General features: G+C 40.7%; 3 protein-coding genes and 1 long non-coding RNA gene across 5 annotated transcripts in view; 2 read left to right on the top strand and 2 right to left on the bottom strand.

Annotated features, from left to right (window-relative positions):
• The window catches only part of RAD21 (RAD21 cohesin complex component), a 24415-nt gene extending 15550 nt beyond the window's left edge, over positions 1 to 8865 (top strand). For both annotated transcript variants that reach the window (XM_048047082.2, XM_048047083.2), the window contains exons 9-14: positions 425 to 648; positions 962 to 1127; positions 1484 to 1635; positions 3092 to 3241; positions 4541 to 4624; positions 7046 to 8865. In XM_048047082.2, the coding sequence (XP_047903039.1) occupies positions 425 to 648; positions 962 to 1127; positions 1484 to 1635; positions 3092 to 3241; positions 4541 to 4624; positions 7046 to 7237 (968 nt within the window). In that variant the 3' untranslated portion in view covers positions 7238 to 8865. The remainder of the gene's footprint in view (positions 1 to 424; positions 649 to 961; positions 1128 to 1483; positions 1636 to 3091; positions 3242 to 4540; positions 4625 to 7045) is intronic.
• Positions 8866 to 29343: 20478 nt separating this feature from the next.
• On the bottom strand, positions 29344 to 32684 carry LOC106042693 (uncharacterized). Its single transcript, XR_001211289.3, has 3 exons — positions 32283 to 32684; positions 31453 to 31784; positions 29344 to 30661 (listed from the first exon to the last, which is right to left on the bottom strand). It is a non-coding gene; the product is annotated as an uncharacterized lncRNA (long non-coding RNA).
• Positions 32685 to 35993: 3309 nt separating this feature from the next.
• Positions 35994 to 39566, bottom strand: UTP23 (UTP23 small subunit processome component). Its single transcript, XM_013191758.3, has 3 exons — positions 39329 to 39566; positions 37376 to 37550; positions 35994 to 36488 (listed from the first exon to the last, which is right to left on the bottom strand). Exons 1-3 carry the CDS (start codon positions 39514 to 39516, stop codon positions 36108 to 36110), a joined length of 744 nt encoding a protein of 247 aa, XP_013047212.2. The 5' UTR covers positions 39517 to 39566; the 3' UTR covers positions 35994 to 36107.
• Positions 39567 to 50500: 10934 nt separating this feature from the next.
• EIF3H (eukaryotic translation initiation factor 3 subunit H) lies at positions 50501 to 135993 on the top strand. The gene is made up of 8 exons (XM_013191759.3): positions 50501 to 50670; positions 72675 to 72831; positions 119065 to 119232; positions 120718 to 120817; positions 122206 to 122355; positions 130274 to 130394; positions 133085 to 133217; positions 135731 to 135993. The coding sequence occupies exons 1-8, from the start codon at positions 50551 to 50553 to the stop codon at positions 135826 to 135828; spliced, it is 1047 nt and encodes a 348-aa protein (XP_013047213.2). The 5' UTR covers positions 50501 to 50550; the 3' UTR covers positions 135829 to 135993.
• Positions 135994 to 144179: the final 8186 nt, after the last annotated feature.

The raw sequence follows: 144179 nt of genomic DNA, 5'->3' as shown, positions 1-144179 counted from the left end.
GATAACCACCCATGTTAACATTACTGAAATTCAGATAGGGCTTAAGGGAAAAAACTTGATGTAGTACTTTGGCTTTTTGGCCAGAGGGCCCTTACGTCTTGGGTTTGCTCATGAAGAACATCAGTCTAACAAGGAAGCCATGAGGGAGGGAGGCATATGCAGCTGAGGATATTGATGATGTTTAGAGAGATTCAGTTGGGCTGTGAGCGTACACAAAAGAATTTGTAAGCTGTGGGACAGCATTCACAGTGTTTAGCCTTTGATAGCGCTTAGAGGCTTTCATTCCTTCCAGTGTTAACATGGCCTCTTTCTTGAGGCTGCTTTATGCATGGCCAAGGAAGACCCGTAGAGACCCCATAAGATTCCTACTACAACGTGGTATCTGGCTGAGCTAACCTTCATTAATTACTAAAAATCTCAACAGTCAAGGAAACCAAAGCAAAGAGGAAGAGAAAGCTGATTGTGGACAGTGTGAAAGAACTGGACAGCAAGACCATTCGAGCTCAATTAAGTGACTACTCTGATATTGTTACTACTTTGGACTTGGCACCTCCTACAAAGAAACTGATGATGTGGAAAGAAACTGGGGGAGTTGAAAAGCTTTTCTCTCTGCCTGCACAGCCTTTGTGGAATAACAGGCTACTGAAGGTAATGTTTTTGTACAGGTTTATTTCTAAATGGACTGCATTCAGATTTGTGCCTCAGATAGTAAACATCAGTATATGAATAGCAATGTAGTGTTAGGAGTATTCATAATCAAAATAATAATTAAATACAACACTAAACACCAGTACTTAAATATTGATCAGTTACAGAAACAAATGAAAACTTGATCTTTTTTTTTAATGTTGCTCTTGGAGAGGAGCTTAAAAATGGGAAGGGAAGATGACCTATGATTACTTGATCTGAATTAAGAGGACAGTGAGCTACAATAGTGAATAATGTAACCTTTCCCCTATAGCTCTTTACTCGTTGTCTGACACCCCTGGTACCAGAAGACCTAAGAAAGAGGAGGAAAGGTGGCGAAGCTGACAACCTTGATGAGTTCCTTAAAGACTTTGAAAACCCAGAGGTTCCCAGAGAGGAGCAGCAACAGCAGCAGCAGCAACAGCAGCGAGAAGTCATTGGTTTGTTTCTTGTCCAGGATGCTATGCTTTCCCTCAGAGCTTTTGTTTTCCTCTGTGCTTTATATTAAGTCACCAAAGATAATGAAGCAAAGGACTTAGTTTGCTTAGCTTTCTATACAGTCTCTGACTTAAAATAGCTTTTTGTCTAGAAACAGAAGACCAGAGATTTGTTTTGATCCAGTGGATTAAGTGGGTATTGTATTGGTATGTATGCACATCTGTACCGATTCCATTTAAGTCACTGCAGAAACTATGCAAACTGTTAGGGTGCTTCATTCTAAATAACAGATTGGACTTTGAAATGTAATTACAAACTGTACTGATGTATCTAAAACTGGTTTTGTTATGGAATATAGATGAACCTATTCTGGAAGAACCAAGTCGCTTGCAAGAATCAATGATGGAAGGCAGCAGAACCAACCTAGATGAATCTGTTATGCCACCGCCACCACCTCAGACTGGTGTTAAACGCAAACTGCAGCAAGTGGAACCAGAACCAGTGTTACCTGTGAGTAAGATTTTTCTTCTGTACTTTAGAAGTGGGAGGTATCTTTGAGCAGGAAGTGATGTGGATTTGAGGTAGTCTTTTTGTAGTGCTGGAATAGTAGAATCTCTTTACATGGGTAGTCTCTACGGTGTTTTTCTTAAATGATTAAGCTTTTCCCTGAAGTCAAGTAGAATAGGGATGTGTCATTGTTTCATCCAAAAGAAGTCGTCAAGGAGTAAATTATATGAAGATCTTTTGTTGTGTCAAGTGTATGTGAACAGCTTTCACCATCAGAAAGGATAGTGCAAACTGCACAAACTCTTCCTTTTTGAAAGACAGTACCAGTGGTCCATGGTTAAGGGTTCAAACAAAACTCCGATCTTCAGGAAGGGCTTTTTTGCTGGGTAGACATGGAAACTGTTTCATATCTTCCCCTTCTGTAAAAACTGTGATACAACCTGAAATGAAACCGTATTTGTCAAGGGGGAGAGAAACAATGTTAAATGAAGATGTGTTCTTTCTGATTGCTAATCTGGTGAGAAAGAACAGTCCTGGATTGTGTGGTCTTTCTCATATTTGTACAATTTTTTTATCCAGCGCCTTGTGTTTCATGGGTAATGGGTTCCTGTTGAATGAAACTACTAAATGTTACATTGCCTTACAAAAAGGGAGAGGCACTGGATGAAATTTGCATCAATTGCTTGTACTTTGTGCTGAAGTGAACAATGTATTGGGAAATCATGGATCATGCCAGCCAGAAGCATACGTCTAGAAATACCTGCAGTATGATGCTCAAATACAAGTTATTTTGACCTAGTTTGGGGTATTCATATACCCCAGTTTCTGGTGCAGAAGTAACTTTACTGGCAAACATTTAACTGTGTATAGCTTGGGGGTGGGGGGAATACTGTATATTTTTCATTAGAATGGACTACATAAACCTTTTTAAACAGTTTTTCTGGATTTTCCTGTTGATAAAAATATCTTCTAAGAATGATAATCTAGCACCAGAATCACTCATAATATATTCAGAAACTTTTCAAAGTGCCTACTTAAAAAAAATATATCCTTCCTGCTTATATTGCAAAGGAAGATATTTTGATACTCTGAATATGTCTTGTTCTAGTAAGTGTGCTCATGTAGCACTGCATCTGGTTACATGGGGTTTTAAAGTTGCACGTGCTGATCCAAGAAATAAGATTGGTAGCTTGGGTGATTAACTAAAAAAAGTTGCTGGAAAGCCTTTTTCCTAGTAAAGTTGTAATACCACGATTTTGGTTTGAGTAGAACCTAGAGGACTAAAACAACAGGTATGGAGAGCAAAACAAAAAAGCTTCTGTTTTTTTCAAAGCTTCAGATAAACAGCTAAGATTCAGAGACTTGGATTTTGTGAAACTGTTTTGTAGCATCAGTATTCTATGGTAAAAGGATCTATAAGCTAATGGTCTCTGCTTACCTGTACTGTGTACTCTTAAAGCATCCACCATCACAACAGTTGGAAATACCACCTGTAGAAATGCCTCCAGAGGAGCCCCAAAACATCTGCCAGCTAATACCAGAGCTGGAACTTCTGCCAGAAAAAGAGAAGGAGAAGGAAAAGGAGAAGGAGGAAGAGGAAGAAGAGGAGGTAAGATCTGAGCTCTTTAAAAGCAAGCTATACAGAAAGGGTTTGTGTGTTTCCTGGCACTGTTTTGACTTGAATTTAGTAGATTCATAAGAACCAAATCTTTACTCCTTACTTGGGAAGTGATACACTTTGGAAATAGAGATTTTAAAGTTGCTGCATGACCGTTTTACAAATTACATATGCATTCACCTTAGAACTAGGGGGTGCTTCATTTCTCAGGTATGGTCTGATTAAACCACCCATTATAGTTTTGATGCCTTACACAAGAAGTTTTGAACTCTTATGATTTCATCTTACTTAACTAGTTGATCCCACCTTAACTAGATATTGAAAAAAAAAAAAAGTGAAGTTGTTCTTAGCCCCAATATTTAATATTTTGCGGATATTAAAACAAACTTTATTTATGTTTTTATTTACATCCAAAATAGTAAACTAGATTTTTAAAAAGTGATTTTACTGTTGGAAAAAGAATGTATCTGGACTTACGCAGTTTTCTTCTCTAATAGATCACTTATACAAAGAATTGTGAATGACTTTAGTCAAGATGGTTTTCTTAGCAATGCAAAAAAAAATGCTGTTGTTTGCAGAGAAATGTTAATTTCAGTAACACAATGAAGAAATAAATGCTGACTTAATTTTGAAGAACATAAAATTTGTCCAAACAGTGTTTTCTGTTCAGTTTGAAGTTCTTAAGACTGGAAACAAAACAGATATTGCTTGCATATGGTGATTTTTAAATTGCTGTTTTGAAACACAACTTTCATTTTTAAAGCCATATGCAACATATCTTCTATAAATAAGCACTCTTCTGTGTTAAGTGCTTCACTGGACATGGTCAGCAATAACAACTCAGCTCTCTTTTGCAGCTTTTAGCAACCTATTTTCCTTTTCACTGGTTCTATTTCCACAGTGAAATGAGAGCAGGTCTGTGTTTATTAACGTTTACAAAATAAAAGCATTGCTGATACTATGCTCAATACTAATGGTCCTAGAGTAGACTGTTTTCAGCCATCATGACTGAACAACTTTGTTTTACTACTTGTCAGCATAACATTTTGAGGTATAATCCTAGTGGCATGCAACCTTTACTAAGGTACATCAGCTTATGCGTGTCTTCCTCTGTACCCCATTTCCTGCCTCTCCTAGCTGTATCCTGTGAATCAAGTTGTCTAAACCTGGCTAAATCACGTCTATCTAGATGAAAGAACTGCAGTGATATTTAGAAATGCCTCTCTTATAACTCAGTAGATGAGATCTTCTGGTGTTTTAGTAAGTGTGTTGAGTTTTGGCTGCTTGCAGGAAGAAGATGGCACAGGCGGTGATCAGGATCAAGAGGAACGGAGATGGAATAAGAGGACTCAACAAATGCTTCATGGGCTTCAGGTACGCATCATAATTTACTTTCTGTTAAGGTAGCTTTTGAGTGTGCCCACTGATGCTTTCAACTGGAGTTAAAAGTTTAAGTAAGAACTTTATTGTCAGAAGATGTTATAGATTTAAAATATCTGTTTTGTCTTAGGGAAGGAAAAAATGGCTTGTAATTGAATAAATTGTAATATAATTGCCACTCTTTCAAAGAATATTTGAAGCAAAACTTTTCGCTTAATTATTTTACAGACATGCTTTGTGTGCAAGTAAGATTCCCAGAAATACAAACTCTAAAATAATGGGGTTTGATTGTGTTTTTGTAATGAAACCTTCGGACCACTGACTTTGTGTTCTATAAGACTAAGGAAACATCACTGAGGTCTGGGGATAAAACTATTTTACAGGATGTTTGCTCCTGGATAGGCTGGTTTGAAAACTTCTGTGCTATGATAAGCTGAATCTGCAACAACTGTGGGAACATGTCCTTGGCTGAAGTGCTGCATTACTTTTCAGCATGTGGCCTCAGACTGCCAGTGTTCGTCTGCACAGATAATGTTCTGTAGAATGGATTCTTGCTTGCTAAAACTAAAGGGTTTTTTTCTGATAATAAATTTGAAAACCTGTAGTATATCCTTAAACTAAGTGCAAACTTGTCTCTACTTGCATGTAGAGGTCTCTCTCTGCTCTTCAGTCTGGTTTGCGGTTTTATCCCCATTTCCCCCCTTAATTGTCTTGGCAAATCTTGAGAAGGGTCAATCCAATCTCTCTAAGCTGGTTTTGTTTTCCAGATTTTCCAAAGTTGTCTTTTTTTGTCTGAAATTAGGCTCTTTCTCCTGGTAGAAACTTCTTGTCACTATTGTATCTCTGAAGTTCCATTAGTTTGTTTTTTTCTGGAGCTGCTGAGTTTTCAATAAAACGAGATTTAGGAATAATCTGTATTTTCTCAGAAATACATAATCAAGCAAAAGCTTTAAATTTTTGGAACACAGATGTGTTACATAGAAGACTAATGTGAATTAAGTCAGTTCTCTTGCATGTCTTCAAGAATTCTGCCAGTTTAAGGTTGTTTTAAACTGTTCAAGTGGGTTAACCCCAGTAGGCACCACATAGTCACTCCCTCCTTCCTCTCAGCAGGATGGGGGACAATATTGAAAAGTTAAAAGCAAGAAAACTCATGGGTTGATGTAAAAGCAGTGTAATAAATGGAGCATAGCTGTGCATGCTGGCAAAGCAGAATAAGGAACTCATTCACTACTTCCCATCAGCAAGCAGATGTTTAGCCATTTTCCAGGAAAGTAACACTAACTCTGAAGACATGTCCTACGCCCCCTCCCATTCCTATTATCCCCCAGCTTTTAGTGCTGAGCACATCATCATATGGCATGGAATATCCCTTGGATCAGTTGGGGTCAGCTGTTTTGTCTGGGTTCACTCCCAGCTTGTTCATTTCTCAGCCTACTCACTGGTGCGATAGCACGAGAAACAGAGATGGCCTTGGTGCTGTGCGAGCACTGCAACAGCTAAACTCAGCAACAGCTAAAACATTGGTGTGTTATCAACAGGGTTTGGATCACAAATTCAAAACATGACACCAGATGAGCTGCTAAGAAGAAAATTAATTCTGCCCCAGCTAAAACCAGTGCAACTGTCACTTAAAAAGTATTTTTAAATTGTACAGATGTTTAGTTGGTAATATTGCCTGATGTGTTCTTTTTCTGTTTCATCATGGATTTCTGAAAAGAGCTTCAGAATTCTAATTCTCTTCGGGCCATGTCTAGTTTTTCGTTTGATTCTTTCTTCCATGTGCCCAAAAAGGATCAGACTGGATAACAGAAACATTAAATCTGTAATGAGATTCAAAGTTAAGATCTGTTTAATATAAAGTAATTTGGTTTGGCCAGCCTAATATCTTTTCATCTCGTAGATATTCCAGAGCAGACGGTTCTGTTTTAAATTGAAGACGTCAGTAGTTGTTCTAGCCAGCAAACAGATGTATTTTCCTGATTTTTTTTTTCAATATTCTGGCCAAGACTTTGAAAAAAACATAAGCAACTTTTGGGTACTTAGTTTCAGACAAACAAGATTTTTAGAAATAAACAGGCTTTCACCTTTGGAAAACTATGCCTCATTAAAGAACCTTAGCTCCTGATTTTTTTTAAATAAATAATGATTATTTTTGGAGTTTCTGGAACATGTAACTAAGTTGGACAGACCTCAGGATTGATTTTTTTCATACATCCCTGGGAAACCTACTTGGTTTCATTTAGATAAGACCCATGCAGAATTTTTATGTACGTGTTATAATGTCCCCATCCAGCATTGAGTCCTTCCCAGTCTTTCACAGTGTCTTGGTTGTGACAAACAGAACCTTCCAGTTGATGTTCACGTGTGTATGTAATTTTTTTAGTTTGTGGTATTGATGTTTGTGTTTTTCAGAGAGCTCTTGCGAAGACTGGAGCAGAATCTATCAGTTTGCTTGAGCTGTGCAGGAATACAAATAGAAAACAAGCAGCTGCAAAATTCTACAGTTTCCTGGTACTTAAAAAACAGCAAGCTATAGAGCTGACACAGGAGGAGCCTTACAGTGACATCATCGCGACACCTGGTCCCAGATTTCACATTATTTGAATGGTTAGATACAGCAGACCTAGTGTTCGTTTCACTAGCGCGTACGTGTATTGCCCCATCTGTAGGGCCCACAAGACCAGTGCAGAAAATTTTAGATTTTATTGTCTGTATAAAGTCCTTGGTTTTCTTTTTGGGTTACTTTGGTTTTTGTATTTTAAATCTACCACTTAAAATTTTAGTGAAACTGCTGGGGTGGGTGTCTTGAGTTCCAGCTGCAGGAACCAGACAGCTCAAGGACCCAGGTGAAGATTGTTCTACCAGCGCAGAGCAGATGTGTGCAATATTGGTGCATGTAATGTTGAGTATCAATGAAAATGTCTTACTATAATTTGACTAGTTGATTCAATAGTGATATTTTAACCTATACAAGTAAACCTGAATGGCCAACCTATTGTCTGATTAAAAACTTTGCCAAACTTGTCCAAAATGTTCAGTCTGCTTCTCATAGTAGTGTTTTTTCCCCTTCCCTAGATCTTCGTGCATACCGTGGGTCTCTTACAGCTGCCAATATGAAAGGTAGTGCCTGATATGTCAGCTTGCTTTGTCACTGCATTTTTGCAGTCAGATTTTTGTAGCCCTTGATGCTAAGGGGAAACGGGTGTCTGTGGAAAGCACTTCCTGTGAGTGATAATATTACATACATGAAAGGACAGAACATGTGTTAAGCATTTTAGATGAAACATTCCTCTTCACTTATCACCTCATTACGGTCCACTACTGATAATGGCTAATTACTGTTAATAAGTATCGAATGAAAACTCTACTCATTTCATTTAAACCTTTTAAGATATCAAAATGCTTTAGGTTTGTTAGACCTGTATATAAACTCCAGACTTTTTAAAACAGACTTCTAGATTGTAAATTATCTGATTTTTATTAAGCAGGCATATGAAGATAAGAATAAAAGAAGTTGAGCAGATTGCCTTTGTAAAGATGCTAAATTCAGATACCACCTGTACTGAAAGGGCAACAAACTTGAATATACAGTACGAACGGGCACAGTTCCACTTAATTGTGTAGCGTATTAATGACTCTTTGGATATATTTATGGTTTTAGTATAAATTTTTCCAATAATGCACACTCCTGTGTTCGAAACATTTTATCAGTTTTGCAAGAAGTCCCATTTGATTTTATCTATCAAGAATGAAGCTTTACTGTTAGACCAGGTAGTACCAGAAATTATGTGAATATGTTGATTATGGAAACCTGTCTTAACTTTTTTTAGGGCAAAATTATTCACACTGAAGGTTCTGGTTTTAATGTTGGCACTTTTGTGATATAATTTTGGGACTGAAATTTCAGTGTATACTCAAGTGTAAAATTATGTGAATGTTTAAAAAAATCTGAGACAACATGATGACCATGTTTTAATAATCCTTGAAAAAGTTAATTGTATAAAGTTACTGCAGCTTTATTTTCAACATGATGTGCCTGTAAAACCATGATTTTTCCCCTTTGTAAAAAGAGACATTGTAGATAACTTGAATGTTTAATTATAGAAAAGGTCATTAGTTTCTTGTTACACATTTTTAGTCTGTTTTTGTTGCTTTTCAAGGTTAATATTCTTGAAAATAGTTGATGCTGTTATGTATAACTTTTCTAATAAAAGTTGTGTTATAAGCTGTTATGTATTAGCTCTGTTTCTTCTTTGAACACCTTTCATTTATGTAATAGGGACCTCGTATTTACAGGTTGCTTATTTGAGTATTAGAAGTGAAAGTGTAATGATTTAGCTGTTTGAGAGATTTAAAGCTTGACTATGTAAATAGATTTCTTGCCATTAGGAAGGAAGATTTACTTTAGTGGCCGTACTGTGGTTTTGTTGAAGCGTTCTATGCTAGGAATGTCTGTGGGGAAAATTAGAGGAGACTGTCTATAAACCAATTCATCTCCATGCCAGTCCCTTCTGAATGCCAGAACATATCCAGCTTTAATTCTTTTAGCTCTGCTGTTTTCTTGCTTCTAGAATTGCCTCTTTGGATATGTCAGTGTTTTCTGCTCCTCGTAGATCCAAACACTTGGATCCAAGCGTGTAGAAGCAGTGGGTATCCTATGGAGTCACTTAGGTTACCTGCAGGGCTTATACAGAGCCCAGTGTAATGAATTCTGTTTGACACATGCTGTCTCTGGAAATTGAAGAACCAGCCTGGATCCAATAAGAGAACTTAATCTGGGCTCCACGCAGAAGTGACAGTGCTGCTTTGGAGTTTGAGCTACCTGTGGAAGCAGCTCGTTTGTTTTTGTGCTGCAAGACTTGGAGGCTGGCCTGTGCTGAGCTAGGTTGTGTGTGTGCGTATGTGCGCAGCTCATCTGCGCTGGACAACGAGGAGTTGGTTTTTCATTTCTTTGGTTAAAGCTCTCTGGAAGGAAAAAAGTACGGAATAGATTATAAACAGATCAGAGAATTGTAGAATGGCTCAGGTTGGAAGGGACCTTAAAGACCACTTAGTTCCAACCCCCCTGCCATAGGCAGGGATGCCACCCACTAGATCAGGTTGCTCAGGGACATTCAGACTAATGAAAGATAACTTCTCTGGGTCTTCTCATATAGATAAATCTAGAACACTTATCACCAATGTTGCTCTGTTACACTGCTGTGATCAGCACTCATTTGGTTTTACACAAATATGTACTCCTGATGACACTAAACATAATCTGGAGCAACCTATGCAAGCTCTGCTTTGTACATACAGGATCTGTTGTTAGTTTTGAACACGGCCTGTATGTAGTACTGAGAAATCTTTCTTAGAAAGCAGGCTTCGTGGTATTACACTATTAGCTATTGAATAAGGTCTAAGGAATGATGATAGACAACTTGCTCTCTGTATCTTTCATATATCTACAAGAAGTGTATTTCCCTGCCTCTGACAGATGATGAGGTGCAGAAGGGCTATCTGTTGCACAGCATTTATTTTGTTATCCTATGATTGCTGCACTTTACACAGATACTGGAGCATTTTTTTAAAATTGCATTTTATTATAGTTACTCCTCAAATAAATGTCTAAGTGACTTTAAAAGAATTAGCCATAAGCATTCCGTTTTTGCTAGTGAAGAAGCTGCCTTCCTAGCAATTTAGTGAGTAATGCAGCTACTTCTCAGAACCAATCTTGTGAGAGATTTAGACTTGACTGATACCTTTTCTTTAAGATGTTCCTTGCAGCTTTAATACTGAGGCTGGAATGTCTCCAGCTTGTTTGGCTATAGCATTATACTACACCAGTGAGGGGAAGAAACTGCTGTGAATCTGTTACTGCTCAATCATCATCAGCAGCAGGTTTGTTCTGTCTTCAAATCTGAAGTATTTACATCACTGATTACCATCCATGCACTGCTTTCCAAATTGTTCGTCCTTGGTGGGTGAAAGGGAAAGCAGTTAGTAAATCTGAGGAAAGCATTCCTGTAAGCGGATTCAGCTGTGAAATTAATTCTCTCCCTGTGTGTCTGACTACCTTGAAGACATCCTGCTCCAACTGCACCTTGGGGGAGCTCTGCTATCACTCTAGCTGGGGTGGAGGGAAGGAAGCCAGGCAGGGAATGTTATCTGTAGGGTTAAATAGCCCTTTCTTTCTGGGAAGGATATGTATAGAGGACTTCATAATTGGCAGGACATGAGGCAAGTTTTAACATCTTTTTTAAGTGCTCACTAGGTTGTCTTTTGAGTTAACATACTCCACCTGCAAATAAAGTCAAAATTCAGAAGGTTATTGTCCACTCCCTGTTGTCATCCCATTGCCACAGATGTGTCTGTGTGGCGGATGTGTCTGAAATGACCTGGGGGGGGGGGGAGAGGGAGCAGGGGTTTTGGTAAGTCTATTTATACTATATATGGCAAGTTTTAACATCTTTTTTAAGTGCTCACTAGGTTGTCTTTTGAGTTAACATACTCCACCTGCAAATAAAGTCAAAATTCAGAAGGTTATTGTCCACTCCCTGTTGTCATCCCATTGCCACAGATGTGTCTGTGTGGCAGATGTGTCTGAAATGACCTGGGGGGGGGGGGGGGGAGAGGGAGCAGGGGTTTTGGTAAGTCTATTTGGAAACCTCTCAAGCGTTCACTCCTTGTGGTGCCTAATTCCTCAGGTTCATCTGATGTTCTTGCCTGTGCTTTTCAACAGTTCTTTTATTCAACATGGGAAAAAAATGGGTAGGTTATACGCTGTGAATTTCTGTAGTGTATGTTGGAAAACTGAAGGACCAGGAAATTGATTGTCCCATCTCAAGGGGAAAAGGATCACAGAATCGTCTAGGTTGGAAGAGACCTCCAAGATCACCCAGTCCAACCTCTGACCTAACACTAACAAGTCCTACACTAAACCATATCACTAAGGGCTACATCTAAACATCTTTTAAAGACCTCCAGGGATGGTGACTCAACCACTTCCCTGGGCAGTCCATTCCAATGCCTAACAACCCTTTCAGTAAAGAAGTTCTTCCTAACATCCAACCTAAACCTCCCCTGGCACAACTTTAGCCCATTCCCCCTTATCCTGTCACCAGGCACGTGGGAGAATAGACCAACCCCCACCTCGCTACAGCCTAAGGTACCTATAGAGAGCAAAAGATGGTTCTCTCTGTTTCTTACTAAACTCCAAAAGTCTAATGAAGCCACCAGAAAGGCAAGAACAGGAACTAGAGAAAAGGAAAGTTTTCCCTTGCTATTCTCACAGGAGCTGTTTTTACTTTTGTTTTAGTTCAAAACAGTTTATGCACAGAGTCCAAAAAAGTCCAAAAACGCAACTAGGAGAAAATATTTGTATTAGCCAAATGCTAAAGTTAATGTGTTATAAGTGAAGTGCCAGAAACTTTCTGGGAGAACACACCCTCCAATTTCATTTGGCCCCAGCTATTTCCCAGCAGCCAGGAAGGATACAAGAAGTAGTTTGGCTGTCATGAGCTAGGTCTCTACATGTTCTTCCCCCCGCCCCATCCCCCCTTTTCTTGCTTGCCCAACTTTTGTTTTCAATAAAAATATTGAACATCATAATGTATCCTGAAACTTAGGCTGAATAATTGAGGACTATGTGGTTGACCTTTAATCATGGATGTTTATAAATGTTGTTTGACATTGATCAAGAATGCATGCAATGAGAAACACTGAATTTGCTCCTGACACTTAACATTCATCTTGAGCAGATGGGGGTTTGAAGCCAGTAGCGTTCTTTATGTAATGGACTCCTCTCTGAATTAAACTATTCTGCTTCCTTCTTGGAATGCTTTCCCCTTCCCTGTCTTGCAATGCCTAGGTACTGCTGGCAATTATTTGTACTAGTTATCTAAGTTTGGGGATGGTGGGAAACGATTCAGGGTAAAACCCACCAAATTTATTTATTTTTTCCAGCTGGATCAATTCCTACATCCTGTTCACTGGGCAGCCTTACAAAAACTTGTGCCAGCATAACACAAGAAGCACCAGGCAGGAGAATAGAGAAGGGAAGGGATGAGGACTGCTTTTTTAGATGAGTGTGCCAACTTTACATGTGTGTTGTATTAGTTTAAGAAAATTATTCATAATAATGCTGTTTGAATTCAGGAGTCCTAGCACTGGCCAAAACTGGTGTATTGGCATGTTTTTCATCAACTTGCGGACGACTATTAATATTCCGCATTTTCGAGGCAAAAGTTGAATGTTCTCCTTCAAATCAGATATTTCTATGACAGAGTTCAAGTCTGACCTGTGCCAGAGAATATGTCTGCACTAGCTTCCTATTCATTTCATAAAAGTTAATATATCCAGTCCTCATTAATTCAGAGTAAGCCAGAATTAGAGTCAACGTGCACTTTACAGGCAGTGTGGATTACACATCACAGTGGATTGCTGACTCTGAAACGAAGGGATAGGGATAGCACAAACCATTCCCTTGCTGAGCATTTTTACAGAAAAGTTCAGCTAAATCTGTTATTGTACAAATTAAACTGCTTCTCATGTTCCTTGACTAGAGGACTAATCTCCAAAACAAAAGAAATGCTGATGTTTAAGGAATGAGAAACCACAGTCAATGTTGTGAGAGAAAAAAAAAAAATAGAAGTAGCTTAGCATTTGGATACAAAAGCCAAATTCAATGCTTAGCATAGGAATGTTTCTTTGACTGGTCAAATAACCGATGAGAGATCCGGAAAATAAAATAAATACCTGATTTTGAGTTCTGTAATCGTGTGAATGCAAACTTGTAGATAGCCTTGATGAAGCTGAGGGAGGCAGCAATGAGCCAGAAAAGGCACGAGAAGATTTGTTATGGTGGCAGCTACTTAGCAACACAAGCTGCAGGTTTTCTTGATCATTTCTCAAGACTGAAATAAGTGCGGAAGACACCGGGTGCTTCCAGTGCTAAGTTTCATCTTCACATCTGTCAGAAGTGGTTCCAGTTGGTTAATTGTGGCAGTCAGCTCCCTGCGGTGTGAATTGGGGCTGGGATCTCTGTCGCCTTCGCCACCGACTCTGGAATTACACGGTGGCTATGGACAGAGCTGAAGAGGGAGCCCTGTTATTTAAAAAAAAGTTTAAAATCAGACCCAAGAACAGCAGCATACCTGCTGCATGTGAGAGGAATGTCTCGGGAATGCTTAACCCATTCCTGGTTACTCCGTGCTGGAGCGACTGCCATCCCCCTGTCTCGTTTGTGTTGTCTCTTTGGCAGCAGAGATACGATCATCAGAGCTCTGCAGACGTTAGACAGTTCTTAATGATTACCGAAGAGCTTCCCTTGATGAGACGCAGCTGAGCAAGCAGCTCAACCTCTGGTGCACGACTGCGGAGGAAGTTTTGGTGCGGCTTGTCCCGGGAGCCAGCAGGCCCCGTCCTGGCTGCCAAGAGCTGTTCCCTCGCCGGGAGATGCAGATTGCTCCCAACACGCAGAGCCCGGGGGAAGGCGGCTGAGCCTGCCTCAGATGGGAGCTTTAGATCTGGCTAGATAGGTACACACGTATCCCTACCCAAAGTTGTTTTGCCGTTACGGCAGGCTTTGTTGTTATGACTCAGTCAGCATGGGTTCTGTCATGGAAAGGCCCTTCTGGGTCGGTGTGAGGTGCGGATCATTAACTCCTCAGGAAATACAGCAGGTACCACATCTAGCGTACATATAGATGAGCTGTAGGACTCTGAAGCCCTGGGGCTAGTCTGAAAGTGAGAGCACTGCGGGTTTTCATCACGAATTCAGCAGGAGGAAGGCCAGGGCCTGCAGTGTGGCTGCTTCTGTAGCCACAACACCTACCTGAACGTTATTCCCAGGGCCTGGGACAAGGATGTGACAAAGCTCCCCCTCTGTTCAAAAGACTCACAGGTGCAAACATGAATGTGTATTGTCTCTGTGTTCTTTCCTCAAAGCCTCCCTCTGTTGCTGTGGTCCCTGAGGCCCAGTTTTTCAGCTGTAACAGCGAGTTTCCTGCTTAATGTTAGGTCCAAGACTTTTTCTCTCAAAGGACCAGGTTTCTGGAACCAAGGCTCCATGTGCTCCCCCCCAGGAAAATCATTCTGCACTGGAAAGCAAACCACACCTTTACCTCACGAGCAAATAAGGCTTCATCAGTGGAAAACCCCAATCAAAACATATTTACCATACTAGAAAGAAAAAGGAGGCAACTCTTTAGATCCTGGTGATTACATGCTCCTACCTACTACACATGGCGCTTCCATTTTTGTATTAATGTCTGGTTTTAGTTAACAACTAAACAACATTTTTTTAGTTTTTATTTTTAACCTAACACTTTTTCCTTATGGCAAGAAGAGTTTGGTTACGATATGCTTGGACACATGGCAGTGCGGTATGTGTCATTGCCATCTGTGAAGGAAATGGGCACATGGTATCGATGTCTGGCTGGATGAAGGAGACAATACTGTTACAGAAGTATATCACAGCTGTTAGATTCCTGTAGTGCAATGACCGGCTCACACACCATTTCTGAGTACACAGGGAAAAAGCTTGGCCTGGGTCTTCTTCTGCCAAAATGGAAGATGGCCTCAAGTTTGGTACTTACCAGTGAGCTGCTAAGAGCTCCCTTACAGCCGTGGACCAGTAGTTTGCCTGCTCCATAAGAACTGACATTTTTCTTGGTAAGCACTGTGCAAGGACATGTGGAAATACTCCTCTGTGAACTGCACTTGGCAACTCACCAGGAACACAAAATGCCCCCTGGTATTCCTCTCCCACAGAAGCATTTCCCAGCCTGTCCTGCTGGAAAGCCAGGTCATGGCTAACCAGGGGGAAGCTCATGTGAAGAACGCCATGAAGGTGATGAAGGTGTGTACCCTGCCATTTCACTGCTATGTCTCGTCAGCTCAAGCACCTCGCAGCTGCAGAGGGAAGCCAATACTCTCTTCCCCTTCACCTGCCAGAGGCAGAAGTGAGGAATGAGGTGCAAAGAGTGCTGTCTCACCGGGAGCCTCACAGGGAGGCTGGGGTCCTTGCACCCAGGTCAGTGGTGCTCAGTCAGGTCTTTGTCACTTGGCTAAGAGTTAGAATGAAGCACCAGGACAAGGCCTGTGGAGAAGGGGAAAAAAAAAATAAAAAAAAAAATCTTTATGCTTTGTAGTAGGAACGTGAAAACAACACAACTTTCAAGCAGGATGCCAGTCAATTTAATCTGCACATCACACAGATGTCCTCCAGCTATTACAGTGAACAGGTATTAAGTCAGCACCAGGTTTTATATGCAAAGAGGTAGCTTAAAATGTCACAGTGAATTAGGTACTGATATTTAAAACAAAAAATAGGGTTTTAAGGTCATTGGACCATCCTGTCACAAAAAAAAATGACTATTGTTTGAAAACTTCAGCTTCCAATTAATGCTGTCCAAAATCATTCTGCTCTAAACAGGGTAGAGAAATCCAATTTAACCAAAAAGTACAGGTAGCAATGAGGCGTTACGTTTATGAAGTTTGCTTGCATAAATAATCTGCTCATAATTTGACAAGTCACCAGTACAATACATAGTCGGCATGTTGAAAATGTCCTCCTATAAGGAGCTTCTAGGTCTCAGTTAAATGTAGCAGAAGTAGCTAGTATTTAAACGAACCCCTTGCAAACTACAATTCCTATGGTGTTGTTTTTTTTTGTTGTTTGTTTTTTTTGTTTTGCTTTGTTTTTTCCCAATCAGCTAAATTAGATGTTTTTTTTTTTTCAGGCTTATGGTTTCGAAGCACAATATAGTCTGGCAGGTATGAGCGCTTGATGAAAGCCAAGCAATGATGGGCAAAAGGCCAAGAAATGAAGATTTAAAGGAGTTAATTTCCTGCTGACTGAAGGTTGTGGATGAGGTCACGTATTTATCTTCCATCACAACTCTGTATTTCCTCCTGGAAGGAGAAGGGAACTTGTCTTCATGGCATTTCTGTGCTGCTGTTTTAATTTCAGAGGACCCCAGTGTAAAGGAAGAACCAAGAGTCTAAGTGATCCATGGAAGGATCTTAACTTCTTGAAATATTTAAGGTAGTGTGAAACAGAGACTGTCCATAGAAAAAAGTGATCAGCTACCTGCTGTCAGCCCAAATATCAGCCCCCATTGCCACTGAGACACCTAACCTATTCCTTCTGTGCCTGGATTGGTCTCGCAGATCAGAAACCTTCCTCAGAAATTTTCTTTCTCAGAAATCACATTCCTAAATATTCTTTTCATGAGTCTGCAACTGTAGTCATTTGGCGCTCAGTTATTTTTCTCCAGCACTGGCAATTTGTTGTTTCTCTCAAATGTTCATCTGGCTCTGTTTTGTTTAATCGTGGTGTCTCCCAAAGGTCTGCGCTAATGAGTTTCTGCATTCATACCATATGCTTTCTTTGCCATGGAGAAGTTTAGCTGTATGGAAAACAGATTTTGAGACTCTTTCTATTCCCTTCGCCCTCTCCCCTCAAATCTGAGCGGTCTTCTAGGCAGAAAAGGCTTTGTGGGCCCATTCATCCTGCTGGTTAGAACCAGACCACATCTTAAGAGTGCTCCCACATAGCTTAGATACATGGCGGGGTTTTGAAAGGAATTGCCCGCTTCCTTCTTGACTCGGATTTAGGTTAACCAGCTTGTTTTGGAGCCTTCGTTTGAAATCCCAAAGGCCAAGGTCATCCGCATACTCCAAAAGTGTTTGAGCAGCCACTGGTGATGAAAGCAACCAGCTTGTTCCTGAAGGAGCTGTGGTTCTCAGGGTGGCATTTACAGCCAGGCGGGCCAGAGAAGGACTGCTCCTGAGCAAGGGGAGGTGTCAGGGGGGGTCAGGAGGTGGCTGAAGGTCGGCGCTGGGGCAGAACCTCCCAGGAAAGGCCAAAAAGCTGCCCTGGAGATAATCACAGCTAGCAAAGGGAGTCACCCAGACTCTTCAACTGCTAAAACAACCAATAAAAGCTAAATAACCTAGACAGAGAATTTAAAATCTCATTTAAAATTCTCCAGTTAGGAAACCGCCCAGCAGGGAATGTTCTTTACAAGAAAATCCTTGGAGGACTGTTTTTCCCACCCTTTCTGGCAGTCGCTCTCTCTCCACTACCATAAATTCCCGTCCCAGGGCACTTCTGGCACAGATCTGCTATCAACAGCAATGCTCAGCTTAGCAAAGCATCACAAATTCAGTTCCAATAGCACAGAAGAGTTCCCTCCTGCATTTTCCCCATATAAATCACTTTATTTCTAGTTTTCTCCTGTAGATGCAGTGGAAGCAGCATACAAATGACGTCCCACTTTTTCAGAATCTGCTCAGATTGTCCATCAAGTTGAAAGCATACACGAGTGGTGCTTGCTCATCTGGGTGCATGCAGGGCCTGTTCCCTGATACAAGAAACCCCCCAGTGGCTGGAGCTCCAGGACGTATGGGAGAAGCTGGTGGGTGCCAAGGTCCTAAGAGAAGCATCAGGAAGGAAGAGGGCTCACTGCAAGGCAGCTGCTGTGGGAGAGCTCCCATGCAGGGAGCAGTTCATGCTCTCGGTGCATCAAGTGTGGGATGCACCTGAAGGGTGGAGACAAGGGCGGTGTTGCTGACACACACCGGGGTTTGGCAGAATTGCACAGAGGAGTTCATATTGGTAGGCATTGGGAGCAAGTGGCAAAAAAGGGTTGTTCAGGAGAATTTTGGGGAGGAACAACAAGTTACCTATAGCCAAGGAGCTTCATAGGTTCTTCCTTTCCCTTTCCCTTTCCCTTTCCCTTTCCCTTTCCCTTTCCCTTTCCCTTTCCCTTTCCCTTTCCCTTTCCCTTTCCCTTTCCCTTTCCCTTTCCCTTTCCCTTTCCCTTTCCCTCTCCCTCTCCCTCTCCCTCTCCCTCTCCCTCTCCCTCTCCCTCTCCCTCTCCCTCTCCCTCTCCCTCTCCCTCTCCCTCTCCCTCTCCCTCTCCCTTTCCCTTTCCCTTTCCCTTTCCCTTTCCCTTTCCCTTTCCCTTTCCCTTTCCCTTTCCCTTTCCCTTTTTCCTGCTTTTTTTTCTTTTCATTTTTTTTTTAAATTCTCTTTTCTTCTTTTTGTTTCCTTTATGGCACCAGGCTAACAACTTCCCCTATATCCTTCAGAAAGAAATGATTTTCTTTTCCTGGAAGCTGTCATTTCCCGACCTGTTACTGGAGGCTGGGGCAGGTCTGACAGGCTTTGTCACTATCCCAGGGCGGCCAGCCTGCCTACCAGTGGTGCCAGTTACAGTCCACCACAGGGTTCTGCTGCATATCCACCTTTGTATCCCTTTGTGATGCTGAGACGGGAATCTCAGACTACTCTTGGTGGCAAGAGTCCCATCTAAGCATGTTCTGCCCTCTGCTCTACAAGCCTACTGCCAAGTAAGAAGAACGTTAACACCAGTGGCTGACATTTTGGTCTGAGACATTAACCAACTTTCAGGCAGCGGTATCAAGTCCTAAATAACTATCGAGGTGTTGCCAGAAGAGCAGAAGACAAGACTGTGATTATGTATCCAAGACGCCAGCTCCACTCTGTCTGCTGACGTTACCGCTGCTACATTATTTTCCAGCGTTTGAGTGTTTGCCCAGATGTCTGTCATATGCATTTCTTTTTTTTTTCAGTTACAAGGGATTTTCTAATTGTTTAGTTTTATTTTCTTTTGTCTGGTGTTACAGACACTTCCCAGGGTTCAGGATGCTTTAATGTAAATATTGAGCTTACCTGTAGGATGTCTCCTGATAAACCTGACTGTCAGTTATACAAGCTCAGATTTTTCACCAGCTGGCCAGACTTCTTCAAGCAGCCCAAAGAATGTTGCATTAGTGTATGGGAAGAGGCTTAATCTACTTTTATATCCATTTTCAATAAAACACAATTTTCTCCAAAAGATCTGCCTAAAACCTTTGTCTCCCAGCTTGAAATATATTTCTGAAAGTAATAAAATTTTCCATTACACCAGCAAAGTAGATATTAAATTTTATTTCTGTGAGTATCAGAACTTCCTATCCCTCCAGGGATATCTTCTGTGTATCATTGCAAACCTGATAAATGAAGTACAATGAATCCAACTGATGTCCCACCTTCACAGCAGGGTTATTATAAAGTGGGGAAAAATGTTCCTACAGCACAATGCTCCTGCAGAAAAAAAAAAAAAAAAAAAAAAGTCTCATTGCATTCTTAGGAAATTCAGAAAGTTCTTGCGAAAATTAGGACAAGGTATTTTACTCCTCTCCGTGCCTGTAACTGTAAGATGAGCTTGCCATATACTTCACTCATTTAGAGGAAACACCCTTGTGATGGATGACACAACTCTGTAAAAAAATAACAGCCTGGTGATAAATTCATCATGCAGCTCTTACCTATTGTCTTCCTAATACCCCATCTCCATGGGAGTTTCTCATTTCAGATCTCCTAGCCTCCTCGGCTGTTGCTCTGTCTTCCTCTATTTATTTTTATTTTTTATTTTGTATTTTATTTTTTATTTTTTATTTTCCTTTATTAAACTCAGACCATGGAACAAATGGAGAAGTGCGATGTCTTGTCACATGAAACAGAAATGCGTTGAAATGCCAGCCGCACTGAAGGGAGAGGAAATTTCCCTTTGGATCTCAGTGAAGCCAGTGCTTCACCCTGGGCTTTGACACCGCGGAGCTGGGCTCCCCAGGGGACACCCTGGGGGCCGTGTCCCCTGGGAGCTGGCTGCGTGCCACTGCTCTCTCTCACTCACCTCTGGTGCTGGAAGGAGCAGAAATGGTGGTGTGGCTGCCCACTCGCTCGGGGTTTCACGCGCTCCTTATTCCTCCCTGTGCCAGAGAAGGCTTGGTAATTTAACCCTGATATCCATCCAAGACAGCATCCAATGTTCCTCTTGAAAGGAAGTTTATAGACACAGTAGTTCGCAACAAGACCAGCAAGTGACACTGTGAGAAAATAAAAAGCTGTTTTGTCCGGATTAAGGGAACTGATGGACGCTTCTTATGCTGAGAAAATGCAGCTACCATTCAGACATTATCACTACACAGCCACGTGCCAAATTGGTCAGCTAACTCACGTGCTGCCCTTTTGTCTTAGCTGGCAAGGGCTGGGGGAGTCCAAACCAGGGCCTCCTCCTGACCCATGACCCATGCCATGACTGCTCCTGGAAGCAGGAGCACGTAGAGGTTCCTCCTTCCCCCGAAACGGAACAAGAAACACAAATGATTGGAGCAACTGCAACAGCAGTCCAGAGAGGGAAGACAGATTCTTTATTTTTGGTAGATTGAACAAGATAGGTGGGAGACATGGGCAAAGATCTTGCTGAAAGGAAGATGTGGGGAGCTGGGGGTTGGCCTCTTCTCACGGGTAACCGGTGATAGGACCAGAGGGAATGGCCTCAAGTTGCGCCAGGGGAGGTTCAGGTTGGACATGAGGAGACATTTCTTCTCAGAAAGAGCAGTCGGGCATTGGGACGGGTTGCCCAGGGAGGTGGTGGAGTCACCGTCCCTGGGGGTGTTCAAGGAAAGGTTGGACGTGGTGCTTAGGGACATGGTTTGGTGGGTGACATTGGTGGTAGGGGGATGGTTGGACCAGATGATCTTGGAGGGCTTCTCCAACCCTAATGACTCTGTAATTCTATGGTTGAGGGGCGAGATCAGCTGCCAGGCGAGCATGGCAGCTCAGTACTGACCACCAGTGTGTTACCTTGTTTCCTTAAGGGCTCTCTGCTATGTTGCTGTCCTCTTCTAGCTGTCTGCCAGCTGTTTCCATGCCCAGTTACAAGGTTCTCAGTCATTCTCCTCTCAAGATATTTGATGTGGTGAAGGAGGCAAGGAGGGCACCTACCAGAAGCCTGTCCTCGAATCCCACACTCCAGATGTCTTCTGATCAGCCCTGGCTGTGCTTGGAAGCAGGGCATGGGGCCGAATGGGCTGGGGTTGGGTCTCCTGCTCTTAAATACCCTGCTTCCTTCTTGAAAGCCATCCCGCTCCCATCCTCCTGCTCAAGCTCCAGCCCACCCATCAGACCCTGCCTCCCAGCACCAAGCCGGGGCTGGCTCCGCACTCCCATCTGATGGAAACGTTTCGTTATTCCTGAAATGATTTGCTGAGCTTGGAAGTGGGGTGCTTAGCGCAGAAAGATGCACGGCAGATAGCACAGACCAAGCCAAGGAGTTTGGGGATGCCTCACACCTACTGAGAGGGAGCCAGGAAAAAGCTACCCCTTTCCCTCTAAAATGTCCGCAGGTAACAGGGACAGGCAGCCTGAATTGCGATAGTAGCTGGGAACGTTTTAAAATCCATTTGCGGGTCACATCTCGCAGGCAGGCAGCCTGCCGTCAGCTCTGGTCTTGCCATTTCATTTCCACTCGCTCTCATTCATGTGGAAAGATCCCGGAGCGCCTTGGGCTGTGATCTGCTCGGTTCTATTTTTGGCCGTCTCCTTGCTGAAAGAAGGTGATTTCGCACATGTGGTTGTTTTCCAATTATCACTTGTTGAGACATACCCCCTGGCCGTATCACAAAGAGAATCAGGCGGCGAGTACGTATTTACAAGCCTTTATTCGGAGGCACAGGGATGCCTTATTGATCTGAGCTCTGAATCGAAGCCGCGGGGACTCTCTGGAATCACATTTTTCGTGGCTGAGTCTATCCAGCCTCCTCCTCTCTTATGGGAGACACGGGAGGTTAAGGATCGCCCAGTTTACTGGGTGTGTGACCAGAGGAAGGAAGGTCCATTGTATAAGACTTAAAATAAGCATCTCCTACCAGACGCTGCAAAGATCCCATTGTATTTGACATTAAACAGGCTTTTTTCCAGTTGCCACTCACGCGCTGCACACCGAGCTGCGGCCCAGCTGCTTCCTTCTTTGCAAAAGCTTAATCTTTTGGGTGTATAATATTAGTTTGTAAAGCACTTTATCAGGAAAGCACAGATTTACAACGGGATGAGTGGGTGAGCTAGCAGAGCTGTGGCCTTTCTGTTTGCTCTGTCCCACTCACAAGATGCACGGGATTACCTCTGAGCTCTTTCAGCAGCGTAAGTTTGAAAACTGGGGAAAAGCGTGACGATAAATGAAATACTCCCGTTAGCAGAGAGCAGATGGACTTGTTCTGCATCAAAAGTTAGCTCAAATATTGACAGTATAACACGCCGAACACAGGAAAACAAAAGCCTGCCGCGCCAGCTTCTGGCAAACCAAGCCACGGGGGGAGCAAAGCCAGCTCCCTTCCCGCCACCCCTTGTCCCAGCACGGTCCCAGTGCGGATCCCACCAGTTCCCAGCGTGTCCCAGCACCACCAGCATGGCCCTGCAGCGAGCAGCCCTGCTGCTGGTGGAGGATCCCTTCTGCGTGGCCGTGCAGGATCAGCATGGGTAAATGCTCAGACACCAGCGTTTTTCGAGCTCCCAGCAGTGGCAAAATTCCCAGTGCGAGCTGCTGAGAGGAGAGGATCTGTTTTGCTGACGCCGTAGACGTTTCATGGCTCATAACCTTTGCCTTTTCTTGGCAGCCACCCTGTCCTTTGCACCAGTGTGGTCAGCAGCTGTCTTTTCTCCTTGAAACCTGAGCAAATTTGACATTTTTTTTTCTGCAGTTTCTATTACTTTGGTGAGCAATTTATCCCAGGCTCTGGGATCTCTAGTATTTCTACCAGCTGTTTTCCTCTCCCAGCTGTTTACACCCATTTGAGGGAACGATTCCATTAGAGCAGCTTCAGGCTCCTTGCAGTCAATGACCCAGTTTCTTTTACAAGTTGTTGAGTTGCAGTTCGTTTTCTTGCTTGTAGTTTTGGAGACTGAAAGTGAGCTGCAGCAACATTCTGGTAATTTCTGGTGCTTTCTTACCCATCTTTTCCTTTACAGACAGCCTACTTTTTCTAGGCAGCCAAGACACTCGTTATCCCCCTTCTTTGTATGCATTGTTTAAATAAGAAAATAAAATTTGTGAACAATCTCACCGTGCTTTTAATCTGCAGATTCACATATTCAGACTATGGTGACTTGTTTTGTCTCCGGTTCATCCAAGCAAGAAGACCAGACGTAAATATAATACCAGTAGGGCAAGGGAAATGGAAAAAGGACAGCATCTTTCTGGCAGTGCCAGGAGGCACACGGCAAGTGTAGGAGCTCTCTGTTTAAGATGTGGGGACAATAAGAACAGAGGTCCTGGACTGTGCAGCCTTGCTTTGCGCCACTGTGTTCGGTACTGGAGATTTCTGTGAACAACAGCTAATGTAAAGCTTGCTGGGAAAGATATAAAAGGGATGATCACACTGCAAAAAGCATGGGCAACTTGTTGAAAAGTTCAGTAATAGCACCAGATAGCCAGAATGGAAAATGCCCTAAAAATGTATGATTACTCTCCACACCAGAGGCTTGCAGCTGAAATTTCGGTACACTAAATGGGCTATTTCCTTATCAAAAATGACAGAAGGCAAAGCAGACTGTAAGGTACTGTAGAAGTATGAACTATGACCACTATTTTAAGCCACCCTACTGAATAGTCTGATACCTGGAAATCCATCTACCAGTAAGAACAGTTATTTTGTCCATGCCTAAATCATATTTCTGAACATTTTCAATCTGTAAGTAGTTAAGTTAGAAATAATTACATGATTCAACAGTGTGTTTCTGGAAAAAATAAGCAGTATGAGAAAACAGGTCTTTTTTTTTTTTTTTTTTTTCCCCTTCAGCTTTGTTTTCCATGCTCCCTTCTGTGCTGCTTTCACTCTCCAAGTATTATGTGAGGGATTCACACTAATCTGAGGGAAGAACCAAGAGGCCTGCAAATACCTTATTTTAAATTACATGTGCACTTGGGTTTCTGACCCGTGGTGCAGTCTGACAGAATAAACTGCTGTGGTGGATTTCACTTAAATGGATTTTATTGAAAACAATAAGCAAGGGAGTATACACTCTTCAGGCAGCAAGGGTTAACCTGCTACAATTCGGCTAATTTAATTAAAAATGGAACAACGCAGTGATTACATCAGGCTTCCAATTAGGGCTAAATCAATAAACCAATGGATTCAAACCATGGCATTGCTACATTAATGCAGCAGGTAATCAGACTGGAGCAGGAGGCTGGCAATGCGAGAAATCGCGTGGTGCTAGCCCTGTTTCAAGCTCTCTGGAGACAAGAGACAAAACTCAAGGAAACGCCAGCTTCCTTTCCATCTAGGGCTGCAGGCTGCAGTCTAACCAGCGCACGAAATCATTTAGCCAGTGAAGAATCATTTTGGTTTGAGGCCCATGCCAAGGAGACGTGGTAATCCCATCCTGTTTCATTTTAAGGAAATGCAATTTAGGAGGTTCTCAGCGGTTCCTCTTCATGCTTGGCTGCTGCTAGCAGTTACGGGTTAACTGCTCTCTCCGAGCAGCACAACGGCTAGAAACTTCTCGGAAAAGAATCAAGACTCCTTCCATGAGCTGGAGAAGAAGGGATACGAAGAGGAGTCTGCCTCCCCCGGACCAACAGCTCTTTCCACTCCCCGGGCACTTGTTCCCACCAGCAGAAGGCCAAGCGGTGCTCGTCCAACCCGCCTGCCCTGCGGGGAGGCTGCCCCAGCGCAGAGGTAAACAGATCCTGCACTAATTGCTCCACTTGGGTAGCTCTGCAATGGAAAAGTTACTTTGAGATTAAAGACGCTTTGCTTTTGAGTACATCCACAACTCAACATAAATTACTCGGAATTTGTTATGCCAGAATAAAACGTCCACCAGAGCGCTCCTGGCAGACAGAGAGCCCCTTGTGCGGATGGCGCGGCGCATCCTCCCTCCAGACCTTTTGGACCAAGTGCCACTGCTCCCTACCCACTAATCAGCCAACTAAGCGAAAAGAATTCGGGAGAGATTGGAATAATTATTCTGTGTTGTTGCTTGTTTTACTTAAAGTCCCTTTAACTCCAAGCTGTCTTGTTTCTCAGAAGAGAGACCACAGCCTCCTCGGTGTGGCTGCGGCTTTCTTGCTGCACTGCCTTTATCCAGGCAATTTCGGGGGAGCATACCCTGCAAAACTAAATGCTGTGCTATTTTCCAAACACTCCTTTCAAGACAAAGTAGTACAAGGAAAACTGAGCTTTTATCTGTGGAAATTCAGATCAGGCTTCATCAGTGAAGTTTTGAGAACCAGATTTTTAAAGATGCTTTGATGCTTGAAGATACTGGCAGATGAATTGCAAGACATTTCCTACCCATTTATGGGTGATGTGTGAATTTTTTGAGTTTCTAACTCTCACTTAGATCAGTGCCTTAGGAAATCAGGTTTAATGCTTAATGAGTGGGTGCTATGAACAAGTGAAAAATTGTTCTATGGATTTCCCAATGCTTAAAAAATCTTTCTGTTACTACACAGCTAGCGGCAAAGTGGCCAGGTGGGTATCTTTTCCTATGTTTATCCATTCTGATGTATTGTTTCAGTCTAGAGGGTGACCATCAGACAAATGTGGTCCTTAGGAATTCATTAGGACACTACGATAAGCACAGCATGCATTTTTTTTTTTCCCTCACACGGAAAAGATATTTCTGCCTTTATTTCCTTGTGCGTAATGCAGGGTAGGGAATCGGGGCCCTCCTTTGCTGCGGCCCATCATCCCCATCACACGGCGTGACGGGGAGAGGGACAGACCTCTCCTGGTCGAGGTGGCCCCACACCTGATGCAGCACCACAGGTAATCAGTACAATCCCTGTCTCACTGCAGGGAAGCTCCGTGTGGTCACCAGGCCATGCAGAACAGTCGGAACGGCCAAATGATTTATTCCAGCTGAAATATTTTTTACTGTGTAATGACTGGGAGCTAAGACTGCAGTGCATAAACGCATCCTATCTGGCAGAGCAGGAGGGGTTGTGCCACCACCCGGTAACTCCTGAGGGCTGGGCAGGCAGCGATCTCCCTGCCATGGACTTCTACGGGACAAGAGAAAAATACGCAGGCAGACTGGTGTGCTTTACTGGATTCAACATATTTTTAATGAATTAAAAAAAAAAAAATCCATGGTAAATTCATTAAGACTTTTCCATGGGGCCTCTAACCAATGTCCCATAGCCGGGATTTAAAGGTCCTGAGACAAGACGTAGAAATTTTCCCCTTGGATGAGGCCCAGAGAACGTACTGGTAAGATAAATGCATACTTCTCTCCGCATCTCCTTTCCCTCTCTGTAAAACATTTAGGCTTAGATCTTCCCTGGAGATAAATTGGCATAGTTTCACTCGTTGCAGTAGAGCTGCAATGATTTACAGAGGGCGTATGCATTTTAAATCATGTCAGTTATGGCAGAGACAGAGGGAATACTGCAAACCACGCTCCCTTCTGGACCATCCCTTTCCCTCCAGCTCCCGGTCCCCACCTGAACGTCCTCCCCGTCCTCATGTGAAAACCAGGCTCCTCTTACATTTTCCCATCCATCCACCGGCCCATCAGTCCTGGCTTGGGGACATGAAGTCCCCCGGGGAGCCGAGCTGCAACCCCACATTTGGGAAGCAGCTCGGTGCTTCAGACCGAGGCTCCCTGCAGGGCTTTGGGGTTTGCATGTAGCAGGCCTCTGAAGTAATTAATACAGAGGGCTGTATGCTGATTCTGCAGAGCCCATTAATCACTTTTGCGGAGACAGAGGGACTATTTGCACAGAGTTCTTGGAGATTATCGCCCTGGCTCCGGGATTTGTCATGCTGCATTACAAATGGCGTTTTAGTGAGCTCCTCAGGTCCCAGGGGGCCATAACCTGTCTGAGGCAAAGTCAAATGCTGTTGAGCAGCAGAGGTTTCTCAAGAAGGAGCTTATCTGTTCCAGATTGCTTGATTATATAAATAGAACCTAGATATGAGATATAAATGCAATTAATTCCTCAAGGGTTATGTTTGATAATGGCACTGAAATTAATCTTCCGTGGCCGAAGTAACGCTGGGCGTTTCATGGAGTTTAAGTAAAAGCCTGTAGAGATAGCCACTCTCCCACCAAAAACACTGAACTATTTTCCCTTTTAAAAGCATATGTTTTTATTGTATTATTAGCCTTTTAACCTATTGATAGTTCTTAATTTAAGATGTTTTAACGGGGATTAATTTATTAGTGATTGTCCTGTACAAGCAGCAGGCTGAGCCAGGGTTCCCAGCTTCCAGATCCACTCTCCCAGTCCTAATTTGGCAGAAGGATGAACCAAGTTTGTGTTTTACAGGGTCCTTTACCATGCCTGAGTCCTGCAACGTGAGTTAGGTGCCCAGCACCCCTGGGAGCTCGTCCAAGGTAACATAACAGGTCATCTCCCGGGGTCACTGGGAAACTCCCAGGTGATCCTAAGAAATCTAAGATTCTAAGATTTCTAATAAAAAAGTGCTGATCACAAAGCTGATTCTGCAAAAGTTTACAGCTAGACAGATAAGGATAGTCATAAAGCCAAGGGCATAAGTGAACAGTAAATGTTTTCAGGCTACACATTTTTCAGCTGCTTGCTTTGCTCCCAGCTCCCCCCCAGAAATTCCACCGTCTCAAGCTTTAACTTAAACTTAGCAACTAGATAAACTTAATTAAACTTAGGAACTGTTACAGTTATCAATTAATTTTTAGGTTAGATCTTATTTGCAGGGCCCAGTCTACCTGTACATGTAAATGCACCCAGTGCTCCCCCCCCGACTTTCATCTCCACCTGGTAAGTGCCAGCTCTGCCCGGCCCACAGCCCGTTACACCCCGTATGTCCATGCAGAAGACCTACGCACATAAATGCCACGGATTTCTCTCTGGCTTCCAGGCAGGAGAGAACCTGGTAGGGGAAGGAGGAGGGAGAGGGGAAGAGGGGAAAAGAGATGCAAAGGCCGGGGGGATCCAGCTTTGATATAGCGATGCTGGTGCAGGGGTCCAGGCAAAGAGGAGCAGTGTTCGTGTCTCTCAAAAATACCAAACAAGTGGTGGTCACCACTATGGAATTGAGTAGGATATTAAGAGAAATGTGACCAGGCGCTGGGACACATAATCTTGGCCCAAGCACAGCAAAAATGCTGAGAAATCCTTCCTGGAGGGAAATGTGGTGGTGTGTGTAACAGAAAAAAGAGAGAAAAGAAAAGAAAAGAAAAGAAAAGAAAAGAAAAGAAAAGAAAAGAAAAGAAAAGAAAAGAAAAGAAAAGAAAAGAAAAGAAAAGAAAAGAAAAGAAAAGAAAAGAAAAGAAAAGAAAAGAAAAGAAAAGAAAAGAAAAGAAAAGAAAAGAAAAGAAAAGAAAAGAAAAGAAAAGAAAAGAAAAGAAAAGAAAAGAAAAGAAAAGAAAAGAAAAGAAAAGAAAAGAAAAGAAAAGAAAAGAAAAGAAAAGAAAAGAAAAGAAAAGAAAAGAAAAGAAAAGAAAAGAAAAGAAAAGAAAAGAAAAGAAAAGAAAAGAAAAGAAAAGAAAAGAAAAGAAAAGAAAAGAAAAGAAAAGAAAAGAAAAGAAAAGAAAAGAAAAGAAAAGAAAAGAAAAGAAAAGAAAAGAAAAGAAAAGAAAAGAAAAGAAAAGAAAAGAAAAGAAAAGAAAAGAAAAGAAAAGAAAAGAAAAGAAAAGAAAAGAAAAGAAAAGAAAAGAAAAGAAAAGAAAAGAAAAGAAAAGAAAAAAGAAAAAAGGTGAAAGTAGGGCACTAGTCTTCTTTAGTACAGAAGTACCAGGTGTGTTTGTGGTGGAGGCAGGTTTGCATACAGCAGAAGGGTGGCTGAGAAAGCCTTAATCAAGTCGTGAATGTAGTTTTAAAAAGCAGACATGAAAGAAAAGTTTTGTTATTAAAAAGTTTGGAGATTATGTACTTTGAGCAATCCTACCACCTGCAGCTTGAGTCAGCTAGCTACTTCAGAGACTTTGGAAGGCACAAGTGAACAGATGGTATGTTTTTGACACCATCAGGTAGTGGGCAGTGAATATTAGTAAACTGGCAAGTATCCACTAAAAATTATTCTAAAGCAGATAATTAAATAAGTTATAAATAACAAAAAGAAATCTCAACAGTTGAAAAGGAAGGAATGAGGGGAGGAAAAAGGATTTTTTTCAGATGAATTATACAGCCTCATTTCTTACCTTTTTTTCTAGCCCATTACACACAGAGACCAATTAAAAATCTAATAAATTAAACATCCCTCAGATATTCTACGTAACTGAAACTAATTATCTACCATTTTGATATGGTCAAGCATATGTAATAACAATGTTCTAGCTCACATTAGCATTAAGAGCATAAATACAGACATGAAATCAAGTTCTCCAAGTATCACAAAGAGGTGATTTTTATGAACATTGTATCCCCATCTTAGTTTTACTGTCTTCAGTGCAGAAGCTTGGCTGGCCTGCCTGGGTTCTCGTAGCACCCTGGTCACCGATTTTGGATTACTTGTGCAAGTTTCTCCCTGGCTCAAGCTCGAAACTGATGGTATTGTTCTTGTTTAGGACAGCACAGCTACAGATCCGACTTCTTTTCTGCATGATGCAAAAGGAAATAAATACAATTCTGCAAGCATTCTACTGATGATGCAGAAACTTTACGTCATTAAGTAATCAACGGTTAATTTATAAAAAGTATCCCAAGTAAACAAAAAGCTCTAATTCTGAAAACTGCATTGTGGATAAGTGGGATAGGAATACAGTCACAAGACTTGGGGGAAGAATTCTGTTCAAACTATCATTTAAATAATAATTTTAGGATAGAGGGGTACAGGTGGTAAGTGTGCAGCTGAGTTTTATCAAAGATTTATCAATTGTTGGATGAAGACTGGTCTCTTACAATAGTGTTAGTCAGTTGGCTTGTGTATGCTAGTGTTCACAACCTCTGCAGAGCCTGGGAGCTCAGGGAAATGTTTACACCATCATTGCACAGGTGAGGAGCCAAGACACGTCCAGAGGCAATGCACATCCAGGGGCATACAGCTCAGGCACCCGCGTGGCTTGTGGCAAGCGAAGGAATGAATGCAGAGCTCCTGTCCTGAGCCTCTTCTCACCAGACTCTTCTTGTCTATGCTCTCACGCAGAGGATATCCAGCAGAAAGCAGACGTGCTGGTCTTTGGGTGGGCTTGAAAAAGATTAAACTTGTCATGTTAGGTGCTGCTGTTTGGTGGCAAGAAGAGGAAGATGCTCTGCCTTCAACCTGGAAAAGAGATGAAAGAGGGGAAAAATCACAGAGCTCTGTGCAGTCATGAGTAGCATGGGAAGGATGACTAAGGAATGCCTGTGTAATGTTTCATCCATTACAGAGGCTAACTAGTAAGTAGCACACTCAAAGCAGACAAAAGAAGGTATTTTTAACAAAATATGCTCAAGTTGTGCAGCTCCTTACCACGGAAAATAATAGAGGTTAAACCCTGACATGGTCTCAAGGAAAGACTGGACAAATCAGTGAAACAGAAAGTTTTTGTGTGCTGTTAAAAACAACATTTTTTTTTCTGGGTCAGGAATTCCCTAAAAAATTGTCAGAAATTTGGAAACTAATCTGGGGAAGTACCAAGAAACATTTTATCTGTTTTCATCCCATTCCCGGGGAACAGCTTTTGGCCACTATTGGAGGCGTGATGCTGGGCTCAACAGATTTTTGGACTGTCCCCGAGCAGGCATGCCTGTATTCCTAGGAGCTGCCGGAGAGGTCAGAGGTGGAACGAGGGAGCCAGGAAATCTAGAAAACTGCTCTATTCTTTACTTTTTCTGCAAAACCTGCCTGTCAAAACAGGTGCCAATTCACACAGTGAAATATATCCCCAGCATTTCTCCACGACATCCCAAAAGAGAAACCAGCCCAAAGAGTCAGACCAGTAGCATCTTTGGTCCCCACGGGTCGAACATGGCCAAAAGATCATTCTGCACCAGCGAGAAGTCAGGACTGCAACGAAAATCTTCAAAGTCCCCCGTGGAGTTTCCGGAAGATCAGACTTTAAGAATACATACCATGCTCTGGGCCATGATTTCCACGGCCAGAGAAGCCTGTATCTCGCTGCGAGTACCCTCGGGAGCAGTTAACTGCATCGATTCACCCCATCAGTGGTGGCACGGACAAGGTTGCTCCTGGACGTCATATCTGCCTGCCGGGCGGCCAGCCACACGCAGCGTCAGGCTAGCTCTACAGAAGAAGGATTTGGCTGCAAACCTGCCGGTGCTGCAAAGTGTAACACTGAAAAACCATAAAGCCGAGGCGCCTTTGGCACGGGGAGAGGCTTGTTCTGCTGGAAATCCAAGGCCACGAATGCAGGATCGGCGGCAGGGCCGGTCACTCCAGCTCCCTGTTTTAAGGATGCAGGAACTGGGTCAGAAAAGGCAATGCCTTTCTGCTGAGGGAATCAGGAAGATTTTTTTATTTTCATTTACTTATGGTTTATCATTTTGTTCCCTACTCTCAACTACAGCTAAGCCATTTCTGGTTCACTTTTCCCTCCTGACCAATCCTCTCCTCAGCTTAACGCCCAGAAAGCTTCATATATACATTTTCCTCTCTTCCTCGGTTTCTTTGAAATCCCAGTGCCTAATTCACCGTCTCTTCTCCTCCTCCCACAGCCTGGCTCTGGGTTGTTTGTGCCTGGGCCCTCGTTAGCTGCCTGGTTGTTCCCCCGCTCGTGCACACAGCTGCAGACGGAGCAAGCAGGCAGCGCAGTCCCCTGAGAGCCCAGCCTCTCTCCTTAACAAGCTGAAGCAACTTTTTGAGAAATGTCAGCCTCCCCGGGCAGGCGGCTGAGTTCTCCGAGATAAATCTGGGACTCGGAGTGCACAGACACAGTAATTACCCGAAATGCATCCGTTAGTCCCCCCTCAGCCATCAGGTGCCGTCTCTCTGCTGCTGCCGCCGACGCTCTGGGTGCAAAAACCTTGCTTTCTGTCATCCTCCCTCCCTCCGCTGCAATCTTTCTCCCCGAAATTGTAAATGACAACACCTGTGGGGCTCTTATTTGTTCGTTCCCTGTATCTCTGGCTGCTCCCTGGGTGAGATATTACGCCCACGCGGAGGCATGAAATACGCTGCGGCGCGCCGGGGAACTTCTGCACGAAAGGCGCAGGGAGCGTAAGCGATGGCGGAGCTCTGACATTGCTCATCTCGCCTCCGGCAGGACACGTTCGGGAAGCTACGGGAGCACACTAAAGATGATCAAGAAGTCATTCGCGCTGTATCAGCGTAGCCGAAAACAGATGAGCGGGACTGCTCTGGACATCCTATTTTCCTTTCGGCGCGTGTTTATTCTTCGAGTCATGCTATATTCATATTTACTTTAATGATTCATAAACAGCCCAGGTTCCAGAAGCTTCTAATTAACTCATCTATTTAGTGCTGTTAACAGATGCTCAGGGAGTGATTTATTGTACAATACCAACGTATAAATCCAGCCAATTGAATTGGCAGGCAGGCTGGGTAAATATCTTGGGCTGCTGGTGGATGAGGCTCCGTCCTAAATGCAGTATTAATGCTCTGCGGGCTGCGGCTGAAGCATTATTTTCTTCTTCTATTGCTGTGCACACGGAGCTGCGCTCTGCAACGCTGGTTATTTCTCTCTTTTAGAAGAAAAGATTTAGTGAGGTTCTGCAGAGGATGGGGGGTACGTATTTATCTTGTCTAAGAAGAAATCAATAGCCCCGAAGAAGTTTTCGCTCAAGCTCCTTTTCATTTACCTCTAGCTTTCTGTAGGCTCGAAAACAAAAGCAGTCTGTCCAACATGCTGCGGCAAAACAATCCTAATCTTTATCAGAAAAGTCACGCTGGGGACCCTGTCTGCAGGGGAGATGTGGCCAGACCTCCAGACCATTTAAATAACTAGGGGAATGGGACCGGCCACCGTGGGTGTGGGCAGAGCAGGGAGCTGAGGTGCATACACCGACAGCCAGATGTGAGCAGCCCGACAGATTCTTCCGCAGGGGTGTTGTACGCTGCACCTAGGGCCAGTCCCAGTGCTTTGCATGGCTAAATCAGTAGGGGATCCTGGCACCGTTTCCAGCCTGGACCAGCCCCAGCCCCACCAGACCACGCAGCCGCACCAGTTTGGGCTGCGAACACCCAGTACGGGCCGGTCCCTGCCAGCAGGGCTGCCTTACAGACTGCTTGGAGCACTCCTGATTTAATAATATAAATACATCCCTTCAGTTTTGGCCTGGTACACTTGTTTTACTTGGAAATTATTATTTTTTTTCAATTTTCAAAATGGTAACAACACACGGTCTGATTGCCTCTGCTCGTTGCCTGGGCAGGAGCTCTCCCCCAGAACTGGAAGGCGCGTTATTTACCTTGCTGGTCGGGAGCTGCTGCTATGCTGCAGACGAATTTTTACAGCTTTTCTCCTAAGAGCTCACTCCCTTTTCATCCCATTTCTTCCCAATGGCATCATGACTCAGTCTGTGTTAACAAAATACTAAGGAAACAGAGATAAATATTTGTTTAAACTTCTTAAGGTAGGAGTCATTCGAGGACTGTTAAAATATTCTTTTCACAGTAATTATGTTAATCTTTTTTTTTCTGTCTGCCTCGTCTTCACAAAGGTGAATTTAAGTTTTGTGGCCCAACTGCACTGAAATGGACTGTTGTAAATGATAAGGGTTTATTTTTCTGCCTTTTTTTTTTTTTTTAAATAAAATTTATAGCAAAGCCATTGTTTTTTAATATACTTTTTACTCAGAAGGAGATTTTAAAGATGAGCCACCTCTGATGTCTACTCCAAACTTTACTCAAAGCAGCGCTTTCTGGAGCTGGGTTTGGGGAGGGGGGAAGAAATACAAACAACTCTCAAGGGGGAACAGGAAACAAACTACATTAGCGTGGCACTGTGCCCAAATAAATGAGGAAGGGAATAAGACAGCTTGCAAAAGGTGATACACATTAAATAAATATGCTGCACTAAGGAATTTCTAGGAATTATTAGATTTCTCTTCAGCACTCGCTATTAGCAATCAGTGGAGGAACAATACCATGATGAGTGTGACTGTTTTAATTAAAGCTTTCATCTCAAGTACATTAACCTTCCTTGCTGTTTTGATCTCTGGCAGCCAGTTCCCAAGGTGCACGTACTCTCTCATACGGAAAAATAAAAGGGGCAAAGCAGTCCTAATGGGAACACGCTGTGCTGTAAGCAGAGCACACTGATAAACCTCTCTTGCATGGCCTTGAGGGAAATCTGCAGACTCTAGGGACTGACCTTGCAGTTTCCACTAAGACCAGCCAACTCCCATCACTCGGGCTGGTTTCTTAAACTCCACGAAGTAACTGCCCTTCTATTCTGAAAAGCCAATAGAAGGCATCGTATGCTACAGCTGTGTACAGACCCTATATATGTAGGAATCTGTGCAGATAATGCACAGGTGAGAAATATTTTGCAAGCATATGATGCACACGTTGAGGGATTGTTTACAAACGTGCCTTAAACTCATATAGGGGAAGAAACTTTTCATTGTAAGAATTACATTTCCGTTAAGCAGAAATGCATGGAGAAAAGTTTAACGACTGATAAGGGATGGCTGGCAACAACATAGCATTGTACCCGTGCCACAGTATGTATTATACAGCTGATCCCTGCACTATGTCATCTCAGTTACTCACTTCTGCCTCCTAACGTTACCAGACATGCAAGGTACAGGAAACAGCTACTCAGGTAAGTCAGATACTCAGAACATTCTTGGCAGTTCCCTCCTCCAACGCAGTTCTGTTCTGGTCGTAACCTTCCAGAACAGTGAAAACAAGGGCAACAGCACACGAGTCCCATCAGGGCCAGCTGGCTGTCTTCGGGCTCCTCCACAGCCATGCTATGCTGTGATGGCTCTAGTTATAAGTCAGTGCTTTGTTTCAGCATTTTAAATTTGCATTCTTCCCATTTAAAAAGGTAGGATAAACTAGATGCTATTATAATATGTCAGGTATACCAATGCAATCACATGCACTCCAGGATCCCCTTAATAAAGATGATGAACAGACATACCAGTTCACATGGAGTAATTCACGCCTGAAGTGACTTGTTAAGGTCACCTAGTCATTTTGCAAAAGTGTTAACTTTTGTAAAAGCAGATCCGCATTCAAACAATATTGATAAATAAAGAAAGGTTGGACTTGGTGCTTAGGGACATGGTTTAGTGGGTGACATTGGTGGTAGGGTGATGGTTGGACCAGATGATCTTGAAGGTCGTTTCCAACCCTAATGATTCTATGAAAATACTACGCTCTTCTAGGTCCATTTCACATTCTGTAACTGAACAACTGCCAAAACTAGTTTTAGTAAGAATAGCAACTTAGATTTAGAAAGAAGTCTAGTATCCTACCAAAAACCCAGATGAAGTCAAAGAAATATTTCTAAAAATTGTTAATGATCATGTGAATGCTCCAGCAGGAATCATGAAGCTGGAGAGAACAATGAAACTCAAGGCTTCCTAAATATTTTGCTGCACACCCGATTTCTAAACAACAGAATAAATTATTAGGACAATAACCTCAACATGTTTAAAATGCAATAATAAGCAGTACCATCTCATAAAAATAAAGTTTTAATGTTAACAACTTAATTGCAATTATTACAGATTAATCTCGCTTTTTGCAAAGTTCAAACAATGCTCTAGTCCTGTGCTGTTGCACAAACATGGACCTATTCCTCCTCATTCTTCTGCACTGATTGCACAGCTTTTGTTTTAACCCTATTTCGCTTTCTTCTTCTTTTCTTCTTTTCAGCTGAAGGCTCCTTGCTCTCCTGTGTTTTCTTCTTCTTTTTCAGACAGCTGAGAGGATTGGGGCCACCTGCCCTTTTACGTTTTCTTCTCTTTTCACCTTCTTGCTTTGCTAGTCCTTCTTTTTCTTTAAGTTGCACAATGCTTTGCTTTTGGTGCTCTGGAACAAGCTGACTTGTCTGCAACGTTTGAACAAATGCCAAAGACTTAGGAGAAGGTTTGTCTAGCACCATAGTGTTCTGAATAATAAAGAGGAGAGGAACGCCAGCCTTCTTTTTCACTTTGTTTGCTAAATCCTGGTCCTGTAAAATTAAATACTTTAGTCAATATTTTGGGATTAAACAAAATTTGCAATTCAAATGCACCTACTTTTAATACAAAACTATAAAGATAAATTACATTACAAAAAAGATAAGAAACCTAATCTAGTAGATATAACTGGCAGAGTCTTTCAGAGCAATTTAAATTTATTTTTTTTGCCTTCTGATTAGCTGTACTTCTGACGGAAAATTTATTGTTTCCTTTTTTCTTGGATGTGTAAGCACATATGGATTTTTGAGAAAAAGTCCCTGTTTATTGGTATGTAGTCCATGATTTTACAAAGAACTGACCTAGTTCATTCTATACCAAGTCATTTAAAACTCTCTGTATCTTACATAGGGATAAAGAATTTTACTGTAAACCATTTAATATCTTGCATAAGTGTTACATCTACAGTCCCAATACCAGATCTAAGAAAAAAAAAAAAAACAAAAAAAACTTGCCTTTCTTAAAAAATCCTTAAAATTGCAGTTATACGGTGTTTTAACACAATATCATTTCACTTTTCAGACTACTGTGCACAGCAGTTCAGGGTTGTGGATACACATACAAGCAATAGGCAAACTGACATTCAGCTTTTTTCTTACATATCTGTAGGTAGTCAGTGCATTTTCTCCACTTCCTGCTAAAGTAAGTAATATGCTTCCCTGGGTAAAGCAAACAAGTTGTTCAAGTAATATCAAGTAATACAGAATATTCTCTATTTCATAATTAGCAATTACATTTAAGAGTGAAGAAGGCTTTACAAGATTAATTTCCACAAGCTCTTTAAAAATCTCATAATCGAGGTTTCCGTAGATTTCATTATCCTTAGGTATCAAAGGACGACTTCAATTGAAATGGTGTTACATTTCCCATGAGCATTTACCTGGGTAGCAACAAAGAAGTGATGAGGGTTGCCTTCTTCAACCATGGAAAGTAAACAGGCCGAGCCGCTCACAGGATCCTTACGGTGAGAACAGTTTTGAACTTCACATCTTTGGGCAATTAATTTTGCTCCATACAGCGGTTTCCCCAATGATTCCAATTCTTTCAGAACACATCTAAAAAACAAAAGCAACGATGATTTCTAAACAAGGAAATAACTTTTTTTTTTTTTTACATTAAAAGGTTGACATTACGAATTGTTGCATGTGAGTTAATATGGCATGAGCAATGCCCACTTATTCGGGCTCTGTGATCTGTAAATGGCACCCAGTAATCTGAAAGGATTAACCACCCCACATGCTTCAGTGACACTTCCTTGGTTCCAAACAAAGTTCACCAGTTACAACACTAAGTTACATTAAATGGATTTTAAGATATTTTGTATCAAAGACAATGCTAAATCCTACCATTTATACACCTGAACTACTACTTAACAAATAACATTATTTGAATCAGCACAAATTGATTAAACATTACATGCAAGTTAAACTCTGCATTGGTATCCATCACCTCGCTTCAAACTTGCATCAGAATCCAACTGATTCACGCAAAAGAAGATAAAAGATTCTCCACATAACTAAAAATCTAGAAGCTTATGGCTTCACAGCATTCCAATAAGACAATAAAATGCAAAGCTGAAGTCCTCCTCTTGGCTCTGCTTAGAGCTAACGTGGGCACAGGACAGCGTAGTAGTCTATAAGAATGCTAGCTTGGATCCTAACTGCATGAAATTCAGAAACGAGCAGGGGATGAAACCTAACCTACCTAACTTACTTTGGCTACTGAGTCTTACCATTACATGTGGAAAGAGGTAGGAATGTATGTACGGCCTTGAAATACAGCTTTAAGAATGCGGTACCATGGCAATTCATCACAAGCGGGCATACCAAAATACTCTTCAAATCTTTTACTTATTTCACAGTTATCTGAGAAATAACTCCAAGATATTAAATAAAAGCATTCTTCTCTCCTGAGAAGAAATTTTAGCTATTGGGGAAAAGTATGGAGATTTCAGACTGTTCTTTTTGTAAAGAATCCCCAAGTGAGCAAGAACATTTCCTTAGGGAAGCCCTGGTTATGCAACAGATGTGCTTCCTCACCTACTACAGTGTGCTTACAGAAGAAAATTAGTCTGTTCAGCTGTCCTAAGTAAGAACAGGTCAAAAATACCCATATATATTGCTTAAAGAAGGATGAAGTGATATTTAAACAATTGGAATTTTCAAATTCCAATTTGAAGTTTCAAAGTGATTTGCAAACCTTTAAAAGCTAGAGGTGTGACTTGATACTTTCAACTGCTTAGAAGCATGGGGCAGTTCTAAATGTGCTATAGGGTGAAAGAGTGGTTAATTTTTTATCCAAGGGTATACAACTTACTGATATTTGCAGTACGTGCCTCTGTGATGGGCAGTGGGCTATTCCATCCACAGGTGATGGTGACTTTATAACATACAATACTCAAAGTCAAATAAAAACAATGGCAACTTCAAGGCAACTTGGGTATTTATTTTACAGGCTCTGCTTCCACATCACTGTCAAGCACACCCTTTAGAGCAGCCACTCTGAGGAACGGGCTGCCCAGGGAGGTGGTGGAGTCACCGTCCCTGGGGGTGTTCAAGGAAAGGTTGGACGTGGTGCTTAGGGACATGGGACATAGGGACCCGACAAAACGGGTTACCCCCTGCCCTCCCCTCCCTTTCGCATATTTGTCATCTGGGGAAAAGAAACACCTGCTTCTAAAGGAAGCGCCCTTCCCTCCACACCCTAACTGAGCGCAACCCTCCGCCCCCAGCCCCACCGCCCTCCCAAAATGGCGCCGGTGCCTGAGGAGGAGCCGAGCGCGGGCGGGCACCTCCCACCCCGCGCATGCGCCGCGGTCCCCGGGCGTACGGACCGTGTGGTGCAGAGCTGCGTGGGGCCGCCCAGGTAGCCGGGCAGCTGCTCCCGGATCTGGATCTTGTTCTGGAGCGCGGCGTGGCAGAAGGTGCCGTCCAGCAGCACCTGGAAGGGCTCGCGGAACTGGAAGTTGTGCTTGTAGAAGCCCATGTTCTTCTTGGCGTGCTTCTGCCGCCGCAGCTTCATGGCGCCGCCGGCGGAAGCCGCGCTGAGCCCGCCCCGCTTCCCCCGCCCCGCCGGGTGCCGCCCGCCTCCGTGTCCGTTGTTACCGGTTCTCCTTCTCCCTTGTCACAGTCACAGAATGGCCGAGGTCGGAGGGGACCTGCGGAGATCATTGAGTCCAGCCTGCTTGCCGAGCAGGGTCACCTAGAGCACATCGCTCAGGATGGCGTCCAGGCGGGGTTTGGGTATCTCCAGAGAAGGAGAGCCCACAACCTCTCTGTGCAACCTGTTCCCGTGCTCTGTCACCCTCACAATAAAAAGTGCCACCTTTTATTAAGACAGAATCTCTTGTGCCTCAGTTTGTGCTTATAGCCTGTCACTGGGCACAACTGAAAAGAGACCGGCTCCATCCTCTCGACACCCTCCCCTCAGATATTTATACGCATTGATGAGGTCTCCCCTCAGTCTTCTCTTTTGCAGGATAAACAGGCCCAGCTCTTTCAGCGTCACTTTTTTGCTCCCATGTGTTCCTCCACGTCTGGGAATATCCTGTGCCGGGTGCGTAGCTGAGGAGAGCCAGCTGGGTGTCCTGCCCCTGGCACGGGACGGCTGTATGAGGCGAGCAAGTAGCTTCAGGCACATAGCTACCTCTTCATGCAGATTACCTGTAAATTAGTTTGTTATTCTGTCTTTTGGGATGCTGTTCTAGCATCTACCATTTGTTAAGAGCGGAAATACACATTTTTTTTAATCTAAATCAGTATAATGGTTAAATCATAATTACAGTCCCAGAGAATTCAGCGTCAGTGTAGTTCAGTCATGCATCGGCATACTTTTAGGCAGGATTATTCAATTCCTACTTATAGTGTTTGGCTGTAGTAGATATGTTTATGTATATCAAGTTCTACGTGCACAAAATTCAAGTTGAAAAGCATGTATTCTGCATTTTAATACTTTTTTTTTTTTCACGACACATAAACAATGTCATTTCACTGTAGCATGGGGAAACAGCTGTCATTCAGAAAGCTAGATGGCACAAACCTCTCCCTGTTCATCTGAAAACCTGAGCGCACTAGACATTTGGCAGTTAACAAACTGAACTTAATGCCAGTATTTTAGGCATGCAAAGAGGATGTGATATCTTAACACCATCGAAATGATAATTAGAGACATCTGGCTCTGTGCAGGTACAACAGGAGACATCTTAATGCCAGGGACAACTGTATTACAAACAAGATACTGCAGGTACCTGCCAATTTGCTCATTGTAATCAGTCAGTCTGCTCTAAGGTCATTTAGGCAAATACCGAGCTGTCATACTGTGTTGTTGTTGTTCCTGTGTTAACAAATAGGTATTGGGAACATCTGCTTCCAAAAAAGTTACTTACTGTTAAAAGAAGCTGAAAAGCAATGCAATTAGTTACTGTTCTAGAAATTAAAATGTTTAAATGGGGAAAAAATTTAAAGTGCTTGCAAGATGAAAAGTGCAAAGAACAAGTTATTGAAAGTATTTTCCATGGGATATGAGTGTGCTGTTGGCAGTACTTTGCTGTTAAGTCCTTTCCAGCAGTATTCAGGGAGCAGCTCCATGTGTTCATGAGTGTCATGGGCATACATGGTTACTTGCCCTGTTCTGTGAGCTAAGTGATGTGCTGAATTTGTTGTTCTTTATTACATTTCATTCGTGTTGCTGACCTATTCTCATACTGGTGTGGTATCCCAGTTCCTCTAATTTCTTAGTTTCATTATATAAAAAAAATCAGACAAAACCACTCAGCAAGACTCCAAAGCAAAACCTTAGCAGATGAACTCTATTTTTCTTGAAGTAATCTCCTCCTCCTCCTCCTTCTTCCACAAAATTAACTGCCAAAGACAGGCAGTTATTCCTCATTAAGAACACTTTGCCAGCACATCACACACTAGAGGTGTCGGCTAGAATACAGAACTGCAATGATAACAGCTGCTAATACACAATGAGATAAAAAGGAAAAGCAAGTAAATGAGAGCTTGAACTAGTCATAATTTTGAACTAAATGCAAAGGGAGATAAAATCCGGAGTTGGCTGTTAAATACCATTGCAGTGAGATATTTCCCACAGCTCAATTGGTAAATAGTATCATCACAGACAAGTTGTAATGCAATTGGTATGGTAAAATATGTTCAGAAGGATGGCAGGCAAACCAGCAGCACAGATTTCTCCTTCATTGTGTGGAAGATAGCATTAACTGTGTGATAGACTACTTGCAATACCATTCAGTGAATTGTATTTCATTTCAGTGCAATTATTCTAAAATTTCCTTTTTGATACATTTTAGATGTTAAAAGTAGTGTCTGTAAGAACACTGTACCAGTTGAGTACTACATTTTTTTCTTCAACATCTTGATAGTATTTTATGTATAATAAAATTATATGTATAATAAAACTATATGTATAATAAAATTCACCATTTTCCTTTTACATTCACTTACTTTATTATTCCTGTGAGGCTTCTATAGAGTGGATGTTTTAACAAGAAACTTAAGGATCTCTTGGGAACTGCTGAATCCCGTGGTCACCAGGACCTGGGGATTGTTTCTTCCTGGCTGCTGTAGTGGAGCCATGTACATTTTGTAGGAGACGACCAGGTGCTGGACAAGTATATACACTTGCATACACACCAAGGGGACACTGACACAGCCAGCCATACATACAACACTACCAGAAATCGTATATAACATAAGTACAGACAGCAAAGTCCTGTTCTCCCTGTCTGGCTGCTCAGGACTGGAATTCCCAATTCACACCGCATTGCAGATCCCTCACACAGTGGCACAGTCCCCCAGCCCATCCTATATCCTTACCTAGGAGAGTGAGTTTATACAGAAGAAACAGTTAAGAAAGGGTTTTAATAAGAAGACCCTTCCTCCTCCCCCTTTTCCCACACTTCCTCCTGGATCCACCCCAATCCTTCCTTTCCCTGCCTTTTGGCCATTTCTGTGAACACCCCACTGTAAATTTTACATCATCTCACAAGCCCCTGCTGATACCTCATAAAACGTTTTGCACAGTCCCATATGCCCCCTCAAATACTTTTTAATTCTTGAGATAATGATGTTTTCCCATTTTTATCAATGACAAAGGCTGATGCTCTTCAATGTGGCTTTTTTGGGGTGTTCCTTTACTGGCCATCAGTTTGTCCCTAAAGAGTGCTGTTCTTCACTCTTGTCTTTGTTACCACCTGCTCAGTTGGTAATTTCTGTGCATCTGTGTGTGTAACATGCCACTTAAATTGTTATTTGTTATTTCTTTTGTACTGAATTGTCCTTAACCACATTATTTAGTGAACCAAATGCTCACATTCATATTCCACATACTCTTACAGAGGCTGTCTGTAGCACAACAAAACTTGTCGTAAAGCTTAGAGGAAGATACCTCTTTGAAATTACTTGCTATTGTAGTTGTATAGTTGAGAAGTTTCATCAAATATCTGTCTGCACCACTGTAAGACTAAGAGATTTATTTGTTTATTTATTTATTTACTTACTTACTTACATATTTATTTTAATGTGAGCATTTTATCGAAGAACTGGCATTAACAGTGGACTGCCTTCCAGGAGTATCATTGTGGAAAAGAAGGTGAAGAGAGTGGAAGGTGCTGAGGCACTTTGTAGCCTTTGTAAGCTTTGTTAACTCACAGGAACTGTTTCTGAAAGACAGAAAACAGAATTTGAAGTGTGGAACTTCTTTGTCTGAAACGCAGGTCCCTGACTGCTGCCAGAATACTTGCAATAATATTAATACCCTATGGGTAAGTATTTATGAAAATAAGTATTTATGAATATACAGCATTTATGAAAATGAGCTGTCACACTAGAGAAGGAGACATATATATCGAAAGCGTGAGCAGAGCTTCATACTGAACTTCCCAAACCTGAGCAAGGATAAGCCGTGCTTCAGAGGAAATTGGGCTTCTCTGCTTGCACACAAAAAGACTTGCACCAGAAGAGCATTAGCTCTTTGCAGAGAGGACCGTCTCTTGGCATGGAGTTCAGCTCTTGTTTTGAGATACGAGGTAAGGCAAGAGTAGAATTAAGTAACAGAAAATTGCTGTGACGTGTGGATTACTTGAAGCTATAGCTGTTCTTTAGCTGTTCTTTATCAAAAAAGCTTTGATGTAGGCCTAATAACAAAGATTTGCCTTAATAGCTGGCACTTGGCAAATGCTTGTAGCTTGGCAAGAAAAAAGATCTCAACTCCTGATTCTCCCAAACTTGTCCTGTGTCAGACCTTTTTAATCTGAATGTGTTGCCTTTGGGCACATGTTGTGTTCTGTGGTTATCTGCAATAAGTCCTAGCACCAGACATACTTAAATATGAAAAATGAACTGATTTACAAAAATGAAAGGGGTAGGGTTTTCCTTTACAACATTTGGAATCAAAACTATCATAAATAAACACACGACAGTAAAGCCTGGTTGGAATATGTCTGAAAATACTTTCCTAGGGGTATTTTAGATTTTTTTCTGAGGTATAAATAGGCCACAGAAGAAGATTCAGCAGCATTTAATATACTAAATTATTATTTGTCAGAATGTTTATTATTCATTGCTGGCCGCTCCTTTCATCACCTTGGGGCTGGTTTTGAGCTTTTGAATTTTACCCTTCATCATGTACATTCATCTTTTACACTACCTATTTTTCTATTATCTCTTGGGAATGCAGCATCTGGATTTATAATAAACATGGCTGTGACAATCCCTGCGTTTTCTTTATGGATTGGTATGAACTCAGCAGATGAGAATTTTCCATGTGATAAAGCTTTCAGAACCCTTCTGGTCCTACTGTTACTGTACTCCTCAACTGGAAATTACTTCTGGCTTAAATACCCTAACTACCCATCACAGTACATCCCACATTAACGATCTGGTAAATTGTATGTCATAAAAAGGACACATTTAATGTGGAGGTTAGGATATTCAGTTTCACTACATACTGGTGGCTTCCATGGGTAAGAAAAAGAGTACAGCGGACATCTATGTGGGCTTTTAAGTGGCTGCTTATAGCAAATATGTGGAGAATGCTCTGGAGAACAACGATTTCACAGGAAACTTTAGCTTTCCTACTAGAGCAGAAAGAAATTAGAGGGCTGAAAATAATCAGTGGAATTCTTGACAGTTTCTCAAATGTCATCCCAACCTTTTTATCTCTCTCTCTCTCTTTTTGACCGTGAGCTAAATTTCTATGGGGGCTAAACAAAATGGGTTACATCAGCTAACTAAATCTTTTATCTTTCAGAATAGATACACTAATACACATCACTTAGGTTATGCAGCATTTTTGGTTGACGGAGCTTGTTAAGATGTACATGTACGTACAAACAAAAGTTTTCATGCTCCTGCAAGTACACACAGGGGCATCCACTGAGAGCAGCCTTTCCTCCTGCAGTGTTCATCAAGACGTGCACTCGTTAGTTGCCATTCTGTGCCATGCATGACATTGCAGCACCACTCCCTCTGCACTTGCAGAGCTTGTAGATGAACTTGAGCTAAAGTTTGATATCAAAGTGCCATAATTTAGAAAAACAGGAAGTCTGTGGAGTACACAAGACTGGCATTTAACACTGTGTGGCAGCTGATGTGAAAGGTAGATGGAGGGGAAGAACGTCTTTATGCTGCTTTACGTTTTGTCTCCTGTTGTGCCTATGAAAGTACCCATTGTTTCATTTTGAGCAGAGCATCCCTCTCCCTCTTTCAGTTTTTGTGATAGAAAACAAATATATCTGGTCCACTTTAGTTCTTTTGGACGACTGCACTGTTGCACTTTGGAGACTGGAGGAAGTTGGAAGACATAAAACATTTAATATTTTTTATATGCTTACTTCCATTTGTTTCCTGATTTCCTGTTCTTCTTGAAGTTTGTTATCTTCTGCATGTGATAGCATGCGTGTCATCAACAATCAGAAGGTACATTAGTTGATTACAAAGATAAGGCTAAACAAATTGACATCAAAAGTAAAATTACGTGGTTAATTTCTTTAATTTCTTACTTGAGATGAGAAAATAATTTTATGGCCAACATTCTGATTTGTCTGAGAGAGTTCAATTCTGCTGCATGAGATATTGAACATATCTTTTCACTCTTTCATTGATTTCAGGTAGAAATAGAAACAGAGAAATGGAATCTTTAAATGTGGAGATAAATGATACATATTCTTCATACTTAAATAATCTTCTAACTTGAACCTTCTACTACACTAAGAGTTTGTATCTGCTTAGAAACTTCCAATAATTTTGTGCAAATAACTATTTTCTTTGCTTTGCAGGCCCAAAATTAGCAGTTAAAATGTCTTAGTCTTTTTCATCAGCTAGATTTTCAATTAGGTAATTTTATTGTTAGTTTCTGTGTCATTTTTTGTTTCTGTTAGTTGTATGGTAAAGGTTTTGAGGCGCTATAGTGATGGTCCGTTAGTAATAATACAAAGTAGCTATAAACACCTTGAATGTGAAAAGAGTGGATAAGAATAGAAGGTAACTGAAAAGAGTTATTGGAAAACAGTTATTGAAAAAAAGCAGAGAAAAAGTTGAGCAGTGAAAAAAAGTGTTCCAAAAGAAGAGCTCATATTTTTAAAATGTTTCCTTCATGGGCAGAAATATCTTATTATGCTACTGCCCAGAATAGCTGCTCCATTATTATTTTTATTTAACTGTAATGCTTTTACATTTATTCAAAAAAAGGCTAAAAGGTTATCTGTTTAAGAGCATGGCTGAAACCACGTATGACCTCTGAAACCTCCATTCTTCTTGAAAAGAAATTGAATTTTCAAAGCTCACATTCTGGCCCTGGAGTTCCTTTATTGCATTTGATGTTTGTCTCCAGGGGTTTCCATGTGGCTGTAGCTCCCACCTTCACCATTGTTCTATCACTGCTGAACCTTATTACTTTCCATTTCTTATTTCAAATAAAAAATCCAATAAAACCAATTTCTTCACTTTGATTCTCTCGAAGAAACTTAGAAAAAAAGTATGGAATGGATTTCAGTATTGGCACCAATAATATCTAAAATCACAATCAGCCCCATGACAAGTCCTAGTATTTAGAAATATTATTCTTTGGGACAAAATGCCCATGCAGTTATATACCGTGACGTTAAATTTTCACATTGAGCTCCTCTGTGGGCAGCAGTAAGCGCTGGATGAATACCTGACCCTTCAGAAGATTATTATTTATCAGTGGAACAGGCCGTTGTAGATGCTGCAGACGTAAGTATGCAAAGGGCCTGACTTTGGTGAAGGGATTTATATCTGAACAAAGGGGGTGGAGAGCGCTACCTGATTTATCAGCGAGAGCCTTTGTCACCCTGGAGTTGGTGTGCCAGGGAACATTTCCTTAGAACGGAAATGCTGAGGTCGGCAGAACACAAGTGGCTGAAAACCGTGAATTACGGAGGGTTTATACACGGCTCAGCTTCCAGGAGCTGTGGGTGTTTGAAACTGCCTGCACGTGGCGCTCCGTGCTTCTGAGCACAGCTGCGGTTAATGGATGGGCAGTGCGTGCGCTTGGCAAAGCCGCGACCACTGGAGAGCCCAGGCCACCGCCCTGTCTTCTTCTGACCCCTTTTGTCTGTAAATAAAGGAAGAAAAGAATGAGCATTTAAGAGATCTTGCCTGCCCCGTTTCAGTCACAGCTCCTGAAACTCGATTCAGAAGTCTTCTTGCTGCTGTCCGTCCATTTTCTCCCAACCCGTGGCAGAGGGGAGCGAGAGGCTGGGTGGGTATCCTACGGGATATGAGAGTGGTGTGTGACTGAGAGGGTAGTATCAAAAGGCAGGCTGTGAATACAAAAGGGATTTCAAAAGGAACGAAGAGACCGTGCCGTTTAGCACGGGCAGAGTTACGCAGATTAAGCCGTGCCCTTGTACGCAGCCATTAAGGAAGGGCAGCGTTACGTTCACTGCAGTGCTCCCAGATACAAACCCCGCTCCACAAAGGGAAGATGTTAGGTGCTGACTTCTCTTTCAAGCGATGTACGCGCGACCTAAGGCAGAGTCGGTGTTACATGTAACGGCACATTGGAAAGGGGCAGCAGTCTGCGCGGATGTGCCAGGTGCCTGCATTCCACCGCGCTTAAAAGAAGAGGCCCGAATACCTCATCTCCTCCAGATAACTGAACTGGAAACTTCTGTGGGGGTACAAGACATTACAAGGCAATTTTAACTCGGTGTTAGGAGAATCTGTTGCCACCGAGCTGTGGAGATTACTTTAATGCACACAGTTTCTGTTTGTAGATAATTAATGTTGTTTTAGGCAATTGGAGCTATTAATGCCGCTTTGTATTTGGGGTGCTGTTGTGTCTCAGTGCAAGTACAGACTGCTATCTGCGTATCCTAAGTGATTCTTTTGTATTCCTGTACACTTTGTGATAATGAAATTAAGGCATTCATTATGCTCAGAAATATTTGGAATTGCTGAGGGTAGGGAGGAAAAAAACAACACAGAATTCAGACACAACTCATTAACCAACTGGTAACAAGTCATTGCAGGTTAGCCGATCTCTGGTAACTATTCATGTGGATGGTCTTAGCCTGCAGCATGTACAAAAGTAATTCAAGTTGCTTTAGCCCTTAAGGTAAAGTCAGTCTGACGATTTGGAAGGGATTACATCTTTGAAGCCTTAATCAGATAATTTCCATTTAGCAGCGCTCCTTCTGCTCGTTGCACTGATACAGTGCAGCAAGGCCGTGGAGGGAGATGACACATCTGACTTATATCAAGGGTCTTACTTAGGCAGGAGTGAGGAATAAAAGGGCTTTGTTTGGTTCCATCTGCCTTCTGACTTAAGACTATCATTTAAAAACGACTAATGGAGTTTGGGCACCGCTTGAGTTTTCTAAACTATTTTGTGATGGAAGTCTTATGTTTGTGGTTTTCCTGAGTAGCTTGGGCGATGCTACTCATTTTTTTTTTTCAGTTTGACATCCTTTTTATGTCCTCTTTTTCAAAAAATGAGTATTTTAAATGGTGAAATTTTCTATGACCTCTTGCCTCCAGTGACGTGATGAGTTCTGTATAGTAGGAAGTTGATATTTTTGTTTCATTTTTCATGTTAATCATAATTAACCAAATTGACTGAACTGTTCTGGCAGTGCACTAAATAATGAGAGCCCTGTGCAAGTCCATGGAATACGGCTATTTTATGTGCCCACAGCAACGGCTTTGAACATGCTGATGTTCTGTGCTGTAGATACTATTTTTTTTAATTATGTGGACTTTTTGTTTAAAAACTGATAGGCATGAATAATGAGTCACATTTATGTTATACACGGGGTTTTCATTTCCTTTTCAGATCCCTAGGAATTTGCCGGTGGTAAAGCACTGTGTGTTTACCGATATACCGATAAAAAGCATTTGCGTGTTTTTTCTTTGTAAATACCTTTCACCAACATCTTTGAAGTAGCCCACAGATCTCCAGGAGTCCGAAGGCTGGAGCTGAGAACCACTACATTACCATAATATTGCTTCTTAATCTTAGTTTTCTTTAATTAAAGCTATTTGATCATATTTGTAAATTAAATCTGGATATGCATGCATATATAACAGCACCGTGAAGTATTAATATTGAATCAAGCGACTTTGTTCTCTAGAAAAACTTCAAAAGGCAATGCCAGTGGGTGTGCAACAGTCATGGAAAGCTGCTAAGGGTAGGACTCCAATTTGCAACACCTACACGATGGTTGAGCTCATTGGCCACGGAACACCACTGTGAAACTCCGTGTTGGTATTGCATCAGCCCTTGTGCGAAGGATTTTTTTTTCAGAACAGCACCCTAATCCTGCTGCACATGCACACTTCAGTCTCTTTGGGGCACATTTGACCTCCTTGATGCTGCAAATTCTAAACTTCACGCTCAAACTCCACTTAATGGATATCCCTCAATGGGAAGTCTGAAGTGGGCTTCATCTCACCAATCTTCAGCCATCTATTGTGAGGTGTTCATGGCTAAGCCAGGCATCTACGTCTGTTGTTATAGTCAATACAGATCTTGTCAGTGATATCGGTGGCATTTAAGTTTTGATTTCCCCGATGGGTATGTTTATTAGACAAGATTCTTTGCTTGAATCTGTTCTAGCCCTCATGCGGGCAGCTGGTAGGGAGCATTCTCTGTGATGCTAAGTCCATTTTATTGGAACAGACAAGTGCTGGGCCTGTCTGCCGGAAAATACAGATAATTTTGGTATTGGCGTTGGTATGTTCCCCTTCCCCAGTTAGAAGTTAGTGTCAATCACACTATTGAAATGGTTCATGGTGGGTTTTTATGAGGTTACGTACTTGGCAGAGCATCTGGAGAGTGTTGGGGTGCTTGGTACACCTACCTTTCTCAGACAATTTAATTTTTCAACTGAATGCGGGGCTTGGAGTAGTTAAAAAGGGGGGGGGGAGGGGAAGCAAATCAAAAGCAGCATTTGACTTCTAATATATCACTTAAACCCCCTCTTGAGACTAACGTGAGACATTGATATTCCAGGGCTTTGTATCTAATGTCATGTTTTTGTATCCTGCCTCAGAACATGGGTTGTTATTCAGCCTCAAGATAGCTATTCAAGTACCTTCACAGTACTCTACTGCTTTTAAAGCTAAAATCCTACACTACCAAACCCCTTTTCTCCTGGAGGTGCTTCCCCCCCGTACCAAGCGAGCTCGTTAGCTGCACACTTTCTCCCTCAGCGCAGCCCCTGCCCAGCCAGGACCACAAGGATGCCTCCACGCCGCCCCTAGCCCCCGAGCTGCCCACGGGGGTGCGCTGCGAGCCCCCCGGGTGCCCACAGAGGATCCCCGGAGCCCGGCGGGTGCCCAGAGCCGAGGGGCGGCACCCCCCCCCCGCATCAGCCCCCCGCCGCCCGGGGGACACAAAATGGCGGCGGGGCACCCCTGAAGCCCGGCGCCCTCCCACACCGCGCATGCGCGCCCCGCTCCCCCGCCCCAGAGGTGTTTCCGCCCGGAGCCTTTTCGCGGCGCACCGCCGCGGCTTAAAGCCCCGCTTCCGGCGTTTCGGTTTTCTCTTTCCGGCCGGGGCTGGGCGAAGATGGCGGCACGCAAGGAAGGCTCCGGCGCGGCCGGCGGCGGCTTCGGCGCCGCCAAGGGCAAAGGCAAGGCCGCCGCCGCCGGGGACGCGGCCGTGAAGCAAGTGCAGATCGACGGGCTGGTGAGTGCCCGCTCCGGGGGCCTTGGGGGCAGCGGCGGCGGCTTCGCGGGCCGGGCTCGTTCCTGGAGGGCAGCGGCGCCTCCACGGCTGTCACCTTTTGCCTTTCTCCCTTCCCCTCCTCTGCGCCAGAGCCCTCGTTTTGTGCTTCCTCCTTTCGTACCCAGCGCTGCGGGAAGGTGTGGGAGGTGGCGAGCATGTTGGGGGTTTCTTCACCCGTTGTGCCTTTAATCTTCTTTGTCAGGCTGGCCACAGCTTACCGTGTTTTGTTAGTACGACGTAAAATGTCAGAGTGAAGTTATTCTGGTGAAACTGCTTAGTAGAGTTTACCACACAGGCCTTAAGCAGAAATGTCTGCTAAAGTTGGTTCTCAGTTTTGCTGCTGGCACTCTGTGTCGGTTCCTATCTCTGCAGTTGGCAGTACTCTGAAATATCACGGAGTGGGGAGAAAAAATAATTACTGGAACATTTAAGAGCATAAATGTTTGTTTCTTCGTTATTTTTGCCAGGTGTCACTGGAGCAGTGTGTAGGCGAAGCACAAATGAGGGTTGGTATAACAGTAATGAGAGCAGTGCATCATTTTGGGGCAAGCATTGAAAAGCCTGCTGGGCATTAATTAGGGATAGACCCCCTTGTTATCCCAGAGTTACAGTTTAATAAGCGTTTGGGAAGATGAATAATAATTTATTTCTCTGTACAGGTCCTTATGATTGAAAGATGCCATTTGAAGTAATGGCTGAAAGTATTTCTGCAGTACAGTGTCCAGTTGTTTACAGCATTGGTGCACGTGGCTTATCCAAAGGGGTAGCCAGTACTGACCAGCTGTTATGTTTAGTCCTAAAATCAGCAACTGACAGTGGGCTGCTGCTGTTCTTAGCAGACTAGGACCAGACGGACTCCAGTGTATGTGTGTAGCTTTTTGATAACACGTCTGAGGGAACATTAGAGGGGAAAAAAAAGCAGAACACAGGTTGGCACCTTTAATTCCATTTCTGTGAGTGTAGAAACTTTTTAAAAATCAATTTTGGGTTTAATAATAACTGTTAAAGTTGACTTCTTTTGACTCTATCTCAACTAAAGAGAACAGATGTTTCAAAACTGTTCTCTCTCACGTGTGTAATCTGCTTCGTGAACTACTATTTGCTCAAATGAGCTGTGAGTGGCCCTGGTGGTCAACTTCTGACTGTCCAGCACATGTTCATGAACGCTTTTTGCTTTCTTTTTTAATCTTGTCCTCGTTTGTTACTCAGATACACTGTGGTGGTGTCTCCTGTCTAGAGGTGAAGGTGGCTTACTGGGAGCACTGGAAAGCTTTCACCCTTCCACCTGCAGATGATCTCAATGGATCTTACACAGAGCTCTCGGGATGGTAACAGTGAGATTCACAACCTGCTGTGATGCCTGGGGTGAAGGGAAGCATAAATTTGCTTGCCTTGTAACTGAAGCGGCTCCCTTTGCAAGTCCTCAGATTGTTCTACTCAAATTCTGCTAAAACTTTGCTAGCCTCCTACTGATTTAAATGTCTCAACTGTACTCTCACAAACTAATGGAGCTAAATTAGCCTTGACCAGAGTAATTACGTGCCAAAACTGGGGATGAATTGGTGGGAGTCAGGCAGTCAGCGATCTATTTCCCTCCGCTGGTGCCGCATCTCCTGGCAATGACACCAGTAATGCTGTCAGATGGAGCTGCTTTGAAAGCAAAGGCACACCACGCAGGTTGGTTTGGATTTGCTAATATAAAATGGAAGACACTTCAGTCTCTTGTATGTGTGAGAATACAAAAGTACTTTCAGAAAGTAGGATTTCAGGGGAACAGTGAAGTAAAAGAAAAGAGTATTAGTACTGGAGAAGTTCTAAATGTCAGCGTGTTACCTTAAAACATAATACATAAAAAACATAATACATAATCACACAGCAAAACCACTTTTCTGGCTTCCTCTTAAATTAGGCGCAAGTAGAGCATTTTGTCGTTAACTTCTTTCTCATTTTAGTCTGATTATTTCCTTATTCTATTATGCAGTGGTGCCATTTGGATTTAGATCAAGTGCAATTTTGTTCCAGGTAGTGCAAGAGTAAATTAAAAACCACTGTCACAGCGGAAGTAAAAGCTAACAATGAAATTCTGACTTTTAAGATGGGCTAAGTCCATGTAACTTTAAAAAATGTTAGCACTTTATTAGCGTGCTCCACAAAATAATAGTGCAAAAGTTTAGGAAGATTCAGGTAGGTGTCACGTTATAGACACTCGATAACTTGAATGAAGCACCTGAGTGCTTTTTTTATAAAGTGCTTCTGAAATGAAATGTGAACGTAATTTTCCAGCCTTCACAACTTGACAGGAAGGAGAAGAGCACAAGTCTGTACTCTTTTTTGCTAGTAGAGCTGAGAACTCAGTTGTCAAATGATACTTACATATGACTAGCTACTCTCCTGCAAGATGAGTTCTAAAGTATTTTATTCTGTTTTATTACCTTGAGCAGACTTGGTTTAGTTTTTCTTTGTGACAGAGTTAAGGTCACCTCATTATCACCTTTTGCCACTTGAGAACGGGATGTTAAACGGAACTCAGACCTGCGAAGACTAAAAATTGCCTAGATTTATGATTAGTTCTGGCACTTGTGCACAGTCACCTGCATGGTGGTTGCTCAGGCAGCCACTTCTAGCTGTCCAGCTGCTTTCACAGCTGGTTGTAACCCCCTTTAATGGCAGGGGCATTGCTTAGAGTTGGAAAGAGGTGCGGTTGTGACCAGACACCTAGGATGTCTCGCCCCTTGTAGATAATTCAGTGTTGTCTCTGCTCGCCAGTTCATGGAAAGCAGGGATTATAACGTGCTTTTTCTAAGCTTCATGCGTGGAGGAGGAAGGGAAGCACAGACCTGGGGAGTGCATGAGGGAGGGAGGGAGGGATGCGCGGAAGAAAAGGACAAAGGCTTTCTTCCCAATTGCTTGTGTTCAACAGATTGTCCACCCCTTTTTTCCCTGCTGAGTGGGAAAGTAGAAACAAATCCAACAGATGTGTTGTGTAGCTTAATACATTTGCTGGAGGCCTCTGAATTTTTGTGTAGATAATGGCGTCCAGGTACACGAGCACCATATTTGAGCTTGAACCCTTGAGTATTTCTGACAGAATTTATGGGTGTAGTGTAGAGAAGGTTGTGCCTGACCTTGGGAACTTGTATTTCTCCCATGCTTCTAAGCTTGCTAGTTTTTCAGTTCCATGGGTGGGTGGCTCTTTGTAGCAAAGACCTCAGGTGTCACTCATGATTTGACCCCAGAGGTGTAGTCATTATTACATGCTATCTGAAGTAAATGTAAAGCAATGCCATAATTTGCCTTTTTTTTTCCTGAAGAGGTGTTGTTGGACTTCTGTTTATTGCAGTCGTTAAAATTCTTTGAGGGTACTGATCTGAATTTTTGGAGTTCAGCTGCTGTAATTAATCTGATTTGGCTCACTGACCTGATATTCTTGGTTTCCATGAGGTGCAGTAAACTTCAAGCTGTAAGCTGATGAATTTTGGAATATTGGTAATACTGATTCCTTTACTGAAAGAGGTTTTGGGACTAGCTGAATAGAGCTGGCAGTTTTATGATTACTCACCTGTGCAATTAAGTGACCTGCATAAGAGATGTGTGGATGTGGTGCTTAGGTGTGTGGTTTAGTGGTGGACTTGTAGTGTTATGTGATGGTTGGACTTGATGGTCCTGAAGGTCATTTCCAACCTAAATGATTCTGATTTTTTCCAAATCTTCACGTTTGTTTCCTTAATGCTAACAAACGTCATCTTTCCTCTTCTTCCTTTGTTAAGTCCTGTGCTCATTTGGGATCTGACTTTTTGGTAAATTATCTCCGTGGCGCAATTCTGTTCGTGTTCAGTGTTAGGGCCATACCATGAAACACTCCTGTGTTGTGCAGGGTTTCAGGCGTATAAGAACACTTACGGGATGTTGGTTTCTTTGGAATGCTGTTACTGTCTTCAGGTGAAAATTTGAAATGAGAGAGGTTGACAAGGAAATGCTGTGTTACTGTTGTGCCCGCTGGGTTAATGATCAAGGTAGTACTTTGGTTTTTCTTGATATTTAAATAAGAGCCATCATAACAAATATTGTGAAGAACTGCATTTGCTGGATTCGTTATCTCTTAAACTCCACGTCTTTCTCGGAATGAGTGTTTTGCTCTTGTGGTTTTTATTTGGGGTCTTTTACATGTGCACTAGAATATAGCCTTTAACTGTGCAAGTGCCAGCTGTTTGCTCTGTAGGGTCTTTGCATCCTTTATCTCACACAGCAAAGTGAGTAAATGAGGCGAAGAGGACAAACTCTGGCACTAAAACAACTGCACTGTGACCGTGAGAGCAACTGGAGCAAGTCTGTTTGTCGTTACAAAGCCCTGTGTTCCACTTGGGCACATCACTGCGGTGGAGGGAGGGCATATCACTGCAGGGGAACCTTGTTTCAAGTTTGTGGTAACTCTTCAGCATTTGCTTTTGCAATATTCCTGTTTTTTGTTTTGTTTTCAACAAAGTTGTCATATGCATGTTAATATTATTCAGGCTCAGCATAACATTGCTTTCCTGCTGGTAGCAGGCTGTTGGGTGACCCTGTGTTTCTTCGTTTGCGTGCTGGTTTCCCATTGCTTCATAGCCTCATCTTGTGAACTTGCACTCTTGGGTAAGCTTACACAAAATGAAACTTTCAGGCATTCCGTGAAAAAAGCTTACAGATTGTCCAGTTTTTAAATTTTTCATGAAGTGCCGTAGCTTTAATAAGAGATCCCGAACTTCCACCGAGGTTTGGAGACTTTTCTAGAATGCTTTTTTTAGTGAAACTTCTAATCCTGTTCAACTAAGATTGCACCAAGGGCCTCCTCTGTGCATTTTTGCACATCTCACAATTCCAGTGGTAGTGTCAGGCAAGGTGTAAAGCTGTAAAAACAGGGACGAGCTGCTGTGTCACTTGGAGACGTGAGATCAGGTAGGATGAATAACATTTTTGCTAGATAAGCACGAAAGCTGATGTCATGTAGAAATCGAACTAATATTAAACAACGTAGTTGCTCTGTGGTGGGCTGTGGGCCATGTCTGACCACTAGTATGGGGATAATGGGCACGTGGAAGCCGCCTTCTGCAAAAATAACAGTTGTGGGTTGGGCAATGGGCATCTTCCAGTAAGGCAAGTGTCCTGGCTGCCAGACCAGCTAAGTGCTTTTTATTTATCACGTTTACCTTCAGAGTGGTCACACAGAAATATGTTGTTATTGGGAAGCTGTTTCATTTTTTGCGTATCCTGCGTTATGCGAGGATATTCCAGGAATAAACAAAATGAAAAACAGCAGAGATCGTTTTTGCAGAAAAACAGCTTCTCAACCAACTAAATCCTTAAACACCAATATATGACTTTTAAATCTATTTCTAACCTCTATTGAATGTACATATTCATTCAAAAACTATTCTGAAATACTTTCGGAGGATATTGTTGACTGGACAATAAGGCTTTCTCGTTTATTGCTCTTGTGTAGCAATGTAATTACAACCATAACACCACGATAATGCATTAAAATGCTAGTTGCTCTTATTACTTCATTAAAGGGAATGATATTTCCTTTTTTATTAAACCATTGTGTAGGAGTCATTTTCACATTTATGGCCATTGTACATAAATTTTACATGTTGTAGGAAGTAGTAAAACTTATATAGACTTCTCGAAACTACTGTAGGATTCTGTTCCTTTATCTTCATAGCTGTTAATGCGGAAAACCTTAATACTAGTAACAAATCGCTAGTCTGGAGTTAGTGAGTATTGCCAGAGCTTTCGGCAGAAGCCTTTGTGGATAGCAGCAGGTGAGGCATGCCTGAATCTTTAGGCCATCAAACTCGGAGATGAAGTGTAGAGGCACTAGTAATACTCCAGATGATGTTCCAGTGTCAGGTAACACTCCATCTACTTAGTTCTCTGAGTATGTATTGAGGCACTTTTTTAAAATTTGCATAGAACTCAAGCTAAACCTTAAGATACCCTTGTCTAGTTAAATAAAATACAAACACACATTGGCCAAAACGTAACTTCTAACCATTGTCTAGACATACTTGTAGGCTTTGTATTTGCACTAGTGTGGCTATAGTGTAGATGCAAGATTTGAGTGATTTACTCCAAGATTGTTACTTTAAGCTTCATTACATTATCCCTGATTTGGTGATGTAGCGTGCTTAATGGTTAGTATTGTCTGTGGTATGAAGAGCTTTGTTTGTTGTTTTTATCTTCTAATCTACATAAAAGCTTGCGAGTCTGCCGTAAAGAAAATAAAACTAAAATTATTGAGCTCTTTTTCCATAGTTACTTTACTCGCAGTCATGGTATTTAAGCTGCTTGTACATTGTTTTCTTATTAGCAGCCATTTTTGTCCAGAAAGTATATGACAAACAGGATCACGTTCCCAGCTGCTGATAAGGAAGGCCTAGATAGCTTCTGGGGTAAGGGCCTCTTGAAGATGATTTGTCTGATCACGGTAACTGAAAACACAAGATCACGTATTCACTGGAAATTAGTTTTTGAGACTTATCTTCAAGCACTTCTTAAATGAGAGCTTTTGAGATGCTCAGAAGGAAAGCAAGACACTTCCACAGCATTTGAGTATGTTTCATTTAAAATTGATAATAAATGAAGCCTGTATTGAATTGCCTTAAAAATCTTTGACATTTTCTTAAGTTTTGAAGACTGTGCTTTTCCAGTTTCCCTTCTGGTTTCTTCCTTTCTCCTTATCCTGCTTAAAGACTTTGCAAAAATGCCCAGGCTGTGTGCTCTGCTTGCTGCTCTCTGTACAGCTCCTTGACGTTGCACAGCTATAGAATGGAATTTTAGGACCACGTGTCCTTCAGGCTGCATTTCTTTTTCTATGTCCTTCCAAAGAAGTCCAAATGGTATTTTAAATTGAAGTTTGGTCTCTTGGATTTTCCCTTGACCTGTTTACCTTAAAATGTAGATCAGATAGAGACAGAGTTAATGTGTGAACTGAACACTAGCTGGATGTCTCCCTGGAAACATGAATGGTGGAGAACATGCAGACATTTGGTATTGGTTGGGTGATTTTACATATCTCCATATTATATATACACATACTTTGTATTAATATTCAGTTATGATGAATTGCATGACTATAACCCAGAGGGGAACTGCTGATGTATAAGCAGTGCTCCCATTCAGAAGGGAAAGTACTGATGTGTGCTACCAAGTCAGAAAGAACCTCATTGGAATATACCTTCAATTTTTTCAGGCTTAGTGGAAGTGCCAGTGAAATTTGGAGGCTTATTTCCTCACCCTTTTGTTCTCTAGCTGGCTAAGTTTGTTGGTGACACTTCGGTAGCACTCCGTGGAAAACATTCCACAGTGTCTGACCTGTTGGCCTTAAGAGCCAATATGCTGGGTTTACACGGCAAGGTAGCAGAGGGCGGCAGGGGTGGGCTCTGTGAGCGGAGCCCAGCAGCTGCCCCATGTCAGAGCAGAGCCAGCTGCAACAGGACCTGCTGCTGGCCAGAGCCAAGACAGTAAGTGATGTTGTTTGTGCCTCTGGGACAGCAGATTGAAGTAAGGGAAAAAACTGCTGTGGCTGCGCAGCTGGGAGAGCAAGGAGTGAGAAGCAGCCCTGCAGCCCCCAAGGTGAGTGCAGCAGGAGGGCAGGAGGTGCTCCAGGCATGCAGCAGCAGTTCCCCTGCGGCCTGTGGAGAGGCCCCTGGTGGAGCAGGCTGTCCCCCTGCGGCCCACGGGTCCCACACGGAGCAGATCTCCACGCTGCAGCCCGTGGAGGAGCCCCCGGTGGAGCAGGTGGATGTGGCCTGGAGGAGGCTGCGGCCCATGGAGAGCCCCCGCAGGAGCAGGCCCCGGGCCGGAGCTGCAGCCCGTGGAGAGGAGCCCACGCAGGAGCAGGGGGTCTGGGGGGAGCTGCCGCCCGTGGGGGACCCGTGCTGGAGCAGTTTGCTCCTGGGGGATGGACCCCGTGGGACGGAGCCGTGTGGGAGCAGATGCTGAAGAACTGCTGCCTGTGGGCAGCCCCTGCAGGCTCAGTTCGGGCAGGACGGCATCCCGTGGGAGGGACCCCACGGGGAGCAGGGGCAGAGAGGGACCGTGAGGGAGCAGCGGAGGCGAAGTGTCAGGGACTGACCGCAGCCCCCATTCCCTTGCACCACTGAGGGGGAGGTAGAAGATGATGAATGGGGGGCAAGGGGGAAGGTGTTTTTAGTCTGCTTTTAATTTTCCCTGTTCTAGTCTGTTATTAATTGGCAATAAATCAAATTAATCTCCCTTACGCTGAGTCTGTTTCAGCCATGATGGTAATTGGTGAGTGATCTCCTGTCCCAGCCCATGAGTTTTTTGTTGTATTTTCTCGCTGTCCTTCTGAGGAGGGGGAGTGGGAGAGCGGCTGCGTGGTGCTTGGCTGCCTACCAGTGTGAAACCACAATAGCTAGCTTTGTCTGTTACCACAGTAACAGCCGTATAAATCAAAGTGGTAGAGAGTTGAATGAAGTGTGCCAAGAGTATTATCTGTGTTCTTTATTCCCCTTTTTATGTTGGCACGTTTCTATTTAAAACAATCTTCTTTTTTTGTTGTTGTTGTTTAGCTAACCTAGTGTTCCTCCAGTCCTTGGTCTGAGTGGTTTCTTCTAGTGTGGAAGAGACTCTTTTTCTATTTATTCTAAACTGTTGCTCTTGCTGTCAATTTCACTCCTAAATATCGACTTTATCCTCTTTGAGATTTCTTAATTAAAAATGGCTAAAGCACCTACATTGAGGTGGTTTGAGGATTAAAATTTCAGTGTCTCTTCTCAATGGCTAACAGGTATACTTGCTAACAAAGCACAAACTTTAAATGATTTGTAAGAACGCATTGGAGCACTCAGCATCTCCTAAATGTCGTGGTAAGTATACTCTAGTGAGGCATTTAGAACTAAAACATCTGGTATCACTTCATGCTGTGAAACTGGTGTGCTGACAAAAGGAGTTAATCTAAACGTGGAGGTGGTTTAAATGTGTTGAGCAGTGCTAGGCTTCAGACTTGAAGGGGAAAATATAATTTCAAAACAGCCTTTTTTTTCCTGCGTACAAGGAGAAATAATATGTTGCCCTCTGTGCTACTGTCATTTACAGTCAAACTCCTTGTTATTTGCTGCTCCTGCTATGTGCATATCAGTCTCCTCTCTTGCCTTGTACTTGTGTATGCATAGCTCTTGAAAACAGTGTAATGTGCTCTTTTGGTACCTAGTGGGCTGTTTTAATATTAAGGAGAATATTGCCACCAAATATCTTTCAAATAATTCACTGTGTTTTAATGATGGGAATGTTACAGCAGAAAACATCAGAAACAAAAGAGCTAGTAAGCGTTACCTTTGTGTCTTATTTTAGGTGTTAGTTTTGACTGAGACGCCTAAGACTGGAGAGGAGACAGTAGCTGGGTTTGTTGCTGAGGCAGTACGTTGCCCTCTTGCACACTGAAATATTGTTAAACATGTTCCTTTGGTTTTCATTTTATTGTCATAAAATTAGATCTTTGCAGTTGTCATGCAGCGTCGTATAGTTCAGGGTAACGTCTAAGATCCAGCAGGCCATTGGCAGCAGATAGAGATGCTGAAAGGCCTTTTGTGGTATGTATAAAATGAACGCCTTTTATGCCTTATTATGTAATAGGATTCTTTCTTCTACACTTTAAACAAATCTTACAGACTTTCTGAGAGATCTTGGAAGAAGAGGAAAAAGTCATTTTGTTTTTCTGGTCTTTGAAAAAAGATAATGTATTTTCAGTTTATTGTTGCTGGCTTCTTTCCTATTAATCTTTCTTTGCCACAGATGTTTTTTAGATATGATTCCTGTGCATATTATTTTTCCTTGTTTACATGCATGCTCAAAATGTATTCTCAATGATGGCACAGTTTGAGCATGCTGTTTTTTTAAATCTTCAGGAAGTGTTAAGATTACAGATGTCATATCTGCTTTAACAACAGTGCTTAGCAGTTCAATTGTTACTGCGTGTTACATGGTATCGTTTTAATGGAAAGTAAATATATTTATGTGTAATTGGAAAATTTCATGCTTGTGTAGTTGTCTTGTTAGTATCTTGTAGGATTATTCAATTATCCAAAATCAAGAATGCAAAACAAAAACAATAGAAGTTATTTAACCTTGATAATGTCTTGTGTAACATGCATGCACAAGATTATTTAGGAATAAGCGTAGGAAAACTCTCGAATTACTTGTGTGTGTGTGTATGCTTGTTTCAGATAAGCATTTTATTCATTTTTATGGCTAAATCTAATTTTAAAGTTAATAAAGAAAGACTTGTTCACTGGAGATTGAAGATGCACCTGAATTTTGCCATGTATATGCAACAATAGGCTAATTTTGTTATAAATTTTTGGTCCTTTACTGGAAAAGGAGGGTTGGGATGCTGCTTTGAGCAGATAAAGCTTGTCAATTTCTGCTCTTGTTCTGCTTAAACATTATAGCCTGCTTTGCTGTCTGCTGTCTTTCCTGTTCCAGGGAGCCCTGTATCTGTGTGGTATGTAATAGACACGTATGTATATATTTTTTTGTGTTAAGCACGTGCCTGTTTGGTGTTCAGGATCTTTGTTGGAGGTATAAGTTGCTTTTTGTCAATGTTCTTTATATGTGCAGATCTGAGGACAATAAGCAACCTCCTTTGTTAACATAGGGCTGAGTTCTGACCACTTAGCACTCAATTATTTTTTTGTTACATTATTGATGCTGAAAATCAGCAGTCTTAAAGCTTTTAAAATTATTTTAAGGTGGCATACAGAGTGTTTACTTCAGCTATCATATCACAGTTTGGGGATAATACAAGAGGCCATACTACCTTATCCGTATTTTCTCCTGGTGAGAAAATGAGAATGGTGCTTAATCTCACTGCTAATATTAATAATATTAGCTATTATTAGAAATGAGCTCCTTCGGAAGTGGTTTTCACACATCCTTATTCAGACAGAGGTACAAAAGCAAGTCTCTCTGAATGATGGGGAAGCTGAAGGTTACCAACAATAGCTCACTCTTGGTGGCTTTTTTCTTCCTGCACTTCTGTGTTTTAAGTCCGCAGGAAAGCTGAGACCCAGTCCAGTCTCTGTTCTCAGGATTGTGCTACCTGTTACTAGGACAAACTTTTTCTATCTCAGTCCTTTAGTACATAACCAAGCATTTGCCCAAAAGGGTAAGTGCTTGGATTTGGAAAATACGTCGCACAAAAGGTTATAAATGATTAAATTGTCATACAAGTCATGTCCAGTAGGGATTTTACTGGCTACTTGAAAGCATCTGTTGAATGCACGTGGAGGTCATGTGTTTTAAGACACTACCAAACAGTACGTGTATTCCAGTTGTGTTGAGCAGGTTATGAAGGACTTTGCAAAGGATCATTTGGTGGTGAAAACCAGCATGCTCGCCCCCAGTCAAGCTCTGCCCTATTCCACTAGTTCTTGAAGGCCAAATAGATAAGGGTGACTTTCTCGCAGTTTCTCTTCAGCTTCAAAATCATAATAGTTTTGCACAGTTTGATTGAAAATACTGATTAATAAAATTGGCTGCTGCTGCTTGTGGCTGTCATCTTTAAATCTTTTAATGGGAAACTGCTGGAAGTTGATGCTCAAGAGTAAACCTGCTTGCAAATGCACTGCTAGTTCAATAAACACTAATAATTCAACAATGGCAGTTTACTAATACACAGAATATATATGTATTGCTTGTATGGTGAAATATAAGCGTAAGGCTCTGGTGTATCCAGCAGAAAGCCTTGAAACTGTGCCTGCCTTTACTATTTCTGTGTGTGCTCTACAGGAGCGTGTTCATCAACTCTCACCCTAAAAATGAGGGTTGTGTATTGAATTCATTAAAAATAATGAGTCTAAACTGTGGTGGCAGTTTAGAAAAGTTACCTAAAATGCTAAATTTTCAGCTTTCGAAAGATTAGAGTCCTGCGAATCTTGTGAAATGGGAGAAATAATGCACTAAGTAGTGCTGGTGAAGCGCTCTGTCCCACTTGTAACTAGTAGGATTTGAGCCGTTTATCTTATTACAGCCCTCTCGCTGCCTCCTAACAGCGTGGTAATAACATCTAATGCCCTGCTGCTCGCACGATTGAAATCCTGGGGCTGTGTTAGAGAAATGTTTCTACAAGAAAGTTATTCTGCAGTGCCCATGGCCCCGGTGGTTTCCATGGAAATGAGGCTGGATCCATGTACTGTGAAATTTGTTATGAAACTTTGCATTGCAGAGAAATGCCTTACACTAGCGTGTGAACAGGGCGGTGGAGAGTTAATGCACAGATGTAATGGTGCATTTTTACTGATGCTGAGGCAATAATTAAAGTATACTAATGGGCTGTGCATAACCACGGGGATGGTTGTTAAGCCGCACCATTGTGCAGTCAAAAAAGATAAATGAAAATGTGGCAGGACAAAAAAGTCAGGAAGAGGCCGGTCTATTAATTAAAAGATGCCTTGATTTACATTTGGTATTTTTGTGTTTCTACTATTATAGTAGATAATACTATACTATTATTTTCTCCACTGTCTAATGACTGTCTCATTTGGTGTGTTGCAGTTTGTTTAACTTCCTCCCCTTGCAGGAACAAGCAGCTCACTTGAACGTAAGTGAATGACTTAAACAGCTCTTTCGTGGTGCCTACAAGACATTAGCTGATTAACTCAAGTTCCTGAGAGAGCTGAAAAAAGCCACATCATATGACAAACCGACAAGCTTCTACCCAGTGATCTCCCCTTCTCATGTTGTATTTGTACAGAAGCAGACTTCGTGTCTGTACTATTTCAGTTCTTCAAGCCAAATTCCACCTACCTGTTTATGTCAGTAGCAATTTTTTTCATTTTACATTTTAGATATTTACCAGATTTACTTCTAGATGCTAACTAATGTTTTGTTTCATGTTATACGTCTGGTTTTGAATAGAATCGCTTATTTTTATAATTTGAAGCAGCTTTTTTTATAGGCTTTTTAGTCTTAAGTCCCTACAGTTCCTGAAGAGTGAGTAACTGAATGAGAAGCTAATGTGTGAGCAGCGGGTGGGTGTGCTGCCAGTAAGTGGGTGTCAGTTCACCTGGCAGTGCCTGCAGTGAGCCTGACTTGCTCTGTGTGAATGGCCACCACCTTCGGGAGGCTGGAGGTGGGAAGGTGCAGGCAGGCTGTACCTGCTGTAGAGGAAGACCTGGTTTTGTCGGGGTGGGTTTCCCCTCTTGCTTGCAGGGAAATTCCCGAGCTGCTGTACTGCAGCAGTTTGGAATTAGTTCCTGCTAAATGGAGAAATAAAACAACTAGAAGAGGGGATGCTTATTAAGTGTTTTATTTGGGGCATTGCCTGGCAGTAGTTGAACCTTGTGGTCTTCAGTGAATGTGTGTGCTGGTTTTACCCAGCTGGGCAGCTGAACTCCACCACAGCTGCCCTCTCACTGCCCCTCCTCAGACAAAGAAGAGGAGAAGAAAGTATGCTGGAAAGAAAAAAAGTCTCATGGGTTGAGATAAGGATAATTTATTTAAATGGAAAAGGAAGAGGGAGAAAACAAGCAAAGGTCATGTGGAAACACAGAAAAAAATAATTCTCTACTTCCTATCAACGAGTGATGTTTGTCCCTGAAGCAGGGCCTTAATACACACAGCAGTTGTTTGGGAGGACAGACAGTTTCATAACGAGAGCCTCCTCTCTCTTTCCCGGTTCCCACCTTCTATTGCTGAGTGTGACACCACATGGCATGGAATATCCCTTCGGTTGGGTTAGGTCAGCTGCCCTGGCGATGTCCCCTCCCCACCTCTTGCCCACCCCCAGCCTGCTGGCTCTGGGGGGGCTGGAGGGAGTCCTGATGCGGTGCCAGCACTGCTCAGCAGCAGACACAACCCTGGTGTGATACCAGTGCTGTTCTAGCTGCAAGTGCAGAGCACAGCACCGTATGGGCTGCTGCTGGGAAAGTTAATGTCCCAGCCAGACCTGGTGCAATGTGTTGCTGTGAGGTATTTAATCTGTGGCTGTGGTGGTTTTACTCGGGTGAGTGGCCGAGCTCCACCACAGCTGCTCTCACTCCCCCTCCTCAAAGAGGAATGGGGACAAAATACGATGAAAAGGGCTCAAGGGTTGAGATAAGGACGAGATCGCACAGTAATTATTGTGATGGGCAAAACAGACTCAGCATAGGGAGATAGTAAGATTTATTGCGTATTACTAACAAGCTAGAGAAGTGAGAAACAAAGGAAAGAAACCAAAAGCACCTTCCCCCCATCCACCCTCTTCCACCTCCTCCCCCCCGAGCGGCATGGGGACATGGGGGTTATGGTCAGTCTATAGCGCTGCTTCTCCACTGATCCTTCTTGGTCACTCTTGTCCCCTGTGCTGTGGGGTCTCTCCCACGGGATGCAGTCCTTGGTGAACTGATCCAGCGTGGGCTGCCCACAGGCAGCAGCTCTTCAAGAACTGCTCCAGATATGGGTCCGTCCCACGGGGTCCATCCCTCAGGAGCAAACTGCTCCAACCTGGATCCCCCACGGGCAGCAGCTCCTGCCAGGTCACCTGCTCCTGCGTGGTCTCCTCTCCACGGGCTGCAGGTCTGGCCCGGAATCTGCTCTGACAGGGGTCTTCCACAGGCCGCAGCCTCCGTCGGTGCAGGTCCACCTGCTCCACCGTGGTCTCCTCCACGGGCTGCAGCGTGGAACCTGCTCCACCGCGGTACTCCATGGGCTGCAGGGGGACAGCCTGCTTCACCATGGTCCTCACCACAGGCCGCAGGGGACTTCTGCTCCGGCGCCTGGAGCACCTCTCCCCCTCCTTCTTCACTGACCTTGGCGCCTGCAAGGCTGTTCCTCACTCCTCTCACTCTCCCAGCTGCTGTGTGGCGCAGCGTTTTTTTTTCCCTGTCTTAAATGTGCTCTCACAGAGGCTCAAAACAACATCACTTATTGGCTCAGCTCTGGTCAGCAGTGGGGCCCTTACCAAACACGGGGCAGCTTCTAGATCCTTCTCACAGAAATCACCACTATGGACCCCTGCTACCAAAACCTTGCCATGTAAACCCACTACAGTGGCACAAAGTCCTAACAGCATGTACAGAAAGTGAAGAAAAAAACAAAAACAAACACAGAATGCCTACTTTTTCTAGAGTGAGCTTCAGGGTAAATAAGATACAATTTTCCGTCTATGCCCCAAGAAGTTCACATAACCAGTTAATGCAGAGGAAGGAGTGATAATGTCCTTGAACTGCCACTGCCTCTGAGTTGTGCTTTGATTCAGCCACTTACTGAGAAAGGGGCAAGGTATGTTTTTCTCACTTAATGCTGTGTATGGATGTAATCGCCTTTTCTGTCCTGTTGAGGGAGAAATAAAAGAAAAACAAACAAGTGAAAACAAACCCCACAGCAAACAAACCCACAGGAAAGTGTTGTTAGATGCTTTAAGCACTATATGAGGCAGGAGATGATAAGGAAAGTCATCTAGATTCCTTGGGTGCTCTATAATTCCCCGGTGCTATGGTTCATAAATGAAGCAGAAGTGACTCAAAATAACTGATGTCAAATCAATAATCCATTATGATTGAGGTAGTTTTCTTCGGCCCAATGTGTGGATTATTCCAAAGGTGTACTCCTTTTTGAAGACTACTGATGCCCTTCTGTAGTTAAATCTTCTGAGATCTTGAGGTTTATAAACTAAGCAGGTGATGTGGTACCAACTGATGTAATAATGCGCCCAGGGAATAAAAAGTTTCGGATGCTCTTCATACATTTCCTAGTACCCAGGAGTATTCAAACAGTACAGGAACATTTAAGGTATTTTTTCAAAACCTACAGTTCAAGATCCAGTATTTTTCCATCCGGTTTCCCATCAGATGACTTGGCGCTGAGGACCTGTGTGAGGCAAAACCTACAGAGTTCTGTGATTCATAATTTTAGTATGAAAACACACGCGGTATCCCCTGCTTGAGGGCCACCTCTGATCAACGCGCATTGTTCGTAGCAGTGGAATTCAGGCTCAGCTCCAGGAAACTTCCAGTCTCACATCAAAAAGGAGATTTTGATATTTGCACCTGACTGCGATGGTTTGAAATGGCACGCATGGCTTTGCTCTGCCTCCTGTGGAATTACTGGTTTCAAGCACCAAGTTTCTGTCAAGTTCAGAAATGAGGCTTTAACATCTGGTATTTATTAGCTGCTGAGTGACAGAAAATGCAAGCTTACGATTCCAAGAATTGCATTTTCAAAGGCTTTGTAAATGTTGGTATTAAGGCTTTAGTCAGTTAAGATAAGGGTAAAATGTGGTCTTTTTGAGTCCTTCGATCCAAAGGACAGCTATTATGCTTCACTGTACAGAACAGCGAGGGTTGGTCTCATTATATCTGAACTTGTTGCTGAACAGCAATTCAGAAATAATTTTGTTTTAAAGCTGCCTTGGTTTTCAGGTCTGCTAAGTCTTGTCCTTTTGGTCTTAGATTTTGTACAGTCTATTCACATAATTTTTATTTTATTTTTTGCTTCTTCTGAGTTAAAATTGTGGTCTAACTGTTGTAGGAGCTTTTTATTCCAACATTAAGATGGCAGAGTAGGTGGTTTCCAATGTTTCATGTTGGAAATGCTGAAAAAATCTGCACTATAGAATAAGATAATTAAAAAAATTAATCAAAAACTCTACAAATGGTCTAGAATATGCACTTAAGTGAATTCAAGGTTTGATTGTCAATACAAATTAACATATTTTTCAACATTATTGTGTGGAAAATTTAGTTTCATCTCACGTTGAGTTCACCTGATGGCAGTACTTTGTAGTAGCAATCTCATGTTGCGAAGATTCATGTACAGCAACTAAAAGGTCAGGACATCAACCTGTTGAGCCGTGCTTTTGACATGGTGTGTCCATGCCTTCTAGGAAAAGTTTATGTGGACTGCACAAATTAAGTTAGTTTTTGGTGTATGCACGTAAAGATCCGTCACCTTAACCATCCAGGAGGGTAGTATGTGTGTTAGACATGTATTTTTTTTTTTTAACTCTTAGCCATTGCAGTGGTATCCTTAATTTCTTCAGAATTTTTCTCCTGGCAGGAAAGTTGTGAGAGTTTGTTACTGTCTTATCAAGCAGTGCTACAGCCAGGAGACTAATCAGCTCAAGGCAAGTTTCAGCTTGGTCACCTTCCAGAACTTGTACTTTTTAAGTGTAGGATAAGCACTCACATAGCCTGGGTAAAAGCCTCATGGAGCTCTTCAAAACTGATAATGCTGCTCGTGTTTCACTGTATCTTCCTCTAGTTTTCTCTTTATACCCACCCCCTGAACCCTCCAGGTCTTTGTTAAAGACAATGCCATTCCATGCTTACCTGAGGACTTTCAGAACTGCTTAATTAAACTTCATTTCTGAGTAGCTACTTGGTTTCAGCAAAACCCGGATTGTGGATTTGCTTTTGGTGTGGCGTGTACAGAAAAAGCAGGCAGGGCCACGAAGCTAGGGGTACGTACAGCTTGGTATGTCTCCATTTGGACATTATTTAACACATCAATTAACTCTTTTCCAGAGGTGTTATAAATTCATTTAACAGGTGTTAGGTAGGTGTCTAAATTTTAGCCTCACAGCATCACAAACATCTTTGAGTTTAGGACAGTTGAAACTCAACTGCATGAGTTGTTAGTTTTGTTAGTTCAGACCTATCCATTTACAAAAATACCTTGATAATTTTGCTCTCTTGAATTTTTCCAGACTAGGAGTTTAAGTCAAATTGCCATTCCTGTTTTGTACTGTTTAAGTGTAAAGGTCTGTGGTTTGAGATTTAAGAATTACCATGGGGAAGGCTGCAGGACTGTGATAGAATGCATTCACAGTAACTCAGCCACTATTAGCAATAAAACCTTGCACAGCTTTTTTTGCCAGGCTAAATGCTGATTGCAGTTTCCCTAGTGTTAAATGTTGAGAGGATGGACATGTTGTGGGACCGTCTGTACTTGATGACCCCCTCAGTTATGGCTGATTTGAAAACAGCTAAGTAATAAATTGTTATTTACACTCTCTTGCCATCCCCTTCCCAGATACTCGCAACTGGTGCTAGTGGTTGTGCTGATAAAGCTTTCTTGGGTGGGAAACACTGTTAAGCACTCAAGAAGGTTTAAATACTTGATTTAAGAATGTAAATCAGCTTGTTTCATCATGTGTCCAGAAGCTCTATTTTGTTTGATTTCATAAAATGGTGCTTAGGGACGTGGTTTAGTGGGTGACATTGGTAGTAGGATAATGGTTGGACCAGATGATCTTGGAGGTCTTTTCCAACCCTAATGATTCTATGATCACCAAGTCCAACTGTTAATCTAGCACTGCCAGGTCTACCACTAAACCACGTCCTTCAGCACCGCATCCACACGTCTTTTGAAGATCCCCAAGGATGGTAACTCTGCTAATTCCCTGGGCAGCCTGTTCCAGTGCCTCACAACCCTTTCAGTGAAGAAATTTTTCCTAATATCCAGCCTAACCCTCCCCTGGTGCAACTCGAGGCCATTTCCTATAGTCCTATCTCTTGTTGTGTATTTGTAAGGCAAAGCACAGCAAAGGTATTGGGAATCTGACAGTTGCCACATCGAATCCATGTATCGACCTTCAGCACTTTGATTTGGTGTTTTCTCTTTTTGGAGAAATACAAAGATGGGCATCTTAGCATATTTGTCATTACAACTGAAGGCTCCTAGGATCTCCACAAGAGTTTAAGATGTTTTGGTTGACAGTTTGTGTTATAGTAATTTCTGCATTAAGATACAAACTTCTGAAATTAACAGCTGTGTTATCGGATTATATCCAAAGTTAAAATTTGGCATCATACAGCTAAAATATGCGTCTTTAAGTGTTTTAATAGTTTCAGATTTTTTTTTTCTGTTGTATGACTTCATTTTTAATGGTTGAGCAGTGCTTTGAAGATTAGAAGCGCTGCTGAATTGCAAGCATGTTTCTCTTTGGTTAATTAGGGATTAATGACTTAAAATCTGTCAAGTTGGCTGCTCCAAGTGATTGAGTTGCTTTGGTATTTTTGAAGACTAACTTTATAAGGCAGGGAGGACTTTGGAATATTATTTAGTAGTTATTTGTATAACCTCTTCTAAAGAGCCAGTGTGTGCCTAAATATTTCTTACATGCTAATCACATTTGCTAAGTTGTGCACGTGATTGACTTGTATGTTCAGAAGTATCAGTTGAATTTTTTAAAATATATGTATTTTCATAATAAGTCAAATTAATTGATATGCTTTTTACGTGAGTACTTCGCCGTTCCTGGTTGGCCCTGCACGTACTGTAGCTGCGATGCAAAGACAGTAAGAGATGTGGCTTGGTTGCCGTTCGTTTCATGTGGCCGTGGCAAAGCAGTGGTGGGTCTAAGGGTATTTAAAACAGATTGTACAAAGAGGCAGCATGCCTTACTGGATGAATATATATAAATAGTATTTGGAAGGTGAATCAGCATTGGATGAGTGATGGCTGATACTGGTGTTCACTTGGATTTCTTTGGGATATTTGTGTCATTTGGAAGAACTGATTTGTAGTTCAGTGTGTTGTATTACTTAGTGCACTTCTTTTTCAGACTAGTCAAACCATTCTGTTTCTGTTCTGATGCTTTATAAGCATAACATCGTTTTGGGAAATATCTAGGTACGAGTTAGCATTCTTTGAGGTTGACTCAGTTTGAGGCATTTGTTTGTGCATTCAGATCGTGGCATTGCTGCTTGTACAGTGATCGGCTCTGGGTTAGCAAACTTTGCGTTTGGAGGGCTGTTCTTAGGACTGAAACATTTCAGTGCATGTTTCCACATCGGTCATATGGTAGTATTTTAATGGCAGGTTTTTCAATCCAAGTTTAAGAGCATGCTCTACTAAAGGCTTGTGTGTTATGTGCTAACTGAAACTCTCCAGAACAAAGAGCAAAATGAAAACAAGGATGATGTGTCATCGGGTGCATTTCTCAGACTTCACGATCATTTATCGTTTCATAAATGATTTCAGTAGCTAATGTATTTTCCAGGGCAGCCATAAACCGTAACTTCTGCAGCTTGTTAACGGGTGTGAAATCCAGAGAAGTGAGCTCATGAGCTACTTTTTTGCTACCTTTCGTAGACTCCTTTAGAAAACAACCCTGTAAGTGAGCCTAATTTGGGGTCTGTATCTGCCTGGATGAGCCTGAATTGGGGTCTGTATCTCTGCTGTGGTCTTCAGGTTGAAGATGGAAAACTGCTGACTTAGGTAACAGCTTTATTGTGTATGGGAGCACTTGGCTAGCGTTTGAATGCCTGGTTTTATCTTCCTGAAAAATCATTGATACTCGGTGACAGCCCACGCGCTTTTAATTTGCTGCTGCTTTCTGTGAGCAATTATTATCAGAAATGCTGTGATAAAATTGACATCATGTAATGCTTCTGGAGCAGAATCAGTGGGAAAACAGGAATTATAGTAATGGGGCTAGTCAATGCGCATAGAAAACTCGAGAACGAATGAAGAGAAAATCAGTGGAAAACATGAAGCTTACAGGGTTATAAGGATATTGAAAATAGTTATTCAGTAAATAGAGAGCATCATGCTATGTTGTAATTAATTAATAGTCTAGTTATGGATTATATTTTGTTATGGATTCCTTGACTGTGGAAGACCGAGCTTGTGGCAAATATAAGGTATCTGGTTAGCTAAGGTTTCTTAGCTAATCTATGTTAAATACAAGTTGAGTATTTTTTATATGTCAGCTCAGTGATACAAGGCATTTGGTAGGTTGAGATAATTTAGCTCTTGTTTGCTGCTCTTTTTTCCAGCGTTTTTAAATTCTATTTCACTTCCAATTTTGCCCCAAGAAGGAAATCTATTTGTAAAGGATTTTTTCTAATCACTTTTGATCTTCCATTTAACCCATACCGTGGTGCTCTAAGTTCATTAAGGGTGTTTTTAAAATTGTGATGTAGTTATGCTAAACAACTAAGTAAAAAGCTAGAGAAAAATATATAGGGACAAATATATATTCCTGGTAAGTAAATATGAGCTCTCCCCATAGGTAAATACCACTATTTGCATGAAATCTGTTCTCAAATTGATTGAGCTGAAGCCCATTATATGAGGGGGTTTACCAATGGACATTATAGCAGTAGTATAACAACAATGTGGTCATCAGACATTTTCTGGTGTGTTTTGCTTGGATGGATTAGGATATAGTGAAATAAAATCCACTTGTGCTGGACCAAGTATAAGTTTATGTTTTTCAAGTCTGTTTTTTGTGGTTAGTGTATCTTATCTTGTTCTAGTTCTTGTTAAACAAAATTTTACTCGTGTAAAGCATTTCTAGCAAATGACTATTTTGGAGTGATGATTGTTCATACTGTTCCAATTTACAGTATCGTCTCCTGGGAATCATTCATCATAGAGTTCAAATTTAGGGAAGGAAGTGAGAAATACATTATTAAAAATATAAGTAATTTGTGTTCCTATTTTCTTTTATCATTCATTATTAAATATCCTGTAAAATGCACAGTTTACCAAATACAAATTACTTGAGCATCTGAAGTAAAATTGTAATAAGATGTAATTTGAAAACTTGCGTTTTCTGCCTTTCAAAAATTTCCTACCAGTTTCTACATAATTAATATCAAGGTGTTTTGATGGTGTTTCTTGTGCCGTGTTTCCCTCAGGAGGGAGCTTATTGCCCCTGCAAGCAGCTTTTAACAGATACAGCAAGAAAGTAAAGTTCAACCCCCCCAAAAATCAATATTTCATTTTAGAAGGTGTTTCAGAAAATTGGTTTAGAACTGCATTTTGACTGTTCATTTAATGGTCTTTTAAATTCCTCTGTAATTTTAGAATGGCTGTTCTTTAACCTGTATTGAAGTTGCTGCTATTTTAGCCAGTAGCTTACTTGGTGTGCAGCTCCAATTTACGCAACACTTAAGACTTTCTATTTGGAATTTAAAAATTGTTGGTGGAAAAAATGGTTACGTATTATGATTTTCTTGTCTTTGTGTTTTTAGGTTGTGTTAAAGATCATTAAACATTACCAGGAAGAAGGACAGGGGAACGAAGTGGTCCAGGGAGTGCTGCTGGGTCTTGTGGTGGATGACAGACTTGAAATCACAAATTGCTTCCCTTTTCCTCAGCATACAGAAGATGATGCAGACTTTGATGAAGGTAATGGTTACAGTTTTGCAAAACTTGAGGTAAAAAAAAATTCACGTGTGCAAAATAACAATTTCTTTTTCTTCAGCAACTAGAAGCTTGTATGTGATCAGTGTTTTTGTCTGACTTGAGGTATACATTTCAAATCCCATCCTACGTGTCCAGCTGCAGTATAAGGAAATTGATAGTGCTACTGTATTATATATACACACACAAATTTTAGGGTAAGACTGTCACACAGGAAATCACATTAGTTTCCAGTATAGAATTTATACAGGCTTTACATCTTTTCATGGAAATATCTGCGTGTTTGTGTTTATACACACATACATGCATGTATGAATGTAGATTTCCTGCCTATGGATTTATTTGTATGTATAAAGTACTCACTGAAAGCCTGGAGAGCAGGGTTTGGTAAGTTTAAGAAACACTGGTTAAAATCTGTGTGAATTTTGCTTCTCCAAGTGACCTAGAAGTAACATCAGTGGTTTACATCTGGCTCAGTGTTTCCCTGCTGGCCCAGCAATGTTTTCTTATTGTCAAAGTACGTTGATATAGTTGACTTGACAGAGAATGATATAAAATTTATAAAGTAAATTTCAGAGGCTTAAAATTCTAATCTTTGTGTGTGCATATCTAATGATACTATGTAGAAATGCTTCTTTGTTAGAGCTTAGTTTGACTTCAAGAGTAACTAAAGAGGCAATATAATCAAAAGTAGTTGTGGTTGGAAGCTTGATTCTATCTAATTTTGGTAATTCAGTTTGAGCAAGATTACTTAAAGTATAAACTGCTTTTTCTTGCTTGTAATAAGATTAGATATTATTAAATTAATATCTTATTTCAAAAGAATCTGAGACTCTACCTTTAAAACAGAGATTGTTTTAAAACCTGCAGCTTGGTAAGGTTTGTTAGCTGTATATTGCTTTTGTTGTGAGATTGTACAACTCACAACTTCAAGAATAACAAAACAAGGAAATATTAATTGTTCTAGAGTAATACGTTGCGAGACTCAGAACTATATTAAAGCCTAAAAGATGTTTTAAAGATTATTTCTCTCTTCTCCAAGCCTTTGAAGAGCTATAGTAAGCTAAATTTTTAATTGCAGACTGTGCTTCAGTTTTTTTCCTGAAGAAAAAAAAAAGGCTGAATTGTTTCCGTGTAGCTGATAGATGAGCAAGGAGTGAAATAATTAGTTTCTGAGATGGATTAATCTCACTGTAAGATGACTGCCATACTGGAAACTGCCTGTGATCTTGCCTGCAAGGTTCAGCTGTTCCTGCTTGGGAAAAAAAGAAAGTGACTCTCATTACCAGTCTTTCTCTTCTCAACAAGTAGGACTTGATGATCTTGGAGGTCTTTTCCAACCTAAGTGATTCTATGATCATGTAAGTAGGCAATGATCCTGGCATAAAGTAAAGTGCAAAAGGCAGTGCTTGTGGAGCTTCCCTCACCTGGATGCCTTCGCTTGGCAGACTTCTGTTCCCATGCTACAGGCACAGGGAAGAAAAGCAGACTCGAGCCAGCATAGGAAATGCAGCTATCACAGTAATGCTGATACATGTGTCTGACAGCAGTAGGGAATTTGCAGCCACATCCGTGGGGCTTGCCTGTGCTGAACCCTATAAGGGTACAGAGAAGTTCTCTGCCTACTTGGTAAAATACTTAAACAGACCTTACCATTCACACATCACTGTTGTTCAATCTGCATTCCCTTTACTTAGGGCCTGTTCAGCCCTTTGGCCCATGTAGTAGAGGCTGGGGAAGATGAAAACCAAAAGAAAATGGCTCTTGAGGTAACCAGTTGAGCATTTGGTTCCTTTTTAGCCTCAATATAGTTGTCTTCTGTCTTGCCAATGTGGAAAAACAGCGATGTTTTGTAAATATGCCTTGTTTGTTTTCCCTGAAGTTATGTTTTCTTATTCAAGCATCCTGCCAGATCAAAAGATTATTTTTTTCAGGTGCAAATTTCCTAGCAGGAAAATCTCTTGTTATCTGCCAGAACCTTGAAATTCAGGATGTTCAAATCCAAACCAAACAAGCACCTCCCTCCCCTCAAGACTTGTAAGTTAAATCAGTGCCGCGACAGGCTTTATATGTCTGCACAAATTTAGGGCCAGAGATACCAAGGGAAAGAAGAAGAATCCTTGCACTTTAGTGCCCCATCACACAGGAAGGTGCTCAACTTTTTATTCTCTTCAGTCTGAATAATGTTATATTGCCCTTCCCTCTTGCTTAGCGTATCTTTTGAATTTTCTCTTTTCCTTTATTTAAGATACTGGAATAGAAACAATCCTATTGAGAGTATGTTTCTGGGCCTGAGAAACACATATCTTGGCAGTCTTCAGCCGTACTTGATCTTGTATTAATGCAGGGACTGTAGCATAGGTTGAAGGGCCTTGTTACCCCAGCTGAGCTCCTGCAGGAGGAGCAATGAGGGTGCAGGTATGTGTTGGCAAACTCCTAGTCTTCAATGGTGAGAACTGAATTAATGCACCAAAATTTTTCTTCTGTGTCATTCTGCAGGAGCTCTAGGAATGTGTCACCTGAAAAATACTCGTTTACCTTTTGGTCTTGAGATGATTGTTAGAAAACCTAATATAAAGCACATTTATGAGGATGCTAAGAAAATGCCCTTAACTTAAACTTGAAGGAGGTACTTAAATATATAATATTTAAGAGTCAGTTAGAAGAAGATGGCTGTTACTAACAACAGTTAGAAATCTATTTCTTCAAATATGTTTTTCAAAAATGGTGCCATTTTGTCTTTTATGGCTAATACCTGAGCTGATACTAAGTTTTGATTATTTGCCTCAACAAATTTCCTTCAAAAATGAAATTTTGGATTTAAAAAAACAACAAAACAACCACTTTTGGTGTAAGAAGATTCTGCAGAGCAGCTTGGTCTGATTCTGGAAACTGCAGAAAACAGGAGAGGGTTTTTTTTTTGGCTTTATTTCTTATTATAAATATGGAATGGTTGTCTAACACTTATGAATCCACAGGTATTTCTCATTGTAGAAAGTTTCACTTGTAGTGTCATCTTCCTGAGATACTTTTTTACAAAGTATAATTTTTTTTTGCTAGATTTTTCTGTCAGGGAAGTCTTAAACACTTACAATGGCCTGCTGTAGCATAATATTTTTCGGTGAGAATTTCAGCCCAACAACCTGTGTTAGAAAGCTGTATGTGAAGTTCAGTTGATGATATGTGAACTAATGGAGGAAAATTGCAGAACTGGTCTATGTTGTTGAGTCCTCAGCAAAATATGCTTCAGCACAAAGTTTTTCATATTTTGGGGCTGTACTCTAGACTCCTGTTCAGCCATTTACTTACAAGTAAGTTTTTCCTGATTCCTAACGTGCTTAAATGCTCACAGGTATTGAAATGATTTCTCAAAACAGAGATCTCATAAGCTTGAAAAGATACATACGTTTGTGTGATTTCCCCCTCCCTGATTCAACTGTTTAGAGAACATCAGATTTCTGCTCTAATTTTTTGGTGAAAGCACTTCAGTGAAATGATGCAGTACCCAAGCACGTCTTTGTGATTCTTTAGTTTTCTGAGAACTACTTTCACTTTAGGGCACTTGAAAGCTTTTGTCTGAGTGAAGTTCTGCTTTTCTTTCAGTTAAGGTCTACACAAAAGGTGTAATGCATGAGAGATTTATTTCTTAGGAAGAAAATACATACTGTTCTTGACTACAAATTGTGTCTCTAAGGGGCATGTTATGTTCAGTCAGTGTTATTAACTCTTGCTTTTCATGCAAGGAGTATAAATTTTCTTTAAACAGGAAGAAGAGCTACTTAATGAGTAGCATTGAACAAGAAAATGATGTAGCATACATCTTGTAATTCACTATAAATTTTTAGACATTATTTTGATAAGGTAGTTTGAAACAGATTTTATTTCAACCTGATACATTTTACTACCTTAATTTATCTTAACTTTTAAAGGAAGTGCTATGGTAGTTGTGCCAATAGCAACTTCAAGACAGTTGTATAATTATAAATCAAAAAAAGTTCTAGAAGGTTATAAATTCATCTCATTTTATAACTATACAAGGTTTTCATCATAGTCCTTGTGAAATGCCATAGATGAAAAGGTAATGCCTTCTCCACTCCCATGATTACATCCTTACCTGAGAAGGCTAATTTTGTTTGTCAGTTTTCGTAGTAGAAGTATGTAAAGATTCTAATACTTGTATTTATCTAGTCTGTGCTGTAGGTTGTATTTAGTTGTATCATCACTCTGTAACAACTAAAAATCATATAGTGAGTGTTTTGTGGAAATGTTGCACTATTTCCTTTTTATGGCTTTTATTTAGCCTCAAATGAATACAGTTGCATATAGAGAAACGTGTATCTCCCATACAGAGTTTTTTTCAGGGTTTTTAATCGGACAATGGTATCAGCAGTTTATACTGCTGAGCCTTATCTCCAGTGTTGCCAGCGCAGTGACCTGCAATAACGTGATCCTTGTGGAAGCAGAGGACTTTACATAGCTAAAAGAAACACGGCTTTAGAAAAGCTAATTTAAGATAAAATGATGGACTGAATGGGTGCTTCTGAATTGTTGCCTACTATGGTGAGACTGAAGTAAGTGTTCTCTGTATTAAGGTCCTTCCTGCCTTGTTGCAGGACTTGTGCTTGATGTTTTATTTCTTGAAGTTAAGCCTGTGGTTTGATACTATAGGGACTTCAAGATGAAAGCTGTGAGAGTTCTTACACTTTCCAGAGTACTCTGTCAGTGTGCAGATATGGTGGTGTTCGGTGGACTGGCACAGGTTTTTAAAAACTGTCTTAACAAAAAAAAGGCTACCATTTTCTAAGGTTGTATTTTTTACTAAGTTAATAGTGTAGCTCCACAAACAGTTTTGTGGGTACAATTGGAGAGGTAGTATGAACCGCTGAGCTGCTTGAAACCTCCATATTGTCAAGCCAGAATCTCCCAAACAGTACGTATATACCTATAGGGACCTGATGGGTGATGTGAAAGATGATTTCTTTTGCAACTAATGCTGTAAAACTCCTCATGTCATTAAGTCATAGCCAGCTAGCTGTGTTGATCCTTTCTGTAAAGGCTTCAGTCAAGGCTAGATTTTGTCAGTTTTATTTGTGAAAACAAATTCTGGTTATTCCCATTTTAAATCTAATAGTATTACTCAAAGAAAATATCGTTGTGGACTGACTTTTTGTCTTGTGTCTGTCCTTATTGGCAGGACCGAACTTGAACATGCCATAGCTGTTCCGAATAGGCGGGTATAACTTAGCAGACAAAATTTCTGCATATAGGTATAACAGTTGGCCAAAATAGAAAGGGTCATTCATATTTTTCCTTTTCTTATAAGAAAAGAGAACGATAATAAAAAACAGAAATCCATGACTGAATATATGAAATTTAAATGTTATTTTACTAGGGTCAGGACAGATGACCCCAAAGCTCCTAAATCACAACATTTGTTCTGGTTCTGTTTGTCTGTTTACCTCAATTCTTCAGCCATGTTTTTCTGTAAGTACCAATAGTATTTTGTGAAGAAAGCTACACCAGGTAAACATTGAATTTTCAGTTGCTAAGTTCTGGCAGAGGCACATCAGGTTTGCGCGTGCATTCATGAACGTTCAGTTTGTGCTCTATGTAAAAAGGGTATTGAACTGCAAGTTAGAATTTTTTTTCTTTATTATTTGGATGTTCAGAACCATGAAGTGGTTTGTGGGCTTGGTGAGGATTAGTGAGGAGCTGAGGCGGTTATGACAGAAGGTGGAGGGGCCGCTTGACGGACGAGGGGCCGGTGTTGCTGCGCGCTCCCTGCCTGAGGGGAGCCGCCGCCAGGGGGCGCTGCGAGCCCGCCTCGTGTCGGGGCCGCGGCCGAAGGGGCTGCGGCGGGGCGGCCGCCCCTTCACTTCCCTTCTCTTCCCTTCCCTTCCCCTCCTTTCTCTCCCTTTTCCTTCCCCTCCTTTCCCTTCCCCCCCTTCCCTTCCTTTCCCTTTCTCGTGCGCCCCCGCGGAGGTGCCCGCAGAGGAGAGCGGCGGCCCCGCGGGGCCTCCGCCGCCTTCCCCGCTGCTGGGGCTGTGTCCCCTGAGACGGGGCCGTTCTTGGGCTTGCTCCCCGAAACGCTGTGTTTGTCGCCCTTCTGGGGCTGCAAATTGATTTTTTAAAACTGTTTTATACTTCAGCAGCACATAAATCCTTCTGTTCAACATCTAACTTTGTATCAAAACACAGAAATCATTTCGCTCTTTAAAGCGACAGATGTTAAAATTATATTTCAATCCGCTTCCATTAAGATCTCCCTGCAAAAGGAGGCAGTGCAATTTTGCCTTTAAACACAGACGTGCCGTGCTATCCTTTATCTGATTTTACACAAACGTACTGCGTGACACTTTTTCTTGAGTGAGTTTAAACATGCAAACCTTACGGCTGCCGACGTCCTGACAGCTTCAGTCAGTTTGTTTGATTTCTGCAAGCCACATACGCGGTGGATATTACTACCACCCCTAAAAAACTTCTAGCTGCTTGTAGTTACGCTGAAACTTACTGAAAATTATGCTTTCGAATCCTCATTTGGTAGTCCTAAAAAGGAGGTTAGAGAAGCATCTCTTTTAAGCGAATAATTTGTTAGTAGCTTGCTGCAGGCAGCTGTCTTTTAGCAGCACTAAAATGAGCTGGAAGATTTGTATCCACCTAAATTCTGCGTTCAAGTATTTCTCTACATGCAAGTTTTGAACTTGAAGTCAAAAGATTTTTCTTCATGCTTTGTTTACTCTTAACTGTGTTCTTTATTTATAGTCACGATATACAATTGTTTAGTTTGCTAGACGGATATTTCATATAGCTTCAACACTTGCAGGAATACAGTAATTTTGATGTAGTCAGCAATATGAAAGCCCAATTTCTCTTTCTTATTCTCTTCAATTTAGGTAAAATACTGCAAATGACTTATTCTGAATTTGATTTTTCTTGCTAATGCAATAGGCTCAACTCTGACTAAAGAAATCAAATTGTACAGAAGAGGATAAGCAAATAGGAAAAGTATATTTAGATTTTTAATATATTTTTTTTTAATTTCAGGTATTAGTTTATGAATTTTATGTTAGTCATATGAAAATATTCAGCCTTATGCTCCTTGTTTGTTAGGAGAGAAAAAACATACAGGTTATTTTCCCTGAGTATTCAGAAGGTTTTTTCAACTCCTTTTTGGTGAGTTACAAAGAGTGTGAAGGTTATTTGATTTTTACAAATTCATTTGATGTATTAGTTGTTCAGTTTTGGGTATATACAAACTTAATATGAAAACATCATATATTCTTCCACACCTCATATCACCCAGATACAAATGACCTCATGTTTATATTTTATCATTAATTTGTTGAAATACTGTGGTAAAGAATACCTACTGTGTTAGTTTCTACTGAAAGCAGAGTCCCGGCTAATTCTTGTAGCTGCTTTAGTACAGATCCATTTATGAAACAATATTACTCCGAACATATGGCAAAGGTGAAACTTACTAGTTTTTTTTTTTTTTTTCTTACCAAGCATTTGAATTTTGCTGTACCATGAAAAAGAAGTCTGGCTATAGCCATTTGTTTTTTAGGAGAAGATTTTTTTCAGGCAGTTGCTAGAATGTATAGACATCCTGGTAGCCCGGCTTGTATTCAACTATCAAACAGGGGTAGGCGCCTTCCTGGGTGCCGAAAAGTTAGGAAAGCAGCAGTTTTAGGCTACCTGTGTGTTTGGTGGAAACAGAGCTTCATCTGGAAGGACACCCAGACTATGTGAAGACAGCGGTGTCCGTTGTGGTAAAACTTTCTGCTTCATCTGTGATTATGAATCTTTGGTCTTAGACAACGCGCTCCAGGAGTGGAAATTTCCATTCAGTTTGACTGCCTGGATTGCGCTATATCTACTTTGTGCACAGTTTGTTTTGGTCTCCAGCAGGTCCTTTCTTAAGAGATTGATTTTTTTCACGGTCCCTGTGTTCCCATGTGCCTTTGGCTGGTTATTTTGACTCTCAGCTCATTTGTTCTTTTGGTAACACTTCTCCCAGTGTGTCTGGACCAAAAGGAAGAGAATGATCTTTTAACACCTTCTTGCCTCTTTCCATTCCCCCCTCCCCTTTCCTTTTCTGCTAATGCAAGTATTTAGCCGTTTCCTTCCCCAAAGAATGCTGTAATAAACCTGAGGGAGCTGAAGAAAAGCACAGCAAATGGCACAAACCCCACGTGCCAGGTTCTTATTCCAAGAGTCAAAATAAAGGAAATGCAGGTAGTTCTATTGAGCAACCATTCAAAGCAAGAAATCTTGGTTAAAAAATAATGAAAATGGGTTGAAATAATTATTAGTAGTAAATATAAAACAAAAGATTTATTTATTTTTTTTTTTAAGGTATCTTCACTATCAGATGCATTTTCTGTTTTGTGGCCAGGCACTAGTGCTGGTGTTCTTAAGTTACTACCTAAAATAGATGCTTTCTCCTGAAAACAAGAGTGTTGTTTGGGACATAATTTGCATAATACAAAAAATTGGAAAAGCACATTGAACAGCGAATTTCTTGCAAAAATTGCATGAAACTCTTTTTTTTTTTATGATCTGACAGTTGCTTCTTGCAACAGCTTAAACTGGCAGCGGTCCCTCCAGGCAGGTAGGAGTGCACGCAGCGGTGCTTCCCTCTCCTGCTCTCAGGGGCTGGCGGGTGATGGTGGGTGGCTGTGCTTGAACCCCGCGGGTGCTGAGAGGTTGCCAAATGGTGAGGCTAGGAACAGCACTCAGGTGTGAACAGAAACAACGTGAATCCCTCCAGTTCAGGGGCTGTCAGAATAGTAGCTTTTTATATGAATTTCATTATTCTGTAACTTTTTTTTCCCTGAGGAATGTACTTTTTATCTTGCATTGCAACAGAATTATCATAATTTTTTAAAGATCAGCAAGGATGTTTTAGTGAGCAGGAAATGGCATCAGAAGAGTTGTTCTTTCTTGGTTAATAATGTTTTATGGATTTTCCACAACTGCATAATCTAGAAAAATTAAGTAGTGTTATTCTTTTCTAGAAAAAAAAACAACAATCATATGTTGTCAAGGTATAAACTGCATTAAACCCAAGTCATGCCTTTTTTTTTTTTGTGTATAGTGTTAGTATTTATTTTATTAATAGACTAAGACGTGTTACTGGCCCAAGGTTCAATACCAAATCTTGAATTGAATCCTTGAGCAATAGACTTGGTTGAAATCCGTCTTCCTAACAGGAAACCTGCTGACGCACTGGACTTGAAAAGAAATCGATTCAAAGATTACTAAACGTAAATGATTTTCTAGAGAAATATCAGCCTTTGATAGAAAGGAGAAAAATCCTCAGAGCATAGATCTATATTTTATCATTATTTGTGATTAATAAATTCTATTAAATCCAGTGGTGCAATCAAAAATATGTGGAGGAAACTGGAAGAGCTCAAATGAGCAAATCTTTTTGCTGTAGTCTGGTGAGTCAATATGCAGAGTCTTTATAATGGCAAAATTAGGGAAGTAAAAACTTTAAAAACTGTACTGAGAATGACCTGGGGGTGCATAGCTGCAGATGTAATAGTTAATGTTAAATGTATATAACTTCTCATCAGCTGTACGTACAAAATTATCCTTATTGGAGATAAGATTGTTCCTGCCCATCAAACATAAAGACATTTGCTTTATTTTGGTTTGTGGTGTATTGGTTGAGAAGTTTCTATAGTATGCAGCTTGTCTTTTGTTTCACTGTTTGCTGAATACACAGTTTGATTTCTTTTATTGGATTACATGCCTGAGTTCAGCATAAATTCATGCAGTAGAAAAATCCACATTAAAATAGATTGTTTACTCTTCAGTAAAATACTCGTACGTTTTTGTAGGTCTGGTATGATATCCTCAATGCAGATATTTATAGCCGACATGCAGCATTGTGGAGCTTTATTCAATAATAGAAATGGAAAGATTTCTTAAAACTTTTTTTTAGGGAAAAAAAAGGCATGTTCTTTGTGTGATATATTTAGGTCATAAGGGACATCTGCTAAGGATAATTTTTTAACACTTGCTAACAATCCTAATATAATATGGCCTATTCATCAGTCATATTGTTCCTGACTTGGCTGGTGTGGATTTTAGTGATTCCCGATGTGCATTCAGACTCTCTTAATTGCTAGTTTCTTGCTGTTCTATCTTATTGTTTTGGAGGACAATGCATAAACGGGCGCAGAATAATCAAAATGGTTTCCCTGGCCATATTAGGCACCTAACAGAGAGATATTTACTCTGTGTGTGTGTGTGTTTGGTTTACAAGTGGAAGTCTTACAGAAACAAAGTAAATCTTAATGTGGAAATAAAGCCACAGATTTGAATGCTCTCTTCTTTCAGTCTGTGTGTGTATATATATAAATAAGTAACTCCTGATATATCTTGGAGCTTTTATAGCCTACGTTTATGCAGGAGAGAAATTAGAGGGGTAAGGTAGGGAAACAGAACAGACACTGAACTTCGGGACTTTAGGGTTCTTGATAACCTGTTATATTGTGCCAATTCAGTGCCTTTGATTTAGAAGGGAAAGCTGGTTCGGAGATCTTTGTGCTGTAACTGAGATCTAATCTTACATTTGCATGAAGCCAGAATTGCACTCAGCTGCAAGGCATTTGACTTCTGAAGAGGTGCATGTAATATTCCTCCAACTTGCACGCGCAAGACAAATAGTGAGATGGGCAACGCAAAGCCGAGTTGTTTGGGGGGGGAGGTTATGGAAGGCTTCTGTGTTTTAGGTTTTAATATCAGCGAAACAGGAAAAGTGACCAGCTGAAAGGCTGGCAAAATTCCTGAAAGGTACTTGCAATTTGACTTCCCCGTGTAAATGGAAATAGATCTTCCCACCATGTTTTTTCGTGCAGAAATCTTGATTTTTAGTGGTTTGCATTGCTCTGTACTTTGGATTTATCTACTGATAAATTAATGTCTGATGCTTTAGGATAATCATTCTAATCATTGAGTGTTTTATCTTAATCCAGTTTTTGTAACTCTCAACTGTTTGTGATAGTGCAGGAACAAAAGTAGAAATCAGGGCTTTTACAGCAAGCTGGGGGAAGCTTTCTTTACAGCTTGCTTCAGGTGTTGAATCTCTTTTTAAGTCTTATCCCTCTGATTTTGGGAGGAAACAAAAGGACTTCATTTGCTGGATTTGTCACACTCATTTTTAATCGGTTGTCTTAGCCAAGCACAACAGGTCATCTTTTAAAATCCCACATAGCTGCAAAACATGAAAGTACTTTTTTATAGTTCCTTAGGTGATTTTTAGTTCTGCTTTAACAAGACATGTTTAATAAAATTGGTTTGGGCTATTAAAGTAGTAACAGCGATCGGGAATAAATCAGCTTGTGACTGTTCAGTCACTTGCTGAGTATACTTGAAAGACCATGGTGTAGGCAAATGTTGATTTTATTCCGAGTCGAAATCTGTAGCTACGTAGCTTAATTAAATAATTTTACCAGACTTGATAGTTATTCTCTGTATGAAATAGTTTAAAATTTGATTCATCTATGCGCTGTTGATTAAAAACAGTTTGGTAAAAGCTTCGTGTAAACTGCTTTAGTTAAAGTACGCTTTATGCTTAAGCCGTGCGTTTCACAGAGCTGCTGATTTTCTGTGGCTGCAGTCGGGGAGAAAGGAGTGAGGGAAGACGGTTTGAAAAGGAAATTGAAGACGCTGTTGTAAGAATGCAGTTTGGACACTGGGTGCCACTCCTGGTACACACAGAGGCTCGAAAGCCTTCCTCGTACAGTGAAACAACGAGCGCTCTTAAAAATGGAGGTCTTTTTTGCTCATAAAATTCTGAAGGTCTCCGTCCTCTGAGCCAAGTGGTTCATCTGGTTGGAAAAACATATTCTTCAGTCCTACGAGGAGTAACTAAAGCTTACAAGGGCAAGGCTTTTTTAATTTCTTCTGTCATCATGCTGGGGATGATTTTCTGGACTTGATGTCTTGCTATCTAGTTACATAGCTTCCATCATGTGCAAGAAAGACAAGATTACAGCACCAAGCGTTCAGGAACAGGGGAACTAGACCAAATACAACAATTCTCCTCAGAAATAGGAAGAGTAATTTGGAAGTGAAGTAGGAACGAAACGCCTCCCTCAAATTTTATCATCTTTGTGTTATTTTTTTCATAGGCTTATTGCTGTTAAAAGAGTACAGTGTTAAAAACAATCATGAGGTGGTACGCTGCTGGTGGAAAACTGCATTGAAGGAGACTGTTACGGATGTGTTAGGGGTTGATCAGCCTTACAGAACCTAGAATTGGGCATATAAAGATCGTTTTCAGTAAGCACCAAGTGCTAAAGGTAAGGGGAGTGCTGAGGAGTGGGAGCGAGGAGAAGCGTGCAGATGTAAACTGGAAGAAGGTTACAGCTCCCGTCCTGAAAGCCGTGGAGCTCAAGCTGGGAAGCGCAGCATGATTAATGCTTTAGTGTGCTCGTGCCTGGAGGCATCTGCTGGCTCCGGGTGTCCTGAACGTTGTACAAACACATACGTGCTCAAACTGTTTAGAAATGACACGGGAGTGGAGGTGGCCAGGTCTCCTGGTGGAATACTGGCCTGTCTGTAACTGGCTCGTTCGGAAACAGAAATTTCAGTAGTATTGACAGGTATATGGGGGGGTTTAGAAGGCTAAATGGCACAGCATTTTAAAAAATGTTAGACTTCTAAACCCCATTTCCATGCTAAAATTTTACCCGCTGTCTTGTTTGAAAAGGAATAGAAATAGTGGGTCAGAAATTAAAATGTGCATGGAAGGGGGGGGGAGGAAAGCAAGACACTACTTGAAATAATGAATTGCAGGGTGAGGGATGAGGGAGTTCTTTGTAAAATTTTACTTTGATACAATTATGCAGAATTAAAAGCAAAAAGTCCCTCCATCCTCAAATGTAGAAATTTGATCTTTTGGTTTCGCTTTTCAAAATGACATTTGAAAACGGGCTCGTGTTACTTAGTGCTTCAGTCTGTGCTGTTTGAACCTTCCAAGCCACTTTTCTTGTAATGACGTTCCAAATGAAAAGTTAATCAATGTATTTGGATGCATAAAGCACAGAGCTAAAAATGAATAAATTTCAGATTGTCCCATTTCTTTTGTGTGCTTGCTGTCAGAGGTTATACTCCTCCCGTTACAAACCTTAAAAAAAAAAAAAAAAAGAAAAAATACCAAGTGTTTTAAATGAAACTTACAAGTTAAGTCTCACAGTTCCCATTATTTTTTTGGGACTTCCCAGGACAAGCACAGTGGCTCGTCAAAAACTATGGCAAACGTGAGTCATTTGGTACGTCTTTTGGAATTAGCTTAGTTTTATGTAGATAGTGAATAATACAAAGCCACATCGATTTCTGTCATTTTGCCAACTGTGGCAAAAAGCCTGACTTTTAAAATAAGTCTTTTTTTGAGACCTTCTTATCAAAAGACACCAGATACATAATCAGAGCCAGAAATGAAGGAATTGGCAGCAAACCTCGTGTTGACACCTGGAAATCTACTAAATGGACCAACTGAAATTAGGAATACGGTGGGTGATAAGCTGGAGCCACCTGGGTTTTATGGCCTACTTGATGCTTTGCTCACAACTTTATTTGGAGTTGTCCATTTATATTGCCAATGTTCCTTGTTGCTGCTGTGATTTCGATTTTAATCTCACACAAAAGGAAGAAGGATCAGAAAAAGCGAGACGCTACTCAGGTCAGAAATTGGTGTGGAAAGATGCTAGTTCAATGTGCCCACCTCAGAACAAAGCCACCTGTTGGATGAAATTTGGGATCGGAAAGTGGAGCGGCAGATGACTTTCAGACGGGCCACATCTGCATCGTGCCACGAAGAGCATCCTAACAAGCCCTCAGAGCTCGCGTGGGCTGCGAGCAGACGGGAGTTCGCATCTCCTGGGTGGTTGTGCTGCCACCTGGGTGGAGGGCTTAGCCTGGCCAGCTGTAGCGGTGTTTGTGTGTTGGCATGCTGCAGGGTGCATTCCTTAGGGGCTGGGGTGACCAACAAGTGTCGCTGCAGGGCTTCAGCTCGAGGCAGCCGTTGTGCAGCTCCCCGTCATGCCAAGGGTCCTGGTCCAGCTTTTGGTTCCCAGGTCTGCGCTCCCTGTGATGCAGGCATGATCCTTGTGCTTTCCCTTTGTTTATTTGTATGTCTAACATGAAGGAAAGGATCCTTAAATCCATTTGGTAACAAATTCATAAAAACCGATCCGGTTTCCCAACTTGAATATGGGAAATACCTGTCTTTATCCTTTCTCTTAAAATGTTTTTTTTTTTTTTTGATGTAGTTTTAGGGAGATAAAATAAAACCTTCACTATGCACTAAACACCTAGATGGCTGTAACTTTCTGAGGCTTTGCTGACTGGCAGAGCTCTGAGAACCACCTTGTCTGATAGCATCTGTGTGTTTGGTAATGGGTACTGAAGCATATTATTCAGACTCAAACTCAGCAAGAAAAGTAGCATTGTTAATCAGGTACTCAGCACTGTTACTGCTAAAAAAAAAAAGGCTAAGAAGATGATAGCTAATGTTTAATGCTAAGGATGACGATAATTCTCAACTGGGATTTGGTTCGTTTCTCTTGGGTCTTTAGGATCTTTGCAGCAGACAGTGAAAGGACACTTGATTGGCTCCAGTAAGGAAAAGGTTTCTACAAAAGGAAAAAAAATAAGTTTTTGCATGTCCAAGATGGCAACAAAAAAAAAGCAGTGGGTTTAATTTTTGTCAAGGGAGGGGTAGGGGAGTCACCAGGAGGAATGCTGTACGGACGGTGCAACACGACGGTGGAGTTGAAGGAGGTGGGTAGGGGTGAGTTAGCCAAACCCTCACCAGAAATAACAGTTAGTGGTACCAAAATGGGACGAAACAGGTATCAAACGACTTGTAGCTCTGTCCCTATGGTTTCGCTATTCTATTCGATTTATCCTGAAATTGACAGATCTTAAATTACTTTCAAACTACTCAAATCTATGCATTTTAACATCTGTAACGTGATCAGCTTGTGTGGTAATCTTTTCCATACCCTCCCACCCCCGTGTGCTCCTCTTCCTTTGTACAGCAAGTGATGGGAATGTAGCTCGATTTCACTTAAATATTTGGTGTCGTGAAATGGAAAACTGTACTTAGTGTGAAAGTTTCTCAAGCTATATTTCAAGTTATCTCTGAATAATACAAAGAAATAATGATTCACTTTTTATTTGGCGTTTTACTCAATTGTACACATTGCAGGGTTTTCCCTTTTGACACAGAGGAATGCAGTTGATGCAGACATGGTAAATAGAGTATAATGTCCTAATGACTTCGAGATACAGTACATGAGAAAATAATGGGTCATTTGGGGAGGATTATTTTAGAGTGAGTGGGGGAAATATGGTAAATTCTCCCCCCCTTACTAAAAAAAAAAAAAAAAAGATTCTGTATTGTTTTTCTGTTGCCTGTTTGCATAGAAAAGTTAAATCTTTATGTATTTTTCCTGTAAAATATTTCTTCATTATCATGTTTAGTAATTTGAATGTAAAACTCAAGTTCATTAAATATATGCAACTGTTTCACTAATCCATGTTTTTTCTTTCAGAGCAAGTTTAGTTTTGAGGCTAATTTTTAAATTATTTTGAGTGTCTTTTTTTGCATTCAATGCTGCAGTCCCAGCATTTTCAGCTTATATACGTGCAGTGTGTACCTACATCCAGCTTGTTTATTTCCTTTCTCCTTTCTTTAGAAATTCATGTCTTTACTATAGTTTGACTTGTTTGCAAGGCTTCAGCAAATCTCTTTCAACACGTGTCCCCGGAAGGCGCTGGGCTGGCTCGGATGGCCCTAGATGCTCTTGCCTACGCTTCGCAAGTGCTGCAGGCGGCGCGGGTGGCAGATCCCAGGTAAACCTGGGGAGGTCCACGACCGACTGTGGGACCTGCACCTAGCTGTGCATTTGAGAGGCTTCCGAGTACCTTGTGCAATGCCTGTGCTTCTCTCTGAGTGCTTAAACATGACACAGTGCTTAACGCTATGTACATAAATAAATTGAGCAAATAAAAATTGGCCGCTGTTTGCTTTCATCTTCGTGTCAAAGCCAAGTATGAATATACACCCCCGTCCTCTTTTACTGTCCTAAGTCAGCTACGTAAGAGGCACAGACTTGTGCTGTATTCAAAGCCTTTCTGCCATGCGTGTATTTAGCTACGGAAACCAGCTGATTAAAAGATTTGTTTCTTGTAAACCTGGACAGGTTATCTACTGGATAGTGGTAGTATCAGCACACTTTTGTATAAGCCATTAGTAGGAAGCATGCTGCCAAATTTTGGGCTTTCGACTCAGGTAGACTTTTTCTTTCTTTCCTTTCCTAGTAAAGTCTTGCAGGTCTTTGGCTCAGATAAAAGCCCTTCCCCATTTCTTGAAAGCGACAGGAAACCGTTAAGTGAATGAAATATCTTGCACTCTCGTGAAGGGTAATGATCATATGATAAAACACAATCATCTTTCCTGGTTTTGTCAAGAAACAGCTAAAATATTTAAAGAATTGTAGGCATGGTTGAATAACTGAAGCTTTCATTAAATTTATTTACTCATGTTAATTGTATTTTGTCTATAAATCAATTCAAAGCCTTCCAAATTAACAAACGGTCATTTTTGTTAGGTAGGAATAGAATTAATGTATTGTGACATGAGCAACATAATAGATCAGGTGTTTTTAAATACTTCAGCAGTCCTTTAATTAAAAATGTATTAAATACTCAGAACTGCAGTTGGTATTTTTCTTGCAGAATACTTTTCTTCTGCAGTAAGGGCTTCTGTAAATGTATATGCGTGTTCCTTTTTGTTTCTGCATGGCAGAAAGGTGTATAGCGCACTGAACATCTATAAAACGCTGTTGCTGTTGGCTCCGTGGAAAGGGAAAAATATTCAAAAGAGATTTGGAAGAAGAGAATGGAAATGGACTTCTGCTTCAGGCCTGGGGAATGGCAAAGCGTTTCTGAGCTGTTGGAAGAAAAAAAAAAAAGTCTTTGTTTATACAACTAAATCAGAAGTCAAAGCTCTAGTGCATGCAGAACTAAAGTGTATTTAGCTGGTGTCGTGGAACTTTGATCATCACCATGGTTTGTTTTGCACTTCCTTGGTAGTGCCCAATCGGGCTGTCTTTGAGTCGGCTTCCTTGTCATCGTGTCATCCACACATGCAGGCTCCGAAACTGTGGCTCTTCCATCATATCTGGAACCTTACAAAATGCTGCATTTTCTTTAACTTCCTGAAGTGAGTTGCTTTTTCTTCTGTCTTTTCTACAGAATACCACTTTGTGCTAAATTCATTTTTATTGGCACCTCTTTCCTGAAGTCTCTCCCATCTCCCATCCGAATGATGGCACGAGGGTAATAGCTGATTAATGACTATTTTCTGCTCTCTCCTTGATCTTTCTCTTTCCTTCCCCCTGCTTGTCCTCTTTAACGCAGAGCAGATCTGCCCTCGCTTGCACTGCTGCTTTTTTTTCCCTGCACTTCCTCCTTTGAAACCGTTTTCTCTGTCTGATACTCTGACCTGTTGGCCAGGCTGATAAAAGCTCCCTTTGCTGCACTGTCCCTTTGGCCGCCTCTGCTGGATCCGTATCACTGGTGAATCTCGACTGCGAGTTTTCCAGTGTTTATCTTCTTGCCTGCTCCTACCTTCAGATCGTTTCATTAATTTAGAAGGAAGTCTTCATCGAACGTATTATTTAAAAAGCATTACGATGAACGAAGTGCAAGTGTTAGAACTGGTTCTAGACCCAACGTGCAGCTCGAAAGGTACGCAATTAAAAGCTAAACTTACAAAGGTGGCCAGTGATCCTTGTGCTCCCCCTACGCTACAGCTTTTATGCGAGCTGGATGGTACCTGGCAGCATCTCCCTTACATGCAGCTGACAGAAGTTTCATGGGTCTCCTCGCCTTGCAGCCGAAAACCTGATGTCTGTGTGCGGCTTGCAGGCTGCGTGTTTGGGCATTCAACCTGAAGCTGCAGATCTCTTGAACCAAATGCCCTCTTTTATGCAGCAAAGGGTAGGTAGCCGAACCACAAAAGTGCACTGTGTCTAAGATGTCTGCTGCGGGGCACCTCGCCAGCCGGTGTAGTAGAGAGTTTAAATGGTTGTAAAGCTGCCAACACGAGGTATAAGGTGGGATAAGAGAATGATTTGTACCTAGAGTGTGAGATTAATACCCTGCACTTGCATAGCACCTTTCATTTGAGGATCTTGGCACGCTTTATGATCAGTTAATTGCCTCATAACCTCTCTGTGAGGTAAACTATCACTAGTTTACAGTCAAAGAAAACTGATGCATAGAAGAATTGAAGTAACTTCTTTGGGATGCCTGGGTAGTTGGGGGAGAAACGTGTGAAGTTTTTCTCTCGCTAATTCTGGAATGCCGAACATCACAGCGTTTAATTTCCCTAAACAAAAGGCAATAACTTACCCTCGCTTTCTTATTCCTCCAGCGCTTCGGCTGTGTGGGCTCCTTTTCTGTGCTTTTTTCCCCTCTGTGCTCCTTTGAACTGTGGTCTTCCAGGTGGCAACTAAGGGAGCTGCTGGAAAGGGAAACCAAGCGCGCTTTTAGCCCTGAGTTACAAGCACTGCAGCTCACTAAAAAAGTCTTTCTGAGACCCTGAAGAGCGGAGCTTTGGCATGAAACGACTTTGAATCTTTTTGCTTTCTTCCCGTTCTCAGCATACAGGTGGCTCAGAGCCTCCCTGTTTGTTTCCCCTTGTTCTTGCCACTTTGAGAGACGATAAAACAGAAAACAGCAGTGCCTGATTTACCCTGCTCCTTCGCCAGGCTGCGGGCGAGGGTCTGGCGGCTGATGCTGAGGCAGGGCTTTGTCTCTGCTAGACCTTACAGGCATCAAGTCGTGGCAGCGCAATTCATATGAACGCAGCTCTCCGTGCTCCAAAGAAAACAACTTTTGCAGTTAGTTTATTCCTAATTGGCCTTTTCCACCTTAGGAATAAAACAATCGGAGCTATCTTTTTAATTGTTTTAGCCACACTTGTATAAAATTCCTCTTCTATACTGGTTATAAAGACTGGAGTAAGGAGAAGTTACTACGTGCCAGGAAATAATATATGGGGTATTTAGTTGAAGAGGTGTTGGAATATGAAAATTAAATTTGTCTTGTAGGGAAACTGTGCTACAGGCTGCATCCTTTGTAATACGTACGGAGTGCTATCTTTAGAAACGTGACTGAGTATAGTAATGCTTAAGATAGAAGAGCGCCTAAAAATGTTTGGAGCGGTGACAGTTTTTATTTTGGTTCGAAGCACACGTGGATAAAAACTGAGCACTCGCCCCGCTCCCCCCGTGGAACGTGATTTCCTTATTCCGTGTACCAGTTCTTGTTAGTAGTGATTTTCTTCTATTTTTAAGACACGGAGTGAGAGGTGGTGAAAGAAAGCTGGTATGAGCCATGCGCTCAATAAGCAAAACACATATTTTTGACCTTGGCATTGGAGACGAAAAAACAGGACTTTCCCTTAAGATACTGTGGACTTGACAAGACTGATAATTGGTTTTAATCATTCATTTCAGATGCTGTTGCCTCACAAGAGAGAACATTTCTTTTTTGACTACTTAATAAGTAGTAAAGCAGCTCATGTTGCAAGGCAGAATCAGAAGGTCAAGTATTCAATATGGACAAAGTTTTTTTGTGTGACTTACTTGTATTTTTATCCCAAACCTACTGTTTAATTGTTCTGCTTTTCTCATCTGCATCTTGGTTAAGTTATACAGTAACTCCTCCTTGAAATAAGAGCAACTGGAGCTGAACATAATTTAACTATTTTTAGAGATCTTTTCAAAAAGAAAAAATGAGATTTACAGAGCTTGTCTCTGTTACTAGAGACAATTTTAGGAGCTTTTTAGGTGGTACAAGGATGGCTATTGTGATTGGGAAGGTAATATATTGTTTTTGGGGAGTAAACAAAAGCTTTAGAGTTCAAAAAATTAGCTGAGTGGTTTTGTGCTAGATGCATCTGCTGACAAAATTTTTGAAAATGATGCTTTGATACCTGTGATGTACTGCAAACACGTAATATTAACCTGCTCACTCCAGCTTATCGTCCTACCTCCAAGAAGGCTAATTAGGGTCGCATTAGGTGTGTTACACATTTTAGAGGTTTGTACGGGTACGTGTTCAAATTTGCATGAGTGATAACCGAGCAGAATTAATCCCTTGTCTTGTAATTATACCTGCAGACCTTTTGATCATAGCTGTTTTCTTCTAGTGCTTAATAGTGGTATTTCTGCATTCAGGATGTAATTAAAGAGCAGGCGTTATTGGAGTGCCTGTTGGTGTGAAGTTATGGTCTTCATCTGAAGAATAACACCTTTGTTTGTTTGTTTTCTTCTGGGTAGTACAAAATATATGGTATTGTGGGACTTTTATTCATTTATGTGCTCCTTCTGCTTGGGGTTTTTCTCCCCTGTTCATGCATTTTTCACTGCTAAAATGGTACTGATGCATCACCCATTTTCAGTGCTCAGTTAATTTGTCACACAGAAGATAACTGACTCTACTGGCCATAAAATTTGTTTTATTGCCAATACATTTAAACACTTCTGATTAACTTTTATTGGGGTCATTTTATTAAATTTGATGCCTGTGAGTATCATGCTGAGTTAAAGATTGCTACTTCAGATGCCACAAATTTTATTAAATTGTTATCTGAGAGCATGGTGGTTCTTTGTTCCTGGCCTGGACATCGAGTTTATTTGGAATCTGACAAAAGAATATGCTGTTTCCTACTTTTAAATTGGTATCATGCTAAGTAGTAGGACCTCCCAAATGCTTTACACAATTATTTTCAAAAGATACAGGAAAAAAAAAAATAAATGAAGAGCTCACTTGAAAGCTTGGAGGGCTCATTTGAAAAACAGTTTTATTCGCTTTGCCCCTTTTATAAAAGTGTTTACAAAATAATAATGCCCATTAAAATGTAGCTTTTTGTAGGTAGTTTTACTGTTTTTTGCAGAGAAAATCCATCTGACCTAGTTGAAATGCACGTTTGCTGTTTCTCTTCGCAGTGGGCTGGAAATGAAGTTTTCGGTAGTTAATGATTCAGCCCTGGAGGAGCGTGTGCGTGTGGGGGGTGGCTTTTTTCAAACACCGAACCGGCTACTTCTAGTGCAAGTTAATTAGATTTTACCCCTAAGAAGAGTAAAATAGTAGTAGGCTCACAGTGGCTCGATATCGATTTGAAGATTATACGCTATTAATTTAGACTTTAAAAATGCATCAGTACATTTTCATTCTTTAAGAAGCATCTCTGCTAGAAATAGATGTGCGTATTTTTATCGATAACAATTCATTTTGATGCCAGGTAATGGAAGTTATATCACGAAGACTTTAAAGTATGTAGGAATTAATTGGTACCGTAGCAGTCAATGGGTATTACGAAGCCCGTCCTGCTGAGGAATGGATGTGTTCCAAGCTGTTGGAACAGGCCAGATAGGATATTAATTTGAAATAGTAAATGGGCTACTAGGCAGTGTTTACCTACAGTTTATAGAAGGAAAAAGAATGTCGTCAGCTGGCTTTTGGAGAAAATCTTAAGTGGATTAGCCCAGGTACCCAGCAGGAAATAGAAAGACAAAGGAGGACTGGCAGAACATACCAAGAAGCAGCACTTGAGGAAATGCAGATGATGGTTTACTACTTCTATGTTTACTCAGTCAGAGTTGCCCAAGAAAGTAGACAGGCAAAGCTTAAGCAGCAGGGACAATGGAAAGAAATATAGGAATTTAATTGGCAAAGAGAGATCACAGCAATGAGTAGAGGAGAATTTATACGTGGAGAAATAATGTGTTTACTGTGGTGCGAGCTGTAATTTGGGGTTACTGGGAGGGAAATGATTACGGGAAGTGGAATTTATCAGGCAAAGTATTAGGCTTTTGGAGCATGGTCCTTCTGAGCATAGTCTCTCTCTTTGTAAAGATAAAGGCTAAAAATAGGTAAGTTGATTTCCTAGATTGTAAAAAATTGAGGGATTTAATTCGGTGCATAAAAACAACGTTTGAGAAATTTGATGAACTGCATGGGAAGTGATTATTTTACCTCCGCGAGGGACCCTGTGGGCCCTCAAGTTTTTGACGCTGAGGTAAATGTGTAATTCTTTAAAATAACTCCTGCTGCTAACCTAAGTAAAGAGAGAACTTTCGTATAGAAACCTAATACACGTGTTCCTTTAGTCATGCCAACAGCACAGCCGTGATGTTTCATAGAGGCTTGTCTGCGGCTCCCAGTAACACAATTGCCGACCATCTGAGAGCAATGAACGCGTTTCACCATAAACCTGCAATAATCTGCTCTTCGGGAGAGAAGAGGGTAGTAATCCTTTGCCTTGTGTCACCTAATCTGATTTTTAATTCTTCAGTTACATAAACACTACAAAATCAAAATGTGGGCATCTGCTCTGGAACATTTGGTGACTTCTTTTTTTAATAACTTATTTCTATTTTTGGCGTGCATCTTCTGTTAAAGATTTTTTTCAGGTTTTCATAGACTAATCTCCCTTCACATTAAACCATATCTTTCTTTTCGTGTATTACTTTTATAAAAGGGAAGATAATAGCTGTGAAACGCCTCATTTCTTGAGCATTAAGTAGTTTTTCACGTGAAGAACTACATTCCCCCCTCCGTTCTTTCAGAGGAACATGCTTTGCATGATTTTTTTAATTAAAAACATTTTATCATTGTGTGATCCATCATAGAAGACAGTGTGCTTGTACCTTAGGTGTGTTTGTCATGAAATACAAAGGGTTTTGTACTCCGTATAGATGGTAGTGAAGGTGACTTGTCTATGTACTAGGAAAGATGTTTGCCTCTACTCAAGAAAACCAGATTATTTTCTTGAGCAAGAGAGCTGTTTATACAAAATATTGTCACTTCAGGATACATACGAATTTAATGACTAGATGAATCTGTCTGAGGTGCCATCAGATGGTGGTATGTGTTTTTGGCACACCATACTTAGTAGTAGTCTGATGCCTCGGGCCAGATTTTTATTTTAAACAGATAATTTATCTGGAGACTGGGCATGTAAATACTGCTGCCCTTCCCCCAAATCAGCTTGATTTTTAGAAATTTTGTCTGAGATGTTTAACTATGTCACTGTAAAACCCACTGGAGAATGAGACCCGAACACAGGAGGGGACAGCATTGAGTTTTGGTCTGCCCGCTGTTTTTGGTAGGAATATTTGACTTGATATGAAAGTTTACAAGTAAGAAGAAAACAAATTGCTGTATATTACTATACCTGGATGGCCTTCAAGGAAGTTGGAAAAAGAAAGAAAAACAGCTGACCAGCTAATAGATTGTATAATTTGTTATTGGAAAAAAATGAGGCTTAATAGCTGTTAGAAGACAGTAGGCAATCTTACAAGCGGCTAAAGGATAATGGTTTGTAAGTCAATCCAAAATAAATAAAGCTGGTGGTTCTTACTGTGTGAAACTGAAGGGGGACAAAGTGAAATCTTAAATTTTTTAACGTGTTGTTTTTCTAGGTGCAGTTAATTAATGACTCCTAAGTTTGTTTATTTTTTATATAATTTATGTAATTACGACTAATGGGAGGGGAAAAAAAGGATTTTAAGTTATTTTATATAAAATTTCACAAAAGATGAATTAAGTCTGGTAACAGCACTGGTCCTTGCAGTGAGCAGATTGAAGTAGTTTTTTGGGGGGCAGGGAGGGGGGGGGAGAGGAGTGGGCTTTGGGTGCTTCTTTTTAGAATATGGCCCATGCAGTTTTGCAAACTTTACCAGCCTCATATAATTAAGGGACGGGACACTGACAAATTGATTTGACCCTCATCTAGTCACACTAAACATTTATGCTGTGAACTGAAGGATTCCTACATAACATAGGCCGCTTTGTGAGTTCTTTAAATTTACATTAAAGTGATGTGTAGGTTTCCTGGTACCTGTAGTCTTTTGGACATGTGGTAGTTACAGCTGCCATGGAAGTGATGAGCAATTGCAGATAAAGGGAGAAGCTTCCAAAAGAGTAGAAAGGATGGGGTAGTAGCTTGTGAATGTTCTTCCACAATATATTAGAGGCCAAATTTAATCTGTGGAGACAGATCTTCCTAGGGTTGCCCCTCACGTATGAGAGGGTAGCTCAGAGTAGTTCACTGGGTGGCAGGGAAGGTCTCAGCTCTAACTTGGTCCCACACTGAGAACGTGAGCATCTGATCTGACCCTAATAAAGGCATAACGCTGAATGCAATCGAGCAACAAATAGTAAAAATAAATATTTAATGCAGTGCATAACTAGCCAGTTCAATGTTCGCAGCATTGCTGAAGGAAGCGATCGTTTTTCATTCCAAACTTGTAAGGCATTGCACCTTCACAGAAACTTGCAGGCGACGAGAAGGTGAGGTGAGATATCCCTGTATTTCGCTAGACGCAGGAATTATTTCTCAAAGTATAACAAACTTTCAGTGTAACACTTGTGTTAAAATAAGGTACTAGCTTTTAACCAAGTTCTTCCTGTGTTTTAGCTGACACAGTTTGATCATTTTGCAAAAGACCTGGTGAGATCCTTCTTCAAGCACCTTTTAAACTGTAACTACACTTACTGTTCTGGTGAAATGCAGGAGACTGTATCTGTGATTAGGCTTTTCATTACACACTGAAACATACTTTATGTATCAATAAAGGCAGATGTATTCCAAGGTGAGGGGTTTTCATGCAAAGTAGAGCTTGCTTGGATTGCAAAGAAAAGCAGTAGGGCAGATCAGATTGAGGAGGAAGGCCAACTGGGAAGAAAAAGAAAATATGCTTGCTAATTTTTATCAGCTGTGCTATTTTGTGAGGGGATTGAGAGGCTTTGAGAAAAGGAGAAAAACTAATTCAGCCTGTTGGTATAAGGCCTGAGCTGGTGAAGTAGTGTTTGTTCAGTGGGAAGATGCTTGAAGATGTCATATCTCTAGGAAGGTACGGAGCGTTAACCAGTGCTCTGGGAAATCTCATGCTGTTACGATCATATCTGAAACCATCAAACTCAATTTGGCTACTTGATCCTGCATTTGCTGCAAAATTATATATATGCTTCGATCCTTTTAATTTTTTTGCTATTTTACCAGTCTCCCAAGGATAGAAATCTGTAATAACACAAGAAATGCAATTCAGCTGCAGTTTAAGTAGTCATCTTTGTGATTCATCTTGTCTATGTCGGCTTCTGCAGAAGGGGAGGATGTTTTCTTTGATTCCTGTCCTGACTTATTTCATGCAGTTCTTGATTGGTCATAGGGTGAAATACAATGTGCACCATTATTTTCTCTGCCTGATTTGATCCTACTTGGCCTGCCGACAGCACCACAAAACTGTGTTTGGGGGGGAGTGGTTGGATGCACTGGGGGATCAGGAGAAGAGGCAGAATGGCTTAAAGGAAGGTACGTCAATGTTTTGAAGCCCTGAAATTCTCCTTAGCTGCCTAAGTTTTCAGAGCAACTATTTCCTCTTAATTTATATAAAAACACCCAAATCAGAAATGCTACTTCCAAGCTGTAGACCTGGAGAACTAACAAAGTCTTTTAGTGCATGGGTTTCTATTTCAAGTGGTATTGGAGCTGTCCTTTTTCATTAGAGCGCTTTCTGTATTAATACACACTACCCCCGGAATACCTGTTTTAGTTGACAAAGCAATTGCTTACTCTTTACACAGAAGACTTTTCTTTTTATAGAAAAGATTTATTCCTTCAGAATTCTGACACTCCTTTTTAATAATTCGCCGCATAAATCCTGTATCCGTATGTAGGGCACTGAATACAGAATTGTCTTTACATTTTAAACTGTAGTGAATTACAGTTTTAAGTTAACGTCACAGGGCTTTTGTTTTGAGTTTTAGAATCCTTTTTTCAATTTCTCATGTGCAAAACAAATTAAGGCTGTATGTATATATTATCTGATTAATTCTGTAAGTTTTGGATTACTTTAAATAATTATGCTATTTTTTTTGTTGCGACTTCCCCAAATTGGTTATAGTTCTTGTTAAGCTTCATATTACCAGACAAGCAGGTCACTTTATTGCGCTGCCATTTCTGAAGCAAATGACCGTTGTTACAGGGGGAGACTTTTGTAGGTAATGTTTAATTTCGATGTGTTCTTACAGCAGTCTCTCGGCTGTTAGATTTTGTAATTCAAGCATCTGTCATTCAGAGCTCACTCCCTGGCAAAGCAAATCTTAGGTAACAGAGGCGTTTATATTGCGGCCTGGAAGCAGTGGTGTATTGATTAAGTTGGATGGTTTGGAGAATGGTAAATTAACCGTAACATGTAATTTACCCCTTCTTTGTTATTTTAGTAGGACAAGGGGTTTTGTCTGATGTATACCAAAAAAATAAAATCGGGTTGTTTCTGGTTCCAGTGCTTCTTATTCTGGAAGGAGTGATTTGTTGTCTGCAGGTGAACTTCCGCAGGACGTGCAATCTAATCTCCCAGCCGAGGGTGGGAACCCCGCCGTTCCTCTGCGCACTTGGCTGCCTGCTCCTGCCTCCTCCCTTGCGTAGGATCGAGCGATTGCGTGACCACAGACTGACTCAGATGAGTTTGTTGATCCGCTGGAGAAGGAATCCAACAAGTTGATGCAGCTCATGTAGCTGGAGGAAGAGGCGGAATGAGTAGGGACCACCCATTTCAGCAGTAGTTGGTGGTAAATAGGATTGAGCGTAACGTGCAACAATATCAGTTTTGTTCCTGGCTTATTTATTTGTTGTCTGTTAACACAGTGGGGAGTTTATCATAAAATGATTGAGAGATCTGAACGTTACTGGGGTGACTTGTTTTTCTCTTAGCTAAATATCTAGATAATGCATTAACCACTATTGTTCAGAAATAAGCTTGAGCAAAATATCATATCACAGCCAGAGACACATCTGTCAGACCATGCAGAAAACCTGAGCAGTTGTTATGTTTGTCGTTAAGGAGAGAACTAAATTTGAACTCGCTGACAGGTTAGCCAAGTATGGATCTTTAAATGATACTTACCATGAGATTCCTCCAAACTGCTCTACATGGACAAGGCGCTGTAAGCAGATAATGATTTATAGACCCTAGCGTACCAATTTCATAGGGGTGCCTTTGTCAGAATAACATTTTTCTCATTTGTACTGTTTTTTTAACAGCTGATCTTAGTTACAAAAAGCTTTTGCATCACTCTTGTCTTCAAAGTGTTTCAAAGATACATTGCAAGGTAGACTATTTGCAACAGTTATTTGGAACAGAAGTTGAATCTTGCTTTTCTTTTTTTTTAAAGCCAAATAAACTCAAGCTGCCCTCCTCCTGCCCCCCGGCTTGCTTTGTCAGAGGTGGTCCCTTTCTTTATCCATTCTTCCCCTGGAACCTTTCAGCACATTTCTGCAGGGTGTCAAGGAGCAGGACACGAGCCTAATATCAACACCTAATAATTTTGTGTGCTTGGTATCACAGCTCTATTTCTGCATGATAGATTCTTGGTATCGTGCGTGATTTATGTCATGACACTACTGGCTTATCCACATATCTTCCATGGCCAGTTCTTAATCTCTGTTTTCCCTAGTTGATCACGTTACATTCATCTGTTCCTTGTTTTTGTCTCCTGTCTTGCATTAAGTACATGTAAAATTTCTCGATTAGTATAATGCAGGCTGTTATGCAAAGGTAAGTAGGAGAGGAGGGCCTTGTATGGAGAGAGCTCACTGCAACAATTTGTGTTAACGTGTGGTCTGTTCAGTGGAAAAGTTTTGGTGTTCCTGTGATGGCATTAAACATTTTAATCACGTTCATTTCTACTATGAAACTTTTATCCAGGAAAAATAAGTTTGGGTCTGGATACTGTTTCTTCATCGTCTAAGTTGGACTAACAAAATGCCCACTAGAGTATTTATTCTTCTGATTTTTGTCCCAGGCTTGATGTTAGAATTGTTTAGTGACCAAGCTCTGTTTCCACTGTCAGTAATGTTCCTACCATTTATAACACTGTGTAAAATCCAGTCTCTCTTTCATCAGTACTAATGGAAGTGAATGATAGTATGAGGTGATGGAAACATTTTATTTCCTAAACACTTCTCAGTTTGCCGTTGATTTCGGTTACTCCGGAGGACTGATCTTTCACAGCTGTTGCAAAATGTAAGTGGGTTTTTTCCCTGCTGTGCAGATATCTGCCTTTTTCTAAACTCTCCGTGGCACAAAAGGGTCTTTTTAAAATGTCACAAATACAAAGCAATTTATGTTGGCATTAAATGTAAACATTTTGCTGTGGTTGTTTATGGAAGAAATTGAAAGTTTAGGAGTGAATGGGTAAAAAAAGATAAATATTGAGCAACCTTCTTATAGAAACAAGAATGCGAGTTACACATAGTTTATTTCTTAGGAAATATCTTACATTCAGTTTTATCAGATACTGTTTGAAAATCCTTGGGGCTTTGGTTTTATATAATTACAGTAGTGCCTTTTATTGTGTACTCCTGCTTTTTGAAAGTAAATTTTGTCAAATGTAGTGGCGTATGGAAGAACTATCTGTTGAATGCTTGCTTGTGGTCTAAGGCTAGTGAAAAGTAGAGAAAACGACATTTGCACCTAGATAAAATTACATATATAAATAAATACAAATACGCTTAGATAGCCGCATACGAGTAAAAACTGGCTAAAACTGCCTGTGATATCAAGTGTTGGGGTAGGTTTTAAGTGAGAACTTTACTTGTAGGAATTATTTTCCGCTGAGGGTTAGCGCTGGACATTAATGCATACATATGGAAGCACAATGTTGATTCAGATGGAAGAGGAAATATCAATTTAGATTGAGGAATGTGTTCCTTATAATCCTCCCTGTTCTCAGTTATTCTTATAGAGCTTTGCATAGAGCTTGTAGCTATGGTGCGGGAATACTAACTTCAGTAGCAGATGTGAGCCTGAAGCTTATTACATGTTTCACCAGATGTTTCATTTATCTTTAGGGCAACCTTCTGGTTTGTTTTTTATATCAAACACTGTGAGAAATCAAAATTCTGAATGTATTTTAAACATGTTATGGGCATTGGAGATAAAGGAACCCTTTTATAACCTAAAGAAGCATTATGATGTTTCATATTTAATATATTTTTCTTTTAAACCATATTTCAATAAGGTACTTTATAAGTTCATGTATTGATCCAATTTTCTTTACACTAAGCTTGCTTGTAAAGAAAATGTAGTCGTAAACTGAGCGGGTTTTGTTTGTGAATGCTTATTGTCTACTTTTATATTTCTATATTAATAGCTCGTTCTAATATTTCAAATATTTGTTGTTAAAATTTGTCTACAGTTTAAAATCTTCAGGTTGAAGAAAGCTCAGCGTTTTCAGTAATAACTTTGAATTTCAAGAAGAGGCACCATAGAGAAGGGCGATTCAGTTGGTGGTTGTGGAGGGAAACTTGTCTTTGGGACATTTCTGTGTCTTTGCACAATGGCCACAGTCTCAGTGCAGAATAAGAGGTCAGAAATTCAGCTTCAGTGTTCCTGTGCCTGCTCACGTACTTAAACCACGTGCCATCCTTGCCCTGAGTTACAAGGTTGTCCTAAAGCTGCCGTCTGTTTGGTGTCTCTTAATGAAACACTTGAACCGCAAGGCAGGAGTAGTAGGGTAGAACAAAAGCAAATTTTGGAAAGTCTTACTGGTGAAAATTGTAGGGGACAGCGAGCCTATAAAAATCAAGCACATTTAGGAGCTTTGCTCATCAGGTACTTTCTCTGCCTTCTCTCTTTACTTTCATTGCTGTTTTAGATCCCTGTAAAAGAAATACCCCACTTACAAACTTAATGAAAAAGCAGAATGAATTATTAGTCAACTTCAACTGAAAAGTAAGTAGGAACCAAGTAAATAATCTGAATTTCTGAATATTATACATGATCTGGAGAAAAATAGTAATAAAATGTTGTCAGTTTGTGAAATCAAACATAAGTGTAATTCTTCTCTTGAAATGCACCACTGGAAAACAGCAGATCTTTTTTGCTCTCGTCCTTGAAATGAGAAGTACAAGACAGTCATTTCTATAACACTTTGGATCAAGAGTTTGTGAACTCCAGTGTAACGTGGAGCAGATCTTAACAAAGACTGCTCCATGCCTGTGATCCCTTGTTTGTGGGTCCCTCGTTTGTGACCGTGCAAATGTCTCTCTCCTTTGGGACTTAATTACAAAACCTCTCCGTAACCACTGCAATTGCTCACCTAGAAAAGTAATATTGGGAGAGTAATTAATATATTTATAGCTGTCTTTTAAAACAACAGCTGGCAATCGGAGGCAGTGCGGTGCGATCAGCAGTTGATCCCAACATAGAATTCAGATGTCTGCTGGAAAAGCTTCTTGGTGTATATTGAAATCTGGGGTGGTTCCTCTGTTCCTCCTCACGCTTCCAAAGTAACCCCTAGGGACGTGAGCCAGGAGGATAGACTTTTGTTGCTGTGTGAACGTGTGGGGCTAAGGAGAACCAAAGTGAACAGACTTGGCTTGGCTCCTGGTTTAAAAGAAGGTGGTGGAACAGGTAAATGTTTGGTTTGAAAATCTCACTGAGGGTTGTCCATTGAGGAAACGAAACCATTTACTGTTGCTGAGAGACTCATAGAAGCCTGAATTTGTGAAGCTGCTGTGGATTCAGCTCTCCCACACCTGAGTTTCTGATGTTTTTCTGTCAGTTGGCTGAATGTTTCTAACCCGCAAGGCCCTGGTGGCATCTTCACGTGGGGCCTTCTCATCCACCCTCCGAAAGGGTGGGATGTGGTTTCCCCGACCCCTCCACCCTACATGTGAAAGCTCAAGGAGGATTATTTGTCAGAAGAGTGTCTTAGACTCTTAAACCAAACAGTAACTGGAAAATATGACTTATCAGGCAGGAAAAAAAATCCCTCTTCCTCATGCCAGCGACCGGTGTGATGTAGATGGTGTTTTATGGCGAGTGACTCTGTGTCTCTGTGTATGCACCAGTGCTCTCAACAAGCAGAGCTGTGGCTCACTGTCTTCCTACAGAAAGAAGGACTCTTTTTGGCAGTCCCCTTGGGTATATTCTTATGATAAAATACGGAGGAGGTGTTAGAAACACAAATTGCAGTTTTTGAGTAGGTGTTTGGAGACTGAGAGCGATATAAACATCGCCTTCCTCTGAGGCAAAGAAAACTTCTGATGAAGTTTGCATATTTCCTGCTAGCACTGGGTATTATGATTGTGATACATAAAAATAAACCAAATCGGGAATTTTAAAATAATTATTTCAATTAAACAGAAGTTGAGCTTATTTTTACTGAGTTATCACCTTTCCAGATCCTTCAGTTAGCACTGTTCACCTCATAAAACTTCTTTATTCTGAGCTGCTTTCTGATATGTGTATATATCTGTGACACATGTAAATGTTCATTTTTCAGTGAATTACTTCAGAAAATAGCTTTCTTTGTAATATTTTGCGGAGAAAGGGTATTCAGCAGTTTAGATTTTAGACTGACTATAATATTTTTCAAGGGAATTTACTGACTTTGCTGTTGATGGCTGCAACAGTCTTCCTCAAGTTTCTTGATTTAAATGCAATTTTAGCCAGCGGAGCTCACGGTCAGTGTATTGAGATGCTTTTTAATTTGTTATAGCATATTTCTTTCTGCCGTTTTTCCCTGTCTGTTGAACAAAATGAATTCTCTAGGCCTTTCTTTTCAAGTTCACTTGACATTGCAGTTCACTGTTATTCAGTCCTTGGCTTTGTTTCCCTTCTGTCCTCTGACAGTTCTGTATTTTCGTGTTTGCCTACCATATTGAACTGCAGTTGCAAATCTAAGCACAGTTTGTGAAAAAAATATTTTTAGACTGTCTTAGCCATGTTAATTTTTTGAAACCATTTCTGTTGCATTTTTGACATTCATTGAGAGTGAATAAAATAAATATAGTATGTGGCTGTTAACCAAAGATTTTGTACCTATTGTAACAAGTGTCTTGTTTGCATTTGAAAAAGTATTTAGGCTGAATCCTTTGAGAATTATATAGTGCTCTGCATAATTGCTTTTAACGTTTTCAATAACTAACAAAAAGATGAATGCAGAATGAAAATAACTGCTTTTGAAACAGAAAAAGTCTCCTTTGATGAAATTTCACACTACGGTTGTTTGTTTCTAAAAGCCTGTATTTTACTCAAACACAACTTGGATCACCATAATTTTTCTCTAGTGCGTAGCAGAACTTTTGTGAACTTGGTCCCTTTTAAAAACATCAAACAATGATATTTTGTGACTTGGATTAGTGTTTGGTGTTTTTCACGTTTTCCTTCTCCCTCTTAACAAGGTTCTAACTTACTAAGCCATCTTTCCAGTCACAGATCCACTGAACAGCTGGGGTTGGAAGGGATGTCCAGAGGTCTTTGGTCCCATCGCCCTGCTCAAAATACGGTCACCTAGGGCAGGCTGCTCAGGGTTTTGTCCACTCAGGTTTTGATTATCTCTGAGAATGGAGACTCCACATCTTCTTGGAGCAGTCTGTTCCACAATTCACTCATCCTAACAACAGGAAGAGTGACTTTTGTTTAAGTTGAATTTCCTGTGCCCTTTACCGCTGATCCTAATGGTGGGCACCACTGAGAAGTCTTCTTTTTCCCCCTTCTTTATCTCCTCACCCCTTTCCTGCTTAAGTACTTAGACTGATAAGATCCCCCTGGGACTTTTCCAGGCCGAACAGTCCCAGCTCTCTCAGCCTTTCCTCCAGTCCATTAATCACCTTCATGCCCTTTTTTTTGGACTCTCTCCAATATGTCCATCTCTCTCTTGCACTGAGGAGCCCAGCACTAGGCACAGCACTCCAGGGGTGGCCTCACCAAGCTGAGCAGAGGGGAAGGATCACCTCTCTTGCCCTGCTTGTGATGCCCGATGCAGCCTAGGAGACTGTTGGCCGTCTTTGCTGCAGGGGCACGCTGCTGGCCCAGGTCCCACAGGGACTTTTCTGCAGAGCTGCTGTCTAGCTGGTCAACCCCAACACGTGTTGGTGCCTGGGATTATTCCTCCCCACGTGCACGTCTGGTGCTGCTTGTTACAGCCCCTCTGCCTTTTACCTCGGGTCTGTTTGGGCTGTATTAATCTTGATGAACTTTTAAAAAATCCAGGTATTCTCTAGTTATGAAGGCATTTTGGCAGCCTGTGAAAGCAGAGGAACCACCAGGTGATGCAGTGATTCATTTTTTCCTCTAACTGGGGTGTTGCGCTCTTTGGCTGCTGTCAGAGTAAATGGTGAATGCTGTCTCGAGCTTAAAGTCTTCAGAGGAGAAGCACAAATGGAAGGTATTGATTTGTCCAGTGTCTGTCAGCTGAGCAAGTAATGGAACAGCAGCCTCTTGCCTCCAGCTCCAAAGTTTCACCATGCTTTCTCTTACTCATTAGAGAACTGATAGTTGTGGATCCATCCTTGTACTTCCCAACTTGTTTCCCATGTACAAAACCTACTTTAAGTTTATAACTTCCTCCTTGGCACAGAGTACGTCTTCTGCCTGTTTAAACAGGGTGTGAGTTTAGTTCTTGGCTACTTTAAAAGAACAAGCCACACTTAGATATAAAAGTTGCAAGCGTTATGTTGCTGAAATATTAGCTTTGGCTTGCAGAATTGTGCTGTATGATGTTACATACCCTAGAAAGGGGAGAAATTCACCCTAGCTTTGTCTTACAGCTCAGTCTAAAAGCCAAGAGCTTTATTTTCTAAATTTACGATTCTTAAGCTTTTGAGGGTCTGAGTTTTGTTTAAATTATTTGGTAATCTTTGCATTTGATTATAGTGTGTGATCTCAAGTTGTCAGATGCCAAAGGCTGCTTGTGAGAAGACGTGACTGTCTCTCACCTCAAATATCTAGCCACTCCTGTTTTTATTGTTCCTCTTGCTGTGCTATGGAAAAGACTTTTTGAAGCTTGTCTGCGTTGTCTGTAACATCGTGAATTCATTGTTTGAGGACACACTGAAGAATTTGCACTAAAAATAGGGTATTACTGGTGGTAGCCTGGGCTTTAGGACTAAGGAACGCCAATATTAGTGCCTCTCAGTAGGTACCTTGCAGTGTTAAAGCTTCTCAATACACCAATACCATGCAGTGACGTGGAGTTTTCTTGTAGTATTGAGTTGCCTTAGTCTAAATGTCCTAGCTGTCAGTTCATGATCCGAGCAATGCTGTGAAATTGTAAGTTTTTCTGTTTTTGTTCTTGTTTGCTTTTGGTAGAGATAAACATTGTAACGCTGCAAATGATCACTTGCAGTGAGGTCTCTGTCTTGTTTGTTACTGGGCAGTGCCCTTTTTATTACTTACTGTTGAACTTAAGTGTAGTAGTAATAGACATATTCTTACGGTTTACTTCAAGGTATAAGGTATTTGCTGAATTACTTGCTTTACAACACCATTTTTCCACACTTACGAAAATATGACCATGTGCGTTAACATTTGCTATGGTATTCATCTTGTTTCTTGGTTTAATGCTCGTCAAAACAGTATTTTGGTATATTCGCTCTCTCCTTCCTTCCTTCATCATCTCTCTCTTGTGTGTGTCCACGTGTATATGCACACACAAGTGAAAACAAGGAAGCAGTAAGTGATAAGAAATCTGATTTCCTTGGGAAGAAAACTTGACCTGTAACAGTTAACAACTCGGGTTGTCCAAGACAAGGTTGGAAGTCTGGTACAGAAATAGTTCAGGGATTTGGAGAGTGTTAATGCATCGACACAGTTGGGCTGGATCTGTCGTGGCTGGTTGAAATATCATTTAGTTATACCAGGTTTTACTTTCTCCACATCTGTGTGGAAAGCCTCTGAAGACTCAACAATGCTTATTTAAGTACTTCAGTGATTTTTGCATGTTAAAACGAGGACTGGCTCTTCCTTTTTTTTTTCCCTCCCAAGTGTGGCATTCTAAAATGTGTTTCTCTGCCCCAATTAAGGAGAGAGCATTCTCGTCGAAAGGCAGCAGGGGCTGGAAAAAAATGGTTTCCACGGTTCTCGTGTCGTAATGGTGTAGTTCTCCAGTGCTGCCAAGCCTTTCAAAACTTTACCTGCTGGCTTTCCTTGGCATCCACGTTGTAAGTAGAAATCTGTACTGTTATGCCTCAAAGCTTACACTTTAAAAATGTTAAGTAACTTAATGACGATTCACTAATTAAATGTTGCACGATGTTGTGGCAACAGTGATGTAAGGAAACAGTACAGTGACGTAGCAGTGATGTTCTCCTTGAACATCTCTGCGTCGGAATTGGCATAAGGTCAAGGTTTCACCTAATGAAGCAGAAAACATTTCTTCAGTTGATCAGCTCCAAAATTCTGTAACACGTTGTTTTTCTTTATCCCATCAGTGCTAAACAATGATGTTAGAAGTGTGTTAAAAATAAATAAATGTGGATGCCATCATTCTGTATGACAGCTTTCTGGTAAGAATATCCTATTTTCTCATCACCGTAGCCTCTTGCTTCCTGCTAGCATCCATGGTCACTAAATGGTATTTTGCATCTCCAGTTCACTGCTGATGCTTTTGCCCATCATGTCAATATTTGCGTAATATTATTTGGCTTTGGGAATTGGAGGAGGCTGGTTTCCACAGGCAGGAAGGGATTGCCTCTATTGGAGCTTGATTTCACCTGCTGTTCCTTGGTGCAGCCAGCAGCTTCCAAAATGGTTGTGCCATGGCCATTGGCAGGCAGGACTTGATTGAAAAAAAAGAAAAAGCACAGGTTTTCATGAGATGTGAAAGTGTCTTCTTGTCCAGCTGCAATTATCTAGAAGACTTCCAGGCAAATTCCTTCATAATTTTGGGACCACTGTCCACTACCTACTTGTCCTCCAAAGTATTTTATTTTTTAGCCTCCCTAGATGTTAATCAGGGTCTTCCACTGTTCAGCCCACCTACAAACAGTTCCCTTGGTAGTGTTTCACAAACTAAAATCTTATCTTAAGAGAATTGCAAAGAGCTCATGATAACCAACATGCTACAATAAAGTACCAACGTAATGTATATTCCCTGCGAATATTTTATTTTATATATTTAAAAAAAAAAGGCAATTATTTCTTATTCTCAGTTCTGTCTCTCATTAGGCATCAGCTAAGTACGGATCCACAGCCTCCACATGTGCAATGCAAGTCTTTCATTTCATCTATAGAAATAGTTAGCTGGAGGGGTTGGTTAGTTATCCTTTCAGAAACCTACATGTTAAGATATTTTTGTGTTAGCATTATGATAGTAAAAGTCAGCATTTTTTCCCCTTTGATTTAAAGAGTTGTCCAGCGATAATAAGTGATGTAGGTGAATGTATCCATCTCCTGGGTAGTTGTTGGGTCTGTAGTCTGAGAGCTGAACCAGCCCCTCTCAGACCTTTCTGTGTACAAAGTAAATAATAATAAAGGTTCTTATTGTGGCAGGAATGGCAGGCAAGAGGACTTGATTAATTTTTATCTGAAAGTCAGTGCTTGACAAAGTGAGGGGCTGACCACACGTCTCATAGTGGAGAGGTGGTTGTGCATCTTTTTTGGATTCAGGACGACTTGTACCTTCTGTAGATGGTAGTTGTGTTGCGTGTGGTTTGAGGGCTTGGCTGGTAGATCCAAACTAAGGTACCCTTGGCTGGTGCTTTTGTGGCTCTTAATCATCTGAATGGGCTGTCTTGGTCTTTCTATGCATGGTGGACAGCCGAATGGCTACATGCTGTATGGGATGTGTTACCAGGGTGTCAGGTGTTTTAAGAGGTATGTTGGAATGTCCTTGTGACTCTGTTCATCGAGGTATTGTACAGGGCTCCTAACTATTGATTTAAAAGAAAGAAACACTGTATTATCAGCAAGGAACAGCAAGTGGACCATATAAAACTAGGAGGCTTTGTAAAACTATTGTGAATTTTGCCGGGAATTTGTGTGGGGACCCTCCATCCATCCTGATAGGAGCAGTACCTGGTTATTATTTCTGGTCTTCTGGCACGTGGTGGGATCCTGCTCTGTGCGAATGGGCCCCAGTGGAAGATGCTCTAAGCCTGAGGCTGAAGACGTGCTTGTCTCTTTTTTTTTTTTTCCTCCCAAATGCACTTAACACATTTGAAAGCTAGATACTTGTGTAATTTTGATTCAAAAGGCATGCTTAAGGGGGTATCAACCACATTCTTCCTATGCTTTGCCAAAAATTAGAACTTTTCTTGACTGATTCTGCTGCCAAATGTTTCAACAGTGTTATCCCTGCATTATGGGCTGATGGAGGTCACAGAAAACAAATAGCTTGTGTAATTTCCAACTGAAGAAATAGTCTGTAGCAATGTTTTTCTTTTTAATAAATCCTGTTTTACGGTAAGAACGACCCATGAAAATTGTTGTGTGAGTGGGGTGTCTGCCCAGTGCCTGGACCACATTTTGTGAGCTTGAAACGTGAGAACAGTGCAAGAGATTCTTCAAAACTAGATGTGCGGATGCTTAATACCCAGCCGGCCGAAAACCCCTTGCTTCACTGTACCGGGTAAGATGAGATGGGTGATCTGGCTGTTGAAGATGCCCCTATTTCCCGCATCCCCCAGCTTTTTGCAATGCAAGCACATAATGGTACAATTTTCACGAAGTAGCAAGTTTTACAAAAACAGAAAATCTTTCTGTTTTTCAAGGGGAGGTGGGGAGGTTTAAAAGGCTGAAAACCTCTCATGTGAAGTCACCTTCAATTTTCTTCACTTACTGAGAAGGTACTAACGAAATGAGACAGTCCTTCTTGTGATGTATACTGCATGACACCACAGATTTTTAAAATGCAGCGGATTGCTGAGTAGTTTCCATTACACTGTCTGTCCTGATTTTGCTTTCAAACTGTCAAATGTGAAAATCTGTGTTAAATTAAAAAAAAAAAAAAGTTAGTTATCGTGTAATTCATTAGTCTTAAAACATTTCAATTTTTTTCCCAGATAATTTAATAAGATCTTAGAACAGTTTTGTGATAGAAAATTTCATAAAAATACATTGGATTGTATCCGTTAATCTTTTTGGTATTTGGAAAAGGGGTTAGATTCTCACCACACTTTCTTGTTTTATTGTGTGCGTAATTGCTTTGTAACTTGTAGCACTGAGGTAGGTATGTTGATAATATTTTGTAAAGAGCGAGCTCTTTTGACTGTTAACGTAGCCTTGCGTGAGTAAACAAGCAAAAATCAATGGCCAGTAGAGAAACTAAAGAAGTTTCTTTGGAATTTGGCCTCTTAACCACGCTGTTCTTAAAATTTATTTTGTAAAGGAGGTGCTCAGTCAAATAAGTTACTGTACCAAACAGTTGAGCTTGGGTTTTGACCATACTGGCTCCCTTTCATGCCTTTAATCTTACTTTGAATTTTAGCACCTAGAATCATATTCACTAGACTGAAATTGTATAAGTAAAGGCTTCAAGGTGCTGAAGTTGATGGGAATGCTTTCCTAATAGAAAACATTTGATGCTTTCCCTAGGAATTTGATTTTTATTAGGAAATCAGATTGCATCTTCTTGCTCTTTTACAAGGAAAGCAACAATTAGGTTGGCCAGATGGCAGTTTTTAGTAGTATAATTTACTGCTATTGTGACAATGTAGTGCTGATTGAAACTTTTTTTATTGATTTCAATATTGGACTAGATGCATCTCCAGCCAACAGCCAAAAATAGTAGTGTAGTAAGCCAAATGGAAATTTTAGATACCAAAAATGTTTACCTGCCTTATAGGAGGAAATTGAGGATTAAGTGATGAGTGTTTCTACAGTATGTGAAGATGTAGCTCTCTATATAAATGTCAAGAAAACTACTCCAGATATATGGTGGAAAACATTCACAGTGTGTTCCATTTGTCTTATGACAATTCCTTCTTAAAGATCATTGTTAACAAAGTAGTGACGTTTGTATTGCTTGACTTCAACTTTAACTTCAAAATGTTAGTTTAGAATGGATTTCCGCATTAAAAAATGTTTTTTAGAAGACTCAAGTGTTTTAGTATTTCTGGAAGTTATTCTTATGCTTTTATCCTTTGGAATACTGTTGCAAACTTCAAAAGGCAATTTTGGAAGTCATCTTGATGGTCCTGCCCATCTCTTCTAGGCTATTCTTGAGGTTCAGGTGTGTTTGTTTAGAAACAGCACAGGTTTCCTTTACCTTGAGTTGTGTAGGGAGTTGTGCAGTCAGTAAGATTTAGTTAGCTTTTCCAACGGCTTATCTGAGCATTCACTTACGTTTTAATAAAATTACACGATTGATTGGTTTGATTGCCTCCTTACTCGGTGGTTATGCGCTTAGAGTGAAGCCCCAAGCTCGCTGTCAGTGAGCACTGGGCGAGTGCCAGCACATGTGCAGGAAGTGGTGTGCTTCCATTTGCTGCTTTACGTTGTCCTGTCACGCACATCCCCATGTTCCCCATTCCCTTGTTTTACTCCTTTCCTCTGGAAACTTGTCCGTATCCTTCTTCATTCCCACCACTGGCAGCTGCCCCTTCCTGCCTTGCTTCCTCTGGTAGGAAGCGCGACCTTGTGCTGGGCCACGTCTCGGAGCAGCCTCTGTCGAGCACCGAGCTAGTGGTTGGGCGATCACTGCCTCTCTTGGTGTGGTCCCGAGCTCCAGGACAGCCGCCCCTGCACGTGCAGTTACTGCCAAGCCTCCTATCATCAATTCTGGTGGAGAGTGTGTGTGGGCAACTGCTGTCTGCATCGGTAATAAACAGCGGTCCAGAAGCAGGTGCTTACATCGGGGGGACTGTCTCCCCTTAGAAGCACTCCAGACACGTTTTATTTTCATGCTCCTGTTCCTTGTTGCCATTCACCTACAGGTTAAGATACCTCCTTTAGCTGTCATACACTTTTTCTGCACAGCTCTCATTTGACATCGCTCAGTGCTGTGGTAAAACTAAGGTTGAATTGTGATCGGCATTAAAAATGAATGAGCTTGTTGAGCCTGCACAATTAATAGTTAATTTAGTTTTCCCTCTTTTGTTCCTCTCCCCTTCTTTCTCGTAAAATGAAGGTCTTCGGGCTTAAAAAGTGTTGAGAAACTAGCAAATGATCATGTACTCATAGAAGACAGCTGGGATTGCTCTTCATACAGCAGCAGCATCAATGTCATAAATGGAGGTGATTGCTCCAGATTTGTTTCAATTTATCCCATAGTCTCTATTAAAATAGAAGAAAAAAAGAAACTAAAACATTCGTGCTTTTCCAAGGGCATGCAGTTTTTTCACCAGAATTCCTAACTTATTAAAATGTAACAATTCCTTAAGAAAAATTTAATTCACTTTGGACAAATTTATTCTGCCCTTCTTTCTTTAATCCCTGAATGTAGCAAATGAAGTGGAGTTGAATCAAGTCTTTTGACTCACTTCTGTTTTTGTGGTCTTGTGATTGACTATGACTCTTGGACTTTTGCCTATTTTCAGGTGATTTTTTTCCCATCCAGCTATTCACAGGCCCTGGTCTGCTTAGCTTCCAAGTCTAGAGGAGATCAGGTGCTTTCAGCCTGCTATAGCAAAAATGCATAAAATAGAGTACTGTTTTGTAACCGACTTGATATTTCAGAGGAGGAAATGAATATTATAGAGGAAGGCAATATTTACTTTTAATTTTTTTTTCTCCCTGAATAGGTGAATTGTTGAGTTACTAAGCTTGTGCATTTGTCTTGGGAGAAAGTTGGGGGTTGGATATAGATAAAAATCTGCAAATACATGCATACATGTGTGTTGTAGTCTTAAGCTTAAGAAATATGTTTCAGTGGTATCTAAAGGCTTTTTCAGGTGAAATATTGCCATCGCTGGAATTAACCGTTTTCTTGTTTTCTTATTTCTCTTTGCCAACCCCTCCTATTTTTTATTTTTTCACCAGAATAAGTTGGCTGTTGTGATGCTTATATTCGTATTTTCACAATTTGAGTTGCTATCGATAGAGGCAGTCCATGTGATTCTTAGTTTTTTTGGACAATTAATTGAGATTGTATGTGTGGAGGGAAATGAATTAATCTGTTGTCTCCATAATTCTCTGCGCTTAATTAAATTAAATAAATCAATTTTCCTTCTTTTCAAATGCATACGCTAGTTCCTTGAACTAGCATCTGCTAACTTGTTTTAGTCATTGAAGATACTGTCTGAAGCATACATGTGGTTTGGCAGAGCTTAATATGCATAGAAAAAACAGAATTTTTTGTGCTGCTAAAAAGTACCATGGAGTGTATAGCACTTGTTTAGAATGCTCGCTACCACATGGTAGCACTTCAAAAGAGACAAATTATTGCCTGAAAAATACTCGCCATGTTAGAAGCGGTGCTACAAAAGGGATATTTTGGCTGGTTTTCAGTATAGCTTGACCAGAATAACCAAAATTGGCCATGCCCGTGTTGGTTAAATTCAGAGAAGTGTTGGTGCAGAAGCTGGTTACTGTGTCTTTTGAGAGACTTCAGTGTATCTGTCTTTTGAGTGCCCAAGGTTCTGCGAGGAAATAGTATTCATCCTCAGGTAGTCAGGGCAGTCTTTGAGGGGGCCCTTGGGGGTGAAAGGTGTGGGAAAGGTCTCAAAATTGTTCTTGAAATCACTTGAAATCACTTGACGTGCCCTCGTGAAGACATATGTAACTTTTGCTGCTTGAATTTCTAGCTGAAGCACCAATTTGCTGAATATGAGTCAAGACAGGCGCCAAAAGTGTGAAATCCAGCCTGGAGGTTATGGTAACAGTAGAGGTTTTTAGTTTCTTTCGTAATGCCACGGGTGTTCAGTGGGTGCTGCAGAGAGCTGGATGAGCAGCAATGCCAAACCAGTCCGCAGCCCATGGTACTGGTATGAAGTTCTCTTCTGGGGAGACATCTTGGTTGCCACCTTTCAAACCAGACTTCTTAAGATGTAACAACTTAAAATAGGTTTTGGAAATTGAGGTCCTACACGTCTAAGGTGCCGTCAGATGCGTTGGTCAGATCTGCACATCTAGTTTTTACCAGCTGGAAATGCATCTCGTTGATAGTAACAATACCTATTTCAGAACTGAATTTTGGCAACCTGTACATCGCTATGTGACTTCCTAAGATATGGATTTTAATAATTCGTTTATAAAGAAATTAAAATAATACAATTTTAGAGTGTTGAATAAACTTGCATCATGTGTCAGGCTGCTACAAGAACGCTTGTTTTGGAAGAGTTTTAGAAATAAGCTGTTACTTCAAGCAGGATGTGAATTTGCCAATTGTTTGTGAACTCCAATGCCTTAATTTGTTTGTATTTTGAAATCACCACATCGACTGGTTTTTTTTTTTCAGTATCTCAGTTGATTTGGCCTATTCTGAACTTAGGTTTTCAAACAGTGAAATTATTGACTGAGGATGTTTTAAGGTGTTTAAGCAATATGGCTGAGTTGTCCCCAGTGTTAAATGGGTCACCACATCACTGATGAACACATCAGTGTTCAGTTCTTGGCCTCGTCTCTGTTCTATTATATAAATTTGGGTATGTTATTTTCTTATTGTTAACATAGGGGATATACCTCTTCTATGTTAAAACCTAGGTAGTTTCTAATGTTGCCAGAATTTTTTGGAAAAGGAGAAAGTGTTGATGTTATTTTAATATTTTCTTTAATCTTGTACAACAGGTTTGTTAAAACTTAGTATAAATCAGGGAAAAAAAATACCCACTAAACTACTTCAATAGTCTCTTCTGTTTCTGTGTTCAGTTAAGGGATTTCGTTAGTACAAATTCACACAAGTAGCAGTCAGATTCAAGTAAAGCACCTATTCTGTACAGTTTTGTGCTTTCTTTTCCAGCTGTAGATAAATTATAATAATGCTTACTAGCTGCATTGATTTTTCTCCTTCCCTTCTGCCTACCTGTTAAATTTGTTTGCAAATATGCAAAAAAAAAAGAAGGCAATTTTAGAGGAAGAATACTTTTTTGCTATCATTAAAAAAAAACAAAACAAAACAAAAAAAAACAATTCTGTTGAAAAAAACCCACCCTTGCAGGTGCTCAGGAGATGGACGTGGGGTCCTGTATTACGGTATTCCTGTTCTCAATGCGGGAAGCACAGAAAAGTGCAAACGTGCCTGATAGCTTGCCTCATCAGAACAGATAGTTTCCTTAAAATACAGGTTTCACTGTTTAAACGAAAACAGTCTTCTAGTCTGATTGACTATTCCCCAGCCCTTTTCCGTGCTCACGTAAGTTCTGGGTGTTCTCAGTCTTGGTGGCACCTTTGCAGCGTGGCTAAGGAAGGAGGAGGGTACCCACGTTTCCAAATCCTGGGCTTTGAACCAGTGAACTCCTTGGTGAAGTGCCTGACTTTCTCCAGTTCTAGCAGAATGGGGACCACATAGGAAAAAAGCTCTTGCCTAAGCTGGGCTTAACTTGTAGGTAGAAAGATGATGTTTTGTAGATTGGGCAAAAAATGTAAAGAGAAGGTGGCGATGATAACAACAAAAGCAACTTGGGGGCTGTTACCCATTTGTGCAAGTTGGCAGCTTGTTGGAGCTATCTAGCAGCTAATACGTGTTATAAAATATATATGTTTGGTTAAAAGAGTTTCCATTTCTCTCTGGTGGGGACTGCATCATGTTTTAATTTCTGCAGTTGTTTTCCCAAGGCAGAGATGTTAGCTATTGATGCTTTATTGGTTCTTTGAGATTTTTCCGCTATTGCCTTCATTATCATCTAACTGCTAACAGTCTTCGGAGGAGGAATTGCTGACTTGAATCTGGATGGTTTTCAGCGAGTCCTTTTTCTTCTACGTGATATCTCAAACTTATGTTCAGTCACACGCTGCTGGTTATACTGCGTTTAGAAAAGAAGCTGTCCTGGAAGTTAATTACAGGTTACCTCTCAGTGAATGCTTTTAAGAGTGTGATATGCCTCATTCAGGTTTTTAAAGTTTTGGATGTTTTCTTAGGGTGTTCCCTGTCTTCAGCATCTCCTTAAGATCTCTTAAGGGAGAAATTATCTGAATGGGTCGACCATATGATTTCACAGGAATCTGTAGGTAAAATATCTTTTTTCCATCACCGTGTGGCTACCTGTACTTAGTGTCCTCAATTGCAAGAGAATCTCCACTGCCAGGAGCAGTATAACTCAGCTGTCTAAAAATCCACACTTAATTTAATTCTCAAAAAAGGTTTTCTCTCTCCCAACTGCTTTTGAAAATCCATACCTATTTTTTTTTCCTTTTCATGATTTCATCTAGCTGGAAAGCATTTAACCATAATTTCATGTCTTAGCATGTCCTAGCAAGTAATGTCAAAAGCAAGTCTTACTTGCTTTTTACACAGATGAAACTTTAAAAAACATTTTTTAACCAAAGAAGCCTATTCTATCTGAATTTTCCACATTTATTAAATATATCGTGCTTTTTCTATTCAAAGTCATGGTTCCTGCAGTAATCTTATAGTTCTGGGCAAAGTTTGTGTTTAATAAGTTTTATTTTTAAAAGGGAGAGACTTAATACCCCCACCCCTGATGCACACGCAAAAGAGGAAACAATAAAACGTAAATTTAAGGACTGGGATGCTCTGACAAGCTGGATCTTGGTTTTGCTTTTGTGAGAAAAGTGGGAAATGTCTTGAGGTACTACCTGCTGAAGCAGCACAGGCTGCTGAGTAAGGAGGATTCGTGGAAGTGGCTAGTATTTCTGGAAGCTGTGCGATGAAAGGGGGATTAAAATGTATTTTATTTCAGTCTGGCAAGGGGGAAGGTTTTCATACTGACATTAGAATAGCTGTTTTCATCAGTTCAGACTACTTAGCTGTCTGTCCAGGGGAGTGTAGTGGCATCCTTACATCTGCCTTGGTTTGGTGACAGCCAAGAGGTGCAGGCCATTTCCCTGCATGCAGCACGTGGGGTTTCAGACTGTAGCCTGGATGGGTTTGTGTGTTAGTTTGGGATGCTAGATTATCGTTGGTGTCCTGGGTGAAACACAAATTGTAAGTCATGTATGCTAAAAGATTATGAAATAGAATGCAAGCACCAACATATGCTGATGGAAAAAGTCTGGAAGTGATCATGTAAATGTATGTAGATTACTTTAAAAATACAATTAACAAGATATGGAGATGTAAAAGGGCTAGCAGGCTGCAGAATTTAGTTTGTATTCTCTATGATAGTTTGGAAAATGTTTGTCCATTCTTGAAAAATCTCTTTATATCTTTAAAGAATATAATTGTTTTTTCTGCTGGTTATGATATGAAGTGGGGTCTGAACACTTAGCACGTTCTGTCCTCTAATTAAGTTGTTGCTCTCTTTTATAATGAATATCATATTTTCATCTGTGCAAGGAGAAGCCATGGGAAAAAAATAACAAAAATAAATGCACGGGATCGAGTTGGTTTTATATTTGTGAATTTGCAGCTGCAGACAAAACTTGAGGATTGTGTAGTATTGCATCTGATTTCGTAGGAGTTGGCTGTGAGCATGGGCACACTGAATTCTGCTCCCTTATGTATAGTCAGCAGGCACAGTGTCTGTCTGAAAGGTCTGGTAAGTGATAAGGTGTGTGGATCTGCTTGTTAGGATCATCTTAAGCGTTGCTTCGTAGAATGCTCTTCCATCAAGGCAATCTGTTTTAACGAGGCATGTGATAGAAACAGAATTTTATTCATCGGTACAATAAAATATTACAGCTATTGGTGTAAAAATCAACAAATTTTCTCTACTGTTTAAAATGTGTATGGTTTATATACTGTGTGTGTGTATAAAAAGAAGAAACAGTGTTAAGAACTTAAGAACAAATGGAATCAAAACTCTCTGACAACTATAGCTGGTGCCCCAAACTACAATACTGAAAATGTAGTTCTCAGTTATGGTGAAGACTCAAGTGAGTTCTCTCCTATTTCTTATATACATTAAACAATTTTCCTTTTGATTCTAAAAATTATCTAATTCCTGACAGTATTATAACTTAACTCATGATTTTTTTTTTTACAAAATGGTAGATTGCTACTGCTTAGTGAAACCCAGTATCTGAATTTTTTTTATGAATGAGCAAGGTAATAGACACTGTAAATGACACGTAACAGTTTGTTGATCATGTTAGCAATTAAGTCCAGCTGAAAAAAGAAAAAGTCTGCTTACTTAGGCTAGTCTTACTCTCTGAGGAAGCTCTGGATTCTCCTGCAGATAGTCCAGTAGTGAATAAACAAACTTCTATGCAGTTGCAACAATGAAAAAGAAAAAAATACGGTTCAGTCATTTAATATTAAACTCTCTCTAGAAATAGTACGGGTTGTGTAAGTTTACTTTTCAAACATGCTTTCTGTTTAATCTAGTTCAATACCAGATGGAAATGATGCGAAGCCTTCGCCACGTAAACATTGATCATCTTCATGTCGGCTGGTACCAGTCCACGTACTATGGCTCTTTTGTCACCCGTGCCCTCCTGGACTCCCAGTTCAGTTACCAGCACGCAATTGAGGAGTCTGTAGTTCTCATTTACGGTTAGTATGAGGTTTCCTTTATTATTCTTTTCCCCTCTTAATATTATTACTACTATTTTTGTATTCTGTCTTTTGCCTGTAAGAGTAGCCTGGCAGGCCTTTTCAAGTAAATACCAACCCTGTGTCTACGGCAGCCTCAGCAGCAGCTAAGTCTAGACAGGGTTTCCTTCTTTCTGTTTATTTTTCTTGCTATCAGAGCCCTGATGTGTACGTTTTGGAATGCTGGAGTAGCTGCTTCATTTTTATTCCTTCATCTCCCCTCCCTCGTCGGAGGGGCTGGTGGAACTCGACCAGATGTCTAACAAACCCCGATTGCTAGCGTGTCTGGCTCTGTACGTGACTGACCAATCATGACACGAATTGCCAAGTTTTTTTATACCTCTGACAGAAGCATACAAAACCTGGACTGTTTCTTAGCACAAAGATTTTTTTCTTTTCTGCCTATTTAATGGTGTTTCCTCAAGCTCTCCAGACCAGATGTTCTGTGCTGTATCAGAACCGTAGGCAATTTAACAGCTTTATAGCCTTCCCCCTCCCCAAACACTCACAGTTTGCCATATCTGGCAGACTTGCATATAGTTTCCAGCTGAGAAGTAAATGTAACGTCCTGAGTATCTGTCAGAAAAAATACTAATGAATACGATCAATCTTATGAGCTGCCCCAAAATTGTTTCAGTATGTTAACAATTGGATTACAGTAAAGAACAAGTTGTTAAAGTATACTTATATTGGCTGGAAACATTGCATCATCAGACCTTGATGAATTTTCCACTTGTTTCAGTCTATTTTGGTTTTCATTTTATCACCGATTGCTAAAAGTTTTACTGTGTTAAGTTTCAGACAACATGAATGTTAACACAGCTTTTATTCTAATGTTGGCATGCTTCAGCCATTATCATGCAGCAAGTGTTAAGCTTCTTTGTCCTAGGAATGTAACAGTTTGTTTAGAAAATTTCCCCCTAAGTTCCGTATAGTGTGTCAAGGCAAAATTAATCGTTTTATATACCGGTTACATTGTTGTGCGTGAAGCACCGGGGCAACTTGATCTGAATTGGCTTATTGCAAATCTAAAATATTTTTTTTATAAAATGTTGCTTAACGAATATTTTGATTTACTGCATAATAATAACTAGAGGGAAAAATATTTATTTAAATGAGGTAGCTCTTACATGAGTTATGTAGATAGTTCACATGAAGGAAAAAGAAAATGTGAATTAGACCATTAATGGGGGAATAATGTCACGAGTAGAATGGGTCTATATCCCTCTGTGTTCACCAAGTTATGTTTATTAATTAGCCTCATTTTATATAGTTCAGCTGTATTTTACATTTCAGTACAATACACTTACTTTGGCTATGGTCTCCATTGTGTTGTCTGAATTTTAAAATAAGATTTAGATTTTTTTGCCTCCTGTTTGTCATTCATATACTGAAATAAAAAGCAGTCTGGGGTTTATAATAATCTTCCTCCATTTTTGATTACAGATCCTATTAAGACTGCCCAAGGGTCTTTGTCACTAAAGGCGTATAGGCTGACTCCCAAGCTGATGGAAGTTTGCAAGGAAAAAGACTTCTCTCCAGAAGCGTAAGTAATTGAAAAGAATGTTTTCTCATAGTTTTACCTGGATTATTTGGTAGGCAGGAAGGTACGTGGGGTGATAAAATACTGTATTTTAAAAATCTCGTGTAATAGCGTGTGCTGGGGAAACCGGATAGATTATGTGTAGTGATACAGTGTGCCAAGAAGGAACAAGGTCTATCTTTGGGCGTTTAAATAAAGGCAGAAGTGGGGGAACTTGGACTGATTTTGGAGATGGCCAGCGGGCCAGCTGTAAGGAACACAGTGAAGGTAGCTGTGTATGGGAACAGAGTCAAAAAAATATTGGGGAGGGGGGAAGAATAAGGGAAATAAAGTAGCTGGTCTGTCTTTGAGCTCTTTTTTTCCAGAAGGAAAATTGAACAGGTATTCCAGAATAGCTGGTCTTCTATATTTATTCCAAATTAACTCCCCCACGTGGACACAATCTTCTGGAATAAAAGTAGGATAATTATTCTGTTTCAAAAGAGTAGTTGCTTGTAGTAGAGGTAGCACTGAGTTGCCTTCTTTTTCCCCAAACAGCTTGGTGTTCAACAGCAAAAGCCCAAGCACTTGTTAAACTGTATTTGTTGAGGAGAAACTAAATCATTTCATTGTTCTGTGTCTAAAGATAACATTTGCATAATGAACAAACAAATCTGGTGCTTAGTCAAGAAAAAAAGGGGGCAAATGTTTTTGTTTCAAAATTCCCTATGCATACACGGAAGTTAAGGATATATTTGCTTAGAAACTTATATATCATGCCTTTATTTCCAGATTTTATGGAAGGTTGTCAGTATGTACTTTATTGTAAAAGAATCAAAATATTTTATGTGTATTTAAAAAAAAAATACTCTGCAAAGTTATGTTTTAATATCCATCATAGAATTTAATTGTTCCAAAACATACTATTCTGTCAATCTGATTTTGATCAGTAAAATTCTTAATTATTTAGGTATTGGGGAGAATGTTTTACATCGTAGTAGTTACAACTTTAAAGCTATTTCAGTGTCATGTGGTAACTAACTGTTCACTTCTGTTTAAGAAACCCTGATGGTAGGGAAATCAAAAAAGCATTTTGGAAGGGGCAGAGTTAATCCTGTCAGTGCAGTCTTTTGCTGGAGGCTTTTTCATGTAAGTAATGTATTAGCGAGCAAAGCAGCTGCTTGACTTCTGAGAATTTTTGCTAGAGCAGCTTTTCCTAGTCTTTGTAAACGTGAGGTTTTGCCATGCAAATCTTCTCTTACCAAAAGACTAGACTCTTGCTTGATTATGGAACCCTGAAAATTGGGAGTTTTAACAAAATTGCCTATTTAATGTAGCTGGAGCAACAGTTCAACAAAATGAGCAAGGCAGTTACTGGTTATTTTAATAAATATTTTTAACTTGTTTCACAGCTTGAAAAAAGCAAATATTGCTTATGAAAACATGTTTGAAGAAGTGCCCATTGTAATTAAGAATTCATACCTGATCAATGTGATGTTGTGGGAACTGGAAAAGAAATCCGCAGTAGCCGATAGACATGAATTGCTCAGTCTGGCTAGCAGGTAAGTACTTGTTACAATAATGGATGTATTTTTATTCGCTTTCCCAAACCACAGTTTAACACCTTGGGTGAAATCCCAGTCTCATTACAGTCCATGGAAGCTTTGCATTGACTTTAATGGGGTTAAGACTTTACCCTTCGTATGTTTTTGCTGAAGGAAAAGCTGCGTGGTAAAACTATAGCATTAAATTCAAGGACTAAAATCAATCTGCAATCTGTATTTACCTGTACTGCTTGAATTGTGTATTTCTCTCGGTAGTATATATTTCTTCACTTCAAGAAAATACCAGCATTCAGAAAATTAAGGCAAATAAATCTGTTAAATATTCTTTAATTTATGAAGTATTTCTTAGGTAATCCTGTATATGATTTTAATAAAAAAAAATATCACATTTGTCCTACTTTAGTTTGCAGGATGCACTTAAAAAAAATCATCTGTCTGAAAAACTGGCAAACATGCTCAGATTGATTTTTATGACGACCAGCATTCATAGTGTCAGAAATTAAGGGTTTTTAGAATGGTCTTCTTATAACTTTATCTAAGAATAACCCTGTTCCTGTAACACTTTGTTCTGAAAGTCTATTTGTGGTAACAAGGTAGGCGTGGCCTCCAGCAGTACGATCAGAAATTTGGTGGTACTTAAATCTTACGTGATGCAGTATTGTTAATTTGGTTATTATTGGGCTGATAAAAATAACCCGATGCACAAAATGATGCAGTATCTTGTTGCATAGAAACTGGGTTTATTCACTAGTATGTTTTCGGAGCATAACACTTTTTACCTTGAGATATTATCTGTCAAGGTTCTGATCTCCTCTCTTGACTCTGCCAACCAGATTAGCTGAACACGAGCAACCTCACCACGTGAGGCTATTGTTAATGGTTTGGTATCACTAGCAGCCCATATACTGCTAACTCAGGCAGCAGCCTTCCGCTCTCTTTCCTTTTCCAGAGCTTACGTGCACGTGTTGAGGTGTCTGATTCTCAGAGAACTTGGGCAAGAGAACAGATCTAAGGTTGAACTCTGCCTGGGAATTTACTAATGTCACAAAGGATATTTAATTAAAAATTTTGTTCAGTACAGTTATTGTGTCTTTGCACCTTGGAATTAATTGATTGGAAAAGTATTTTTGCTGAGATATCCAAGCTGCCCAACTTCCAGACTTTATCAGGCTCTTTGCTTTGTCAAAGATCACAAAGCTTTTGCCATTTGAGGAGAGGGTGGGTGCTAGATGTGGGAGACGAGTAGGGTCTATCTACCACTTTACTGTCAAAAGGAGGACGATGCTGAGCATGCACCAGGTGTCCAGACGATAAGACAGTGTTGGACGTGTTTGCTTCTGGGGGTTTGTTCCTGTTGGGAACAGGAAAGGAAATGGAAAAGGGTTGGGATTCCCAGCGACCTGGGTCCTAACACAGGCTGCTACTAGTCACATAGCACAATTCTGGAAATGGAAACGAGTTTGAACAGATCACAAACCACAGGTGAAGTTTTTCATCGGCTTATCTTTTGTAGAGCTGTGCTGTACTGCTACCCTGACTCAAGTCAGAAGATAGTAACCGTACAGATTACTTTTCTTTCTGGAATGACAGTGTTGGAGTTGTAGCCAGGTAGAAGACAGGCTTTTGTGTTGATCCTCTCAGCAGAGATGAGAGAGAGAAAAACATGAGCCCAAGAGAAAAAGGGAGCTCTCCATCATTTGTGCTTAGGAATCCTTCTCAACACGGAAAAAAGGAGAGCTTTTTCTTACTGAATCGAAGTTTCTTTTCAATAGGTGTTTTCTTAGACCAGCGCAACACTGTTGTTGACAGTGACACACGTGGAAATGGATTATTGATAAACCTGGTTGAAAGTGCCTTTTCAATTCATTGTGCTTCTCTGAATTTACACAGTTACTATCCCGTATACTGACAGTAATTTCTTCAGCTTGCTGAAGTCTAGAACTTCCTAATAACGGGGAGCTCAACAAATTCGTCGGTTTTCAGAATTACGTCTCTTGAACTGACTCTCCTGGCAGCATTCCTTTCTTGCTCACCTGGTCTATTGGAGGAGCTTAAGGTGCTTAGTTTGATTTGAAGCAGGCTAAAGCTTTGGGAATTACACCAGTGGGTTTGTTTGGAGGCTATTGTATGTGCTTTTTTTTTTTTTTTAAATTCCTTATAGCTGGTTTTAGTTACCACGCAGGTTACCTTCAGTGATATCTTACATTGGTATGACTCAACTGGCAAATTAGAAACATTTTAATGCTCATTTACTCTTGTTAGGGTGATTTACACTGCCTGCCTAAATATTTAACTCGTTTTTACTTGAATTCAATTACCAAGATTTCTCTATCAAAGAATATATTGCCTGAAGTAGGGGAGTTCAAACCGCTGCTGTTCTGGAGTTCTTATTTTCATTTTGTATTTCCTTATTTTTGTCTTTAGATAGCTGTGGCTGAAACATCTCAGATATCAACTTTCTTTTTTAATGTTGGTACGGGTCTTCCCCACTGAACTTTGCTGCCGCTGTAGATTTAGTTGGCAATAACTTTAAGGCTACTTTATTTTAGGGTTTGCGGTGGGTTTTTTTGGTCCTTTGGGAGCATCCTTGAACCTTTTTTTAATCTTCTGAAGCAATGGTTTTGGCAATGAAATTATTTACCCATGGTTATTCTCCTCTGGAGTGTTTGTTTCATCAAGATTCTCACGTGTTCAGCCACCCACCTTGTCTGAGTTTGAAGCTGTACCTATTTGAGGTACTTTGACTGCACCTTAATATCTTTTTCCTTTTGAAGTACATTTGTGATAATTGTGTAGTAGTAGTTTAGTAGTTTACTTTTTAAGCATAAATCTGTGTTTCTCTTCTGAAATGTGAATTGACTGGAATATTCTAGGGAGAGAAGTTAAAGGCAGAATAGCATACAGCTAGCAAGTAATAGCAAGTAAAGGCCTTTTGCTCAAACTGTTATCCTCCTGCTACCCTTAAGGACCAAAATGTCTTGAAGACCTTGGAGTACTGCCAGTCTTTTGATAGAGACTCAAGAATTAAAATCCTGTCAGATAATGTTCCAGATCTTCAGAGAAATAATTACAACCAACTTTCCCATTCTCATCCATCTCTTCCCTATTCTATTGATGATCTAGTTTAAATTAAAAAAAGCTTTTTTGTGGTCTAGCTTCATAATAGGGTTGTTCTATAATATCTCAATTTGTCTCAAGCAATTTTTCTAATAGTGTGCGTCAGTAGAAGCAAACATGTGCTGAACATTTACTGCAGTAACATCTCCTTGGCAGATAGATTTCTCAAACATCAGATGCAGTATTTTTGCAAAAGTGAAATAAGGAGGGTTACTTTGGCTTTCAAAAGCGATATTAACCTTTATACATTGTACTGCTTATTCAGAAATCTCAGTGTGCTTAACGGATTATTAAGATAATTATGAAAATCTCTAATTTGCAGATGGGGGAAGCTGACACAGAGAGGGTAAATGTGTTGCCCAAAGGCACACATCAAAGTCGGAGTAGAAAAGGGAATGGAGCTCGAGACTCCTGACTTACATATCTCATTCAAACAAAATCCTCTTAAAAAGAGCGCAGGTTGCGTTCAGGCTGAAGCGCCGAGATGTAAACAAGTTCTTCTGCTAAGCGGTGGGAACGTTCCTTAGAAACATTTAATCAAAAAGATGTGCTTTGCCCCAGCAGTACCTCTCTAATCCACACAAAGCAGCTCTTCCCAGGAGGAGAAACGCTGTGCAGGGTGGCACCTCTCCCAAAAAGCAGCGACTGAGAGGAGCCTCAGCACGACTGCTGGAAAGAGGAAAACGAGAGCAGCAGACACAGCATGTTCTTGGTGCTCCCTGTTCTCGTCTTCTTTAGCCAGGGTGCAAGCAAAATAAATGGACCCTCTCACCTACTTTATTTTAGGGTGACTGTGGGTGGTTTTGCAGGGTCATCTTTATTTGGATACCTCCAGCTTCAGTATTTCCGTAGTCCAAAATTAGGCCCATGGACCAGCATGGTTACTGATACCAGAGGCCGTGTGCCTCTTCTCCCTCCGGGGCCAGTGCAGGTAGGTGGGCTTCTCCAAAAGTGCAAACTATGAGGCCCGCAGGCCCTGTGTAGAGAAAGCTAAAACTGATGAGCAGGACATGGGAAGCTGAAAACGATGGGAATTGCTGCCTATTTTTTAAGCTTTGGTGTTTGACTTGAGGGCTGCGTTCTGGATGTTTCAGACCTTCAGCAAGTACATCTGAAGTCCTTTCTCGATTAAAGATGCTGAGGGAAATGTGGGCTTCATGTGTAGCTCCACGCTATGAATCCTACAGAAGCGGAGCCAGTTGAGGTTCCAGCCCCCAGCTGCTTGCATCATTCCTCCCCACTACCCCCATTTCATCTCTACATCCCTCCCACCCTCAAAGATTTTTATTCCCTCATCTGTTTTGGAGTTTGGCTGCACAAATAGCTTTGTGGAATAGTCTGGTGGAAAAAGTCAGGCTCCCACTCTTCTTCCCTTCCAGCCTTTCCCTCGGTCTCTCTCACTCTCTCTCTTTTTTTTGAAGCCCCAACAGAGGGTGTTTTTGCATTTACAGTAGACTACTTCACTGAAACAGTTTAAAGTGTGCCCACGCAAACAGCTGAATCCATACAGCTGAGAGTGCTGTAATCCTTGGGCAAAGGGAGAGGGAGAGGCAGGAAGATGCTGATGCTGGAACCTCTTAAACTGGCTTTGCTGGCAAGAGCAAACCGCACCTTTGCTCTCTTAAAATGCATCCATAAAGGGAGGCTCTGGTGGTATGAGCATTCCCGCACGCAGAGGGAAGCTTACAGTCAGGTCTTTTTGCCAGATCTGTATCCTAACAGGATGCACTCATGCAGTGAGTGATACGCGAGTTTAGTTAATATGTAGGTGATGTTTTCTTCTTCCGTGGGAGCTGGACCATAACACTGCCAAATGCAGTGCTCATCAGCCAGAATAACGAGAACTGTGACTGTTACATAGGGATTAGGGTAGTACATTGACAGGTTTCTACTTCCCACCCTCAGAATTATATGACCTTCGATAATCCTTCAATAAGGAATTGGAAGTAATTCATGTGTCAAGGCCCTTTTTGGTGAGGGGTAATACCCTGTGAAGTATAAGGCTGTTACAGAAGTGCACAACACCAACAATTACTTTGCAGGCCATGTTTTCTAGCCTGTTTTGCCTACAAGAGCAAGACTTCCCTTTGACAATTTGTATCTGTGCGTGCCTTTTTCTCATTTTTGATGTCGTCCAAACCACACAGATAAGTATCAAATGATAATTTCTGGAAGTTTGATAGGTGGCCAAGGGTAGGTGATCCCACCTGAAACACATATAGCACGGACATCGTTTTCTCAGCACCTGCTATTTAGCTTTACAGGTCTGTTATTGGTCACTTCTTGCTAATCTAAATTTAAATTTGATGGAATAGGCTCACTAAATCAGCTGACTGAATTGCATCGATTGAAAATGCAGTTTCTGTATGACCAGTGCTGTCAGAACAACTTGTCACATGCACATGCAGACCTGTTGTCTACCTTTCACTATCACAGAGCCCTGTAGGAAAGTTGAGTCTTTATGGTTATGCAAGCAGCAGTTATGTGCGCTTTTGTTTTTATTGCATTAAAGTGTAGGAGACATTTAGGTACTGAGTAGTGTGATTTTTTTTTTGAGATTTTCTATAGGGGTGCGGAAGGTAAGGAGATGCCTAAAAGAGCTTTTGGGCTCTGTGTGTATGGTGAGTTTTTTATGGGCTGGAGCAATGCAATTTAACCTTCTAAATCTCACCAGAATAAACTTCTGCTAAATAAAACTTACCTAAACATTGTACGTAGAGATTTTTACAAATCACTTTCTATTTCCTTTTATATATTCTTTAAGAGATGGAATGAAAAAGGGTATCGTATCAAGCACATGAGAACTGAGGAAAAAGCTTGTCCTGTATTTGGAGCATACTTATCACTTCATGTCTCAGTTCACATCTGTTTAAGTTATCTGTTTTTAGCTTTTTGTTTCCCTGGCAATGAGAGCAAACACTATATTACTGCAATGTCTAACAATAACTCCCTGTTTCAGTATTCTGCTGTACTAAGCTGGTCCCAGAGAGATTCACATAAAATCATTCTTTGTAACCAGCTATATTTCATACGGACACTATCTGTAAAATAATTATGTATTCCTGATGTCCGCATACCCTACAAGGCCATTCGTGTGTACCTGCATAGGCATTTCTGATAATATCCAGTTCTTACGCTAACTCGCTATAATATAAACTCTATAAAAACCTGAAAATATGCACACCCATGGCCATGGCAATATTCCACAGTTCTAAATATCATAATACTTGAAATGTTGAACTGAAAGGAAAAAGTACTCTAAGAAGTTTAAAAATAATTATTATAGTGGCGCCTTTCTGCTGTGTGTTGCTGAAGTCCTCGTCACCATCTGCCCCTGTAGTCAAGTGGAGGTTTAAAACTCTGGCTTGTAAATAAATTGTACTTGGAAATTACTGATACAGCCTTTCGTTGGATGAGCAGGCAGCTCAGCTAGTGAAATAGCTCTTCCAGTACTTGTAATAATGATAAGTTTCCTCAGCTATATTCTCAGCAGGTATCCTCTAGTGCCTCAGTACATTACCAGTGTCTGTCTACAGCTGTGAATTTTGTGGACTTGGTGAGTAATTCGCACTTGAAAAGGGATGCGTGTAGTATCGCACGTGTGGTTCCCTTTTCACATTATGCCTTTATTTCCTACTGGCTCTTCCAGTTAGAGTTTCCCCAGTCCGTAGGCTATAGGATGGTGGGAATGCATTGTAAAAGGCTGTAGAAGTCTCAGATAATGTGGAAAAGCAACAACTGAATGATAGGATTCTGACATAGAAGTGCACCAAACAGTTTTTATTTGAAAGAAACACCACGAATACTAGCGGATTGCAGTTGAGGAGGAGAAGAATGGAGTTTAGCTGTTTGAGTCCTTGGTCTTCAGCCAAGTAGGACTGGGTAAGGCTTAGATTGGAGCCAACAAGCTAGCTGCTGGTCAGAGGGATCAATACAGCGCAGCGAGTATCCTTCTTTTTACTGCACTACCCTGTAAACACAATTTAGGATGAATACTGTCTCCATGGGCACCAACCTTAGAAGTTCCAAAACTTAAGACTTGGAAGCTATACCTTTAAGTTCCTGCAAAATACCGAATCAATTGCTAAAAATGGTTACAATAAAAGTTGTTTAACAGACTGCATTTGTCTGGCCAAGGCTGTAGATCGCATAACTGGAACTGGACGCGCCCAGCCTAGCTGCTTCCATGTTGCCTATGGTATGGAATGTGGAGTTGGCTGGGCTGGATGCATCGCTCCCTCTCAACAGCGAAAATCAAGTGTCTGCTGAACTTCCAGGCGTAGTTTGATAGTCTAGTTAATGAGATAGAGCTCAGAAGAATATTTAACTATCCCTGCTGCGGGTCGGAAATATTGGGAAAAGAAAAACAAAAACTAACAAGAACTTGAAACAAAACATCTCCTGGAACATCGTTCAGTGTTGCATGTCACCACAAAAGCGTCAGATGTTTTCTTTTAAACATTTAACCTGGATCTGTAATATCAGTGAATTCATGCAAGGCTTTTCATAACTATGAGTTTCATTGCAAAGACCAAAACATTTAAATGTGATAATTGCGATGTGGCAAAGACACTAGAGGAGGAGATGCCAGGTAAGATATCATCATATATATATATATATATGTATGTATATGTATATATGAACAAATATAACAAGAAACTGAAAAAATTTTTAAAAAAGTGCAAACTTTGCCATTAGTGCAGAAAAGCTTGTCAAGTGACTTGAAATGAATTTTCAATTTCAATATTTTGTGTTTTTTAATGAATTCAGTTTTTCACAAATGTTTTTTGTATTTCAGTAATCACCTAGGGAAGAGTCTGCAGCTGCTGATGGACAGAGTGGATGAGATGAGCCAGGACATTGTTAAATACAATACCTACCTGAGGAATGTAAGCAAGCAGCAGCAACAGAAGCACCAGGTTGGTAACAGGGAAAACCTGAATGAAAGGACTTTTTCCATGAAAGATCATTTTGAGGGGTATTATCCAAGACAGATGGGTTTGGATCTGGATCTAAGCAAGATAAAATTCTTTAAGAAACGTGTCCATTAAATACAGTTATAAAATGTTAGAGCCAGTGGGGAATCATGAAATGGATTCAGTTCTGCTGACACATGGTGTGGACTGGCTTGTCTTTGCTATTTTACGTTTTTGTTAGTGATGTACGATAAACAAAATCATTGATAAATGTGCTGTGGACATGAGGATTTGTGGATTAGTAAGTGTACTTCCTGCTCTTTCATCTCAAGTGAAGTGTTCTAAAGCAAACTCTGTGTTTTAATACCATCACATATAGTCATGCATCTAGGAGTAAAGAAACAGTCCAGACTGAAAAGACAGCGGACTGTCCTCTTACCAGCAGTGACATTTCAGTTGTGTTTGTATCAGTAGACAGTGATACTGATTAGGTGATGTTGGCTTTTAATTCCTAATGCCAAAAGAGTTGTTTAAAATCCAAAAGAATCTGATTAGGGAATACTGAGTGTGGAGACCTGCTGTAGGTGGCCCTGCTTGAACAGCAGGGTAGGACCAGATAACCTCCTGAGGTCTCTTCCAGCTTTCAACCATACTGTGATTTTGAGAGTCTATTACTTTATTTGCTGTTGCTGCATTTGATAAAGCAATACTGTGCCTAATTATAGAAGAATGCTGGTAAATTGGAAAAAAGCTCTATGGGAATGATTTAAAAGCCTTGAAAGCAGATCTTAATGAATGCAATTTGCTTCATGTGATAAGTGAAGTTACGAAGTGACCTGCTTATTCAAGAAGTACCTACGTGAAAAATAAATTTGAACTCTTTAATCTAACAGACAGAGATATGACAAGATTCAATATTGGCCAACTGAAAGTGGGGCAGGCCAGTTTGCAGATAAAATATTGCAGGTATTGCTGTAGAAAGTAGCTAATTATTAAAGAGAGTACCTGTGGCTCATTTGAAATGCTTCATCACTGACTGCTAAATCAAAATTGGCTTTTCTCACTTAGATATAGCTTGAATAGGGAGTATTTTAAGGAAGCAGTGCTTGATCAGTGGTCTGTCCTGGCTTTGTGATTCCTGAGGACATAGAAGCTTCCTGCATGTTATCTTCAGAAAATTTATTTTCCTTTGCTGCCTAATTTGAGTAGAAAGATGGCATACACTTCAAAGGCTTTGTGAATAACAAGAGGTTCTATTTATTTGGAAAAGCAGACCCAAGTAGGTTCCATGGTGTCCCATTTCGTTTCTTTACTAACTATAACTGCTTTAGTAGTGGCTCATTGCAGCATAGTTAGTGGTCTTAACTTCATTTTTAAAATGGAGCAATTGTGATTAAGAGCAAGCCATTTCAATAGAGAATAATAGGCAGACTGCTGAGAAGTGAATGGGGTAATGCAAAGAAAGAAGAAGCTGCATGAAATTCACATACAAATATGGGCATTTAAGATTTTATTTTTAACAATGTCCAAAAACATGTATTTGTCACTACTACTGGAAAAAAAAATTACTTCATTTCAGTATGCCACCAAGTATGAACTGTTCTCAAAACTCTTGTGCACAGATACATTTAAGTAAGTGAGAGAAAACACCCTGTACAATTTGGTTTGTTTATTTTAAAGAATTTTTTTTGTGTTGAGTATGAGGACTGGTGGACAAAGCTTACAACTTTAATTCCTGGCTCTGACATCCAGTACAAAATCTCACATACGTGTTTTTGAACGTATGTTCTTCTGCAAGAATAAATGTTTATCTAATAGCTTAAAAAATGATCAGCTGCCATAAAAACTGTTTGAATAATCTACATGGAAAAGGGAAGTGCTGAAAACAACTCTCAGTATTTTTTAATAGCAGGTTAATTTCTAAAAACTGCTCCTTTAGTATATCCTGTGGTAACCTACAAAGAAGTGACATGGAAGTGGCAGAATATCTAAATAACTCAAATGGAAGAATGAACCATTTTACTTTGTTTCAGCCACGACTTTGTTCTCAGTTTAGAATTAATATTTTTTGGCTTTAAATACCTTGTTTAATCAAGTTCTCTTCCCCTTTCACATTAATATTGTTTTGACCTTTAACTTGCATTAAATTGGGAATTTCTATCTTTATATAACTATTTGAGGTAATGGCTTCTTATACCTTCATATTCTAACCTTGTTTTCCTTTTTTTTATTTGCTTGGGGAGGTTTTATCTAGTATGCTGAAATCTTTCCATAAGATACAGTATTTACATCTACGAAAAACATTAAAAAACAATCCATACCACTTCAGCACTGCATAATTTTCTAGTGCCTTATTTCTTTAAGGTGCTGACTTGAGGGTGGTGGGAGGGGGAAAAAAAAAACAAACAACAAAACAAAACAAAATTTTGATATCGGTGAATTGAAATAAACTGAATTGCATTTGGGGTTACCTTTTAGAGCTTGGGCTACTTTTTCATTTGGTCATTTTGTTTCTTAAATAAGGGGGTATTTGAATTTCATTTGACTCTTTATCCTGTATGGATAAGTGCAATTTTGAAAACATACTTGCTAGTTGGGCAAAAAGCATCTGAAAATAAATACTTATCAGTGCTTTGGAAGTCCTGTTGCATTGGAAGTCCTGTTGCATTCTGTTTCTGTTGCTTTATTTTCAGTACCAGCAGAGACGTCAGCAAGAAAATATACAGCGTCAAAGCCGAGGGGAAGCCCCTCTTCCTGAAGAGGACATCAATAAACTTTTTAAACCACCACAGCCCCCTGCAAGAATGGAATCACTCCTTATTGCAGGTAATGTCCCAGCAGTCTCTTTGACTCATCTTTTCATATATGAATGTTACCCTGGGGAAAAATGCAGTTATTACCCTAGAAGGCATCTTAATTGTTCATTACCTTTGACATTACGGTGTGATAATTTGGCGTTGATAGCATTCCAAATACTGTCCTTCATTTGGTCAAAGGCAGTGGTTTCAATAAACTGATCCACAGTCCTGGTGTCTGAAGTATTCAAAAAAAAAAAAAAAGTAGCTAAGAAAAACAACTTTATTGCTAACTTTATTTAGGCAGTCCTTGCCTCTGTTAGAAAGTGAGCTTCCACACACAGAACAATTTAAAACTGTCTAGGGAAGTAACTGAGGCGTGTTACAGGTACTGATAAGAACATACATGTTTTTATAAAAGTGGGCCACCGTGTTTAAACAGAATGGCTGTGTAAAGCTCTAAACTTGATGTATGGAGACTTGCTCCTTTTATTTCTTACTCAGCTATTGTAGCTAGCTCCTGCTTGACCATCTGTGCTTCACGGGTTGCTGGGAAAGGGCAGGAGCAACAGCAAGAGCCTCTTCCTGGCTCCGTTCTGAGAAGGTGAAGTGGGATTTGAAAGGAGAGCTAGAGAAATGCCCTACGGAGCTTGGCTTTCTGTGCAAATGGGTGTAGTGACTGCTGCAGTCAAGCTGCTCTCTGCGCTCAGCCCAGCTCCTCCCTCGACTCCAGAAGTTATGGGGCTGTACAGATGAGAGGCAGGAGTAAGCTGTTTGGGCTGGAACTATTGAGTCAGAGCAGAGCATTTCTCTGCCTCATTTTCTGCAGCCCTGAGTTACTGCGGACATCCCTAGGTGTTGAACTGGCTGTTGCAAAAGCTGAGAATTTTTAATTTCCCATAGAATTGAGCTCATTTCTTTGATCTTTATGGACAGAGTTCTAGGGAAACTATCCCCCATCTCTACACACCTTACGGTGAAGGAAAATGTAAATGAGAACAAAGCAGCGATATTTTTGGTTGTCTCACCCCCCAATTCCTTCAGTTTTCTGGTGTGCTGCGTTGTGTAGCCACAGTTCGTTACAAAACTTTGTGCCTGCCCCTTACCTCCTGGAAAAGCAAAAATAGCTGGGACCTCACAATGGCAACAGAGCAGAAAACCTAGATGTCCTGCTAAGTAATCTAAGTTTGGAAAATGTCATGAGAAATCAATTTTCTTTCTTTAAACTACAGGAGGCATTTTAGATCAGATAGTTATCACCATTGTTTTGCACTGAGAGAAAATTAAATAGAAGTCCTGGTAGTTTAGAGTACTGAAAGAGTAAGTAATTTGACATTAAAAAAATAATAATTAGATTAGTATTTTTTCACACTGCTAATAAGTGCTGCTTTTAAAAGAAATAATGTTCTTGATTTATTATTCTAACCAGAGTCTTTCAAAAAACTATTGTCTTGATAGTTTTTAACAGTAAATGAATCCTAGCAGCAGTAATGTATTTACACACTTGGCTGTAGCATAGCTTAGAATATGCAAAAAAAGTTTGTGTGCACACGTGTGTTATGGTAGTGTTGATATGCTTAAGATGAATCATCTCCTATAAGAAAAGGAATTAAAAACTATTATACTTCAAGGAAAAAAAAAGAAAAAACAGTTTTCAGCCAAAGCTTCATTTGTTCTTTTACTGTAGTCAGGGGAAGAATTGAAAGGATCCACTTCAATTCAGATGAAGTAAAGTTTGTGGATAAAGAATAAAACTTAGCTCTTTTGTCTCTGAGGCATTAAAAAACTTTTTAAATAGAGCATTAGATTGAGAGTTTATTGGCCTTCTAAAGAGTCTTAATTTTGATTAAACTGGCTTCATGTTTTGCTATTCCTAGCTAACAAGGGAAATAACTTGTAGCAGTTCTTGTATAAAAATGTTTTGATGGGCACATTTGATTTGTATAGCACTGACAAGTCTCCATACCCTGATGATTTTTTAAATAGCTAATAAAGGGAAATATTAGGTGAAAAAAAAAGACTAACAAAATGCCAAACTACTACAAAGTACTACAGCTTTCAATCTGCTAGTGGAAAATATTTGTTATAGTATTTTAATAGGGCAGCAGATGCATAGGAAAAAAAAAAACCTGAAAATCAGCTTTATTGTACTTTTAGAGCAACTAAGTTGAACAGTTGGTTAATGTGATTAAGCTTCTAATACAGCCGCAAAAATTGTTTGTTCATTTTATTGTCATATGTCTTTTCTGAAATTGTAAATAACAAAATTGTAGGAAAATTGGGGGGTGGGGGTATACCAGTTTACCTAGTCTGCTAATTTAGTTTATTATTTTTCCCAAACCTATTTGGGAATTTTGAAAATGTGAATTCCTACATGTAGAGTAGTTGAGCTTTTTTTGGTTGTTTCTCTTTGTAAATCCTATATGATTCATTGGTTTTCTTTCGGGGGGGGGGGGGAGGGGGTGCATTTTAAAAATTGTGTTCCAGGATGTCCTTTCTGAATTTCAAGACTGATAAAGGTTTATTCTTCTTTCCTCTTGACAGGTCAAATTAATACCTACTGTCAGAATATTAAGGAGTTCAACGCACAGAACTTGGGCAAGCTTTTCATGGCTCAGGCTCTCCAAGATTACAACAACTGAAGAAAAGTTGCTATGACCCTCAACAGAAAGAAGTTATTTACAGTTTTATGCTGTTAATGATCCTTTTGAAAATTTGGTATATTGGGAAAAAAGTCTTGTAAAACAGTCACGTTGATTTGTGCAGAACTCTCCTGTAAGAAAAATAAAAGGCAAATTTTAATGATATTTTAGTATTTCCTTATTTGTTGGCCATATTGGACTGTGGTCACTCAGGTTTGCTAAGTGCTTGGCGGTTATTCATGTTTAGTCATAGCAAATAATACAGGTTTAACTTGGAATCTTAAATAAAAACAAGTTATTACAAACGTTCAGTATAGCTGACTTCACAGAAGAAATCTAAATTTTCCCAGTTTTGATTGAGAACTTACAGCCATAATAAGCCAGTCACTTGGAACAGTTGCTTGTTTTTATTTTAATCTGTTTGGACAGTCTGGCGCATTGGATCTTCCATGTTGCAAGTATTTCATAGGCTTCACATTGAAGCACAGAAAATTAGTATTCTGTGGAGATTGATCCCCACCATATCATGCTAGGCTGTGTTCCCATTTCCATTGACACCACCAACTGGACTGAAATCCAGTGATATGCTACTGATGTCTTCATGAAAGAAATTGTAGAACTAGGTAACCTGGAGTAGGACACAAGACCTACTCTGCATTAACTTGATCCTCTGCACATGCATTTATTCCTGAACTCAAGCTACTTTACTTTTTAAGAAGAACATTGATTAAAGGGTTTAATGTGTGGCAAATTGCTCATGTTACTGTCATTTTGAAAAAAATAAGTTCTTGCATGTTACGATGTGATGAGTTCTGAGAGCCGAAAATGGCTGAAGGATTTTTTTTGTAAATAACATCCTCTAAATACAAACCTAGTATGGAAAATTTCAGCCTCCAAGGTGAGTGTTTTGGAAAGTCAGAAATGTGTGAAAACTGGGGGTTAGAGTAGGACCTTGTTTTTGTCAGTCTTAACTATAGTGATTGTGGTATTTATGTAAATATGTATGCAAATTTTTTTCAGCCCTCAAATATCTGGCAAATTTCCAGTCTCTTTTTTTTCTTTGCCTTGGAAACTTTGGGCACCCTTGTGTTGACTTTCACACAGTAAACTTATCTGAAAACAAAGATCTGTTAAGCATCCTGCTGCAGTGCCACATGATTGTTTTGTTTCCTATACAAATAATATTCAAACAGCGTTAATTTTCTAGTTTTCTGAAGGACCAAAAAATACTAGGGAAGAGAAGTAGGAGCAAGTAATTAGAATAAAATGGGACATCTGAGATAGAAATAAACTATCTTCTGGATAACTGGGAATAAAGGACTGGCTCTGTAGTGGCTGTCTGTAGAAGGAAGCAGCAGTAACATACATACTAAAAAGGTCTGCAAAAAGGTTTTAGCAAAATAAATACCTGGTATAGGTTAAAAACAGTGTGTTTGAGTCAGGTCTTTGATTGTGGATGAAAGTGTGAGAGAGTGCAGTAATTTGCTGTGTTGGGGGGCTAACAAGATGAGTGAATTTAATATAGCTAAACTGAGTGTGCTTGATGTCAGTTAAAGCCTATGAAGAAATATGGAAGACTTAAGTAGAGACTTGTGGCTTCTCAAGGTAGGGATTTGAGTCAGATAGGGAAATGAGATACAAAAGCAAGTAAAGCATAAGTAGTTTTTTGGAGATGGTTTGACTTCCGAATCATACTTTGGTCATTTGTCATGGTGAAAAAAAAATTAGGGGAAGTCTACCTGAGCCAGGGAGGTGGAGTCAATTGAAGCTGTCAGTCTATAAATGTTGTGGGTGTTAAGAATTAAACAGGGCTGTGTCGCCATGCTGGTTTCAGTGTCAGATTTCCCCACAATCTCTGGATTCTTGGAACTTGGCTCTTACACACTCTCTACCTAAAGTAAGTGAGCTTGACAGCTCATTCTCTGTAAGACATGTCCTTCCCATTTCTAATTATCACAGCACTATTTTTCCACATCCTTGGCTGTGGAAGGCTTTTCTTTATACTAATAAATATGCAGTGACATTAAAATCTTTAAAATTCATTTTTAAAGAAGTTAAAACTTCTTTTTCTTTACCATTCATACAGAGTTTAGGCTTTAAAAAAAAAAGGAAAACAACACAAAACCACCTGCTTTCTTTTCCCAGAGTACCTGCTCTGCTCTCTTTTCCTATATTTCGCAACATTAATAATGAAAAGATGGTGAATTCTGATATCTGTAGTGAGCTGCAGTACGAAATCTTTTTGTGTTGCATAAAGTAGCTCACATGTTCATAGGTTTCGATGCATATAGAGTCACATAGAGAGGAACTGTATGGGAGAGCTTCCCCGTGTTGCACGTGGTAGTTCCACAGAGACAGTAACAGTTGTTTACTGTCAGCACTGACTTTTTTTTCCATCAGTGAACCTATCATCGTTCTGGCCAGCAAGGCCTCTGCCCGGAGGTCCCATCTCCATCACCTGTCCTCAGGTACTGCATATGCACGTGGGAAACAAAACGTGCCATCTTTCTTCTGGTTGGCTGATATTTGGGATCTTTACGTGTGTATCTCCCATCTTACCGTGACATTCACTGCCTCAGTCCCACTGCTGCTGTTACGATGCACTAATTGTGCGTAATTGAGCCTATGTGGGAAGTGCCTTCAGCCTTAGTGGCGGCACTAGCTCGGTCACATCACTGCTTATGGGGTGTGCTCCTCGGCCCCAAGGCTTTGCTGGTGGGTGCAGCTTGGTGTTGCATAAATAGCAAGTTCCTGTTCCTGTAGTTCGAGGTAACACCATCCCTGAGGACTCACATAATGGACTGTGTGCTTCTGCTCTTACACAAGCACAGAGTGGAACAGGATAATCACTGAGTCTTTCTAACGCTCTGAAATGTGTCTGATTATACTGACAGCTCTGAAATTATCTTCAGGACAGGCAGTAGGAAAGGATGTTGCACTTTGGACCATCCTTTGGTAAACTAAGAAAATACATGCAATTCCTTAGTTAATTCCACAGCTGTTATCAGTGACTAATCCCTAACATTAATATTTAAGGAAAATGAAACCAAATGGGGAAGAACTTTTCTGTAATCCAAACATAGTTGGCATGCTGTTATCTCTACATCAAGTTATGAAGCAGTATTCCACACTCCATCGAGTTATTCCACACTCCTTTTGGAGCAACTTCCATCTGAGTTGTAAGTATTCTGCAGCAGACTGCTCCCACGGAGGAAACCACAGCTTCCCCAGTTATTCTATATACATTATCGTGTCCATTTTCTTCTTACCTTCACCCGATATTCCCCTAAATTGTTAAACTTTTTAGAACCTGAATTTCTACTTCTCTGCGTCTTGTTGAAATTAGGACTTCTGTGCAGAGTTGAACAGTGTGACTATAAGGTACTGCCAGGTAAGAAGAGGTGGTGTTTGTGGGATGTTTGCATCTGCATGGAGTGCGCAGTGGAGGGGGACTGGATGATGCAGATGTCCCGTTTTGTACAAGCAAAGATGTTGGATGGGGTTGGCAGCGGCGACCAATACACATATAAACAACATCTGATATCTTTCTGTTTACGCTCCTTTTGCTGTGTGAATTCCTGAGCCTGGAGTCATTCATTAATCTCAGTGATTCTTGCCTGTTTTGTTTTTTTTTTTTTGCCTTCTGATGACTTTGCTATGACAAATCACCAAGGACGAGCCGACACATCTTTAAGTAGCAAGAGGCTATATAATGGTTCTCACTTGATAGTCAAAGGACTGAGAAAACTCTTGGTGCTCTGTTAAGAAGTCATTAGGAGCTGGTGATGCATATAATATCACCAGCGTAAATATGTGCAATGTGTGCAGTGAGAGAAATTGAATTGCTCTCTGCAGAACTGCTTCTCAGCCAGTTTGCCAGCCCTGGGGTGAAAGATATACTGTCCCTTGTGATTTTCCGTGCCTGTGCATTTTCTTCCCTTAGCTTTTATACTTGCTTTTAATTTTCTTTAGATTTTGCCCACAGCTTGTTGATTTTTAAGTAAAAAGAGCATGCTGCTCTAAATCCACTGATGGCTGTCATTATGTGCTTTACTTTTGCCCGAATTCTTCTGGAAAGCTTTGTCTGCAATTGGAAAGATACTTTTTAAAAAATTTAATTATTTTTTTTTTGAGCAGCATATCAAATTCACAGTGGAAGTTTTCATGCTCAGGTGTCAGATATGCTCCTGAGTTCAGCTTTCTCATGATCCTAGTCTTCAGGTGTTAGGGGGCTAAAGGTATTGGCACTGCTCAGAAGATGGTGGTGCTGCCACCTGGGACTTGTCCAGAGTGAGTGATTCAAAGCTCTTCATACCAACTTTACAACTGGAAGGCAGTTTATACAAAGTTGGGCCTTTTTTTTTTTTTTTTTGGATCTTTTAATAATTGACAGAACAGATTGCTGTTGACACAACTCATCATATGCTGAGCAGTAGCAAATTGTGCAGAGCTGTAGAAGATGTCTTTAAAAACAGCTTTGGCAAAAGGCTCCTTAGTGAGAGAAAACTTAATGTCTTATTTCAATTAAAGAGAACATTTATATGTGGGAAAAATAGCCAGATCCATTTTACAATGATATTAAAAGGCATTAGAGTGTCAGTAAAATAAACAAGGAAGGGTAGTAATGTATTTATCCAGCAGAAACAGCTAAAGACCTCAAAAGCTTTATAAGATGAAAAGACCGCGTGCAATGAGGATCTCCATTCTGTTTTAAATGATCAATTTATTAATCTGTTACCATTACTGAGGGCGGTGTTCCTTAAATACAGAATAGATTCATCAAGCTTCCGATCTCTTTTTATCCAGATTTGAGCAATGCAATGTATGATTTCAATTTTAATGTCTCAGTAAATGGAGTGATGGAGTGAGAGTCGTACCCAACAGGTCAGAAAGCTGATGGAAAGATTCGGGGGTCTCATACCACAGCCGGTGTTTGCGTGCTTGCCTATCCTGACATTTGAAAGCAAGTTGCTGAAGGATGTCTGTCACATTTTTTTTTGTTGTTTTTCCCAAATCTTTCACTTGGCTTTTAATGTTAGTCAATTTTGTTTTTAGCTTGCAGATTGCAGATAAGGCAGGAAAATATGTAACTGGAATGTAGCAGTGGCAATAGTCTTGCCTGTTTCAAGCTGTGGTAAAAAATATGCCCCAAAATAGTCTAAATAATAATGACCAATTTATATATTTCAGGACAAGAAGTAAACAATATGATGATCAAAGCTAGCCTGTACTACACCAGATTGTAACACTTGAGCACTTTCTGCTTTTGACCAACTGTGTCACTTCCATATGGATTATTTTAGTTTACCTTAGGCAAAAAGCACAGTCCTATTAATCGCTATGACATTTAACACTGTAGTCAGGCACATCCAGTGTTACTAGCTGTGAAAAATCTCGTTTCCAAAAGGATTAGCAATTACGAGGTCCGCAAATGTTAACAACTTGTTGATATGGACCACGAGGTCTTATTTGATTTAATCATTTTTAACGTGACTCCTGGTGCCATGTTCTAAGACGATCTAGGTTTCTAGTGCTATTAGGCTTTCAATCAGTGGAAAAAAATAAGAGCTTACTGTTTATAGAAGAGCACTTTCTGCAGTTATATATATGAGCACAAGCATTCATGGACTTGGTTTCTTGTGGCTTTTTGGTCTTCCTAGTCCAACCACAAAAAGCTGTTCACAATGACTCCCACACACGACCGCCACATTATCTGCAGCTCGCTCCAGGAGCTGCTGCTTCTCCCTCTCTGGAGCGTGTGTGAGTCCAGATTTAGCCGAATTTGGCCAATGAGTTCACAAGTTGTCGGAGCAGAGTTCAGACAGAATAACTGTATGTGCACTATTTCTTTGGAAAAGCTCGGCGTAAGCCTTTACTTGCGCTGATATCAGCAGCTACACGTATGGTGGTGGACGTGTGAGGTGGACAAAGCAGAGGAAGCCGTACGGACCTGGGGTCGCGCAGGCCACCAGCATCCATCAGGGGCTGCATAACAGACTGCAGTGCAAGCAGCTGCTTGCAAGGGAAAGGCTCTCTCGGTCACTAATTGGTTTCCGTAAGCCTTTAATGAATCCTCACTCTGAAAGGTAAAATTTCTTTGTGGGAAGGGCCCTTAGACATTTTAACTTTATATGTCTGTGCAAGGGAAGTAAGGGGATCAATGAGGAGAAAAGGGGCTTCTGGATCAGGCACTAAACCAGTAACACACTCAGGAAGTGACTGGGTTGTGGCCATCTACAAACTATGTATGTACATCCTATAGCGTTTCTTAATCACAACATTATTAGAAGAAACCTCTTTTGTACATTTATGTTATTTTAAAAATAAATTACTAAAGTGGTAGTAGTCGGGAATATACCTGAAATTTCTCATCCACTCCATGTGCAGCTGCTGCTGTCTGTGTTTGGACAACTGAATCTGCTTTTCTCTGACCCAAAGTAGGAGGGCTTCCCTTGTCGCAGGGGGCAAAAGAGGACTTGGGCCGTGGGCTGAGCAGTCCCACAGGAGGAAACCACCACTCCTGGAGAGAAGCTTGTCCCTGTCTTGTGGCCTAGTAGCCACAAGCCTTCCTCGTCACCATCTCTGCCTACCTCCCAGACAGTGGCTGTGAACTTGTCGCTAATTACTGGAGTGTCATAAGTCATGGTGTTGGTAGAAGTAGGTGAATAATTTATGTAAACAGCACCTCTTCCTGATGCAAAACATACGGGCTGCTTCGTAACTTGCACCTGCCTGGCAATGGAGGCATGAGCCTAGCGGGGAACCCTGTGTCTGAGCCGGGATCCGGCAGATCTGGGTAAATGTCCCGAGCGGGCCCTTCAGGCCCTGTGCTTCTTCAGGCCTGCAGCGCACTGAGAACCGATTCTGGCTCTTCTGTATTTTGAGAGTGTAAGCTCCTTAAGATTGATGCCATGCCTGTCATATTCACTTGAAGTGCTTAATGTGCTCGATCCAGTCCGTGCTCAGCATGTCCTTGATATCATTTGGTGAATTTAAGTGTAATTGCCTGATTGTCACATCCTATGGAGAAAATAATACATGATTATGCCATTAAAAGGTTGTGTGCTGAGTAACTGGATGAAGATTGTACCGACAACTCAAATTTTTCCCATCTCTTGAGGGCTCAAATTTCCCAAGTTTAGCAAAGCACGTTTTGTTGTACAAAGCCACGTAGCCTGCCATGCTGGCTCTGTTTTGAGGCTGCTGGGCACGCAGTTATCCTCTCTTAGAGCTAAAGAACCTAAAGCAGCAGCACAATGCTGTATGGACCTGCCAGCAAGGAGGTGTTAAAGGTTTCTTTGCTACTTGCTGAGCAGCAAAGTGGTGCTGAGGCCAACACGTGTAGGTGTGGACACCCCTAGCCTTGCAACCCTACCAGCCATGCAAGGTCATGCTGCCTAATCTCTTCCTAGCACCTGCTTTTAATTTCTTATGTCTCTTCTTTCTCCAATTAGCACATCACTTTATTTTCAGCCATGCCCTGTGCTTTTTCAGCCTTACACCTCAGTCATTGCTTGAATTTTCAGCAGCGTGATTGCCCAAACTCTTGTTGCACTTCATGGAAGCACCAGAGCTTTTCATGTGAAACTGGAGTTTGTTTTCTCCATTTTTTTTCTTTTTTTTTTTTTTTTTTCTGTAACCTCAGTCTTGGAAATAGCTGAATCCCTTGAGCAAAAGCTTCCCAAAAAAGATCCCATTAGTCAGACAGCTAACATCAGGAATGCTTAGCCTGAATTGTTCAAAGTTATCCTGAAGCAGAGTATTACAATGGAAAATGTTAAGTAGCCTCCGCATAAATGCGGCTACTTGTGCTGCCATTAATAACCTTGGCCTTGTAGAGAATGTTCTTGTGCTGGCTAAATTAGATTAACCAGTAAATTTTCTCCATCTTTAATGTCTATCAGATTTAAGACTTCTGGGCTTAAGCCTACTGCCACTAAAGCTGATGGTAAAACTCTGCTGGATTCTGTGTGAACGCCGACTTTTCAGGAATGATGTCAGAATTTCGCACTGCTGAAATTTGTGAGTGTGAACAATATAAGAATACGAACATTACAGGGCAAAATTAAAGTGAACAACTTTCAAACTAATTCTAAGTGAGAATGAGGATGTATATGGCACTTCAGTTGGTATTAACATTAGCTTGTAAAAATCTTTAAGTATATTAAGAACACAGGAGTCCCCATGGCTTGTGGTAAAATTACATTTTTAATATTGTAGGAAAAAAAACCTGTGTGATGAAGGGTTCAATTCCATTTTTCTGAATGCTTCATATATCTGAAAAATTACAACTCTCGGGAGAGCATAATATCATATCTAAAGTCATATTAGTATTTAATGTTTTATCATTG

The sequence above is a fragment of the Anser cygnoides genome, chromosome 2, assembly GCF_040182565.1.
Source record: "Anser cygnoides isolate HZ-2024a breed goose chromosome 2, Taihu_goose_T2T_genome, whole genome shotgun sequence".
In the NCBI taxonomy this organism is placed as follows: domain Eukaryota; kingdom Metazoa; phylum Chordata; class Aves; order Anseriformes; family Anatidae; genus Anser; species Anser cygnoides.
The sequence above is the reverse complement of the archived record's forward strand: the minus strand, read 5'-3'. Positions and strand labels throughout refer to the sequence as shown.

Coding starts and splice junctions, on each gene's coding strand:
- UTP23 (XM_013191758.3), bottom strand. CDS start 39,516: ATGAAGCTGCGGCGGCAGAAGCACGCCAAGAAGAACATGGGCTTCTAC. Junction 37,551..39,328: donor ACGCAGCTCTGCACCACACG/GTCCGTACGCCC, acceptor TTTGTTTTTTAG/ATGTGTTCTGAAAGAATTGG. Junction 36,489..37,375: donor ACTTCTTTGTTGCTACCCAG/GTAAATGCTCAT, acceptor TTAATTTTACAG/GACCAGGATTTAGCAAACAA.
- EIF3H (XM_013191759.3), top strand. CDS start 50,551: ATGGCGGCACGCAAGGAAGGCTCCGGCGCGGCCGGCGGCGGCTTCGGC. Junction 119,233..120,717: donor GTCTGTAGTTCTCATTTACG/GTTAGTATGAGG, acceptor TTTTGATTACAG/ATCCTATTAAGACTGCCCAA. Junction 122,356..130,273: donor TTGCTCAGTCTGGCTAGCAG/GTAAGTACTTGT, acceptor TTTGTATTTCAG/TAATCACCTAGGGAAGAGTC.